This window comes from Vipera ursinii (genome assembly GCF_947247035.1).
Source record: "Vipera ursinii genome assembly, chromosome: 10".
In the NCBI taxonomy this organism is placed as follows: domain Eukaryota; kingdom Metazoa; phylum Chordata; class Lepidosauria; order Squamata; family Viperidae; genus Vipera; species Vipera ursinii.
The window spans coordinates 8170835-8275224 of record NC_139520.1 but is presented as its reverse complement, the minus strand read 5'-3'; the positions used below and the strand labels follow the sequence as shown (position 1 = coordinate 8275224).

The 104390-nt window shown below is 42.8% G+C and overlaps 2 protein-coding genes across 2 annotated transcripts; both read right to left on the bottom strand.

Annotated features, from left to right (window-relative positions):
* Nucleotides 1-6844: 6844 nt before the first annotated feature.
* Nucleotides 6845-15937, bottom strand: GCSH (glycine cleavage system protein H). Its single transcript, XM_083370628.1, has 5 exons — nucleotides 15637-15937; nucleotides 12308-12387; nucleotides 10454-10517; nucleotides 9216-9347; nucleotides 6845-7579 (listed from the first exon to the last, which is right to left on the bottom strand). The coding sequence occupies exons 1-5, from the start codon at nucleotides 15824-15826 to the stop codon at nucleotides 7482-7484; spliced, it is 564 nt and encodes a 187-aa protein (XP_083226754.1). The 5' UTR covers nucleotides 15827-15937; the 3' UTR covers nucleotides 6845-7481.
* A 719-nt stretch (nucleotides 15938-16656) lies between these two features.
* On the bottom strand, nucleotides 16657-76809 carry PKD1L3 (polycystin 1 like 3, transient receptor potential channel interacting; the record flags this gene model as incomplete). The annotated part of the gene is made up of 39 exons (XM_083370257.1): nucleotides 16657-17668; nucleotides 19056-19187; nucleotides 20699-20800; nucleotides 22102-22312; nucleotides 23907-24067; nucleotides 25475-25602; nucleotides 29174-29307; nucleotides 30287-30614; nucleotides 31758-31943; nucleotides 32900-33040; nucleotides 35221-35317; nucleotides 36657-36888; nucleotides 37424-37652; nucleotides 38094-38310; nucleotides 38968-39188; nucleotides 40586-40785; nucleotides 41210-41356; nucleotides 43556-43734; nucleotides 45469-45570; nucleotides 46420-46650; nucleotides 47445-47638; nucleotides 48693-48918; nucleotides 49344-49475; nucleotides 50407-50533; nucleotides 51311-51435; nucleotides 52591-52773; nucleotides 53488-53613; nucleotides 54874-55068; nucleotides 61280-61400; nucleotides 62367-62574; nucleotides 66016-66111; nucleotides 67889-68293; nucleotides 69463-69683; nucleotides 70439-70586; nucleotides 71474-71584; nucleotides 72724-72909; nucleotides 74917-75081; nucleotides 76260-76508; nucleotides 76788-76809. The coding sequence occupies 39 exons, from the start codon at nucleotides 76807-76809 to the stop codon at nucleotides 17540-17542; spliced, it is 6747 nt and encodes a 2248-aa protein (XP_083226383.1). The 3' UTR covers nucleotides 16657-17539.
* Between the last annotated feature and the right edge of the window lie 27581 nt (nucleotides 76810-104390).

Genomic DNA, 104390 nt, shown 5'->3' with positions numbered 1-104390 from the left:
TGATTCACTTAACAAAAAAGGTCATAAGTGTTGCGGTGGCCCAGTGGTTAGAGTGCAGTATTAGAGGCTAACTCTGCTCACTGCCATGAGTTTGATCCTCAGCGGCTCAAAGTTGACTCAGCCTTCCATCCTTCCGAGGTCGGTAAAATGAAGAGCCAGATTGTTGGGGGCGAAATGCTGACTTTGTAAACCTCTTAGAGAGGGCTGTAAAGCACTGTGAAGCGGTGTATAAGTCTAAGTGCTATTGCTATTCAGTTGGGCAAAACTCACTTAACAACTGTCTCACTTAGCAGCAGAAATTTTGGGCTCAGTTGTGGTTGTAAGTCAGTGACTACCTGTATATTCTTAGCAGAACATTTCTGGTTTTCTATCATGCATTTGAAACGTCCTTCCTTTTTAGTGTGCACAGCTTGATAATTGCACTTGTCATAGAACAAGAAGGATTTTTAGTTTTTTTTTAAAAAAAAGCTTGATGGTTCATTTTATGAATTGCAATCTCTCCCTGCAGACCCATAAAGGGACAATTTTTCTCTCAGAATGTATTTCACTCCTACTGAAACTGCAGATCAATAAAAATGATGTGCTTATGAGTCATCATGATTTCCTAGGCTATTTTATCTCTAAAGAAAGTTTTGGGGAGAAATAAATCTTTCCATTTCGTAGAATAATGCAGCTTTTTTCCTGAGAGAGAGAGAGAGAAAGAGAGAGAGAAAATTATAGAAAGAAAGAAAGAAAGAAAGAAAGAAAGAAAGAAAGAAAGAAAGAAAGATAGAAAGATAGAAAGAAAGAAGGAAGGAAGGAAGGAAGGAAGGAAGGAAAGGAAAAAAGAAAGAAAGAAAGAAAGAAAGAAAGAAAGAAAGAAAGATAGAAAGAAAGAAGGAAGGAAGGAAAGAAAGAAAGAAAGAAAGAAAGAAAGAAAGAAAGAAAGAAAGATGGATGTATTTTTCATGTGTAATGTTTTTCTAAATATGTATATGTATATACGTATAGGCTGATGAGAATGGCACAGTGGCCTACAGGTGGAGGTTTACCTCAGGAGTCTGTGAATTTGATCCTAGGTAGAGGCAGATATTTATGAGTTATTGTCTGCTGTGAACTCCACATAGGTGTCAGGAAGGGCATCCAGCCAGTAAGTGCTCAACTCCATTCAGTTGCCCTGACTCCACCCCGACGCAAGAGATTACAGCAGAGGTCCCCAACCTTTTGGGCAACAGGGAAAAGTTTTTCCACGGAGAGTGCATGGTTTTTTGTGCTGCCTGCATCCCACGGAGACTTTGCTTGTTTGCACGGACCGGTTGCTGGCATGCCGCGGCTCGGTACTGGTCCACGGACTGGGGGTTAGGGAGCCCTGGATTGCAGGATAGTTAAAAGAATATATATATTGATGTTTTTTCTTTAACCCATTTAGTCTTTTAGGGGGGGAAATATAAGAGTTCCAGAATTTTTGTATTATTCATTGAGGACACACTGTCCAGTAGATTCCTTTCAAAATGCAAATTTTTCTCATGATGCATATGGTCTTTCTATCTCTGTCCCTCTATGTGTACCTCTGTGGTTGCATGTGAGAGAAAAAGAATTGTAGTATCATCTGTGAAACAACACTAAGGTTTTTAAAGCTGGTTTGTCGAAGAAGCCATTGTAGCCTAGTTCAGGCATGCAACTAAGTCAAATTACGTTTTATAGTAAGTTTACATAAAATAACAATAATCTGGAACCAGCTTCTGGATGTATGTTCAAGCCTGGACAGTTGATAATTTATTCAGTAAACCACAACAAAACAAGCACAGCTTAGTATGATATATGAACCTAGGCAGGGCTTTTTTTCTCATAGAATGCTCAGAATGGAGTTCCGGCACCTATTTTGGATGGAACCTTGTAGGGTAGGCAAGGCGGGTTGTATGACATGTGTGAGTTCCGGCACCTTTTTCTTTTACAAAAAAAGCAGTGAACCTAGGCATCTTTGCTTTCTCAAGGAAGTGAATTTGAGAATTAGGTGAAACTTGCAAAATAAATAAAAAATGAACATTATGGCACCAAAATAGCCCTGAAATTTCTCCAGAGATATGATGAATATATATATATATATATATATATATATATATATATATATATATATATATATATATATATATATATATATATATATATATATATATATATATATATATATATGTGTGTAAATTACTAACAAAGAATTAAAGGGAAACTGAAATGCATTTCTGACTCATTAGTCGTCATCAGCCAGCCATACCCTTCTGAGATTCGAACCATGGGCTGATTGCATATGAGGCAGTGTTATTTGCCTCTAAGCCACAAGGTCTCTCTCGCTCTGTTAGCTTTTTTTTTTTTTTCTGCAAGGGAAGATATGTTTCAAATGTTAACTCTTTAGATTACCTTGCTAGGCCCCAAACATGGGGCAAATCTTTATTTCCTGTTTTCAGCCTATCTTGAAGGCTATCGAACAGGCAGTAGTCACACCGGACAATTCCTATATTTGTGTAAATTACTAACAAAGAATTAAAGGGAAACTGAAATGCATTTCTGACTCATTAGTCGTCATCAGCCAGCCATACCCTTCTGAGATTCGAACCATGGGCTGATTGCATATGAGGCAGTGTTATTTGCCTCTAAGCCACAAGGTCTCTCTCGCTCTGTTAGCTTTTTTTTTTTTTTTTTTTTTCTGCAAGGGAAGATATGTTTCAAATGTTAACTCTTTAGATTACCTTGCTAGGCCCCAAACATGGGGCAAATCTTTATTTCCTGTTTTCAGCCTATCTTGAAGGCTATCGAACAGGCAGTAGTCACACCGGACAATTCCTATATTTGTGTAAATTACTAACAAAGAATTAAAGGGAAACTGAAATGCATTTCTGACTCATTAGTCGTCATCAGCCAGCCATACCCTTCTGAGATTCGAACCATGGGCTGATTGCATATGAGGCAGTGTTATTTGCCTCTAAGCCACAAGGTCTCTCTCGCTCTGTTAGCTTTTTTTTTTTTTTTTTTTTTTTTTTTTTTTTCTGCAAGGGAAGATATGTTTCAAATGTTAACTCTTTAGCAAGGTAATCTAAAGAGTTAACATTTGAAACATATCTTCCCTTGCAGAAAAAAAAAAAAAGCTAACAGAGCGAGAGAGACCTTGTGGCTTAGAGGCAAATAACACTGCCTCATATGCAATCAGCCCATGGTTCGAATCTCAGAAGGGTATGGCTGGCTGATGACGACTAATGAGTCAGAAATGCATTTCAGTTTCCCTTTAATTCTTTGTTAGTAATTTACACAAATATAGGAATTGTCCGGTGTGACTACTGCCTGTTCGATAGCCTTCAAGATAGGCTGAAAACAGGAAATAAAGATTTGCCCCATGTTTGGGGCCTAGCAAGGTAATCTAAAGAGTTAACATTTGAAACATATCTTCCCTTGCAGAAAAAAAAAAAAAAGCTAACAGAGCGAGAGAGACCTTGTGGCTTAGAGGCAAATAACACTGCCTCATATGCAATCAGCCCATGGTTCGAATCTCAGAAGGGTATGGCTGGCTGATGACGACTAATGAGTCAGAAATGCATTTCAGTTTCCCTTTAATTCTTTGTTAGTAATTTACACAAATATAGGAATTGTCCGGTGTGACTACTGCCTGTTCGATAGCCTTCAAGATAGGCTGAAAACAGGAAATAAAGATTTGCCCCATGTTTGGGGCCTAGCAAGGTAATCTAAAGAGTTAACATTTGAAACATATATATATATATATATATATATATATATATATATATATATATATATATATATATATATATATATATATATACACACTTATGCCACAACCTAGGATACAGCTGCACACAAGTCTGAATTACGTATCACCGTTGTGTACTATTCTCCCATCCTTCCCCATGCTGATGCCACATTGAGCTACTTGGGGAATTCTGGGAGTTGTAGTCCCAATACAACTCAGTGGTAGCACCTTGGGGGAATACCACCCTAGTAGGCCCTTGGTGGCTGCTTAGCAGAGCCAGCAGTGCCCTCTACTGGATGGATCCAGAACTCACTCTCTTTCCAGAGGTTGACTTCCTGGCAAGTACGTTTACGGTGAGTGGGCATCTAATAGAAGTCACAACTTCACGACATGCATGATGTCACTTCCTGCCTTGTCCCAATTTACAGACGTCTGTGATTGTGATTAGCCCATACTCTGGGCTTTTCCCCATTTGTAGTTTTACCATGATACAAAAAAGATATTGAGACTCTAGAAATAATGCAGAAGAGCGTCAAAGATGATTAGGGGGCTGGATGCCAAAGTGTATGATGAACAGTTGTAGGAAGTAGGGCGTGTTCATCATAATGAGCAGAAAGACTAGGGGTGACACGATAGAGGTCTTCCAATATCTGGGGGGCTCCCATAGTGAGCAGACGGTCAATCTATTTCCCAAAACACGTGAAGGCAGGACAAGAAGTAATGGATGGAAGCTTAACGAAGAAATCCAATCTAGAACTAAGGAGGAATTTCCTGAAAGCGAGAACAATTAATCAGAGGAACAATTTGCTTCCAAAAGTTGTGGGTGCTCCATCACTGGAGAAGAGATTGGACAGCCACTTGTCCAGAACATTAGAGGTTCTCCTGACTAAGCAGGTGGTTGGACTAGAAGACCTCCAAGGTCCCTTTCCAGCCCTGCTATTCTCTATTTTTCTAGTATGGTACTATAGAGCATTTTATCTATTTATATTCTGCCTTTAGTTTTACAAACATATCCAACACAGCTTTCTCTTCTCAGTTTTGCGTGTATATATTAAGAAATATTTATATTTTAAGTTTTGTGTATTTTTGTAGTAATATATATATATACATACACACACACACACACACACACATATATATACTGTGTGTGTGTGTGTGTATTTTAAGGGATGCAGTGGCTCAGTGGCTTAGGACGCTGAGCATGTTGATCAGAAGTTCGGCAGTTTGACGGGTCGAATCCCGAGTGCCGCGTAACAGAGTGAGCACCTGTTACTCGTCCCAGCTTCTGCCAACCTAGCAGTTCAAAAGCATGTAAAAATGCAAGTAGAAAAATAGGGACCATTACGGTGGGAAGATAACAGCGTTCCTTTCGCCTTTGGCGTCTAGTCATGCCGGCCACATGACCACGGAGACATCCTCGGACAAGCGCTGGCTCTTCGGCTTTGAAACGGAGATGAGCACCGGCCCCTAGAGTCGGAAACTACTAGCACGCATGTGCGGCGGAACCTTTACCTTTACCTATATATTTTTTGCTGAATCAAAATTATTTTCTTAATACTCACCACCCATTTAGAACTATCACAAAATACAGACTGCGCTGCTATGAAATGGCCCCCGTTGCCAGTCCCTCTTTTGCTTCAATAACTGCAATCAGCAGATTTTTCTCCCTCATTCACCCTGAAGTTCCTTTTGAATGGAGGAGGAATAAAAGGGAAATACAACTTTACCATTTAGCATAGCTAAAGACGGTGGAAGCCTGCTTACTCTTGGCTTTTTCCAGGCTCTCAGCCTGAAGCTGCTTGTCTTCTATGTGTAAACCAATTTGAAATGGATTTCAACCCCTTCTGCTTTGACCACAATGATAGCCCTAAAGCCATATTTATCCTAGCACGATTGGTAAATTCCCGTTTCTTCCTTATCCCTCCTGCACCGGTTTAAAAAAAAAATGACATGATAGTTTTTGCTGTCTCTTGAGTCAGAAGAGGAAAGTGGCTGAATTTTTGTCCATTTCAGCTGGTTAAAAAAAAAAAAGACAGATGCATCCTTTTATGGAGATATAGAAAGAGGGGAATCTTGGAGATTTCTGATCCAGGGAAGGCTGGCTTTGAGCAGTTACTTGAGCAGACCTTGAATTAACCAAGGAGAGAAGCAACCTAGAACTAAGGAGGAATTTCTTGACAAGTTAGAACAATTAATCAGTGGAACAACCTGCCTCCAAAAGCGGTGAATGCTCCAACACTGGAAGTTTTTAAGAAGAGACTGGACAGCCATTTGTCTGAAATGGTATAGGGTTTCCTGCCTTAGCAGGGGGTTGGACTAGATGACCTCCAAGGTCCCTTCCAACTATTATTATAAAACTTTTATTCATAAAACAGGAAACTCAGTCAACTGAGCACTCAAATTGACTGGCACTAATGGTTGACACGGGTTGCTGCCAGCATCCTAGGTATCAACCAGGTACCTCCTTAAAATGTAAGATGTTCCCAGTAGCGCAGGTTTTTTTGCAGCTTTGCTGGAGTTATTGCAGGAAGCTGCAATTTCTTGATGTATTTTGCAAAGTTTTTGGACATAGTCTCAGTGCCCCAATGACAATGGGTATCACTGTTACACGTTTCATCCATAATCGCGCAGTTTCGATGGCCAGGTCGCGGTATTTCGTAATTTTTTTTTCAGTTCTTTTTCTTTGACTCTGGCAATTATTATTAGTATTAACTATTATTATCATTATTATTATTATTATGTTCAAAGTTACAACGGTAATGGAAAAAGTGATTTATGACTGTTTTTCAGTTACAACCGTTGCAGCATGCCCACAGCCACGTGATCAGAGTTCAGACACTGGGCAACTGACTCATATTTATGACCCTTCCGACAAGCAAAGTCTATGGGGGAAGCCAGATTCATTTGAACAACCATTACTAACTTAACAATTATCTCACTTAGCAACAGAAATTGTGGTTGTAAATCTGTGGTTGTAAACACCTATGTGGAGGTGCTAAGATTGACTTTCAAACTTTCCCAAAAACTACAAGGTAAAATACACAACCTGAGTCTTACCCACCACTTAACTATGAATCCCACGAAGAGACTACAGCGGGAACAACAAACACACTTGGTAAAGTCAGGATTTTTTATTAACTTCTGCTATCTTATCTGCTGCAAGGCAGGAAAGATTAGCTGGAGGTCTCCACGCCTCCAGCCCAGCACTTGCCCTTTCGAGCCATCTAATCTTTGAGGACTTTCACTAATGCCAAAGGCAGCAGGAGAGCTTCTGGTAGATGACCAAAAACCGACTGAAAACGGGCCCGGGGGGTGTGTGTGTGTGGAAAGCTGGCGGAAAAAAGAAAAGGAAGAAAATCTGTACAAATAAAAAAAGCAGAAGTTGCGTGGCGGAATTAAGGCTGTTGCACCATTTTCCAGATCTATCTTATCAACCTTTCCGGGTTCATTTCAGGAACGAAGGTCACTCTGCCCAAGAAGGAATTACGGACTTCAAACCTTGGCATTAATATTCATCAGAATGGAGGGGAGAAAAGTCGAAACTACTCCCGATGCTGCCTAGAAAGAGAAGCGGAGAAACCTTTTGATTTACAGACATTTGTGGAGCGCATATTTGAAGAAAGGCAGTGTTTTTTCTTTTTTTTCTCTCCCCCTTGAAAATTTCCTCAACCAGCCGCCGCGCCAACTTCTCTTTCGGCTGGTGATTTGGGACAATCTAGACCAGAGAAAGTAGCCGGTGCTGGCTTAGCTATTCCTCAATGGATTTGATGTATTTTTCATACGCCTCTTCAGTCAAGAGATCGTCCAGTTCAGAAGGATTATCCACAGTCATTTTGATAAGCCAACCTGTGAGCAAAAAACAAAAAAACAAATCAGGGGTTGTTGTTTTTTTTTTAAAAAAAAAAACCCACCACAAAACACCAGGTCTCCTGTAGTTCGAGTAAATGCTACTCTTAGGCCCAGTGGCTTTCTCATCTTAAACTTTACAAATTGTTGTTGCTGTTGTTCAGTCACTAAGTCAGGTCCGACTCTTTCCGACCCCATGGACTATACAGTAGGCCAGGTCTCCTGTCCTCCACTGTCTCCCGAAGTTTGCCCAAATTCACGTTCATTGTAAATCAAGAAACTATCTGTAGTAAGTCGCAGATATTATTGCATTGTTATGATTAAAGCAATTCCTGTGCAGGTTTTAACCAAGCTAAACCAAGGGAAATCGGAGAGCTGCTTTTCTGGTTGCAAACTGCCAAATCTTTGAAAGCGAGGTTGAAAGTTTGCACATGTTCAGTCGTTAGGTCAGAACTGAAGAAGCTTCTTGGATGAGAAGCGAAACGTCTTCAAGGAAAAGCAAAGAAAGTCCAGTTGCCTCTTGAAAAAACACCTTGGTCCTGGATAACTGAGAACCTCCACAGACACATCTTTCCTTTCTCACATGTATTGTTTGGGATTGTTGTTCAGTCACTAAGCTGTGTCTGACTCTGCAACTCCATGGACCGTAGCCTGCTCCCCTGTCCTTCCCTGTCTGCTGGAGTTTGCCCAAATTCAACTTCATTGCATGAAGGACACTATCTAACCATCTCCTGCTCTGCCAATCTCCTTCTTCTTTTGCCTTCCATCTTCCCCAACATCAGGGTCTTTCTCAAGGAATCCTCTCTTCTCATTTGGTGGCCAAAGTATTTAAGCTTCAGCTTCAGGATCTCTCCTTCCAAAGAACTTTACAGAGAATCCTCACTTAACAACCACTTGCTAGCGACCGAAGTTACAACTGACTTCCCCAGAGCTAATTGCAACCCAATTTCAAAGTTTCTACAACTATATACGCACACCCTGCAGTTATGTGATCGCATTTGGGGTTACTTAGCCAACTAGCCTGCGTTGATGGCTCTTTGCAGCATCCCGTGGTCATGTGGCTGCAATTTTTGGCATTTTTGTTTGCCAGTTTCCAGTATTTACTTCCAATTTAGGGCAAAACCCCCCCACCGATCGGGGGGAAATGAGTTTGGTTAACAATTACTACAAAAAGGTTGCACAATCAGTCATGGTCACACGGTGACCCACTTAATGGCCACCATGACTTACAACTTACCGTTGTAAGTTGAGGACTACCTGTAAGGCTTATCCCACAGTGCTCTGCTGGATAGGTTCCAACAGTGTCGTTGTGATATTAAGCAAACTCCCAATGACCTCCCACCGTGACCGGATGTAACCGACCCATCACAAGACCCACCACAAGCCCCTCACCGATGACTCACACCCGACCCATCACGGACCCTCACTTGACACACCCACACCCCAAGCCCTTACACACAGAAGAACACTGACATCCCCTCAACTCCGCTGAAGAGGTTACCTAGCCTGAAAACCAACCCCTCAAGCTCGGAGAACAAACGGTCACCCTCATCCTAACCCCGAACTGCAGATATTTGCCACTGTTGCGAATTCTGCAAACCAGGAACTTTAGGGAAATGGGGGTTCCTTCTCTTACCATCTTGGTAACAAGATTTGTTGACCAGGCCAGGATTATCAGCCAGGGCAGTGTTAATGTCTGTGACTTCTCCCGTGATGGGAGAGTAAATTTCACTGGCAGCCTTCACACTTTCCAAGGCTCCAAATTCATCTGGAACATTAAATGGGAGAAAGCAATTGGTACAGGAATCCCAAAACAAGAATTTCCATTTGTACGACATGTCAGGTTGAAGGTGGCTGCTGGATTGATGGCAGATCCTACATTCCCCTCCCTCCCCCCCCCCATCCTGGTTTTCTGCTTTCTATCTGTCCATCCTCCTCCTCCTCCTCCTCCTCCTCCTCCTCCTCCTCCTCTTTTGGTAATCATATAGTTGTATTTCTCATTGTGTTATCTTTCATTGTTTGTTCATTGTTCTATTCTCTTCTGTTCTGTTCACGCTCTTCCCCCCCCCATCCTTTTTATTGTTCCAAGCCATCCAAAGTAGCCCCAGGGTGGCAAATAAATAAATAACAGGCAAAAATGCCAAGTCCAGCCTGAACATCTGGCTGTATAATAAACAATGGGCACCTTGACTGCAATCCCAAAACACCTGGAGCACCACTTGAACACCTTCAGCATCAACAAATTTATGACCCGCCAATTGGAAAAGGCAGATTTACTCAGGCATCTGAAACACCACCAAACATCCACATCGGCCTATTCCCAGGTCCTTGGGAAGGACTCCACAGGTGGACAAAAATGCGAACATCTGGCTAATGGTGCAAGAAATCATAACAATAACAGCAGCTGTAAATCTGCAGCCGTGCAAGCAATCTAGCTGAGCTTGTCCTATCAATAGAAGCTGGTAGTAGCAGAGTGTTGACCCTCTACCTGGAAAAGGTTTAAAGCTGCATATATTTGGGGGATTGGAGGGCACACACAGCCTTGCTAAATCAGGAAAGAACTCCACATGTAATTTTATTCTTCAAAGACCTTTTGCTAGGTTTTCATGAAGCAGCTACCATTTTGGAAACGGCAGTCCTTCAAAACTTGTTTTCTGCCTGGCATCTTGTAGGGCAAGGAGCTGGGGGCAGGGTGGGAATAGGTCTGCTCTTCAGAGGAGAGAAAAAGAAATCTTTTGGCCACACCTGCATCCTTTAAAAAAAAACATACTTAAAAGTAACTTTATTCACCCAACGATGACATTGCTGCTTAATTAGCGTTTTACTTTTGGGAGAGGCAAGGTTTTCTTTTTAAACACTACAAAAACCGCTCACCTTGTTTGTTCAGCTTCGTTCCAATTTCTGGAAGACTGCAATAAACAACATCCCCTAAGGCTTCCTGAAATGAAAAGTTCCTGCATCAGCAATGACTTAAGAGAAGTGGATACCGGCGGTAGAAAATTTGAGCATTTCGTGGTGGAATGTAAGCAGGAAAGAAGTCCACGCACCTCCCACTTTTTTGCAACGTGGACAAGGAAGCCCAACACCTGGCTCCAAATAGGAGACGCTTTCTTGCACTCCTCACATTGTCCTTAAGAAAGAGAGCCAGTTGGGAGCCAGTTTGGTTTAATGGTTAAGGCTCCAGGCTGGAGAGGAGGAGACGGTGAGTTCGAGTCGTGTCTTAGCCACCAAAGCCTGCTGAGTGACTTTGGGCCAGTCGCCAGGAGACTGTGAGTTCAAGTTCCATCTTAGCCTTGAAAGCCAACTGGGTGACTTTGGGTCAGTCACTCTCTCTCAGCCCAACCCACCTCACAGGGTTGTTGTTGTTGTGGGGCAAATAGGAGGAGGAAGGTGTGTTGGCTACGTTTGGCACCCTGAGTCATTTGTAAAAATAATTAACGTGGGATAGAAACAAACCAACGAATGCATGAAGTCTGGAAACAGCCTTCAGAACTGCAACTTGCAGAATTCTTCACCAATCTAGTGGCCCCCAGCAGAGGTTGTTGGGAGCAAGCAGAAAGTGTGATGTTGTTCACAAATATAAGAACAGCCACTGCCACTCAGAAAGGGTTTATTTATTTATTTATTTAGTTAGTTACATTTATAGTGGGTTGCTGACCCACTTGGACAATGTCAGCTTGACTTTGAAAAGCCGACATAACAAAACAGCCTTTGCTTCTCTCCTGGTGAAGTCACCACTTTATCAAATATCCAGAAGAGGAACCACAGGATGTGCCTCGGCTGCATGAACCCCCTGAAACGTATCTTTCGCACCTCCCAGATCCTCACTCCTTTGGCCAAAATTGTCAGAAATGAACAGCGCCACTGTCGCCAGTTTAAAAATGAAAGCATATCAAAACATCTGCCCTGAAAACCCTAAAATGAGATTTGGGGGAAATATGTAGGATGTCTTGGCCCAATCCTATTCTGGGTCGTTGTTCAGCCAATTGAAGCCTTCATCCTCTCCACAAAAACGTTAAGTGCAGGTAGCCCTTGACGTACGGCCACAATTGAGCCCCACATTTCTATTGCTAAGTGAGACATTGGTTAAGTGAATTTTGCCCCATTTGACGACCCTTCTTGCCATAGTTGTTAAGTGAATCGCTGCAGTGGTTAAGCTGGTGAAACGGCTGTTAAGTGAATCTGGCTTCCCCCTTGACTTTGCTTGTCGGAAGGTCGCAAAAGGGGATCGCATGATCCTGGGACGCTGCAACCGTCATAAAAATATGAATCAGCTGCCAAACGTCTGAATTTTGATCACGTCACCACGGGGAGGCTGCAACGGTCGTGAGTAGGAAAAACAGTTTTTTCAGTGCTGTTGCAACTTTGAACGGTCCCTAAACGAACTGTTGTAAGTCAAGGACTACATATATTGCTCCTGGTAATCTAAAGTCGGCCTGGTCCTTTCTTACATTATGAATGGATTTTCTGCAACGAACCAAAGAGAAATTAGGAGAAACACTGAGGCATATTATTTCCCCTCAGCTTCTACGTTTCTTGGGATGAGGCCAAGCCAGTGAGGCAGGAAGAGGGCAGAGCCGGGGCTGTCAGTCACGTTTTCCAGGCAGGCTATGAGGTCCAAGTCCACAAACTGGCTTTGTAGGCAGAAATGGCCGTTAGGACAATCGAGAAATCAAAGAGCAAGGCCAACCGACAATGCCAAGAGCCAGGGAGGGTTACAAACAGTACCTGTGCAAAGTTGCTAATTCCTATCGTTCCGATACCGTTTTCAACGGCGATCCATTCGTGCTTGTCTGTAAATCGATGAGCTTAAAAACAAAACAAAACAAATGGGTCAATTTTAAGGCTCTGTATTTGCACATCCCTTTGCAATCCTACTTACGTTCTTCTAGTATGAACCCCCAAAACTGAATCTTGAGCTAGGAAACCCCTTTTTATGTAAGGCGTAAAGCGGTAAATCCTATTTAAGAATTATTTTTTTTATGTGTTTGTACCTGCTTAGGTTATACTTCAGTGCTTTTCCCTGTCTGATCAGTCAAACTTTGTCAAAACTTTCCACCTGTGCTGGACCCGGCTTTTGGTTTCTTCATTACTCATAATATTATTCACCTTCTGCAGGTACAAAAGTTATTTCCATACTTGCTTCATTATTATACATTATGATGATGAATATTATTGTTAATGTGCAAAGGGCTAGCTCCTTGAGAAGGCTCAAATGCTGGTAAAGGTGGAGAGAAACGAAATAACCAGCAGCAAGGTGGATGGATTTGATTACAGCAGTGAAGGGAACACCATGGAAAGAGATGAAGGATCGGGTGGGGGGGGGAGATCATCTTGGAGGAGACCCCAATCTCACTAACATTTCCAGAAAGGCTTGAAGGCATCAGGTCTGGGAGCCAGTAGAATTATGGTAGGTATGACATGGATGCACTGTTTCTCATGTAGGGGCTGTACTCTCCCAGATTATTTTAATTATTTTTAATGTTTGTCTTGGGGCTTGGTTATTTCTATTTGTTTATTGTTTTGACTGTATGAGTTGCCCAGTGTGAGTATACACAACCACATATGTGAGATGGGGGCTAAGAAATTAACTATGAGGTGGCTATAAGTTAAAACTGAACCGGTGGCAAAGAATCGATCTGTTTGTAAAACCTGTCAAATATTATTCAAAGGCACACATTTCACTCATATCCAACCTAATAGTAGAAAGGGATAAGGTAAAGGTAAAGGTAAAGGTTCCCCCGCACATGCGTGCTAGTCATCTCCAACTCTAGGGGCCGGTACTCATCTCCGTTTCAAAGCCGAAGAGCCAGCGCTTGTCCAAGGACGTCTCCGTGGTCACGTGGCCGGCATGACTAGACGCCAAAGGCCCACGGAACGCTGTTACCTTCCCACCGTAGTGGTCCCTATTTTTCTACTTGCATTTTTACGTGTTTTCGAACTGCTAGGTTGGCAGAAGCTGGGACGAGTAACAGGCGCTCACTCTGTTACGCGGCACTCGGGATTTGACCCGCCAAACTGCCGACCTTCCAATCGACAAGCTCAGCGTCTTAACCCACTGAGCCACCGTGTCCCTTAAGAAAGGGATAAATAAGGCGCTAAATAATAGAAAGCAAGCAAGCAAGCAGATATTTTGTTCTCCTATCACACTCCCAACCAATACTTTTTTCTTTACTGTCCTGCCCTCCTTTTTTCTTCTTTTCTTTTCTTTTCTTTTGCACTATTTCCTTTCCAGATGATACAATTCCACAACTACTGAGCACATTCAGTTCTCTCTGGACCAATTTGCAGGAGATACCATGGGCATCCCTGGTTGCATTTTATTACAAAAAAAATATGAATATAGCTATCTTGCTAACCCACACAATATGTTTGTCTTTACAGAATCACAGAGTTGAGAGGGGCCATTTTGGTTTGATGAAGGCCAACCTCATCAAGGCTGGAATTCAATTGAAATCATCCCTAAAAAACTGCAATCCAACCTCCATTTAAACCTGTGCACTTCCCTTAAGTAATGGTTGGAAGACCTGAAAGAACCAGGTTAGGGACAAATCATCATGCAGATTATCTAGGTCAGAGGTCCCCAAACTTTTGGGCACCAGGAACCTGTTCCACAGAGAGAGGTTTTTCCACGGACCGGAGGGTGTGTGGTTTTGTGTGCTGCCGGCATCTCATGGATGGGGTTTTGCTTGTTTTGTGCGGCTCAGTCGCTGGCATGCCATGGCCCAGTACTGGTCCATGGACCGGGGGTTGGGGACCCCTGATCTAGGTGATTGCTAGGAGTCAACAGCAACTTGATGGTCCATAATCACTATCAAATTGGCCTTATTCCTGGGAACGTTTTCCAAACTTTGCAATAGGAAACTCCCTTCAGAACGTGGTAAGTCCTAGCAAGTCTTCTCCCACGACTCACAGCTAAAAGTTAAATATTTCCAATTCTCTTGTCTCTTTTACTTTAATCCCACGTTACTGGACGCACCATTGAAAGCAGGACCAAAGAAGTGCAAAGATGGTCTATAGACCTAGATCTTGCACAAGAGCATTGCTTACAAAACCCAGTTAATGCCTCAGGGTCCACAACCAGCCCCCCCCCCTTTTTTTTTTTTTGCTTTTCAACAATCCCATGCGATACTTTGAAATCCCACGGCATGCCAGTGCCATAAATCCAAAGAAAGTAATTCTTTACAGTTGGATTAAATCGTTAGCCCGCCTTTAATACTTTATAAACAGCTCGGGGCTGCAAACATCCCTAATACCACTTTCTCCTCCTATTTTCCCCACTGCCACCACCACCACCACCACCACAACAACAACCCTGTGAGGTGGGGTTGGGCTGAGAGAAAGGGACTCGCCCCAAGTCACCCAGCCCAATTTCTCCAACCAGGTCTCCGCACCCGTGCAGGATGAGGGGCAGCCTGGAATCCAGAGTTTACCTATTGGAAATTGGGGGTGGGGGTGGGGGGGTCGGAAACGCACTGAACAACGCACCTCCGTGGAAAGGTTTGGCGGCTTGAAAGCCTACTCAAAATGTACACCCGCTCTGCATCAGAAACTCAGCCTCGACTGGAAAGGCAGGCTCGATAGCGCTCCGCGGTTCGTTTGTTTCGTACGGCGGGCCTGTCCAGGAAACCGACCGCCTGGGCGCGCTGGCCCACGCGTGAAAGCCAAGGGCCTCGGCTTCCAGGAAGCGGGCTCCGCTTCGGATTCACGCCAAGCCTGATCCGACTCCTGGCATCCCCCCCCCCCCGCCACCCCGCCAAGCGTGCAAATCAGGCGGCACCGAGCGGAGCCGCAGCAGCCGCGCCCCGGGGCGCCCCACCTGCCCGGCTGCGGGTCCCTGGCTCCGACTCAGCGCCTGCTCTGCAGCCGTGCGGGGCCTCCGGCTAAGCGCCCCGGCGCTCGGGCCTTGGGGAGGGGCGATCCCCGGGCAAGGCTGGATCCGGAGCAGAGCCAGTAGGGCGGCCGGCCGGGCGGGCTGGCTGCTTCCCGCCGCGCTCCGGCGCCCGCCTCTCCTTGCAATGGCGCAGGAGGGCTCCGCTTCCCCGGCCGCCACTCACCGGCCAGCAGCAAGGCGGGGCTGGTGCAGAGCCGCCGGGCCTCGGGGCTGCTCCGGGCGCCGCTGCTGGGCCAACAAGCCAGCCAGGACCCGCCGGGCCGGAAGGATCCGCGCGGCCCGGCCGCCGCGCCAAGCCCGACCCTCCGCAGCGCTCGCCAAGCCGCCGTCGTCGTCGCCGCCGCCACTGCCATCGCGGGGCCGCTCCGCGGAGAGGCGGGCCGGGCCGGAGGGCAAAAGCAGCCGGGCAAGAGGAGGGGAGGGAAGAGGCGGGCCTTCCCGGCCCGAGGGGGCCTGGCCGGGCGAAGGGAAGGGGTGCCGCGCCGGGCGGAGTCGCTGCGCGCCGCGGCGGAGAGCTTTCCTGCCCTCCCTTCTCCTTTGCCCCGCGCGGCGCGCTCTGGAGTGGAGGGACTACAATTCCCCTCTTCCCCGGCCTGCATAGGGGAAGAATCTGGGGAGCAGCTGTGGAGGGGGGGGAGGTTGGAGAAAAGTGCCAGGATTGAACCCACCGGAGAGGTTTTCTGCTGGGTGCACACACAGAGAGAGAGAGGGAGGGAGGGAGAGAGAGAGAGAGAGAGAGCTGCAAAACTGGGAAAGCTCCTTTTTGGGGTGGGGGTGGGGGTGGGATGGCGACCCCCCAGCCGGCCTTCCCTGAGCTCAGCGAGGAAGCTGGACAGAGTCAGATCTGGTTAGTGGACCAGGATGGAAAGCTCAGCAAGCAGGTTGTGGAGTTGGCCAGAAACCTGGGAGGGTTAAAAAGGTAAAGGTTCTCGGCACACGTGTGCTAGTCGTTTCCAACTCTAGGGGCCAGTGCTCATCTCCATTTCAAAGCTGTAGTGGTCCCACCGTAGTGGTCCCTATTTTTCTACTTGCATTTTTACGTGCTTTCGAACTGCTAGGTTGGCAGAAGCTGGGACAAGTAACAGGAGCTCACTGTTACACAGCACTCGGGATTCGACCCGCCAAACTGCCGACCTGAGCCACTGCATCCAGTCAGATCTGGTTAGTGGACCAGGATGGAAAGCTCAGCAAGCAGGTTGTGGTGTTGGCCAGAAACCTGGGAGGGTTATGGCCAACCAAATCCTTCAGAAATCTGAGCAAGGATACAGATGCCAGCAGTCAAGCTGGACCTGGGAATGCTTCACTAGTCTTCAGTGGTGATAAACCTTTTTTTTTTTACTTAAATTGTATCAGTTGTTACCAGTTTTTGTTTTTTAATGCACTTCCTAGATTGCCACATGTATCTTTTCCTTAGAAAACCTGAGTAAACATCCGTTTTTGTTCTCTGGAAAGTAGGTTGGACATCCCAGACAAAGCATTTTTTTGAGGAATTATTTTGGCTAAAGAAAAAAAAATGGGTGCATACTGCAAATCCATTCCTCCAAGAAGGGGTATTTTGTTTAATCTTTTACATCTGGGGATTATATTTATTAGGCCTGTAGTGGAAAATGTGATATCAAAAGGACTGTTTTTCTTCTTCGTCTTTTCAATTTCCACCCATATATGATGATATTTGTATGAGAGCCGAACATTTCCATGGGGAAAATTTTACAGGATTATGAGACGTGACAACTGCAAGTTGATATTGCAGTTGCAAATTTTTAATTAACTCAGCTGCAATTATGCTTTAATACTTAACATTTATTATATCACACTGAGAGATAGGGACAGGAAACAGCCATGCACACCTTGAAAAGGAATCCTGTTCTATATAGCTTAAGAAAGTATTTCTATATCTATAGCAAAATACACATTCAATTTATTACAGGTCAGTTCAAAGCGTTTGATTCCTAAAAATGAGCTCCCGTTTTCTACCACGGCATTTCACAAACCCAGAAATCACAACGTTTACAAGTTAACCACACCAGCTACAAATCCACATGAGAAGCAAAATCTTGGGTGAGCCATTATATGTCATTCCCAGATGCTTGCAGCTGCTTGCCACAAACTGGAACACGGTCATTTTTATATTTAATTCCGAAAAAACTGCACATTTTCTTCAGTATGAGGTCCACTATCTCTTCTTCTTCTGAAGCCTTATAAAAAAAAGAAATGTTATGAGTGTTATAACGCTGGATTGCTAAAAAATAAAATAAATAAAAATAGAGCAGCATTTCTCAACCTTAGCAAAATTTAAAATGCACGGACTTCGACTCCCAAAATTCCCTAGCTGAATTGGCTGAATTGACAGTGAATTGATGCCACAAAATCAAGAAAAGAGAAAAGATTCATCTTGCAAATCAAAAGGTATTATTTAATGTAGAGCATCCTAACCTGATATTCTCCACGTGTATTAAATGCCAACCACCCCCCAGGCAGTATAGCCAATGACTAGCCTATGTGGGACCAATGGAAGCTGTAGTTCAGCATGTGAGAATCTACCATGGGGAAAATCAGCAAACAAATAGTCCTTGATTTATGACTACAATAGAGACTGAAAAGCCAAGCAGCCGTTAAGGGAACCAGACACTATGTGACTTTTTTCGTTAGGCAAATCACCACTTTGTAAAGTTGAAGCATCGAGTAAATGCTTCTCCCACTGGCTGCTTGTCGGAAGCCAGCTGGAAGGGTCTCAAATGGGGATCACGTGAGCCCAGGATGCCGCAACCATCGTAAATACGTGCTGGTTGCCAAAGGTCCAAATTCTGATCACATGACCATGGGGATGCTGTGACGATTGCAAGTTTGAGGACCGGTTGTAAGTGGCTTTGTTCAGCGCCATTGTAACTGAACAGTCGCTAAACGAACGGTTATAAATCGGGGACTTCCCGTATCGAGATTCCCTCCTCCTGCAGGTGACTTTGCCTTGACGTCAAGAGTGACCAGCCTTTTGGTGAACAGCATGGTCACCTCACTGGAGAACAGACGAGGATGGGCTGCATCGGACGGCGAACAATGCCAGTTGAACCAAGATGCATAAGAGTTGGATTTCCCATTTCTATGGCTTTTTAAAGAACGTCTTTCGACTTTTCTTTTTGGGCAACTGCACTACCGTGTTTTCCCGAAAATAAGACCCGACTGAAAAATAAGCCCCAGCATGATTTTTTCAAGATGCTCATAATATACGTAAGCCCTACCCCAAAGATAAGCGTCAGTTAAGATCCTCAGCCAGACAGATGCATTTAGTACCATATTTACCCCAAAATAAGACCTAACCAGAAAATAAGTCCCAGTGCAAAAATTAATATAAGACCTGGTCTTATTTTTAGGGAAACACAGTCTATCCATTTTCAGCCAAGCACTGGTTCCCCCCCCCCTTTTTTTCATTATTTCCTTCAACAAAACGGCAGAAAAGCATTCTGAGAATTCCACCCTCCACACCGGGTGGTAAAGAGTCTCAAAGGACTCCAGAGGCCCCCAGAATCAACTTTGGGACTTTCTTCGGGTCTCCTTTAAACTGAGCTGAGATTCGATGGAACAAACCTGATAATGTTTCTGCTCCTCGCTAAAAGCCACCAGGATGACAGAAATGAAGAGGTTCAACACCACAAACGTCATGAAGATGATGCAGGAACCAATCAAGAAGGAGCCCAAGATAGGATTGTAATCCAAGACCTGCAATTCGAGAAATGTTATTAGTCTATGGGGGGGGGGGGTGAAAAACATAGAAGAAGAAAAATGTTTTTATAAAGCTGCTTAAAAACTCTAAGCAGGGCAGTAGCTGCCGCGTGGCCTGGAGGCAGCTGAGATTTTGATCCTGCTAGCGAACGGGAACAGGAAAGCTAGCTAACCTGGATATATTGAATAGTCCTATTTCAATGCTTATGATTTTATTTCCCCTGTACAATTTTTACAGTTGAATAGGTAAAACAAATATTTTTGATCTGCCATAACAATAAGTAAAATCTGTTTTTTAAACCCAGTACATACATACATGTATACATCATCATCATCATCATCATCATCACCGGCGTCAACTTCCCTCCGCCCTGTGCGTTCCCACAGAGAGGGCCTCCTCAGGGTGCCACCGGTCAGAGAATGTAGATTGGTGGCCCCCAGGGGGAGGTCTTTCTCTGTGGGCGCCCCGGAGCTATGGAACCAGTTACCGGTTGAGCTCCGGACGGCGCCCGATCTTCGCTCCTTTCGCCGCGATCTGAAAACATACCTGTTTGAACAAGCCGGCCTGGCCTGAGGGGGGATTGGTGGGGGTTTTACTATCTTGTTATTGGGGTTTTTATTAATGTACCAACTGTTTTTATGGGCATGTATTTAATTACCTTTTAATTTTTGTAACTTTGTGTTTTATTCTTGCCCTGTACACCGCCCTGAGTCCTTCGGGAGAAGGGCGGTATAGAAATATTAATAAATTAAATTAAATTAAATCTTAGCTATTGTCTGTCCACTGTAGGATGAAGGCCTCTTCTGCACTGTTTCCAACCAATACGGCCCTGAGCTTCCTTTTGCCAACTGGGCCCGCAATACTTGCTGATGTCATCGATCCATCTTGTTTTAAGTCTCGTTCATGGACGCTTTTTATCAAAGTGGATCTATTCTACAACTGCCATCAGTTCTTCTTCCTATGTGACCAGCCCATTTCTATTTCAATTCTTTTACTCTCTTGACGATATCCTGTACTTTTGTTTGTTCTCTAATCCATCCATCCATAAAAACCATTCTAATGACAAGAAGAAGCTGACTCGGCTTTCTGTCACCAGATTATCTTCCATTTATGAATTTAAGCTTCCAAAATTCTCAACAGTGGCTAAGATGACTGGGTAGCTCTGAGCCCGGATAGTTGCAGGATATCAAATTGGAGAGACTTAATGCTGTACTGGGTATATGTATATGCATGTACTGGGTATATGTACTGTATATGCATGCACTGGGTATATGTATATGCAAAAAAGTAAGCTTTGCTGTGTGTGGTCGGGATGCATAGATTTGCACCCCAAATTAATCTATATTTCATTTTTGGGTTTTTTTCCCCCTTGATAGGTTTTTCTCTCTCTAGATTTAAATCATAGGTTCCCTTCTGATAAGATCAGTCCACATTTCTCCATGCTCTAAATGAAATAATCCCTGTTCGATATTTTCATTTGATTGACCTTATTTAGAAAGTATCATACCTCTTCATAGTTGAAAATTCCTAACTGAAGGCTGACCATAGTCTCAGCAGAATCAAACAGAGTCTTGTATGAATTCAGTTTCCACCCATATATTAGATTTGTCTGCATTTTAAAAAAACAAAACAAAACCTTAGATCCCAGGCACTTTATTTTCTCCATAATGTCTACTGCTCATTTTTTATTCTGACGGGAAGATATTCTGAGAAGATGGAATAAGTTTAAACCTCTCTGATGGGAAACGCTTCTGATTTAATTGATGGTCAAGGCAGATAGAACTCTGTATAATAAATAGTAGCTGAATTGTTTAACCAGCCTTCCCTCAGCTATTGAAGCTTCTTAGTGAACTTTGAGCCAGCTGCCCTGTCTTAAACGCACAAACAACCTAGTAGTTGCAGGGAAAGTTTGGGGGGGGGAATTGTTATGTATGCCATCTTGAGTTTCTGGAGCAAGGTCATGAAACTAACGAATGGATGAAATTAATGAATAATAAAAAAAAGAACTGTTAGTGGGCTGGTGAACAGGAAAGTCAAGTAAGATACCAGCAGCCATTAAGCAGTTTACACAGGCCCTCCTATTGCTCAAATTTCACCCAGTATGGAGAAAATAGAACAATCAGTGGAACGACTTGCCTCCAGAAGTTGTGGGTGCTCCATCACTGAAGGTTTTTAAGAAGAGATTGGAAAACCATTTGTCTGAAATGGTACAGGGTTTCCTGCCTGAACAGGGGGTTGGACTAGAAGACCTCTAAGGTCCCTTCCAACTCCGTTATTCAGTTATTCTTTTATACTGTTAAAACATGGACTAATTCTGCCGATAATCATCTCAAACCTGATAATGAACGGGAGCTTCTCCATAAGGCCAAATTCCTCAACACACTTGTCTCGTGGGCATCTTACAGTTTAACTTCCATAATGCTCCAACTTATTATCTTCTTTTGTGGGTCATACAGGATATTGTGATGGAGCTCTAAAGTTGATTTTGGACCAGCCCTACCTTCCTGAACTAACACATAGAAATGTTACCCCAGGAATAAAAAGAGGGTACATGTAACTTTTGAGTTCCCAGAAGAAAGGTAGATTGAAAATGAGTATTATTTAACACAACATTTAGGACATTTCCACATAAGGATTCCGAACCGGTTTGAAATCAGTTGCAGTTCTATCTTGGTGTTGGAGAAGTAAGCTAGTTTACTTCCGAGCTGTAGTATAACAGTGTTTGCAAAGGCTTAGGATGGGATCCTAACATCCAGTTCTCAGGATTTGAAATCTGGGGGAAAAATGGTACTCTGTTTTGTTCTAGAGTTCTCTGGTTTGTGAACCACCCATGTAGATGCTATCTAACCTGAATAAACAAACATACAAGCAGGCTCAGTCTGGCTGAGTATAGGCTTCCAGACTACTCACAGCGATGGAATAAGCTAGGAACATGATGATAATCACGGTGGCAAATCCTGATATGTCTCCCCAGGCTCTTCGCAATGTGGAGGTGATCATGTTCAACTTGGGGTTGAGTCTCAACAGGTGCCAAAGTTTCACAGTGGAAAGAAGCACCAGGAACGCAATCAGGTAACCCAGCACTGCATCCACTGTAGCTGTTTGATTGAAGCTCACAAACCTAAGAAAATTCAGGGGTTGGAATAAGCTGGTATGTGGCAATGAGGAGGGCAAATTTGGAGCCTCGCTTCTGGGAACTGCCATCCCAGTCCATCGGTCACAGCATGGAAACTGGAGAATTAAGCCATGATTGAAGGAACCTAGGTTCCACTTCTGAAATTAGTTCCAAGCCACATTAGAGGATCCTGAGCTAGCCATTCTATTACTGTTTTTTGTCATTCTGGGGAAAAAAGGCAAAGGTTTCTCCTGTCCAGTTGTATTCAACTTTAGGGGGCTGTGCTCATCTCTGCTTCCTAGGAAAGAAAACCAGGGTCCTGAGGTCACGTGGCTGACACCCAGAACGCTGTTAGCTTCCCACCAAAATGCTGCCTATTTATCTACTCACATTTGCAATGCTTTTGAACTACTAGGTAGGGCAAGTCATGGGAGCTCACCCTATACATGCAGTGCTTGGGTCTCAAATTGCCAACTTTCTGGGAGACAAGCCCAGTGTCTCAACTGCTCAGCCACCGCCACCGTCCCCAAGCTATCCTACATCTTTCTAATAGAAGAAAAACTCATTTGATTATTGAGTGATGTTTGTTTCACCTGCATACGCCAAGAAAATTTTCCCCTGCATTTCCCTTAAAAGACATTCTCATTCAGTCTGACTGGAACAGAAATTACTTTTCTGTTAATGAAATTTTTTAACCTCACAAGAGGAGAAATTATACATGTGTATATATTAATGATATGGGATGCAGTGGCTCAGTGGGTTAGGACGCTGAGCTTGTCGATCAGAAGGTCGGCAGTTTGGCGGGTCTAATCCCGAGTGTCGCGTAACAGAGTGAGCTCCTGTTACTCGTCCCAGCTTCTGCCAACCTAGCAGTTCGAAAGCACGTAAAAATGTAGAAAAATAGGGACCACTCCGGTGGGAAGGTAACAGCGTTCCGTGCGCCTTTGGCGTCTAGTCATGCCGGCCACATGACCACGGAGACGTCCTTGGACAAGCACTGGCTCTTCGGCTTTGAAACGGAGATGAGCACCGGCCCCTAGAGTCGGAAATGACTAGCACGCATGTGCGGGGGAACCTTTGCCTTTTATATATTAATGAGGGCAGTAAAAGGTTTTACATGGGACAAAGAGGCAGCATTGAAAGTAGGTGTGTGTGAATGGCCTGCCTCCTATGACTTAATTTTCTTTCCAAGAATCTGCAACTTCCCCAGTTTCTCACACTTCAAGCAAATCATCACGGCAGACCTTTGGAAATAGTTTCTCCAAGTTTTTTTTTTTTCCCCAGCCAGGAAACAAGAGTAGTCAAGCAGGATGTACATGGTAGAAAGACACCAGGAACAAAAGAAAACAAAATAGAAAACAAAGCAAAACAAAACAAAAACCATTAAGAGAAATCGCTTCTGCCACCTCTTTTGCAAAAGAAAGAAACTGGATGAAATATTTCAGTTTGCGTGTATAAACTACAGGCACCCAAATGCTTATTGAATACATTTGTAAATCATAATAACCCTGATTCTTAAACGGAAAAGTCTTGCTATTAACAAATTCTCCTCCTTTGGTTGGGACAGTGCAGTTAGCAAGTGTCAGAGCATCAAACATACTCATCCTTATGTTCCTGGTAGTAACTGATGTCCCTTAAGCCCAAGATCATCCTCCGAACAAAGACAGACAGGGCACTCCAGCTGATCAAGATGATGGCCAACTCCAGGAGGTTCCATTTGCTGTGGAAATAATTCCATTTCAGAGCCCGCAGGATTTTCCCCTGTTGGAACAAGATATTCAGTTTTCAGTAGCACAATCTGTGAGCAGCAGGGAGAAAAGGCAGCATTTGTAACTCACTAGAGTGCAATGCAGTTTCATTTAGATGATTATCGACGAGTGCAGATGTATTGGCCAATTTTACTTATACACTAGGCAGCCCATGAGCAACTGACTCATTGTTTCAAGAGATATTTCCTGACCACTGACTTTCCTTGTAGGAAGCCGACGTGGAATGTCAGAAATTATGGCCACGTGGCCATAGATGACCGGAGCAGCACTGAATCAGTCACAAATTTCAATTCCATGGGCGTCAAGAATCCCAGATTTTGGGCACGTTCTGTAAGTTGGCCCATTTGAAGTACGTTGATTCAAATGCCGTTGCCTATGATATTTTACCCAGTTGAAGGTCAGACAGACCTGAGACTTTTAGTACACATATTTACTTATTTATTTATTTATTTATTTATTTATTTATTTTAGTACATAGGAGCCTTGGTGGCGCAGTGGGCTAATGCCTCCTTAAGTAACACCAGCTGCCTGCAATTAGTGCAGGTTCGAGTCCCACCAGGCTCAAGGCTGACTCAGCCTTCCATCCTTCCCAGGTAGGTAAAATGAGGACCCAGATTGTTGGGGGCAATTAAGCTGACTCTGTAATAATGCCGCTTGGGGGGGGGCGCGAAAGCCCTAATAAGCAGGCATATACATAGAATGAAGGCTATTGCTAAGCACATTGGTTTGTGCTTAAATTGTAAGCTGCCCTGAGTCTTCGGAGAAGGGCGGGATATAAATGGGATTAAAATTAAAATTAAATTAAATTTATATACTGCCCTTTCCACCTTATCCACATTCATTTTCTTTTTCAAAACTGAACCGATTATCATGCTGTTTTTTGCACAACAAAGGACTGGGACTGGATGGGAAGATAGATGGGGGATACAAGCACAGCTTGTGACAACTGGAAACAAGGACACCACATTCTTCCTTTGCCAGATAGCTCTGAAGCTGAATCCATAATTATTTATCAGTTCAAATTCTTAGCTTAGATCTTCTTTGCATGTGCATCCTATGATGCCATTGTAGAGGAAGCCCTGTGTAGTGACATCACTGCACATGACTAGATGTTGCAAAAGCACATCTTATATCTTGCTTGCTGGCAAAAATCTAATTGGCAAATACCGGCCAAGGTCAGACTGGCTACAGCCTGTTTTTCTTGCAAGGTATCATTAATTAATTGATTGCCATTATAACTCTGCTTGAATTTTTTTTAAAAAAAATTTTTTTTTTGAAAATTTGTTTATGCCTGTTGGCTTTGCTGTCTATAACCCAGACATCCAGGACCTGGAACCTGGTCAGTTTGGTAATAAAGTAATTGCAGGCCTCCTCTTCAACCCAGCAGAGCTCCTCTTACCTGTTCCACCATGTAGTAGATAACAAAGAGGAAATAAATTATTTCTGCTGCAACAACAAAGATGTGTAGGCCATCGGTGTATGGATAAAGGCGGATACTTTGCAGTTCTGCCCGTGGGAAGAAAGCCCCTAAAAAAAATCAAAGCAGGAGTTAGTTGTACAGAAATAGTTGTTATCTGTAAACAGTGCCAAGAATTGGAAAGGTAGATTAATATCTCTTTCTTTATGCATAAAGAAAAAGAGTTCTCCCACAGATACAAGGTGTAAGAAGCTCCTTAGGAAGGCTGGGAATCACTTTATGTACAGTTCAAACATGTTGTGTTCGAAATGTGTTCTTTCCTTGATTAGCATAAATTGACTCACCTGTAATCTAGTTAAGCACGCTTAGTAGCTCTGCATGTACTATATAGCATTTCATATTATCCCATCATATTCTCAGCTTGATCTTGTTAGTGTCCAGTTGCATATTCAATAGGTGTGGTTCCCTTATTACACAGGTCTGCAATCCGCGGCTCCGGAGCCGCATGCGGCTCTTTCAGCCATCTCCTGTGGCTCCCAGTCCTCTGCCATGTGCAGTCCCCCCCCAAAAAAGTGGGACTAAAAAAGTTCAACCAATCAATTCAAATATGCAGGGTAGGTGCATATCTCGCCTTGGCTCCACTCTTCAGTCAAACCCTGTTCTGCGCATGTGCGCATGTACGTGCATGCGCACATATTTTTTGCGGCTCCCAGGTTTTCCTTTTGTGAGGGAACCGGTTCCGAGTGGCTCTTTCACTGTTTCAGGTTGCTGACCCCTGCCCTATTATAACAAGTTTGAAGGTTTTCAGCTTTCGGGGCAATTCTTGTCTCTGGCCAGTTTGAACCAGTTCTTATCGGAACGTCTCATTCTTGGTTGTTACTTCAAAGAACTAGAGATGCTAATCAAAGGCACTCATTGTTGTCGAAAATATTATTCCAAGAGGCCTTCCTTGCCTGCTCCCATCGTATTCCATCCTTTAGTTTGGAGGTTTTACATCAGGGGTGTCAAACTCAATTTCATTGAGGGCCGCATCAGCATTGTGGTTGCCCTCAGGGGGCCGGGTGGGTATGGCCAGGGTGGGTGTGGCCTACTGGGTGGGCATGGCTAGAGTGCATATGGCCTACTGGGTGGGCATGGCCAGCTCTACATCGTTCGCATCAAGGGTGCCTATGGGGGCCTGGGCAGGAGTGGGACAGATCTGAGGATCTCTGGCAGAAGGAGGGTCTCTGGGCCAGGGCCAAGTCAGTGGGGGCCATTCCCTCACTGTTTCCAGGATGGCTTCGCGGGCCACATGAAACCACTTTGCGGGCCGGATTCGGCCCCCAGGCCTTGTGTTTGACATGTCTGTTTTACATGGTTGCAGCCACTTTTCGTAGCCTTTGCAGCTGCCCAAACAAACAGACCAAGTATCCTTAAGACACCTCTTTCTTTAGCCCTCCCTGAAATTACAGTGGTTTTTTTTTCAAGATGTGATGACATCCCACAGCGGTGAGGGAATTCCCCAGCAGCCTTAGCAGCTATTTAAAAAAAAAAGTCTGTTCTTTGTGGGATTAAAAGCAGGGATGTGAGAACTCACACTGAGCTGAAAGGATAGAAAATAAAAATTGGTATCCTGGTTCTTTGGTTTCTGCACAAGGTTGACTTGGATGATCAGTACCAAAGCAGGCAGATGGAATGAACGTATCTCCTTCCTTTGGCATCGAGAGGCTTATTCTGTGGTTTTGCGAGTGTTGAAAACTATTTCATCGAACCTGCAAATAGCTGGCTCAGGAATTCTGGGAGTTGAAGTCTATGAGTCATAAAAGAGCCTAGGTTGCCTACCCCTGGACTAGTGTATTGCTTTAGTTTAAGGTTAGGAGGGGGGATGAGTAGGAATGCCCTTTCAAGGCTATTTCTCTCACTTTGGGTATGTCTAGTTTAACGAAGAGAAGGGTGAGGGGTGACATGATAGCAGTGTTCCAATATCTCAGGGGCTGCCACAAAGAAGAGGGAGTCAAGCTATTCTCCAAAGCCCCTGAAGGCAGGACAAGAAGCAACAGATGGAAACTCATCAAGGAGAGAAGCAACCTAGAACTAAGGAGAACATTCCTAACAATGAGAACAATTAACCAGTGGAACAACCTGCCTCCAGAGGTGGTGAATGCTCCAACACTGGAGGTTTTCAAGAAGAGACTGGACAGCCATTTGCCTGAAATGGTATAAGGTTTCCTGCCTGAGCAGGGGGTTGGACTAGATGACCTCCAAGGTCCCTTCCAACTTTATATTATTATTATTATTATTATTATTATTATTATTATTATTATTATTACTACTACTACTACTACTACTACTACTAACAAGATAAGATTTTGGCGGGTCTTCTAACGGAAGGGAAACTGATTCTTTAAATTAATTGGAGAATATGATTAATGACAAAATTAGAAAGGTGGAGAATTGTGTTTTAATATATTGTGCAAGGGGTGGAGATTTCAGATTCCAGCTTCCTTCGAGCAAGCATTTGCCGGTGTATTAGGCTGAATAAAGGACTTTTAAGGTAAACAATGCCTCAGAGTCACTTGAAAAGCCCTTATGTCGGAAACTTGTCAGAAACCCTGGATGAAAGTAAGACGTTGGTAATGGAAGACAGGAAAGACCTCGAGAGACTGGACAAAGGGATGCTGCCAAGGGAAAGGACAGATAAGATACTTGCAGGACCATCTGCTGCCGGGAACGAATTCCCATCGCCCAGTGCGCTTACACAGAGAAGGCCTCCTCAGGGTTCCCGTCGGCTAGACAATGTCGGCTTGCGACCCCCAGGGGAAGAGCCTTCTCTGTGGGAGCGCCAGCCCTGTGGAACCAGCTCCCCCCTGAGCTTCGGATGGCCCAAGATCTCCAGTCCTTTCGCCGCGGCCTCAAAACACTCCTTTTCCACCTGGCTGACCTGGACTGACAGGCATTTTAATTATGTTTACAATTTTTAACTCTAATTTTTAATTTATTTTAATTTTTAATTTTAATTTATTATACAGAGGCCTTTAATTTTAATTTTATCTTAATTTCTGTATTTATTGTATGTTATTGTTGTTAGCCGCCCTGAGTCCTTCGGGAGTCCCATTAATAAATAAATAAATAAATAAGAGACACCATAGCCCACAACTGTAGAGTGGGCAGGGCAAAGAGGATCAGAAGAAACCCTCGCGAGTTTTTCGAGCTATAAAGGAGACAGGGAGAGAACTGTACTTTCAGTCTTGCAAGATTCTGTCAATCTAGCTTTACAAGAAAGTAGAGTTAGTCCATTTGGTTGTGATTCCTACCTGACGTATCCCACAGGATACGCCGTTGCAAGTTTGAAAGTACAATTCTCCCCTCTCCTGACTCCTTTACTCCAGGGAGTAAAGGAGGGTCTCTAGGGAGGGTCTCTTCTGAGCCTCTTGCCCCTCCTACCATCCAGCTATCGGCTATTCTTAGTGCACTTATTTCCCTTAAGGCAGAGAGGATAAAGGCATCAAATTCTGCTCTTCCCTTCTCCAGCGGTGTAATCAGGAATGTCTTCAGAGGACAGTCCAAAAGATCATGATGATTTGAAACTCCACCAATCACGATTTGCATTGTGTTGTAATCTGGCACCATTAGTCACCCTGAATGTCTCCCAAATTATCACATGGCCTACATAGATTCTGGTCTAAGACCTCCAGTTCTCACCTAAGGCGTTGGTTTCAAACATCAGGCTTATGATGCAAAACAGGTTCACGTTTGCGTTGTAGATGGTGAACTCGACAAACACAGCTCTTGTAAAGGTATCCAGCCAGGTGTTGTCGAACAAGTATTGGAGAGTTCTGGCAAGGTATAAATCAATGAATGAACGATTAGATCCTCCTATGATCTTACTCATGTTGACCAGCTGATACAAGAATTAGCAATGCCCAATCTTAAGGATCATCCAAAGCCTTTCCCCAGGAATTCCATAATTACATTCAATCCGACCCATTTATGGTTCTTTTACCCAGTTAAGGCTGTGGAATTTATTTTTTTTATTATTTATTTAGATGACTGACTGATTTAAAAATGTTTGGATTGTATAAATTTTCCAGTCTGAACACAGGTCTACAGTACCCAGTTTTGGATAGCTGCATTAAAAAAAAACCTCTCAAAAATAACAGTAAGGAATTTCCTATGCCTGTCAGCCCCCCCTGCCTCCCCACACATAAAAATTTGAGGGACAACTACCCAGTGTCCATTGTTTCTCAATTTTGACAACTTCCAGATGTGAGAGCTTCAGATCCCCAAATACTCAGCAATGACTACTCTGGCTGGGGGATTCTGGGAGTTGAAGTCCACACATCTTCAAAGTTACCGAATTTGAAAATACCAGCTTATACCAATAGTCAAAATGATTTAAACAAAAGTGATTAAGCTCCAAGATTACTAACCTGCTAATTTTAAAAGCCACTGCCAAGTGAGTCCTTTTAGTCAAAATATTTAAATCAATCAGTCTGATTAGTCTAGTTGATTAAGCTTCGCCCTTTAGGACAATCCCAAAAGAGGGGCAGTTATAGCCATGGTGATGCAGCAATATGGACTTGGATAGGAAAAGATGATTTAGTGCACACTTGTGCCTGATTCTGGAGACAAAGTTCCCTCTTTCCCTGGGTTTGTGCAGCACTAAGAGAAGAACTGCTCCACTTAACCAAGAGACAACAGATAAGAACCACAAATTTACATTCACTGGCAACTCATCCTTTCCCCCCTCAAATCCAGATCGCTGCTTGGCCTTAAAAAAAAAATGAGCCAACTCATGCAACAGCAAGAGGTTACCTGGAGGCATTGGTGGAATCAATCCCCAGGTGCACGATGTAGCCTCCCCCTCTGTAAACAGCCAGTTTGCCCCAGATGGGGTGTCCTCTCAGCCTTGCCTGGCTCTGATATTGCCAAGCTGAAGAGAACTCGGAACAGTTGTCCAAGGAAGAGCCATTCCAGTTGATGCCATAGTCTCCCATGTCCTCGGTGTCAAAGGAATAGGCTGCGTGACACTCTCTGACCGTCAACTCTAAGCTCGGATCAATGGGGCAGGAGTCGCCCTTGACCCTCACTTGGCGAATCCGAGCACTGCCCACCAGTTTGGAGTTGCCATCTGTGATGAAACCTGGGGAGGATTTGAGAAGGAAGGATGGTTTGAATATGAGATTCGGCCTAGACTCATTTGCAGAGCTTCAGAGGAATTTTCTCTCTTCCCATTTGCTTTAGCTTAAAACCAAGGACGGAAAACATGGTTCATAATTCCCCCAATTGTACATGGGGATATATATGGCGTGTGTCTGTGTATCTGTGTATCTGTCTCCCATTTGTACATGGGGATATATGGTGTACGTCTGTGTATCTTGTGTCTGTGTCCGTGTGCTTTTCTGCAATCTTGTAAACTCATCAGATTTCAGAAGATGTGGCAGTTCTTGCATAAGATCATTGACGACCTTAGGAGTGAGATCTCCAAAATCTTATGAGATCTGTCTGATAATCTTACAAGGTTTAGGTTATATGATTGCTTGTAGAAACTATTCTAGAAATTCCAGAAATTATGGATACAGTGCTGCTGACTTCTAATTCAACCTAAGCAATTTAGAGAAACATATATTAATTCATCTTAATTAGAGTTTGAACTGCATTTTGGCCATTAGAATGTATTTTGGCTCCTCCTTCCCTCCCTCCCTCCCTCCCTTCCTCCATTATTGAATGATAATGCCCACCACCTCAAACGTTTGGTGACCTGTAGCATAAACACTTAGTTACCCTATCAACAAAAAGTATCTGTAAAAGAATTCAGGACACTCTTACTACTAAAGAGTCCTGCCTCCTTGCTGGATGTTTTGATGAGGGTTAGGAAAAATCTATTTAAAGGTACATGAGGATAAAGGTAAAAAGCCAGGTGGTGTAATGGTTAAGGCACCAGGCTAGAAACTGGGAGATGGTGAGTTCTAGTCCTGCTTTAGGCATAAAAGCCAGCTGGGTGACTTTGGGCCAGTCACTCTCTCTTAGCCCAATTCACTTCACTGGGTTATTTGTTGTTGTGGGGACAACAGGAGCGGGAAGGTGTGGATATGTTTGCTCCCTTGAGTTCTTTGTAAAAAATAATAAAGGTAGGATATAAAGGAACAAATAATTCAGTTACTAGAAGTTTGGTAACCCTGACCCCATTCCTCTCAATAAATGTTGCTAGCGAAGAACTCTGTGAGAGTGATACTACATTGAGTTTGGTTTGAGAGAGCTGCCGTAGCCCCTTAGACCACTCTACCTTCATATGGCCCATATAGGTTGCCGATTAAGACGGTTCTTGCCCACTTGAAGAAGTCCTGATAACTTAAAATCTCTTCAAATCCTTCTGTGAAACTGTTCTCAATATGTTTGTTGAGATAATAGGAGTTTGGATCCCGCTGTCCGTAGGCAACCAAGAGCAGCATCCATAAGAATCCCAAGTAGGCTGAAGAAAAGATACCAAACACGAAAACAAGTTCTATTCCCAAGTCACAGACTGATGCATGATATTTTTTTATCATAGTGCAGCTTGATTCTGTTGCCTAAGGCTTGCTAACTCATTCAAATCAGGGATTATGACCGATTTTACTTCCCTAATCTTTTATGCACCCTCCCACACCCCAAATACTTGGTCAACCAGATGTCAAAGGTAGTGCTGGAGATGGCCAGATTGATCCCAAGGGAGGAGTCAAGCATGTCATTAGCTTGGAATCCCTTCATGCTCACAAAAGATCTAAAGTCCAGCCCTCCTTTGACTCTCATCTGCCACCAATTTGACTTGACTATCAGTAGTTCAGATTCTTGTAGAGAGCTAAAAAGGTAAAGGTAAAGGTTCCCCCGCACAAGCATGCTAGTCGTTTTCCAACTCTAGGGGCCGGTGCTCATCTCCGTTTCAAAGCTGAAGAGCCAGCGTTTGTCTGAGGACGTCTCCGTGGTCATGTGGCCGGCATGACTAGACGCCAAAGGCGCCAAAGGCGCACGGAATGCTGTTACCTTCCCACCGGAGTGGTCCCTATTTTTCTACTTGCATTTTGACGTGCTTTCGAACTGCTAGGTTGGCAGAAGCTGGGACGAGTAACAGGCGCTCACTCTGCTACGCGGCACTCAGGATTCGACCCGCCAAACTGCCGACCTTCTGATTGACAAGCTCAGCATCCTAACCCACTGAGCCACCACGTCCCTTCTTGTAGAGAGCTAGCATGGATTAAACTTGCACTCATTTGAATAACCTTGGTTCCTGATTTCCTGTGCCTGACAGATAGACAGCAAAAAGAATCACAGCTCCTGGTGGCAATTTTCAAAATAAGTGGGAAATTTAGCGGACGGCATACAAGAGGCCAAACTTTAATCTGAAGCTTCCTTTCCTCCAGCAGTTTTTCAGAATACGATCATAAAACATACCCAATATTTCTCGAATCAGGGCAAAGGCTTTCTGTTCCTTGATGTGGTCCATCTTCATTTTCTCAATGTCAGTTGCAGGAGGAGGCTGGTAGATTTTATTTCCACTATCTCTGCGCGCCCCAAAGATAGGAGTTGGATCACCTGCCCCACAAAATGACAGAATAGACTATTAACCGTTGTAGAATATACTAGTTGTAACCATGGAGTTTATTTTAAAAAGCTTTACATGTAATAGTACATGCGGACACAGCAAGGCACCCAGTCACAAGATTCTTTAGGGGCAAACTTTGCAATTTTACTTAGTAGTATATTAAAACTATAAATATATAGAAATATAGACAGACTAAATTCATTTCAGTTACTAAACTGAATGGATCTACTTCCAGGTAAATATGTACATTATTCTTAAATATACAGTATATACAAGTAGAATAAATTATATTTAACACAGCAGGGTTTATCTTCAAAATGTGTAAGATATTCTTTTGGTCTAATACGTTATTGACCTGGATACATAATATTTACAACAATATTAATATCACCAGTTTTAATTTTTCTTCTTCTTAACTGCATAATTAGTTGAAGCCAAGTCCTTCCTTTTGATGTCCTTATCTTATGCCTGTCCCTATGCAAATTCAGCTTGCATGCAACTTGTCTTATGCTCTTATTGAAAAGGAAAGCAGTGTTAAAATACACGTTCCTAAGAGAGTTCAAAGCTCAACAGAAAAGCTAAACGTTTAGATATGCAAAATAACGGAGACTTACCTAACACTCAGATTACAGGCCAAAAAGCAATAAAGAAGGATAGCTAGATAGATAAATAGATATCAAGCAAGACAAATGACCCTGCGCTCATCATGGCTATCAAAAGGGATAAGAAGAGAGAAAATGTTCAACTCGAGAGGAGATAAAAATAGATAATCAGGAAGAAATGGTGCCGTACTTGCTCTTCAAAGACAGTAGGAGAACTGGCAGATATCCAAGGTGGTTGTAAATGTGCTCCTTTTTTAATGAAACCAAAGTTGGGGGGGAAAAAACCACTTCTCATGGAAAAAGAGACTTTCCAGAATCATATTTTTAGGGTGCCCTCACCCAAGGAACAATCTTATCCTCGGTCTTAGAATGATTGTTGTGATACTAAAGCTGGGAGAGATCTTTATTAAGTGTTTATCTAGCCCTGAATTGATCTAATTACATTTTTTTTGATCCCCTGTTCAGACTCAGTTATCCTTTCAAGGTGTGCTGGCTCCCTGGACGATTGCAGGGAGGAAACTCTGCACAAGGATGTGTGTATTCATGCAAATAATGTGCAGTTATTCATTCTGGTACGGAGTGGCCGAAAGCTGCACAGCTACAAAACTAAACAGAAGTGTTCTGTATTTGGAGTGTTTGGAGAAACATACGCAAAAATTTGTAACATTCCTATGCATTATTTTTTTAAAAAATCTGTTTCCATTGTCTGGGTGTGACAGCCCAAATCTGTAAACGGAATAATGAGAAATGAAGGAACCCAAACTGACAAATTTAGAAAAACGAGATGATGGAAGCTAAAACTGACAGAATAATCCCTTCCACCCAACTGCTTGCCACCACAAGTTGCTAGTTGGATAGTTGGATAGAACAAGGATGATCTTTTGCTGATCATATTCATATTGTGAGGCAACTTATCCCAATAGCATATCACAGCATCTTTCATGCTGTTTTTCATTAGTTGTTGGAGATCTTTTTTGCTCCAGCAATCTTCTCCTTTGTGAAACAAACATTCTTGTTCTGTGGTTTAATTACTGGAATCCTTTTTATCAATTGCTTTATTTTTTGCCTTGTTTGGGTATATATTAAAGGTAAAGGTAAAGGTTCCCCCGCACATGCGTGCTAGTCGTTTCCAACTCTAGGGGCCGGTGCTCATCTCCGTTTCAAAGCCGAAGAGCCAGCGCTTGTCCGAGGACGTCTCCGTGGTCATGTGGCCGGCATGACTAGACGCCAAAGGCTCACGGAACGCTGTTACCTTCCCACCGTAGTGGTCCCTATTTTTCTACTTGCATTTTGACGTGCTTTCGAACTGCTAGGTGGGCAGAAGCTGGGACGAGTAACAGGCGCTCACTCTGTTACACGGCACTTGGGATTCGACCCGCCAAACTGCCGACCTTCTGATCGACAAGCTCAGCGTCCTAACCCACTGAGCCACCGCGTCCCTGGGTATATATCACCTCCCTGGATATTACTAGAGTTTCCAGCATCCCTCACCAGGGCTTGCTATGTTCAGCTGAACCTGGAAAGACACAGATATTCTGCTCCAGGTCTCGATGAATTAAATAGATTACCTGTGACTGACAGTGGACCGTCAATAGACGTGGCTTCCTCATCTTCCTGTTCCACCTTTTTCAGAACTAGAGCAAAGAAAGCAGCAAACCCAAGAACCTAGAAGACAAAGGGGCATAGACAGCTTCGACCGAGATGTTTTGGGCCCCTGTCCACATGCTGCCATTTGATAACCTGCAGCCATTTTGCAGATGAGTTTTAAAAAAAAATAATGCAACATCCATTTTGTTTTCCAGTTGGAGACAGAATGTTAGTCTACTGTAGTTCCTGGATGAACACGCTTTTATTGTTTTGTCCAATAGAGTGAACAATAAATTAATCAAATTGGCAGGATGTGCAGAATGTGCTAACTCACACAGACAAAAATGTTATCAAGGTTGAACCTAGCCAAGCTTGGCATGTTATAGGAATGCATTTGCTATGTCTTTGTTGGATCTGGTCCAGCATGCTGCCCGAAGACAACCGTATAGTGCAATTGGGCAACCTTATAGTGCAACCATATAGAAGCAATTGTCTGCTTCTCGTATTGCACAGCCTCTGGCTGTAGTAGTGGACCGGGGTGCTGTGTATGATAAAAAAAAAAAGTTTAGGTTCTGTCTTCCGTAGAGAAATATGAGGTTTTTGGTCTATCCACTTCATAACCAATCGAAACACACCTTCCTGCACATTCCTCCTGTGCTTGTCAGAATTTTGTTCCAAGACCACCTGCTCCTAACTTCAAAGCACAGCTTTCGAAGTCAAGCAAGATTAGGGAAAGCTTAATGGCAATAAAGCACTTTGAGAGCAACTTTCAAATCCAACTGCATCTTCTAACCCAGGGGTGTCAAACTCAATTTCATTGAGGGCCGCATCGGCATTGCAGTTGCCCTCAGGGGGCCGGGTGGGTGTGGCCTGGGTGGGCGTGGCCTACTGGGTAGGCGTGGCTAGAGTGCCTATGGCCTACTGGGTGGGCGTGGCCAGCTCTACATCGTTCGCATCAAGGGTGCCTATGGGGGCCTGGGCAGGAGTGGGACAGATCTCAGGGTCTCTGGCAGGAGGAGGGTCTCTGGGCCAGGGCCAAGGCAGTGGGGGCCGTTCCCTCAATGTTTCCAGGATGGCTTCGCGGGCCGCATGAAACCACTTCGCGGGCCGGATCCAGCCCCTGGGCCTTGTGTTTGACATGTCTGTTCTAACCCAGCAGCTCCCACCCTTTCCTATACTCCGCACCCCTAGAACGCTTCTGATATATTCTCGCACCCCTTACAAAAGTTCGAAATAATGGCAACGAATTACGCATATGCACTATAATTTTGAAAACCCAAGTTTCCGCATCCCCTGGAATATCGTCTTGCACCCCTAGGGGTTGAGAACACCCCGGTTGGAAACCCCTGTTCTAACCAGAGTTGGAGTCATGTCATACTTCAAGACATAATTGCCCATAAGGGGGAAAAAAAGATACCTTTAATGGCTGGGTGATGAAGAGGCTCTCAAAGAAAGAGATGGCCATGGAGATCAGCCACTTGATGGAGTTGTCCTTGCCATAATGCAGTCCGTACAGCATGGTGAAAAAACCAGAGACTCCACTGGTAAGGATCACCAAGAACCAGCCGACAAATACAAACCACGCAGGTAGACCTTTAGGTGTCAATTCTTTCTTGCTATCTCCAGGAAGGCTTGGCGTCGGCGAGTTCCTAGAGCAGCAAAGAACATGGGTAGCACCAGTGCTGGATTCCATTTGCAAAACAATCGAATCCATACGGTGAAAAAAATAGAGAAAGAAAAAGAAATAGAGAAGGAGCTGAGCCACAGGCTGAAGGAAGACCATTATTGCACAACGGGAACCTCTATCGTCTCTCGCCATTGGTCCTATTGATGAGTCTGATGTGAAGTAGCTTTCTAGGGTACTTAAAGGACCAGATATTCTCCGCGTTTGATTGGTTTTATTTATTAGATATGTATCCCACATTTTCTTTAGGTTGCCAAGGATTATTATTTTTTTCCGACTTGTCTAATAACAACTCTGGAAATAGGCTGAGCTAAGAAGAGGCGGTTGGCTCAAGGTCCCCCAGGAGGTTTCCATGGCTTTGGGGGCATCAGAACCTGGCTCTCCCTTTTCCTAATCCAGCATCTCCACCATTAAACCACACTGGCTCTTTTACACAATTCCCTACAGAACAGGAGTAGTGCGGAAGTCCTGGATGTTGTGTAGCACGTGCGCTGTTTTACCTTTCGCTGTCCGGCGTTGCAGAGCAGAGCTGACTTTCCAAAAAGAGTTTCATGTGCTGAACCTGCCTAACTGCTTGGGTGTAGCTTTGCGGGTCCTGGAAGCGATGAGGCCCCAGCAGCTCCAGTTCAAGTTCCACATGTTGCAGCTGGGCATGGAGGCAACGCTTGTAATCCCGATGCTTCAGCCTTTCCCCCATCCCTCTCTCTGGGGTTGGCGTCCTTCTCTTTTCTGAGGGAGGAAGGAAGAAGAAGGAGAAAGAAGGAGGGAAAGAGGGAAGGAGGGAGAGAGGGAAGGAAGGAAGGAAGGAAGGAAGGAAGAAAGAAAGAAAGAAAGAAAGAAAGAAAGAAAGAAAGAAAGAAAGAAAGAAAGAAAGAAAGAAAGAAAGAAATAAAAACGTATCATTGTTCTGAAATTCTATATAAAAGCGTGCTCAGTTGCAAACTTAGTTTTGCATTCAACACATGTAATATTGTCCAGAACTGTGAAAGTATCCGTTCACTGAAAGAGAGGAGATAGGGCCAAAAGTCATTGTAAGCACCTGCCTTTGAAACAAGCGGGAAGAATAACCAGCTTAATTATCACCCCAATTGAAGGAGATTTTAATTGGCTAACTGAGTTTTGAGGCCACCGTCTCTTTCATTTACAGGAATCTTGCCATGCCTGACCTACCTTGTAGATCCACCAGCCCGAGGGTAATGATAATTGGGTCCTCTTTTTTTTTGCTCTCATCGTAAAATTCCTCTCCCACCCTGTTCTGCTGGCAGATGATGTCCTCCACCAGGGCTAGCAGCTTGTTGATATCAGTCGATTTACTGAAGTCAGGATCCGAGGAAGGTAAAGGGGCCTTCAGGGTCTTGAATAGGGAATTGGCAATCCTCCTAATATCCTGGATAAAATTGTTAAAAGGAGGATAGTAAAAAAAATGAGATTGGTCAGAATCGTGGGGATGCCCCTTGCATTCCTCCCACACAGATAACAAACCACCCTTCATGGTTTTCTTCTAAAGCCAGATTAGACAACCTTTTCTGGGTGAGAGCTTTGATCCTTCAGGGTTGTGTTGGAGACATACTTATGGGATGGATGCCTTTTTTTTTAATCCCATTTATATCCCGCCCTTCTCCGAAGACTCAGGGCGGCTTACAATCTAAGAAGCACAAATCAATGTGCTTAGCAATAGCCTTCATTCTATGTATATGCCTGCTTATTAGGGCTTTTGCCCCCCCCCAAAGCGGCATTATTTCAAAGTCAGCTTATTGCCCCCAACAATCTGGGTCCTCATTTTACCTACCTCGGAAGGATGGAAGGCTGAGTCAACCTTGAGCCTGGTGGGACTCGAACCTGCACTAATTGCAGGCAGCTGGTGTTACTTAAGGAGGCATTAGCCCACTGCTCCACCAAGGCTCTTCCTGGGGTGTGGGTCCTTAGATGCCCATCAGCATCATTTTCGGGTTTGCCACAGAAAGCCATGTGCCTTAGGGCTGTGGGGTCTCTTGCGTGAGTCAACCAACTGCCTGACCCGCCCTACATCATTCCAATGACTTGCCTTGATCACAGCCTCAGCAGTGAGGGACACATTTGGGGGAGCTTGTTGGGGAAGAGAAGGCAGGTCAGGGGATACGCGCCCACTTTTTCCTGGTTTCTGCTCTTTCTTAAACTGAGAGCGGATATTCCGGAAGATTTGGACGATGAGCAAGTTGATGGGGAACATCAGGATGGAGCTTTCAAAGCCAATCATCACTTCCTGCCATGTGAATTCTATCTTGCCTAGGGAGACCAAGGGGAAAAGGAGGGTCACGTGCTTGCACGGTTTCAGCTTACTCTAACCCTAACCATTTTCACGATTTGGAAACCATGATTTAGCATAATGTGCGAATCCCGCTAAGGCTTTAATAATGCCAATAAGACACCCTCTTAACCCCATTCAAGTGCACCAGATAATGTCCAATATTGACATTAATGGAGCATTTGGCCATGTTGCCTAGGAGTCGTACGAGTTATGATCAACAAAGTAGATGGCTTGAAGAAAATTATGAGTATCGTTACTACACAAGTGTGTGGCTTTGAGTCTTTAAACAAAGATTCTACTGACGAAAGTTTGAGGCTAATAAAGATGAGGGAGATACTTAGCTACGCTGAGACTCCAGCCACCTTGACGTTTGACTGTAATGCCTGATAATTTGGGAATTGTAGTTCCAATCTATCTGGAAGGTGCAAGTTGGGGAAGGATGCTCCCAACCAATCCTGCTTAATCCTCACTCTCTTCGCTTCCTTTTCAACAATCACTCAGGCAATCCATCTCATCATCTTCTCTAACTGCCATTCCTTGTTCTCTTCTATTCCTCCTCTTCTTTTGCTTTCATAAACCAGACTCCAGATCTCCTCTTGATCATCCCCAAGTACAAACCAGAAACAAGAGTTCAGTACTCAAAACACATTTCACCTACAAATGTCAGACTCTGTAGCTCTTACTCTAATACTTCATGCTGCAGCCAAACCACCACCTATCAAATTCACGTTGTAGAACTGTCTCAGCAGAGCATTCGTAGAACACATTTCCCACAGATTAAACGTTTCGTAAGCTTTCCTTCAACATCTTTATAACAGTCATTTAGCATACTGTAGGTCAGTATGGTTTTTGTTAAGAGGAGGAATCAAGAAAACTTTCTCAAAGTGTCACCAACTTCGAAGCAAGAAGAACCATCAGATTTAGAATTTGTTCTCTACGCTGGATTTCATATTCCAATAGTCATCTTAACTCCTCCACTGTCATTTCTGCTGTACTCTAAAGCAGAGAAGCTGTAAGGTAAAGGTAAAGGTTCCCCCGCAGATGCGTGCTAGTCGTTTCCGACTCTAGGGGCCGGTGCTCATCTCCGTTTCAAAGCCGAAGAGCCAGCACTTGTCCAAGGACGTCTCCATGGTCATGTGGCTGGCATGACTAGACGCCAAAGGCGCACGGAATGCTGTTACCTTCCCACCGGAGTGGTCCCTATTTTTCTACTTGCATTTTTACGTGCTTTCGAACTGCTAGGTTGGCAGAAGCTGGGACAAGTAACAGGCGCTCACTCTGTTACGCGGCACTCGGGATTTGACCCGCCAAACTGCCGACCTTCCGATCGACAAGCTCAGCGTCCTAACCCACTGAGCCACCGCTGTGCTATTACCTAAATCCATTTTTTGGTCTGCTGGATCCTTGGGCACCCCCCAAAACATGATGCTGGTCAACATGGTGCATAGAAGAAGTGAGAAGCAGCAGGACACTCTTTGCGCTCGTGTGAAAGAGCTGCGTGGACAACGGTTGAAAACGGAGTACCAGATATGGCTATCACGAAAGCCTCTGGAAGTCTTCATGAAAAAAAGGTTGCTGAAGAGAAGTGAAAAGAGACCAGATGGGATCATTAGGCATCAAAGCATAGACTGTTGCTTTTTGCTAGCCAATGAACTACCTCTAGAGCAACGGTCTCCAACCCCCCAGTCCGTGGACCGGTACCGGGCCGCAGCATGCCAGCAACCGGTCCACACAAACAAGCAAAGTCCCATCCGCGGGATGCAGGCAGCACACAAATCCACGCACTCTCCAATCCATGGAAAAACCTCTCTCCACGGAAGAGGTCCCTGGCGCCCAAAAGGTTGGGGGCCTCTGCTCTAGAGCCTTTTTTTAAAAACACAAGTAGAATTCTGGAAACCTGACCAAACTTTTTAATTTTTTTTAATCCTTTGTTAGGAAGAAAAATATACTGTATGTAAGGCACGCCACTCCACTTTCTAAAACAAAGACAAATGCACACCTGAACTGCTTCATGTCTTGTTCAGTGGCCACAGGGAATACTTTATCTAGGACACAGTCTCCAACGTCAATGGCCAGCCAAGAGTTACAGAGGAAATACCACTTCTGATCAGTGGCCACATCGTGGACGAGAAGACGATTCACATACCTGTGGGCGAAAAATACAAAAGAAATGAGCTGTGGGGTTCATACAAGGTATTAAGCCATGGTATTGTTGCGGGTGAAGAAGGGCTGAAACTAAACATTAAGAAAACCAAGATCATGGCATCTGGCCCTCTCAATTCCTGGCAAATAGATGGGGAAGAAATGGAGGTAGTGACAGATTTTATTTTCTGGGCTCCAAGATCACTGCAGATGGGGACTGTAGCCAAGAAATTAAAAGACGCTTGCTCCTGGGGAGGAAAGCCATGCCAAATCTAGACAGCACACTAAAAAGCAGAGACTTCACCCTGTCAACAAAAGTGCCTATAGTCAAGGCTATGGTCTTCCCAGTTGCAATGTATGGCAGTGAAAGCTGGACCATAAGAAAGGCTGAGCGCCAAAGAATTGAAGCCTTTGAACTATGGTGCTGGAGAAGACTCCTGCGAGTCCCTTGGACTGCAAGGCGATCAAACCGGTCAGTCCTAGAGGAGATCAACCCTGACTGCTCTTTAGAAGGCCAGATCCTGAAGCTGAAACTCAAATACTTTGGCCACCTAATGAGAAGGAAGGACTCACTGGAGAAGAGCCTAATGCTGGGAAAGGTTGAGGGCAAGAGAAGAAAGGGACGACAATGAGGTGGCTGGATGGAGTCACTGAAGCAGGAGGTGTGAACTTAAATGGACTCCAGAAGATGGTAGAGGACAGGAAGGCCTGGAGGAATGTTGTCCATAGGGTCGGACACGACTTTGCAACTAACAACAACAATGGTTAAACAATGGTTGGTTAGCAGGGCAAAGTAATCGGATTCCCACATCATCCAGAGAGCAACCTTGGCCTAGCAAGGCACCAGACTAAAAACTGGAAGACGGTGAGTTCTACTCCCACCTTAGGGCTGAAACCCGGGTGGCTGACTTTGGGCCAATCACCAGGAGACAGAGAGTTCAAGTTCTGCTTTAGGTAAGAAATCTGGCTGGGTGAATTTGGCCCCGTCATTCTCTCTCAGTCCAGCTCACCTCATAGGACTGTTATTGTGGGGGAAATAGGAGGAGGAAGGAGTATGAGCTATGTTCATCTCCTCGAGTTATTTATAAAAGTAATAACAGTGGGATACAAATAAATATAAACAAATAAGTATCAGAATAGCCTAGGCTGATACAACGTGTGAACCTAGCCTATAGATCTGGGACATTTTTACTCACCCACTCCCCAATAAATTCACTTGCAGTCTTATGCATAATTATTCTTATATCCTGGCCACAAACTGTTTTTAGTCCCACTTAGTGGAAAGCAGCAACATTTCACATCTCACCCTATGGACACACTCTTAACACAAAACTGCATTAATTTTTCAACTGGGTGCATTGCAGAAGTCACGGTCTACAACTACCGTGCGATGCCCAATCTATAAAGAGTAACCCATCAAGTAACCCAGCATATTCGAGGGCCCCTTTAACATGGGGTGGGTAGGAATCTTAAAATAGAAGGTCCCTTCCTTGAAACTTCAGGAAAGAGAACAATTTTATTTCTTTATTCAATAATAATAATAATAATAATAATAATAAGAAGAAGAAGAAGAAGAAGAAGAAGAAGAAGAAGAAGAAGAAGAAGAAGAAGAAGAAGAAGAAGAAGAAGAAGAAGAAGAAGAAGAAGAAGATGATTAAGAAGAAGAAGTAGTAATAGTTGTTGGAAGGGACCTCGGAGATCATCTAATCCAACCCCCTGCTCAGGCAGGAAACCCTATACCATTTCAGACAAATGGCTGTCCAGTCTCTTCTTACAAACTTCCAGTGTTGGAGCATTCGCAGCTTCTGGAGGCAGGTTGTTCCACAGGTTAATTGTTCTAACTGTCAGGAAGTTTCTCCTTAGTTCTAGGTTGCTTCTCTCCTTGATGAGTTTCCATCTGTTGCTTCTTGTCCTGCCTTCGGGCACTTTGGGGAACAGCTTGACTCCCTCTTCTTTGGGGCAGCCCCTGAGATACTGGAACAATGTCTTCATGTCACCCCTTCGTCCTTCTCTTTGTTAAACTAGACATAAACTGGTATGGCTGCCCAGCTCACATCCGTGACTATGAGTTACTTAAATGCAAAAAACCATACCAAAAAAAAATGAAGCAGAAACGTAATTTCAGACAATAAAGCAGCATTTCAGGAGGCGTTCTCTTTGCAAAAGGAGATCAAAGGACAGTCCTGTTCCCTCTCTTACGTACCAGGCCGGGCTCGTTCCTGAGCTGTCATGCCACAGTCTGACACTCTGTAGTTCCCCAAGAGGAAAAAGGGTACACAAAAGAAAGACATCCACACCCCCTCGCTCGAAAACCAGGGTATCGGGGTCCACCAAGTGGTGTGGCTCACTCTCTCCTTCCTGGCCATACAAGGTGAGAGTCACCTGGAAGAGAAAGAAGGTATAAGAACACCTTCAGTTCCTGATTTATTTCATGGGCATCCGGGGCAGTCCTCGCCTTACGACCACCGTTGCGCCCCAAAATGTTTTGTTGCAAAGTGAGGCCATTGTTAACTGAGTTGTGCTTTATTTCATGACCCTTTTGCCACTGTTGTTAAGCAGATCACTACAGCCGTTCAGGGAGTCAGGAGGTCCTTAAGTGTATCTGGCTTCCCCTATCGTCTTTGATTGTCAGAAACTGGCTGGAAAGATTGCCAAGGGCGATCACACGATCCTGGGACAGGGCAACAGTTGTCAATGCAGGTGGTCCTCAACTTACAACCACAACTGAGCCCAAAATTTCTGTTGTTAAGTGAGACCTTTGTCAAGTGGGTTTTGCCCTGTTTTACGACCTTTCTTGCCACAGTTGTTAAGTGATAAATTAATAACCCGGTTGTTAAGTGACTCCGGCTTCCCCCTTGAATTGCTTGTCACCACAGCGGTCATAAGTGTGAACCAGTTGCCAAGCATCTGAATTTTGATCATGTGACCCTGGGGAGGCTGCAAAGGTTGTAAATGTGAAAAACAGCTACAAGTCGCTTTTTTCAGTATCGTAACTTTGAACGGTCCCTAAATGAACTGTTGTAAAAAGTCAAGGACTACCTGTCCACGCCAGTTGTCAGGGGCCTAAATTTTGATCCTGTAACCATGGGGCATGCTGCAATGGTCGTAAGTGTGAAAAACGTTCAGAAGTAACCAGTGGCGTAGCGTGGGTTGTCAGCACCCGGGGCAAGGCAACCGGAAGCGGAAATAGAGGGGCGGGCGGGCGGTGACGTCACGGCACCGCCGAAAAGACGCGTCCCGCAGCGGCGAAGACTTTCCAAGAAGAGTTGCGCGCATGCGGGATGCTTCCGGGTCCCTCTCGAGGGCGGCTGGGCGGGGCTCCGACCTGCAAGAGCCGCTGCATTCAAGCTCGCACGTGAGCCCCGCTAAATAAAGCCACGCATGCGCATGAAGCTAGGCCGGCCGGCTGGCCGGCGGGTCCATCTTCGCTCGGCCAAGCCTGCCGGGGCGCCTGCGGGGCGCTTGCGGTTGGCCTGAGCCTGGGCGGAGAGTTGGCCGCTTCTATTTATTTTATTCAGTTTATGTGGCCGCCCATCTCACCTGCCGGACTCATTTCGCTTTGCAAGAAAGAGCAGCTCAAGAGCGGAGCCAAGCCAACTCTGTGCAGCCCTTGGGGCTCCCTGAGCAGCTCAGTGCGAGCGCACCCCCCCAGATGTTGCGCCCGGTGCGGCCGGCCCCCCCTGCACCCCCCACGCTACGCCACTGGAAGTAACTTTTCTCTAACCTGTCGTAACTTCAAATGATCACTAAGCTAATGGCTGTAAGTCAAGGACTTCCTGTACTGTGTGCAGGGTTCCTGTTTATCTATCACCACTTCCTGTTGGTCTTCCTTCTAGCAGCAAACGGCAAGGCATGACTGTCTGATGATCAGACAAAAGTATACTGTGCAGATAGTATTTCCATTTTTATTTTTATTGATTAAAAACCAGGCGGTGTGCATGCAGTGCAAAGTGGGGAATGCAACGGGAGGAAAGGAAGATTACTTTTTGTAACCTATTCTAATCAGAAAGATGTCCTCCGCCAGTCTCTGGCTGGGTGATTTAAGAGAACATTCCCTTTGGTGTTAATTTAGATTCAGGATAACATAAGTGCTGTAGCTCTTTTAAGCAACAAGACCTTAGACGTTGTAGCTGCACCTCGGCGATGCCCAGTATAAACCGTCACCAGATAACGATATTGGGCAAAAGGATCGTTGTCTTCCAGGATGGTTATCTTCACCTAGAGAGAAGTAATGCACTTCAGGAACAACCAGGAGAGGATGAATAGAAACGTGTAAATCAACAAGGAAAGATTTCTTGCTAGATCAGGGTCGGCAGGTTTTTTTTAAAAATGTGCATTGTTCAAGAACTAGAGAACTGAAAAATGGGACAATCTTCCACAATGGAAGGTTCATGAATGGTAAATATGAGCCGTGGTGGTGCAGAGGTTAGAATGTACTACTGCAGGCTGCTTCTGCTGACTGCCAACTGCCAGCAGTTTGGCAGTTCGATTCTCACTGGCTCAAGGTTGACTCAGCCTTCCACCCCTCCAAGATCGGTAAAATGAGGACCCAGATTGTTGGGGGCAATAGAGTGACTCTGTAAACTGCTTACAGGGGGCTGTAAAGTAGTATATAAGTCTAAGTGCTGTTGCTATTGCCCTTCCTTCCTTCCTTCCTTCCTTCCTTCCTTCCTTCCCCCCTCCCTCCATCCATCCCCTCCCTCCCATCCATCCATCCATCCATCCATCCATCCATCAATCCATCAATCCATCATGCACAGTGGTTAGAATGCCATATTGCAGGCTTACTCTGCCCATTGCCAGGAGTTCAATCCTGACCAGCTCAAGGTTGACTCAGCCTTTCATCCTTCCAAGGTCAGTAAAACGAGGACCCAGATTGTTGGGGGCAAAATGCTGACTCTGTAAACTGCTTAGAGGGGGCTGTAAAGCTCTGTGAAGCAATATATACTGTAAGCCTAAGTGCTGTTGCTAGTCAAGGTTCCATAAGGGCTCAGCATCTCTCAGCAAAAGAGAAATCTTTGTATTGTAAAAGAAACAAAAGCCAGGCAGAAAACGTGTACAGCTTACTTTGGCATCATCTTGGATGTCTTTTCTTCTGGCCCAGATCAGAAACAGAAGGTAGACGAGGAAGATGCAGCCTACCGTTGTCACCACCACCGGGTTGTCTACAAAAGTGGCAAACAGCTCCACAGTTTTGCTGACATCGATGGTGTTTGGCATGACAAAGAAAGAGCTGCCAAAGAAGGTCAGGTGGTTACAGAGACATTGAGTATCCCCAGGAGTTGTTTTGGGACCAACCTGGAATCCAAAGAAAAGATGTCATTTTGACCTCTATCACATCTGTACAGTCACAGACCTCATGTAGACCTTTGGTGTCTTTGTTTCCACATCTGTCAGCGTGGGAGGTGAAGTGCCCAGCTGGAGGAAAGGGATTAGATCTGAGCTAAGGTCACCGATTGTTTTTAGGGAAGGCTAATAGTTCAGCACAGAACCAAAAGCACATGAGCAAAATAGGAGAAATCGTGTTAAAGGTAAGGTCTGCTTATGCAGTTATTCTTCCCTTTCCCCACTCTGCATCAATGTAGGAGAAGAGCAGGCAGAGCCGGGGGGCAGAGTTAAATGTGTTACCAGCTTAGAGTCCTTACGTTGCCACAAGAGATCCAAGTCCAGTCCTCCCTTGAATTCCATGGGCCCTTATCTAGCACCAGTTTAGTATTGATCTTTTATTGACCAGATTCTTATGTTTAGACCTGAGTAATAAATCTTTCTGAGCTACAACTCAGCTTATGGTCCTGGTCCTTTGCTTCCGACAATAAAGGACTACACTTCTTTCTCATTTAGCCAGAAAAACACTTCCCATTTATTCCTAGTTTCAGGTGCATTTTTCTTTAAAATTTGACTGAGAGGGAACTCAGTCTTACAATACAACAGTTGTCCATAGCCTGCGTTCTCCAGAAATGTAAGGAATGTAAATCCCAGCATTCAAAACTTGCAGTCACAGTATATCTAAAAGGTCCCACATCAGGGGAAAAATGTTGCCTAGCCATAAATCTTCAATATGTATTCCAATATTTCTACTTCTCTCTACTTACACGGCATCCATAGCTATTCCAACTCTTTTGGTGCTCATCCCAGAATACACACTGGGATACAAAGGAAGTGATGGAAATGTTCATTTCATTGGAAGCAAGGAAGTCCACTTCTGTGTCTGGTCTCACAACAAAATAATACATTCCTTCTCCAAAGATCAGATCTTCTGGTTGAAGCACCCAGGAATATATCTCATCTGGGTTGCCAAAACAAACACACAAACAAACCAATGCCAAATAGTTAGTTGTGGTTTTTTCCCCTCACAAATCCAGATTCTATATTAAATATAATTATGGCCGCACAAGAGTTACAAAATAATTGACGTGCACTACAAAATAATTTGCCAGTTTGGGGATTCTACAGAGCCCAAATTTGGCGCGCTTTGAATTGACTTCATCAAAATCAGATGAAGCCATGTAGAGATCAGATAAAATAGCTGAATAAATCTGGGAATTGAACAGTGGTTATGTTATGCTGAATTTTAGCACATTTCACATGGCTTCGTCACCAGTTTATTAATGCAGATCAATTTTAGCACAGCAGTACGACAGCATTATCTGATTTGGAAATCAGTCTTAGAACATATAGAATTGTTTTGTAGTCTCTTGTATGGTTATACCAACAAAAATTGAGTAAAAAAATGCCTTGTTTTTATATCAATTCAAGCCAAAGGTTTCCAATCTTTTTGGACTGGTAGACGTGTTTGGAAGTTGAGAATGATAAAATGGGTGCTAGGAGGATGTAATGAAATACAAAGCACTGAACTGCCAGAATATTATTTACTATCCCCTCGAGGGCCCCCCTGCCCCCAAATGTACACCTTTTATCCTATTATCTTTTATTATTTTGACAGCAGTTGATAAAATATAATGTTCAAATGTAACCTCATCTACCCATCATCTTTATTTTCTGATGAAGCTTAAAAGACCGATTTTAGGCTGAAAACAAAACGATGCTGAATGTTAACGCTTTCATTTGCAGAATGCTAATTTCCATTTAAATTACAATTAAATTTACATTTAATATGTAATTAAATGTAAAAAAAATAGGGCAGGAAGACCAGGGGATACAAAGGGCACAATGACATCAGCAGATTCCACGTTGAGGACCACAGCAATATACCATACTGTAGTTAAAATGAGAGTTTTAGGTCTGATGCAAACCATTATGGGTAATCATTATGACTTACTCAACAAAGCATAATTGACTAAGGCTTAAAAATGTGCAACCTCTGAGTCATTTAATTTTACCTCTGGTATTTCTGTTGGGAGGAAGTCGTGCCATCAGTTCATGATCAGTCTCGTTGGGAAGATAATCATATCCCAAATAAAGGATAAGTGGAATATTTTGATCCATCTCCAGGTAGATCACTAGAGACGAGTCTGTGGTAGTCACATTGACTTGGACAGCTGTGAAATTTCCCAGATTCAATATATTCTTGTCCTCTTGGCTTGCAGGACTCCCGGGTAACCGTATCTATGGTTAAAGTTAACCCATTAGCTCTGGAGATCTGTTCATACCTTGAGAGCTTTTAAAATAAATTACAACTGCTAACATGTGAAAGGAGAACATTAACTATAGTCTTACTCTGTAATTTATGCCAACGTTTTATAAAGTTAAGGGCGGTGGGACAAGTAGAGAAGGTGCTTCTGTCCCCTAAAAGAATGGAGGAGAGAGCGAATAATTTAAAGAAGAGAAAATGGAGGGATGTGGAGAGATATAGAATGCTAGTAGAATGTTTAGTTTTTTCTGCTATGATCTTTCTCCGCTATTACTATCGGTTTAATAGAGGAACTACAAATGTAGGAGAAGAAAAAACAGGACCATCAGGATGTAGGACAAATTTGTCTTCAGCAAAAGCCCCTAAGGGGTGGAAGGTAAACAGGGAAGAAAAAAATTACCTCAATATCTTCTGAAAGATCATATACTGGAATGACCAATCCATCCAGGCTGGTCAGAGTAAGGCCTCCAACAGTTCCATGGATATCAAATGAGTCACGTGAGGAAAAGGGATTTACCGAGAAGCTCACCATCTGCAAGAAGAGATACTTAATGGTCAAGATTTCTTCGGATACATTAGACTTTAAAATGCAGATTCCCGTGCAAGAATTCTATTCTGGCAGCAACTCAGCAACAACATTAATGAATATTCCTCTGCAATTCTTCTTTATTTTTCTCCTGGGACTCACTTTTCTCTTCTGTTTTTTTTTACTTAAACTTTAACTTAAACTTCACTTAAAACTCCATTTAAAAAAAAAGCTTTCCTTTCCCTTTGCAGTCATATTCTGTCTTTTTTTTAATTTTCTCTTTATTTTCTGGGTTATAATGAAGGGGAGAGCCAGTTTGATATAGTCATTATTGCCACCAGGCTAGAAACTGGGAGACTGTGAGTTCTAGTTCAATCCTGGGCAAAAAGCCAGCTGGGTGGCCTTGGGCCAGTCCTTGTCTCTCAGCCCTTGAAAGGATGTAATGGCAAACCTCTTCTGAAATCTTGCCAGGAAAACTGCAGGGACTTTTCCAGGCAGTTGCCAGAAGTCAATATTGACTTGAAGGCACGAGAGAGAGAGAGAGAGAGAGAGAGAGAGAGAGAGAGAGAGAGAGAGAGAGAGAGAGAGAGAGAAAGAAAAAGAGAGAGAGAGAGAAAGAAGAGAGAGAGAGAGAGAGAGAAGAGAGAGAGAAAGAGAGAGAGAGAGAGAGAGAGAAAGAAAAAGAGAGAGAGAGAGAGAGAGAAAGAAAAAGAGAGAGAGAGAGAGAAAGAAGAGAGAGAGAGAGAGAGAGAAGAGAGAGAGAAAGAGAGAGAGAGAGAAAGAAAAAGAGAGAGAGAGAGAGAGAGAGAGAGGGTCATATGGACCATCACTGCTATTTCAACATTTACATTCTGATTAAAAATGAAGGGACATCTCAAGAGTGGAAGAAAACCCATTCCCACAGCAAAGAAAACCCCAATCAAAGTGTCGGGCTTGCCCTTATGTCCACGGTCTCATCTCTGTCTCCCGAGATGCTGAGAGAAGAAGCAGAAGGGAGTATGAAGGCAGCCGAACCGGAGTCGGAGATTTTAATGGCCGTGCTGTTGACATTCTCGGTCTGCAACCTTTACACAAAAGCGTGAGGGGGAAAAAAAAGGCAGGTGAGGAGACAAGGCAGAAAAGCAAGCAGACGGATCCTAAGCGACCGGCTGCATGGGGTGAAAGGGCTGATTTTGTGAAGAATAGCTCCTCCCTTGATCTTCTTTTAGGCCCTCTTGAGAGGAGGAAAATAAGAAGCAAATGAGAAACTGGGCACAAAACAGCAAGATAGAATGTGGCTGTTTGACTTTGGTTTTGTTTAGTACATTGTAGGGATTTGGATAATATTATTAACTATGGTTTATGATTTAACGTGTTCCGCAACGAAGGAAGGGAAGGGAAGAGAAAGGAAGGGCTATCAGGTGAGACTAGAGATGAGCAGAAAGGACAAGTATTAGATAAACCTTGGTTTGTTCCTGGCATCTCCAGCTTAAGGAGCCCAGACAGAAGATCTAGGAAATCATTCTGAGAAGCTACTTCCAGGAAAATTAAAAAAAATGCTAAGTGAAATCAGTTTATTTTGGGTTTAATACGATGCATAAACTCAGAAATGCACTTTCTGAAACAAACTAGGATCCTCCCTCCCTCCCTCCCTCCCTCCCTCCCTCCCTCCCTCCCTCCCTTCCTTCCTTCCTTCCTTCTTTCCTTCCTTCCTTCCTTCCTTCCTTCCTTCCTTCCTTCCTTCCTTCCTTCCTTCCTTCCTTCCTTCCTTCCTTCCCCTGGTGGTAATAAGAAAGTTTGCAGCCCAGATACGGTACCCATGGTGCACTATATCTTTCCCAGACAGAAATGGAAATGATTACCTGTTGATATACATGGCTGCAGAAGGAGCTGTTAGCACCAAAGGCTCACTGTCGGGCAGTTTTCCAAAAAGCAAAGCACTCTGAAGGTTTTCAACTGTGGTTATGAGTTCTTGCGAGACTGAATTCTGTGGTGGAAGAAATAAACTAGATCCAGTAAGAGTCCTTTAGGTCAGGTAGAACGGGTTCCCCCAAAGGTATTCCAATGGTTACCAGTTTCCCCACCTTCTCTGACATCCATCAAACTGTTATCCGATGGAACGTTGTTTTAGATTTTGGATGCCTCTAACCATTTACAAAGTAGGTAATTTACCAAGTAGGAAATGGGAAAACCACACCATAAATTGCTACCCTCCAGTGTGACTTAATAGATGAAGATGTCTTAAAAAGTACATGCAACCCGCTAGTGAAAAGACAAGTCCTCGTACAGCATCCATTTTATGAGAGTATCCACAACATGACTTGGGACTAGGTTATTTGAAGGACTGTCTTTTCCCAATCATATCTACCTGATCCACCAGAATGGGGAGGCGGGAAATGCCCGGAGCCCCTTCTTTTAAGGAGGCGCATCTAATGGACGAAGGCTTCCTCCCTGTGGAACATCATCCCTGTGAAAGTAAGATTGGCCCCCCACTTTGACGTTCTTTCTTAAGGTCTGAAGACATGATTCTGCCACTGGGCCTGGGGATCCCAGGATGATATGAAGCCCATCCAGTGGTTGACTTGATTGTTGTCACCAGGAGAGTGAGGATTTATTGACTTTTGTACTGGGGTTTTATTTTTGTAAGCCGCACAGAGTCACCACGAGTGAGTCGGGCAGCCATACAAATTTTTAATAAATAAAACAAAAATTACCTAGAGTCTTCCCAGCAACTTTGCCACCCTTCCTGTCACCGCTTTGAGTTACCTTTAAACTATCAATAAAGGTGGGATAAAAAAAATCTTAATAAGTAGCTAACTAAATTTCTTCTGTTTTGCATTGAGAAGCCCCTGTGAACTGCGGAAGCACAATCTCGGCATTTCAGCCAGTCTTTTTCTCTCAAGTGGTGGCCCTGATTGCGTGTTGCCGTAATAGCCAGCCTGAAAGAAGAGGAAAAACTAAATTTCTAAGCACAGTGTAGAAGCAAAGGTTTGAATTTCTGGCAGAACAGGGAGAGTTACTCTAATGGCTGCTTGAAGTTGGTGGAAGTGAGTGTCCTCATAACTGGTGAACAAGGGTACCAACAGGATTTGCAGAGGCATGCAAATGCAAGGCAACACACCTGCTTTACCACAACCCTCACCTGTGCCACCTCAAGGGCAGAGGCTTCTTCTGTTTCATTCTGCACAGTAGCTTCTAGGACATTGCTTACTGCACTGAAAAGGTAGCTGGCAGCCTCCATGCGCTTTAGATGATCTTCTCCATCCTCTGTGTCCACCACTAGTAAGGATTTACTAACACTCCTCAGAGTATGACTAGCTTCCACCTAGAGAGAAGAAGAGGTGCATAGGCTGGGCCTGAGGGAGGGGACAAGCATGTCATCAGTCTCAAGTCCCTTCGCACCCAGAAGGGATCTAAGTCCAGCCCACCTTGAGTTTTGTTGACTCTTATCTGGTGCCAATTTGCTTGGACTGTCAATAGTTCCCAGTAAAGGGGAGTATTTGTAGCTCAGGGTTGAAATGAAGCTCCTCATAGCACTGATATTACCTAGCTTGGGTAATGAAACGTCTGCAAGAAAACAACCCAGCTCAGAGGGCACCAAGGACCCCTCATTAATAGTTCAGATTCGTATACAGAGTGTTATCATGCAATACACCTGTAGACAGTTCAACCGCCTTGGCTCCTTATTTCTTGTGCCTGACAGGGCCCTTAGGCATCCCACCACCCTTCTCCCCAAGCCAGAGGCAAAAATCGGGGGGAAAATCCCTCCATTTCTATTTCCAGGCAATTTCTGCCTGGCTATTATTGTCCAATCCTGCTGTGTTGATGATTAAAGCTTTACTCTAAATTCTAAAAGAAAAGAAAAAAATGAAATGGTTCCTGTCCATTCCTAGTTTGTCCCCCTTTTTAACACCTCCCCCCCTTTTGCAGGCTGTGGAATAGTTTTTGAAATGACCCACATTTAGCTTCTGGCATCCTAGTTACATTCTGGGTTGCTTTATCCAGAGTTCAGAAAGTGCCTTCTGGGCTGCCTGCTCACCTGTGCAGAAGAAGAGAGTTCTTTGCTCCTGTAAGTGATTTCTTTCAGGACTTCTGACATTTTGAGGGCTGTCTGCATCGATGTGACATTGATTGCTGAAAGGGTTGTCAGCATTAACTCTCTAAGCTTGAGAGGCAAGGAGAGACCATAAGAGTAAGGACACAGAATAACATTCCACTGATTCATTGTTCTCACCGTCAGGAAATGTCTCCTTATTTCTAGGTTGGATCTTTCTTTAATGATCTTCCACCCGTTGCTTCTTGTCTTGCCTTCAGGGGCTTTGGAGGATAGGTGGACCCCTTATTCTCTGTGACAGCCCCTCAAGTACTGGAAGTACTGCTATCATCTCACCTGTAGTCCTTCTCTTTGTTAGATTAGACATACCTACTTCCCTCAATTGTTCATCATATAGTTTAGAGTCCCAGGGGTAGGCAATCTTGGCTCTTTTATGACTCATGGCTGGCTGAGGAATTCTGGGGGTTGAAGTCCACGAGTCATAAAAGAACCAAGGTTGCCTACCCCTGGACTGAAGACTCGTCATCTTTGTTGCTCTTCTCTGTACTCTTTCTAGGGTCTCAACATCCCAGAACAATTGAAGCACAACTTACAGCAAGGATTTTACAACTACTTAATTTTTTTTTAAACATCTCCACAAGGAAATTTTCTTCCCACCAAAGTCATGAGTTCTACTCTAACAATTTTTACTATTAGGTCACTTCTCCAAGTACCTGGCCTAGATTTCCTTCCTGATATTTCTTCACATTGATTCTAGTTAAAAGAGTGAAATTTATCTCATTTGATTTCTCCCTTATTTTCCCAGTGTTGTCTCTGGGCCATTTATGCATAAGATTGTAATGTTTCTTTAGTTTTTAACCCCTACGCTAAAACAGCTAGATACATACGTATAGCCTTGTATATTTCTCTGAATATTGTCTTTTTGAACATAGCTTTCTCAGTGTAGACATGTTCATGATGGTTCTCTTAATCACACCTTTCTGTTTACACTTTTCTTAATATATTTCTTGACAAAACAATGCTTAGCAATCTCATGGGTTTTGTGCATTGTTTTAATAAAGGTGTGGATTTTTGTGTGAATGTGGTCACCAGGTTTCCAATGGACAGCCTAGATATGTTAATGGTTCCATCATGTTTAGCAACAGATTTGTTTATAATCATCTCATTGCCTCCTTCTACTTTTTAACAACAGCTGGATGGGTATATGATATTTCAAGTTTACTCCATGGTCTCCCCGGTATGATAATAATCTATTATGACCATAAAGTTGCTTTCCATAACTGAACTCTACAGATATTGCTTCTAGAGCCTTGGTTCTGAATTCAATCATTGGAGCCCCTGGTTTTGAAAGAGAAGGTCAAAAAAACTCACCTCTTTCCGTGTATCTGTCTGCAGAGGTGAATTAAAGGTGGCTTCTTTCGTTTCTTGATTAAGAACGGAAGAAACTGACTTGTACAGCTGAAAGAGGGACATGCTGTTATTCTCTGCTTTTAGGATGCTGTTTGATTTTTCCAAAATCATAGCCTGCAAAGTTTGGTTCCCACGGTTTATGTCTTCAGGTTGAACCTGGCAAAACAAAATGGTTTAGAGAAAAAAGCAGAGTGGTCTGTCTGTCCTTCATTCCTAATGCCCAGCGTCATTGAGGCTCAGGGGTCAGGCAGGTTTAATAAATAATTATATACAGAACAGTATGAAATCACAGCTCCCAATTATTTAGCTGGTGTTGGCTTTCATACGCGCTGAGTTCTTCACAAGAACTAGGATGTTGTAATGCTTTTGTAACTGACAGATGGGAATTTTGCCAGTCCACGTGTTTTCAAAGTGTGGTTCAATTTTTATTGCTTTTTATTATTACTGACATACTTACTAAGGTTCTGGTTTAATTCAGTATGCCAGATGAAACCAATTGTGAGTTTCTTCAGCAAACTATTACAGCTACTCTTCATTTAGCGACCACAATTGGGACTGGCAGTTGCTCTTTAAGCAAAGTCACTCAATGAAGCTACAACTGTACTTATAATCTTTCTTCAGCTTTCCTTTGCTTGACAGGCCTGAGAAGGTTGTAAATGTGAGGATTGGTCAAAGTTATTTTTTTCATACCTTGTAACTGAGTGGTTGCTAAAAGAGGCAGTCACCAAACGAGGACCGCTTGTATTAAATAAATCTACTAACCTCCTGTCTCTGTTGGGGAACTCTTCTCAAGCAATGCAATATGCTTTCTAGACATGAAGGGATTGTTGACTTCTAGGGATAATTAAAAGCAGAGCCAAGACTGCGGTAGAATTAATGGACTTTTGCTGATCAGGACTGAATGATGAAACTTTAAGGATTTGTTTACAGATAAGAGATGGGATATAGGAAGAAAAGATCAGTCGTTGGGTTTTAAGAGCAGGTAAAAAGTTACTAAAATTGTTTATACGCTTGCTTGTGATGAAGGAGACAGTCATTATATATTTTATATATATAATTTTTCTTTACTATTTTCTTTTTCCGTTTTCATTCTTTTAATTTTTGTATTCTTGTCTTTTAACATGTATTGCCCTGTTCACCGCCCTGAGTCCTTCGGGAGAAGGGCGGTATACAAATAAAATTATTATTATTATTATTATTATTATTATTATTATTATTATTATTATTATTATTATTATTATTATTATTATTATTATTATTATTATTATTATTATTATTATTATTCTACATTTTTCTTTTCTGCACCTTCCATTTTGTGTTCTTTTGTTTTTCTAATTTGCATTGGTTCTTATTATTCCAGTTGTAATTTTTTAATAAAATTACTGTGCAAAAAAAAAGAAGAGCTGACAATTTTGAAGTTTAAAGGATGAATGGCCAAATGTAAAAGAAAGATTCCTTTTGTAAACATGAAGGCACTAGGAAGGTTAAAAGAAAGTGTCATTTGGGGGGGGAGGGGAAACCAACAGAAAGTTGGTTCGAATGCTTTATTTCTCTTCGTCCTGGATGATAAAATCTATGTAAACAAAAGCAAAAAGCTGTGAATGTAAGCCAGAACATCACTCACCCTGACGGTGGCCTTTGAATAAACAATATGGCCATAATTATTGGTCACTGAAATTTTAATCTGTACTACAAAGTCATTGTCTTCTTCTCCCAATGGAAGGTAGACCAAGGGCAGGATTGAATCTTGTCCACATTGAAGGAGTGAATCTGGAAAGTACAAGAAAGAAGGGACTCACCAAATGACAAAGTTTCATTAACTAATTAGGGAAGGGCTAACAAACCAACCTATCGACCCTTAAATTGCCTTTATGTTATAATGTACTGGCTATTCTCGATGAATGGGAAAGCATGCCATTGATTCATCTGAGAAAACAGCATCTGCAAGAATTTGTTAAAGCTTTTGTGAGGGTGTTCCAGTTTTGTGCCTTTTCTTGTGAAATCTCATGAGATTTCCTGAGCGAGTGATAAAGTTTTGCATGATCAAGTGTTTTCGTGGGATATTAGACTATTTAAAATGTTTGAATTCCATAGACAATATCTAGGAAGGTCGTAGGGTTCTTGTGGCTTTCAAAAGCATGCATGGTCAACCCCGAAACATGGGGACATGAAATAAGAAAGAATTCAGAAGTTGTAGAAGGGCTTGACCAGTGCTGTCCTGGTCAAAATCCAGAAATCAAGAAAGACATGTTGAGGTTCTTCAAAACATCTTCACTTATAGGCTGGAATCATCCCAAAACTAAAGCAGACTACTTGCGCCATTAAATATATATACTCTGAGAACTATTAGGGAGAAGCAGTCTTAACTCTCTTCCTCTCGTGCAAATTATTTAAACTTGGCTGTCTTTTGCTCATCTGGAATGCAGCCCATCCCTGCTAGGAATCCAGACTACATTCCATCACAGCCCTTTAGTTAAAGCAGAACTTTCAGGGTAGCAATCCAATCACTGAATCTTACTTGGTTCCAGGTAAAAGCAATATGTGAATGAAGAGCTATCAACTGGAGAGCACTGGTCCAATAAACAGGAAGTGTGGCAGGAGATGGAGAAGCTAGTGAGCGCTGATCCTTGAGGAGGTGATACAGAACATTCTGGAGCTACTGGAGGAGGCACTGAGCTGACAATGTAAGTTTCTTCTCCATATTTGTTCTCACTCAGAGCTGGATATTTTGGAAACAAGAAGAGGCCAAGAATTGGTTTACTGTGATTTACAGTGTGAGGAATAGAATGTCAGGACCCACCCCAAACCACGTCTTAGGAAGACAAAATTCTTGGAGTCAAATCTATTCCAAAAAGAATCTTTACTATGACATGCATGGTTGTAGGAAACGAGACAGGACTTAATATTATTCCACGAAGTAAACCCTTATAAAGAGTTCCCGGTTTAACCCCCCTTAACCCCATTTGGTCAGTCCCCCATCCTTTATCTCATATCATCCCTCTCGTGGGAAAAAGGAACTTAGGACCCTTCATGTTTATTGCTCTCTTCCGTGACACAAGCCAGATGCTAGCCCCCCCTTTTGTTTCCCCAGTTCAAAAGGCTTCTCCTTTCCTTTGAAATGCCTAATACCGGTTCAATACACATCCATTCTCTTCTCTTCGGGAGATGGCAGAATCCATGGAATAATGTTTGCAACATTCCATTTATGAATATGATATAAATGGATTCTGACATAGACATTAAATTGTACCTTGGCACTTTTTAAATCAAATACACGTGTCTTTGCTAAAGAACAGGTATTACTATTACTATTCCATCTACAATTCCTTTCTCAACCTTTTTTTAACGTGTTATTAGTCAGAACACTATAGAAATTTTATCGATTTAGTACGTTATGACTTATTTCAGCTGAATTGCAGGTTTTATGGACTTAATATAAAGCTACTTAAAATGTTGGTGTCAATTTTTGAAAAAGGAATTTAGGAGTTTAAAACATAGTCTCCAAGCTAGCAGAAAAAATCAGTTTTGCTCAGAATGGGAAGAACGATACGATTTCGACAATATCTGATTGGGAACTTAAACTTGGAGAATTTGCAGCAATGGCAAGACTAACTGTATATGTACACAATATAAAATTTAATCAGATTTAATCAATTATGGTTCCCATACTTACTATATATTACATAGCATAGCAAATATAGTCACTTATAGTCTCATTTCTAAGGGAGGCTAAATGTCTACAAATATTGCTAATTTAACACATGTATAAAAAGGGGGAAGTCAGAAATCCAATAATTCAGCTTTTATTTCCTTTCATCAGTTGGAGTTGCCTTCAGATGAACCTCTGATTTTTACACAAACAAATGTTGGCTACTCTCTACTCCAAGAGGAGTTTGAAATAGGGTAGTGTTATTTCAATAATAAAAGTTTAATACAATTTTAGTGTCTACTTTACAATTTAATATAGATTGCATCTTGGACCTCACTTATAGATGTTATTTGGTTTGTTTTATAAATTGTAACTTTGTCCTAAACTTTATCATCTCCCAAGGTAGACTTTGTATATACAGTATACATTCACAGAGCACTCTGTTTTTACTGGTCTATGACTACAGTAAACTGAATTGAAATTTAATTAATAAGAGCAAGGGATTGCAAGTAGTTTTCAACCTGTGACTCTAGTTGATCCCAGAATTATGGTCATAAGTTGTTTCAATCATTAAGTGGGTCACCATGTGACTGTGTCCAATTTTATGGCTTTTTGTGGCAATTGTTAAGCGAACAGCATGGTTGTTAAGCAAATCCAATGGGGGGGGGGAATTCAAGGTCACATGACTACATGCCTACAGCTATAAAGATGACATAAGTGTCCAGAATGTGATCATGTGATCCAGTGGTGCAGCCAGTCCCTTTTGAGGGGTCCATGATAACTCTGAATAGTCACTAAGCAACTGGTTGTAAGTCAAGGAGTACCTGTAAACACTTGGAGAGTTTATAAGTCCAAAACAAGGCATTGACAGCATACCGGTATAAAATAGTGGTGGGATTCAGACAGTTCACACCACTTTGGCAGAACCAGGAACTAACTTTTTGTTGCCCAGGCCCAGAATGGACTTCCGGAAGTGGCATCCATACAGAGAACCGGTTGTTCACCTATTTGAATCCCACCACTGGTATAACAATTAGCAACGTAACACTATAAGCTTCCAGTTTAAACAGCCACTAAATCAGGCAATAAATTACTTCAAACAAAAATATCCAAAGTTGAGTGTGGCCAATACCTGTTGCTTTGATTTGAAAGGCTTTGCCTTGTGACTGCAAGAACGAGCTGTTCAGGAGAAGAATTTCAGTATCGTTCTGAAGAAAAGTGAGTGAGCTCTGTGGGAAACCATTTAAGTTGCATCCTGGAGGAAGCACATTAGGCTGAGGATGGAAATCAGAGGAAAGTCAAAGAAAAACAGGAATTTAAAAAATGCCCTCTTTTTTTGTAGCCATCCTCTCTTCCAAATGTGCTATGTCCACTAGGCAGGAATATTTGCTTCATCTCATCCTCAAATGGTGAGATTAAACTCTTCCTTCTTAAATATCCTTTTAGAAAGATCATAATCAGCACTTGTTTGGCTCCCGTATCTTTCTAGTAAGTCTTTGTACTTACATGGGATATATTTTAATAGCAAGCATAATTGGGAATCATAGCTTTGGGTTTCTAAAAGAGGGGCCTTTTGTTTAATTAGAATCCCAAGGTCACTCCAACAAAAATGAAGCCTCAAGAGAAAGAAAAAACACAGAGTTTAAATAAAAACAAAGAAAATTGTCATTCTAGGAAGCAGCTGCTTTCAAAAGAACATTCCACACATCTGTGAACACAAGGTTCATTTTTGTTGAGACAAGCGTGGGGGGGAGCTAAGAGCCCACCCTATTCTGAACATTTTGCAAAACTAGATTGGCAGTTTTCTAGGAAGGATGGAAACTATAACAGAGTAATGGAATAACAGTTAAGCACATTGATTTGTGCTTAGATTGTAAGCCGTCCTGAGTCTTCAGAGAAGGGTGGGATATAAATGGGATTTAAAAAAAAACAGTGTTGGAAAGGACCTTGGAGGTCTTCTGGTCCAACCCCCTGCTCAGGCAGGAAACCTGATACCATTTCAGACAAATGGTTGTCCAGTCTCTTCTTGAAAACCTCCAGTGATGGAGCTTCTACAATTTCTGTAGGCAAGCCATTCCACTGGTTAATTGTTCTCACTGTCAGAAAATTTCTCCTTGGTTCTGAGTAGAACTTAGTTAGTTCTATCGTCCTACTCATAGGCACACGATCGTGAATTTGCTAGAAGTGGAGATCTGGAATCTGCTCCCTGAAAATTTACACAGTATAGTTCTTTCTAACCCTACTTTGATCATCCGAGACATCCATATCTCTTGAAAGTTGCTTGTTCTCAGATGGAACATTATTCTCTACAAAATACTCTTTTTCAAGAGTGTGTGAGAATATATATATATATATATATATATATATATATATATATATATATATATATATATATATATATATATATATATATATATCCCGCCCTTCTCCGAAGACTCAGGGCGGCTTACAAGCTTAGCAGTAGCCTTCATTCTATGTATATGCCTGCTTATTAGGGCTTTCGCCCCCCCAAGCGGCATTATTACAAAGTCAGCTTATTGCCCCCAACAATCTGGGTCCTCATTTTACCTACCTCAGAAGGATGGAAGGCTGAGTCAACCTTGAGCCTGGTGGGATGCGAACCTGCACTAATTGCAGGCAGCTGGTATTACTTAAGGAGGCATTAGCCCACTGCTCCACCAAGGCTCTATTGAATTTCTGAGGTGGTCATAGCCTTACCTTTCTTTGGAAGGTGTGATCTAAATACCACTTGTAAAGTACAGACTTTCCGCCTTCCCTCGTTGAGACTTTCAGTATGACATCTTCACTGACATTCACAGGATTGCAATTCCTCTCACAGCTAGGAGAAAGCAAAGAAAATGGCGTTTAGTAAAATAAAAAAGAAGCGCCTCCTGAGGAAATTAACCGTTCGTACCAAAATGGCACAAAGATGACCTCAGGATGGCAGCTGGGTTTCCAAGCTGTTTTTCCCCCCTGCTGAGCAGTGTTTTCAAGAGGTAGTGTACAGCTGTTGTCTCTGAGCAACATACAAACTCAATTTTTCAGTATAACTAACTTTTAATAGTTCACAGCCTAAACATGGTTCGGTTTTTGAGCATAAAAGAAAAAAAATATTGGAGCTGGTGTGTTCATAGTCTGATTGGAGGCACAGGAGCAGAGAATATGGTGAGTCACCTGATGCTGAGATGGGTGGTATTTAAATTTATTACAGAAAGAAAGAAATGTTGCCATTTTAGAGAGAAGTTCACACCATCCTTAATACAAAAGCATTTCAACTCACTGTGCCGATTTTGGCTGCAATGTTTATTTGACAATCACAAATCATACTCAGTTCAAGCATTAATTTAGACGCCTTGCTCCTCTATAAGTTTTCATAACCATGGTTGGTTGCAAACCATCCAGCGTCACCTGCTTGAGTTGTGGGGGGGGGTTATAGAAATTGACTGATTCATTGATTGAATGAATGAAAAAATAAAACTAAAATAAAATAACAATAATAAAATGATAACATAAATAACATAAAGCAATGGGACAATAAAGTTCGCTCAGTACCAGATTGGCACATCAGTCATGTGTTTCAGTACAATATTTAGGTCTTGTCCAATGAACAAATAAAGTGCCCTAGTGAGATTTATAAAGCCAAATGGAGGCACCATAATCCATGAATATCAGGGCCTGTATGCACAGCACTAATTGGGGGGGGGGGCTAGAAAAGTGTCCCATTCTTATACACTTGTATGGTTTAGCTTTCTAAAGAGGCTTCTCCCCGTCCATGTTAAAGAACAATAATGCAAGGTTGCCACACCTGATCCTCAGGCTCAAATCTTGTTTTGCTGTGATGTACAAACATTGTTCATCCTGCTTCTCCTCTTTCTCTGGGGTTTTCACCGCAACCTTCACTGTCACTGCAGAGCTGGGAGGAGGTAGGCAGTTGGGGGGTATCCGGATCTCTCTTTGTATGGTGTTGATAGATTGTTGCTGCACACATTCATCCCACTGAGGCCAGCAGAACCCTGTAAAGGCAGTTTTCCATCCAAATGATTTGCACATTCTCATCTACCTCAGAACCAGGATAAATGTGATGGTCCTTCATTATCTCAGGGTTGAAGTCATTTGTTCCGTTGTAGAATCCAATCTGAGTCGCTCACTGGGACCAGATTGGATCCTGAAACATTATCTCGGGCACCTTTATTTGCCCTCATTTATTCTGTGTTTGAAAAAGATAGAATTTGCCCAACGCAGTTGTGATGGAATGTGCACCTGTAGAAGCAGAGGGGGAGTCTTTTGACAACACAAAGCTGTTTTTCAGAAGGAGACCGGGATTAAGACACTGTGCAACCCAGATCCGGGTGAGGAAGGAGGGAAGAGATTCAGGGTAATCACACCCTAGAATCTCCTAGGATGTATTTAGCAGTTTAGAATCTTATAGTCAGGCAAGATTCTGTCCACTAGGTGTAAACCAATAAAGGATTGGATGTGATTGGATCTCGCTGTCTCGGGCCTGACACTATTAAGAGATGGACAAGGCCAGATGAAGGCCGCTTGATGCTCTAAGCACAGCCCAACAATGGTGTCTCTTGGCCATCCTTTACTTAATAGACAAGACATTAAGACTTGATAACTGCTAAAAAGTCTTGTGTGGCAGCAAAAGAGTTAAGGAGGTGATAGCTAATGGGAAAAAACTCTCGGGTACCCCCTTACTTTGATTCCCTAAACATGGGCTTATCTTGTTCTAAAGGTGCTTTTTCAAGAGGCAACTGGATTTTCTTGTTTTTCTTTGTTTCGCTTCTCATCCAAGAAGCTTCTTCAGCTCTGGATGGTGGGATCCTCATCTTCAAAGAAAAACAAGAAAGTCCAATTGCCTCTTAAAAAAGCAACTTTGGGACAACCATGACCTGGATAACTGAGAATCTCCATAGACATGGGCTTATCTTGTTCAGGGCTGGAGAAGGATGGATTTCTCCTTTCAAGATTCAGAACCTTCTACCTGCAAAAATCGTAAAGCATCACACCACTATTCCCCTTCCCAAAGCTTTATGCTCAGCTCATTACAGATCTCCACTTTCCTGGCTCTTCTTCAGATATTTGCAACTGTAATAGTTTATGAGAAAGACCTTGAAAAATCACCGCAAAATGATGCTGCCCAGGGGATAGTTAGATAAGAGAGGGTGCAGCCTACAGCTGCATAATGGGTGGAGAAAGAGGGCCAGAAAGGCTCTCCCTGACTTCTCAGGTTTGTAAAAGAGATGGTGTGAAATTTATACATTCAAACTGGCAAGACTGATGTCTGTCTTCACAGGCAGATCAGCAGGAAACACAATCAGCCGAGCTCATGCTATTTTTTTGTGAGGCTACATTAACGGAATCTTGCCTGAGAAATGAGACAAGGAAACCCACTGAGACACATACACTTACCACAAGACCAAGTGTACATTGAATTGTTGCTGTGTGTCTCAGGCCAACCCAAGATAACTGTCGCAAAGACACCAGCATGGCGGCTGGGTGAAATGTATATCCTATTTTTCCCCTTGTCATCCTGAAGCAATGGAAATGTGAAGGATTAGGCACAAATATATCCCCGCAAAGTATTTTATCAGTGGCAGTAAACAGGCACTTCCAAGCCTCTTTGCTTAAAAGGCATAACTGAATAACATAATTAAATAGCATAACTTTATGAATAATATAACTTCTTTTGCAGCCCGGATTGAACTGTCTTTATGAGAAAAAGTGACTAACAAATTCTTCTTCCACCTGTTGGCTATAAGTATCTAATATTCCATTATTTTCCCATGATGTCTCACAGGGGAATAAGTGTGGATAAATTTTCTAAATAAACCAATGGAGGACTGCATATCTGATTTAAATCACTAGAAGGATTTAGATTCATCACTCAATTTTTAAAAAATTGTGCGTGTCTAGAAATTAGCTCAATAGATCAACGCGATTTGTGCATGGGTCTCCAATCTTGGCAACTTGAAGACTTGTGGACTTGTTCTCCCCTTTAAGAAGTTAGAGCACGCTGGCTGAGGAATTCTGGGAGTAGATGTCCACACATCTTAAAGTTGTCAAGGTTGAGAAACATTGAGTTAGAGAGGCAACAGTTGCAATATTACATTGTTCACTGCACGATTAATCTGTCTTAATATGACACACAAATGGCATCAGTGAAACATTGCTAAGACAGATTTCTCAGCTGTCTGTCCCCTCTATGCACTATTTTATCCACTTTGTTTTCTCCCACATTTTTCCAATACTCACAAGTCTTCTTTTCCCACTTGTGCTGGATTGCTCTTCATTCGCCAGAGGATCTGTTTAGTGCCAAGAACACAGTAGAAAATTTAAATGTCACCAGTCAAGATAGACTTGAATTTCTCTCTGTAAAGCATGGAAGTTTCTCCTCTGCTGAACTCAGCCTTTTTTTTAATATGAAAAATGGTTTCTAAAAAGACTGGTTTTGGATAAGTTAAAAAGGAACAGAGGTTTCAGTCAGAAAGTTTTGCAGTTGCTAAATCTGGACTTCTTCTGCCCTGAACATTTTTGTCACTAGTCTTGGGGGCACAGAACAGTATAAAGTAAAGGTAAAGGTTCCCCCACACATGCGTGTTAGTCGTTTCCAACTCTAGGGGCCGATGCTCATCTCCGTTTCAAAGCCGAAGAGCCAGTGCTTGTCCGAGGACGTCTCCGTGATCATGTGGTCGGCATGACTAGATGCCAAAGGCGCACGGAACGCTGTTACCTTCCCACCATAGTGGTCCCTATTTTTCTACTTGCATTTTTACGTGCTTTCGAACTGCTAGGTTGGCAGAAGCTGGGACGAGTAACAGGCGCTCACTCTGTTACGCGGCACTCAGGATTCGACCCACCAAACTGCCGACCTTCTGATTGACAAAGCTCAGCGTCTTAACCCACTGAGCCACTGCGTCCCTAACTACAGAACAGTATATATAAATGCAATCTACCCACTCGTTGATCCTGAAAGTTTGCATTTCTTTGTTAAATAGTTTATCCTAGGATCCCATCTAGCCTTCTGAGCTTTATCTACCGGAATCTGTAATGCAGGGGTCCCCAAACCATGGTCCATGGACCAGTGCCGGGCTGCGGCATGCCAGCAACCCGTCCGCATAAACAAGCAAAGCCCCATCCGCGGGATGCAGGCAGCACACAAAACCATGCCCCCTCCAGTCTGCAAAAAAAACCTCTCTCCACAGAACCGGTCCCTGGTGCCCAAAAGGTTGGGGACCTCTGGTGTAATGTGTAACATTCTAGTAGTTCCCTGAGGATGGGCTCCAGCACAAATCTGAAAACTTGGAAGCCCAAATCTCTGGTCCTAGTGACCGACCCAGATTTGATCTTGCAACATTATCCTGGGACATGTTGCAGGATAATGTTTGCCTTTATTCATGAGTTTTATCCTATCCAGTTTCCACATCATACAATCAAGGTCCCATGATTACCTTTTTTATGAGAACTGTTAGACACTGTGACACTTCCGACATCAACACTCATGTTTGAGAAGGCGTTCATCACCAATACTTTGATCAGAAAAGTACCTGAGAAGAGCACATAGCAATACAAAAAAACAAAAAACAATGAAACAGATTCACAGTTAAAAACGAATGTCAATGCTGCAAACATTGACATGTTTTTGCACTGACAATATAAGAGACAGCCTGTTATTTTAATTGCTTCATTTGGGAGGGAGGAATCACCCTGAAGTTGTGATAAGATTGCAAAAGCCCGCGTACAGAATGGGAAGTGAAACCTCATATGTAAATCTAATTGGATAATGTGATTTATGATGTGTAGATAAGGGCAGGGATTGTGTGTGTGTTATGATGGGTTTGGGCGGAGGAGATTTCAGATTCTGGCATCCCTCCATGAGTGCTGATGTTTCGTTTCATTACTAAGACTTTTTAGATAAATAATATGCCTGCAATTTGTTTGATTTGTCTCATTCATCGGAACCATGACAACAAATCTTGAATGTTTAAAGGTGAGCTTGACTGAGTAGAAGGTCTTGGTGTTTCAGAGATCTAGAGAGGATGAATGGCAGAGATCATGTCAAGGGAAGTTTAGTCTGATGAATGAAAAGTTTAATCTGACTAAAAAAGCTTGAGATTGTGGTATGGCTTGGAAGAACTCAAATGAACGAACTTTTCATCCCCAATACAGATGATTTGACAACCGAGAAGCTTGCATGTTTTGGGCAAGCTACCCCTTTTTCTCCTGTCATTACTGAATTTCTGACATTTTCTGCTGCTTCTTTCCAATGCCATCTGAGGTCCCAAAAGTGCTTTTTTCAAAAGGCAACTGGACTTCCTTTGGTTTTCCTTGAAGATATTTCACTGGAAATATCAGAAGCGAAACGTCTTCAAGGAAAAACAAAGTCCACTTGCCTTTTGAAAAAGCATCCTTGGGACAACCATGTCCTGGACGAATGAGAATCTCCATAGACAGTTCCATCTCAGGGTTCAGCAATCAACAACAAAAAGAGGAGCCTTAAAAAAGCTCAAAACATTAGTCTTTGGCAATGTCCAAGTATACGCCTTGGTGGTTTGCCAACAATGCCAAGCCAGGGGTCTATATTTTCCTAAAAGTAAATTGGCAAAATGCTATGTCCAATGGAAACCGATGTAAGTGTCAAGTATCCGATGTCTGGGCTTTTCAAGTGACTCTGAGGCATTGTTTACCTTAAAAGTCCTTTATTAGCCTAATACACCGGCAAATGCTTGCTCGAAGGAAGCTGGAATCTGAAATCTCCACCCCTTGCACAATATATTAAAACACAATTCTCCACCTTTCTAATTTTGTCATTAATCATATTCTCCAATTAATTTAAAGAATCAGTTTCCCTTCCGTTAGAAAACCCGCCAAGGTCTTATCTTCTTTAGTTAGAGATGGCCTTGAAGCTGCAATCCTACTCGTCCCCCCTCCCAACCTTAAACTAAATCTCTTAAAGCAATACACAAGTTTAACATATGGAATGGATACTTCTTCATCTCTTGTCAAGCAAGAACATTCGACGTTAGCAGCGTTGACAGTAAGATTTTCATATTTTGATTAAGATAAGATTAGGTTTGCTTCCCTTTTTAACACTGACCTTCACTTACTCCGTTTCACCTTTGTATATATTAGTTACAGGGTTGGGTTTAGGAATGGAGACACCTAGGTTGGTCTTCATTCGTGAAATCCCCTCACTGACTGTGCTAGACCCAAAGTTCAGAGAGAAAAACTGGGAGAAGTGTGTTTGGTGCCTTGGACAAAGACTTGGATGAAAGACAGCATGTAAACCAGCTAGATAGAATTAGAATCTTAGCATTGCAATACCTTCAGAATTCATTGGGATTGTATAAATTTCAGACTTTCCTTCAACAAAATCCTTCAGGTGGGAAAAAGTTTCATTCATCCCGGTCACTTCAAATCTCACTTTTTCAGGGGCGCCACGACGTACAGAGACTTTGATTTCCAGGTCTTCTCCTAATTCCAAGGAGTCGGAAGTTAACATAGCTTGGAGACCGGAAATCGGTTCCACTAAATGGACAGTCAGGATTTCTGTGACCTCTGAATCTGTGGTGTTGCTGGTGGCAACTATTTCAAGGGAATGCGCTCCAGGGCCAATCAGCCGTTGAGGCACCCCGTCCAAGGTTATATTATGAGGGGCCGTTCCTATTTTTGTGCTGGTCTCCAACACAGTCTTGTTATCACTTAATATAGTGTAGGTCACTCCAGTCCCTGCAAAACAGAACAAAACAAAAATTCCAGAATGGCTCAAAAGTGGTGTCAATTATAACAAAGTCTCTATGCCTTCATTATTACAAATGTATTTGTTTCTTTAGCGTATTTGTCCTGTATTTGTTATGCACATAGACAAATACTATGCAACAAACATTAAATAAACACATGCACTTGGATGGAAGGTCAGACAATAGCTGTGCTGGCTGAAGATAAAGGGAATTGCAACATACCTAGAGGCCTCTGTTTTAGAAAAACAGCTTTACTACGTAAGATAGTGATTCTAACATCCCTTAGAGAATGCAACCTTTTTCAATGAGTGTATGGTTTATTTTTTCCCCCGCCCCACTTTCCCCCCTTTTGTTATGCTGTATGTTTCAGTTGTAAACCTGACAATAGGGTCTCAAGGTAGACAGATTCAGTTCCAGTGACAATGAGTGTGCAATTGGAAGATCTGAAAGATCAAGCTAGGGACAGATCATCATAGTTAAAATTGATCTATGCAGTTGCTAAGAATTGAAAACAATTTGATGGCGCACAATCAACCAAGTAGCTGTTAAGTCCTGCTTCCAAAAGACACTTTGAAATGCGCAGGATGCAAATGTAGCACCTGCTTGCAACTCTTTAAAGCAACCACATCTTTTCTGTTTTTCTGGCACCCACCAACCACCTTGCTAATGAAAGCTAAGAAAGCATTCTAGTCATCATTATGTAAGCCTTTTTCTCTCTTTTCTTTTTTCCTTTTTAATTAACTATTTGCCTACCTTCCTGCAGAAAGCTGATACATACACAAACACACACACACATACACACACACACCTTCTATATTTGTCATGAGATCTTTTTTTAAAAAAAATCTTCATAAGAAAGGTTGTTGCCAGTGGCCAAAACCCCAAAATGGCTGTTCCTCCTTCCGGTCTATGAACAAACTTGATTAGCCATTTACTCTCCTGCTTTAAGACTGTGTTCCTGGAGACAATCTGCCCAATGTTCCCTATTGGTAGAGTTGGCCCTGATTTCAGAATTTTACACTTTTCTTTCAAGATGGTTTTGTTTACAGAAAAGATCTGGATGCTTTAAGGAATCGTTCAGATTAGCAAAGTTCCACTTTGTGCACAGGGGAAAGTATATTCTTTGAACGGCTGCTGGAAGAGAGAAAGTGCACTAACCTCCATCAAGTTCTACTTGAATCCATAAGGTTTCCTCATAAAGGGTCCTGCAATAAGAGCTGTTCCCCACTTCATATTTGCTGAAGCACCCGGTCACCGTGACCTTATCCATTTTATCTCGAACCGTGATGAGTTTTTGAGCAGTCACATGCCACTCGCTGGTCGTGCACTCCACAAAAACGGTGAATTCGCCTGGCACTGTATAGCAGTGAGTCACATTGCTGTGCAAGCTGTGAACGCAAACCAGGACAAATTATCAGCAGATCTGTCAAGTCCCAAACCGAGAATAACACTTGGTAATGCTTCCAACTTGAAATCTTTATTGATTCACACCCATAAACAAAATCTTGGCAGACTGAGGACTCTCCTATTTGCATCTACAAAATAAATCTGGGAACTACTAGAGACAGGCTGTCTTTACCTTCTTTCTCTCACCCGTAACATCCAGACTGGATTGCCTCTTGGCCCTCTGGAATAAGCAGGTATATACATAGAATGAAGGCTATTGCTAAGCATATTGATTTGTGCTTTAAATTGTAAGCCGCCCTGAGTCTTCGGAGAAGGGCGGGATATAAATGGGATTAAAATAAATAATTCACCCATCCCTCTTGGGAAGCCACCTCCCTGCTACATTCCATCCCAAGATCATCAGATCTACAGCAAGGCATTGAAAACTGGAAGATGTTGGTTCTAGGTCCAACTTGGCCAAGCATCCCTTCTTAGGGGACATTACATTTAGGGATAGAGGTAGGGGTCAAAAAGGTTAAGACAGTGGCTGTGACCATGTAATCAAAGCTCTGTCCTTTTTTTACATGGCACATGGTGGTGCCTTGGTGGGGAAGATGGGGATGGTTGTCTAAACGCATCCAAAGATTGACAGTTTGGCAAAACGTGATCTTTAATCTCACTGACTCTTAGATGCAACTACAGTCCCTTGAAAGTCTCTTCCTCATTTCCTCCCCAAGCTTCCTCTGACCTTGGAGGGTAGTAGGGGTCCACCGTGCTTCCATCTCCAGTGCTAATTAAGCAGGAGAGGTTTCCAGAGTATGGGGAGAGCAGCCATTTCAAGGAGATGGTGACATTTTCCAATACAAACACGGTCTCTGTCACCGCCAAGCTCAAGCCTGTAAAAGAGTAGAGAGAATTCCATCCCCTTTTGCATCCAGGGGCAACTCAGAGCCTTCTCACATCTTCATTTCACAAACAGATAAACTATCCTCTATAAAAATGACAACCATTTTAATCTTCAGTATGGAACCTGGGAAACAAAAGCTAACATTATCAACACAATACTCTCGTACTGAAGCTCCGGCACCTTTACAGACCTCGGTGTTAAGACCAAGCTGGTGAGCAAAACGGTAAAAATATAATATAATGTTAAATAGAAAATTATAACAGCAAAATGATTAATTTTAATATGAATGTATTGTAATACTAGCTTTTGGTATAGATTCCAATAATATGAGTATTATATAAAGGTGTTCTCATCTCACTCAGGATTTGTTTACTTATGATCACAGACCAGGCAGAAATAAAATATAAATCCTACATTGTGAAATGCACAATTAACGTTTTCAGCTAACTACCTGGAATTGTTTCCAGCTCAGAATCAAGGTCAGAGAAGAACTAGATTTGTTGGTGTTTGTTTTATTAAGTGTGTTTGTCACCCATCTTGCCACAAGGGCTGCAGAGATTTATGGCAAAGCGATTGGTTTCGTTGTAGCTTCGGAGTCTAGTTAAGGTGATTTTGAAAAAATAAAATAAAATCCAACTTCACCATTAAAAATAATCCCCAGCTAGGAATGCAGCATTTGCAAGAATCTAAATGATTCTGCAAACTATTGTAGGCTGGCAGCAAGCTGATAAGTCTCTAAATTTCAGACACCACGTTGTTGTTGCTTGGAAAAAAAAACAGAGTACAGGTTGACAATTTTAAAACAGGGTTTCTACACAAGTGTCACTAACCAATCTTGGCCTCCCTGGACTGTGTGTAGAAATGGTGACTGCTTACCTTCCATGCAATGGTATTGGACAGAGAGGTAGCTTCCCAAACCTGGGCAAGGCTCTCCGAAAAAGGTTCCATCCGCTGCAACTTGGCATGCTTGGAGCCCGAGACATTGCCCTACAAGATTAAAATGACCACTTGAGTTTTGGTTTCAGCTGATTTCAGTTCCTCATTTTTGTAGATAGATGGATGAATACGTAGATAAATGATTGGATGGATGGATGGATGGATAGATAGATAGATAGATAGATAGATAGATAGATAGATAGATAATGGATGGATAGATAGATAGATAGATAGATGATGGATGGATAGATAGATAATAGATAGATAGATAGATAGATAGATAGATAGATAGATAGATAGATACATAGATAGATAGATACATAGATAGATACGGTAGATACGGTAGATAGATAGATAGATAGATAGATAGACAGACAGACAGACAGACAGATAGATAGATAGATAGATAGATAGATAGATAGATAGATACAGTAGATACGGTAGATAGATAGATAGATAGATAGATAGATAGATAGATAGATAGATAGATAGATAGATAGATGATGGATGGATAGATAGATAGATGATGGATGGATGGATAGATGGATAGATAGATAGATAGATAGATAGATAGATAGATAGATAGATAGATAGATAGATAACGGATGGATGGATAGATAGAAAGATATATCGATCTTTGTGAAATGTGTGAAAGACCTTGCCAGACTGGTCCAACAGCCACTATCAAGGGAAAAGTCAGATGGGAGACAGTATAATCTGCAGCTGAATAGTGGGCAGGGCAAGAGATTTGGAAGGGACCCTCTCTAGTTTTTTGGGGGTGGGGGTGGGAATGGGACAGAATTGTACTTTCAGACTTGGCAAGATTCTGTCCATATAGCTTTATAACAAAGTAGAAGTAGCCCATCTGGTTGTGATTTCTGTCTGGATTGCCCCTGGAGGCTCTATCCAAGAAGCTAAGCGGAATTGGATTTGTTAGCATCTGCATATGGTGAGAGACCATTAGGAAATGCTTGGGCTGTAGGCTAAGCCAGGCAGCTGCAAAAACATCCAGGCTGAAGATGAAGGAATTTCCCTATTGCTGTCAATAAACCTGCATGGACATGTTCATGTAGTCACAGTAAGTCAAACTTGACTCAAGGTAGTCTGCACTATTGCCTTTTGAGGCTTCCAGAGTGAGGGCCACCTAGGATGGACTTTGCAATAATTGCCATATGGTTTTTGAGGCTTACCTGCAACTTCATCCTTCACACTAATCCAACTGCACTCTTCTTCGTCCTCAAACTGCAGGGGAGTCTCAAGGACGCAGTAGTGCGGAGTTTTCCGCCCGTAGAAACTCTCTCCGATCTGGATGACTTGTCCTGACCCGCACTGCACGGTGGCATTGGAGTTGTCACAAGCAATGCTGTGGCCTGATTCTGGACAGTAAGGACAATAGTGAAGGCTCCCTTCAAAGTCTCTTTTATCTTCTTAATTCAGCTTCTCTAACGAGGTGCTCTCCAGACACATTGGACTTGGATATGTGAATTTTTAAAGACAGCCAAAGACAAACTACCTGAGAATTGTGGGAGCTGAATTCCAGAACATCTGGTGAGATAATCCGGGAAAGCTTTCCTTAACTGCTCCAAAAGGGAGCAACGGACAGGGCTACTGAGGAGCTAGAAGATACCAACTCTGCATCAGTTTTCTGCTGTTTGGTGGCACAGATTCCCACAGCTCATGGCTAATTAAAAGACCGAGGCCAAAAATGTTGTGAACCCCCATTCCCAGCAACCCAGCATAGCCTTAACAAGCATAAAGGTAAAGGTAAAGGTTCCCCCGCAGATGCGTGCTAGTCGTTTCTGACTCTAGGGGCCGGTGCTCATCTCCGTTTCAAAGCCGAAGAGCCAGCGCTTGTCCGAGGACGTCTCCGTGGTCATGTGGCCGGCATGACTAGACGCCAAAGGCGCACGGAACGCTGTTACCTTCCCACCGGAGTGGTCCCTATTTTTCTACTTGCATTTTTATGTGCTTTCGAACTGCTAGGTTGGCAGAAGCTGGGACGAGTAACAAGCGCTCACTCTGTTACGCGGCACTCGGGATTCGACCCGCCAAACTGCTGACCATCTGATCGACAAGCTCAGTGTCCTAACCCACTGAGCCACCGCGTCCCTTTAACAAGCATGGATGTCGGTAAAGGAGGCTGGGAATTGTCAGAGAGGCTGAAGCTGTTGCAGTCTTGAATGAATGATTAACTTCATTACAAACCAGAGGTCCATCAAGGAAATCAAAATAGAAACAATAAAATGAAGTCCCCAACCCCCGGGGCACAAACTGGTACTTGTCCATGGCCTGCAAGCTGGAGGTGAACAGTGGGCAAGTGAGCAAAACTGACACCATTCCTCCACTCCACCCCGACACATGGAAAAATTGTCTTGCACGAAACTGGGGGCCACTACTGTAAAACGAAATACGAACAATACAACCCTCTAATAATCTACACAATCTAACAAGTATTCAGTTGCCATAGGCAAAACGCAGCTTCCGTAGGTTGCAAATGCAAATTTAGTGGCAGATTTGCATGGCTTTAGAATCTTTGTCTGCCAGGAGTTTTACCTAACATCCAACCTGTTGCCTAATGAGGGGGTGTTAGAAGCTTGATATGAGTACCGTTATACATTAAAAGGGAGCAAGATGGGGGTTTGTGATTGAATGCTCTCAGACTGGCACTGGCCATTGATGTAGGCAGAAATCAGCAGCTTCTCATTTGCCTTTTTTGCTCACTTTTCTAAAACTTAGAAATCCAAAGAAATAAAACCTAAAACTTAGAAATCCAAAGAAATAAAACCAAAACCTTAGAAATCAAAAGCAGGCCAATATAATCCAGGTCAGCATTTCTCAACCTTGTTAACTTGTCAGTTTTCTCAACCGTGTCAACTTGAAGACGGGTGGACTTCAGCTCTCAGAATTCCCCAGCCAGCAGAGCTGGGGGAATTCTGGGAGTTGGAAGTCCACCCATCTTTATGTTGACAAAGTTGAGAAACACTGGTCTAGGCCAGGGGTAAGCACCCTTGGCTCTTTTAATGACTTGTGGACTTCAAGTCCCAGAATTCCTGAGCCAGCCATGCTGAGGGGAAAGGGAGAGGTTTCCAAGCTGAGCCATGCTGGCTCAGGAATTCTGGGAGTTGAAGTCCACGAGTCATAAAAGAGCCAAGGTGGCCTACCCCTGGCCTAGGCTGCTTTATGACTCGTGGACTTCAACTCCCAGAATTCCTGAGCCAGCCATGCTGAGGGGAAAGGGAGAGGTTTCCAGGCTGAGCCATTCTGGCTCAGGAATTCTGGGAGTTGAAGTCCACGTGTCATAAAAGAGCCAAGGTTGCCTACCCCTGGTCTAGACAGTTATCTCTATGTATTTGACAGGCATGGGTGTGGGTTTAGTTTCTTACCAAATTCACAAATAAAGTCAAACTCCTGGCTACAGTTCTCAGTTACTCCCCACTGGTACTCAGCATTCTTCAGGATATAGCCACAGGATGATGCAAAGATCAAGGGCGGATCTTGGGACCACTTGCTGTAGGTGATGTTCGAAGTATCTAGCCAAATCATGGATCCTGCATGGAAGGAAATTGATATAGCGTACAGATGCGCCACAAAATATTTTACGGCTACAAAGAGAAGTGTCCATCAAGATCTCCTTCCTTGGCCAGCAATAGCACAGTGAAGGTGGACACATAATCCTTTCAGCCAGACAATCTCTCAAGTTATCCCCCAGAAAGTAGAGGGTGAACTGATAGCAAGCAAGCTAGTGTTGATCCCCTGGCTCCATGGCAAAGTATACTCATTGGATTCCTGTTATATGCCACGCTACCTTTTCAATAAGAGAATTTAGCGAGATACTCTTCTATCAAGCTTTTAATCATTCATTGACTGCAATTGTCATTTAAATATTTTAAACTTGGTGTTTTTGCTTTTAAACTGATGAGCCACCTTAGGTGCTTGTGTAAGCAGAGAGGTGGCTCTTGCTGCATTCTGTCAATCAGAAGATCCCCAGTAAATTTCTTCAAGGGCCATGCCTTGTCCTGCATTCTGGCCCCCCATCAATTGGTCATCTGAGAATATTTAAGAAGTCCATAGGCATGGACAGAGGCTGGTGACTACTTTCTCCCCTACTCCTTACAGCTGATATTTAAGCCTGCGGTTTATATGGCACATACAAATACAATTTATTGAGAATTGGCGTTCTATCAACAAGGGAGGGAGGGAGGGAGGGAGGGAGGGAGGGAGGGAGGGAGGGAGGAAGGAAGGAAAGAAGGAAGGAAGGAAGGAAGGAAGGAAGGAAGGAAGGAAAAGATAGAGAAGGAAGAGAGGAAGGAAGGAAGGAAAAGATAGAGAAGGAAGAGAGGAAGGAAGGAAGGAAGGAAGGAAGGAAGGAAGGAAGGAAGGAAGGAAGGAAGGAAGGAAGGAAGGAATAGAAGGAAGAGAGGAAGGAAGGAAGGAAGGAAGGAAGGAAGGAAAAGATAGAGAAGGAAGAGAGGAAGAGGAAGGAAGGAAGGAAGGAAGGAAGGAAGGAAGGAAGGAAGGAAGGAAGGAAGGAAGGAAGGAAGGAAGGAAGGAAGGAGAAAGCAGTGGCAAACTACTTCTGTAGTGTTGCCAAGAAAATTACCTAGATATGTTCATAAATGCATCAGAAGCTGAGCTTCTCATTCCCTTTACAATTTACCCCTCACTTTTGTATCTAGGATTCTAACCACAACTTGCTGCACACACCATTGTCCTCGATTTTTCTTACCTTCATTGGTTTCGTTTGACGAGGCATAGGTTATACCAATCCACCACTCCTTGTCCTCCGAGATATGTTCCTCCAAGAACGTCTGAGTATCTTCATTCCCAATAAAGGCCAAATGGCCACCTCCTCTCTCACACCAGCTCTGAGCACTTGTGAACGTGCGTTGGAGTCTCACGAATTCATAGCACGAGTGATTGAAAGCCACTTGATACTTTGAGCAAGGGATCTCTTCTGCCAGGGATAAGTCCTCTCCTGTAGACCAGGAAACTAGGAGTATAAAAATTATACTAAGAAAATGCATGTCTGGATCAACGATTTCAGCTCCTACACTGAGAGAGACAGAGAACCCATCACCAATTCTCTACACTTTCTGACTTGGTTTTGTAAACCTATTTCTCTTTTCTACCTCTTCTCCTATTGCCTGCAACAGCCTACTAAACCTCTTGCTTCCAATTTAAAAAAAGAAGAAGAAGAAGCAGCTTCTTTGAATGATTATTTTTAAAAAAGCACAAACTGGTGCTATTGATGTACCAATGGATTTGAAAAAGGCCATTGTGCAAATGTCTGTTACAAATCAAGAAGAATAAACAGCAAGCCTTAATGGATAAATTTCCATGTGAGCCGAGAAGATTACATTGATAAATAAGCACATAAGCCGTATGGCAACCACAGATAAAAGACACAGTAAAAGGGACTATTGTATTTTTAGATGCTGGGCATTTTATTCCAAAATAAGAATTTTAAAACCTAGTACATTGATGTTGACTATGTTGACTATGTGAGGGATATATGTAACAATTTCAGCAATCCTTAAAAATTGTGAACAAAGAAGGTATGTGGAAATTAGATGTATATCCATAGAAAGAAAAAGTACCCATCCAATTTCTGGAGAGTTTAGGAATAAGAAGAAACCTTCATTCCCCACTTCCTTGCATCTCTTCAACCAACAAATGCATGAACCAGCCTAAGAATTGCTGCGATGAAAGACATGGACAAATGAATAATAGGAGTATTATCTCAAGACTGGTTAAAAAAACCTTTCAATAAGATCTAATCCAGCGATGGCGAACCTATGACACATATCTCAAAGGGGACGACCGTGACGTTTTGGGTGACAAGACAGTTTTCAAGCAAATCTTCTGGTCTCCTTCTCTGATTCTGTCATCATCTTATTGCCCTGCTCCAGGAAAACTACATCCTAGCTTGCCTATGGCCCTTTTCTGACATGTGCAGAACAGGACTAAACTTGTATACCTCTAAGTTCAGATGCTGAAGAACCAAGCTTTAGAGACTTCTTTGCAGGGAGAGTTTCTGGGCAAAAGGTGAATCTGATCTTAGCAAACCAAAGCTGTTTTGCTTGGGTTGTGCACAGTGGTGGGATTCAGCCAGTTCGCACCACTTCGGCGGAAACAGTAGCTATTTTTTTGTTGTCCAGGCCCAGAATGTACTTCCGGCAGCGGCATCCACACAGAAAACCGGTTGTTCACATATTTGAATCCCATCACTGGTTTGTGCATGGTGGGTAGAGAGTAGGGGCCTTGGATTGGCTATATAAAGCTCCTGGAGAAAGGTATTTGCTTTCTGGAACAATTTGAAGATAGACCTCTTCTGTGGTAGTATTTATTTATTTGCAATGATCTTTGATCGGATACTGAATCCCACATTGTTTACTTGAGGACGACCTATAGACAGGTCCTCAAGTATGACCTGTGACATATATAGGTTCATTGAAGACCTGTACGCTGCATGGGTCAGAAAGAAGGCTGAGGAAATATCTACACCACCACCCCCTCACATCCCGCACATAAACTGCTTCAACTCCTTGGAACGGCACTTTAGAGCATTGCATGCCAAAACAACTAGACACAGAGACAGTTTTCCCCCCTTGTGCCATCACTCTGCTAACTCCCACAGCATTGTCTTATGTCTAAGATATTTACCCATGCAGGATGGTTGTGCTACCATTGCCCTTCTCATCTTTTCTACTACCTTCTCCATTGCTATGTTATGATTACATACTTTGTTGTTTGTATGTACACTGAGAGCTTATGCACCGGAGGCAACTTCCTTGTGTGTCCAAACACGCTTGGTCAATAAAAGTATTCTATTCTATTCTGACTCCTGCAAGTCCCTTGGACTGCAAGGCGATCAAACCGGTCAGTCCTAGAGGAGATCAACCCTGACTGCTCTTTAGAAGGCCAGATCCTGAAGCTAAAACTCAAATACTTTGGCCACCTAATGAGAAGGAAGGACTCACTGGAGAAGAGCCTCATGCTGGGAAAGATTGAGGGCAATAGAAGAAGGGGATGACAGAGAATGAGGTGGCTGGATGGAGTCACTGAAGCAGGAGGCGTGAGCTTAAATGGACTCCAGAAGATGGTAGAGGACAGGAAAGCCTGGAGGAACGTTGTCCATAGGGTCGCGATGGGTCGGACACGACTTCGCAACTAACAACAACATTCTGTTGTCATTAATTCTCAGGCTAATGAATTGTTGTTGCTGAACTTCCTTTCAACCCAAGGAAAACTAGCTCTCGACTTACTTCTTTACAATTGTGAGTTGGATTATTTGTCTGAATATTCTTCAAGAGCTTTGCTGAGTTGGGAAATCTGTCTGTGTTGGAGGCTGTTGGGCATATGGGCTACACAGGAATGACAGTTGAGAAAGGTTGTGTACCTTCAATGACCACAAGATGGAGAGAGATCTTTAGAGATGGGTTGAGTAGCATGCCTTAAAAAAAAGAATACAAACTTTCTCCCACTAGATGGCATGTTAGTAGGTTTGGGTGTGTAAATCCTACACACCGCTTAATGGCACTTGTTTGTGAGTAGCTGACTTATATGCTAGTGCAGGGGTAGGCAACCTTGGCTCTTTTATGACTTGTGGACTTCAACTCCCAGAATGCCAGCCGGCTCAGGAATTCTGTGAGTTGAAGTCCACAAGTCATAAAAGAGCCAGGGTTGCCTACCCCTGTGCTAGTGTTATTTGCTATCATAATCCTGGTTTTTATGTTTATGCTAAAGGCACTTAACTGAATACTGGAGACAAAATCGGTAAAGGTAAAGGTTCCCCCACACATGCGTGCTAGTCGTTTCCGACTCTACGGGCCGGTGCTCATCTCCGTTTCAAAGCCGAAGAGCCAGTGCTTGTCCGAGGATGTCTCCATGGTTGTGTGGCCGGCATGACTAGACGCCAAAGGCGCACGGAACGCTGTTACCTTCCCACCGTTGTGGTCCCTATTTTTCTACTTGCATTTTTACGTGCTTTCGAACTGCTAGGTTGGCAGAAGCTGGGACGAGTAACCGGCGCTCACTCTGCTACACGGCACTCGGGATTCGACCCGCCAAACTGCCGACCTTCTGATTGACAAGCTCAGCGTCCTTGGAGACAAAATACTTGGCTGTATATATGAGTGTCTGGACTAGGTTGATCTTCATCTGGATTTGGCTTTGGATATGACTGAAGGTGTCAACTGTTGAATTTTCAGGAAAAGTTTTTTTTTAAATGCATTTCTCTTTCTTTTAACCATTTTAGTTATCTGTCAAACCATTTGGATTTTGCTATTATCAGTTTTGTTATTATCCTTCTTATCTTTCCTATTAGTATCATGTTGTTGTTTGTATGTTATGAATTATTATATCTCATGATGTATGATTTATCACTTTGCTGTTTGTATGTACACTGAGACCTTGTTTGTATGTATAGTTTATATTTTTATGTACACTGAGAGCTTCTGCACCAAATTCCCTGGGTTTCCAATCACACTTGGGGCAATAAAGAATTCTGTTCTATTTTCTTCCAACTCAGCCAGAGTTGGCTAAATCTATAAAACATCTTCAGGCAGTTTAGTTACTAGCCTAGTAATTATGGGCACCCAATGCGCTGAGTTTAGTTAGTTTTAATCTTAATTAGTGGGAGATTATATATGAATAATTTGCCTCACCTCTCCTCCCCATATTCCATGCAGAAAGCCTGTGGTTACACTTGCCTTTTGCAAGATCATGCTTTCTATAAATATTGGCATGTGGATTAACAGTTGTAGAACCCCTCAGGTGGAAAAAAAACAAAAACTCTCAAATTACCACCAGGCCACCAGTCAAGTAAGCCAAAAGCCAATCAAGAAACTGCCAAAGAAGCCAACAGCAAACAGCCCAAGCAAAGAATTTCTAAGACCACCTCCAAAAACACCGTCAGGGAAAGACACTAGACTAGAATATATAGCAAACCCCACTCCTTACTAGCACGGATGATGTTACCTAGTTTGGGTAATGAAACATCTGCAAGAAAACAATGAAGCTCAGAGAGATTAATTGCCCAAGATTAATTTTCATCCCATCTGTTTTAGCTTTATTCCCAAGTCTGAAATGAGGGTTTAAAGACCAGAATGGGCTGGTTATGTACACTCTGCCAAGGCAGAACAAAACAGATCTAATTACAGCTTAAAGTAATCTGCAAATCCACCATCTTTCTCTCAAATTCACCGTACTTTGTACTTATAAAATAAGTATACCGTATTTGTAAAAACCTTAGGCTGGATCAGAAAGAATGAAAACCAAATCAGTTTTTCGGAAGACATACATTCGGAAACCAAATAAATGAACACAGCTCAGGAGTTGTGTGTTTTTATTTGTTCAGCTGGTTCATATTGCTAATGTCAGCTTGTTATGGGCATTATTGCCTTTCCTTTGGTATTTCTTACTAACAGGAGACTGTTTCCACCAGTTCCAGCACTCATTTCAACAAACATCCCTTTTCTCTGAGGAAGATTCCAAGGTTTCGGTTTGAAGCCATGATCAAAACTAGGCCATTGAGACGGGGAGGCCTGTGGAACAGGTTTTACCCAATTTCTTGGAATAGCCTCAGTTGAGGACTATAAACAGCTTCGGGATCAGCCTGGGGCAGAAACTTCATGTGATGCTTCCTCCGTTGCTTTATCTCCGAACTTTGCCATAGATTGAAATGCTTGGGAAAACTTGGGCCTAGCTCTTTGCTTCAACATCTCTCAAAGAGTTTTCTTCTCCTTCCCCCCCCAAAGAAAAGATCCTTTCTGCCAGAAATGATCTAACTCAGGGGTCCTCAACCTTGGCAACTTTTAAGACTTGTGGACCTGAGGGCTCTCTTACCTTGTGCCCTGCCTTTGTGAAGTGGTTGTTTTGTTTCTCCAATGCACAGATCTGCACCTGTCTCCCTGCACTGTACTGCACATACCGCATCGCTCAGTCTGCGTCTGGGTACTTTAGGCGTTAAATGTACCATCACTTGAAAGGAATATGCAGAAATTGCCCTGACTGGCTCCCCCTGTCTCATTTTCTCCCTTCCAGGTTGAGTTCAGCAATGTACCATCGGGAGGCATTTTCGAGAAAACAAAGGCAATTTTCTGCTTCTCCTACAATGCTTTTAGTCTTGCCATTAACGGAAGCTTTCTAGGTCAGCATAGAGTCAGGAAGACATTGTAAGAGAATACAGCTATATAAAAGCAATGCAGAATTTGTGGTGGTAGTGGGGGGGAAGGCCTTGTAATGTACATAGGGAACAGCACAACAGATAAGAGGAAATTTACCAGCAGCATCCTGATTTGACAATATACATGGCGTGAAGAAATGACATCAGAGGGCTGTTAAAGATCTTGGTAGAATGAAAATATCTCTATCGGCTGCCAAAAGGAATCACAGACAGGCGGTGCCAGTGTTGTAGAGGCCAAAACTCTGCCTGTCTTGCCTTATTGGGCACTGGAGAATGTCTAGGCTTTGTTTCTCTTCCATTTGTGATACTTTTAGGGTAGTTCAGGGAAATGGCTTTCTAACATGTTGGTCATTGCATTTCTCCAAATGGTTCTGTCTATTTCATTGGCCCACAGCTAATTTTTTTTCTCTTTGAAGTTATTGGGTTCATTAATATTCGCATCTAATGATTAAAATCTACAGGGTCCTTTGCTGCCTTCTCACCTTCAAACTAAAAGAAATGGCCAGAACTATGCTAGGAAGGAAAAAGCTGTGAAGATAACCCTCAAACCAACTTGTCATAGGGAAGATTACAGATTACTCTTCCTAACACCATGGCTAGATTCACACAAGAAGCTAGGCTAAAGTGGGATTGAGCAGCACATTCTAGGAACCCAGCTGGAAACTTAGCATATGGTGCGAATTACTAGCCTATCATGTTAATCCCTGATAGTTGTAATGAAGCATTTCACGGGAACACAGAAACTGTGCTTTGTCCAGCCAGGGCTAGGGGTTTAATGAGAACTCAATCTTCCACTAACCCAGTTACATCTCCTTGCTATCAGCCACCATTTCCTTGCAGTTCTTTTACTTAGAAGGTTAGGAATGATAGCTGACTAAGTTTAGCCTTCCTGCCAGAGAGCTGAGTAAAGTTAGTTTAGCCCTGAATGGATTCCTTTGAGGTTAAACGGAACAGCACTGAATTAGTGATCTGAGTCATTTAACCCTTTTTATGCAATGTTCCCATTACAATGGACCTTCCTTTGACCTACTTGTTACAAAAGCAGGATAAGTGTGGTCTACGGTTGAATAGCAGTTGAGGTAAGATCTCCCCAGTCCACACTGAACAATGCAATCACTACATAATCTCACATTTGAACAGCTTCTCTTCAATTCAGAAGGACCACACAGCCAATAGTTCTATTTAAATTAATATTTGGTCACTTACATTGATTGTATCAGAGTGATCCATTTTATGGATAGTTGTGTATATATAAATGTATATATTATGTACATTTGCCCTTATCATAGTCAGTGGAGGGGAGTTCTGTTCCCGGAGTTGAAAAATTTCGATGTCTGGTGTGTGTGTGTGTGTGTGTGTGTGTGTGTGTGTGTGTGTACATAGACATAGAAATATGTACACACACAAACACAAATTTTTCAATTCCAGGAACAGCACTGAATATGGTAAGTGCAAATGTAGGGATCTATCTCTCCCTAGCTATTAAACTTGAGTTTCTAATAAAAAGAACAAAAAAGACTGCTAGCATCTTTTTTTTCCTAGCCCTTCCGTTAAGAGGAAGAATCTGGTAGGAGCCATGATCCTGTGGACAGGAAGGAGATTGGTGGGTTTTCTGCCCATTCCCATATTCTAGTTGGCGAAGCAAACTAGAAATCACTCTGGTGACTACTAACTAAGTTTAGAGGCAGACTACAGTCTGCGAGACTCAAAAGCAGCATAATAGAGGCATTGTTTATGATGTACAATATTTATTACATTAGTCACTGGTGCAACAGGCTTGGCAGGTTTATTAAAGGATCCTGCAAAATCTGATTCTATCGTCTGAGTGCTCAAGTGAAATAAGAATCTAGAAGACGTGCAATCAGGATCTCACATAATTCCGTATGTGCCAAAGACCTGCATGTACAGATCAACAACTCAATTACGTTGAGTTTGATTTACTTCTGTGTACAGGCCAACCAATAGTCTCACTCAGACAGGAGGTAGACAGGCTTGGACAAGAATGTCAACTTTGTGTTCACAGCTTAAGTTAAACACAGGGAATTCGTGATCCTCTGGTACCCCAAGTTCAAAAGGCTGAACATTATCAGCCTGTTTTTCAGAGATTAGATGGTTTAGGTGTGCGAATAGGAGCAGTTTTCCTGGGGGGGGGAGGGCTGCTACTCTCCTTTCTTCTTAAACATCTTCCCAGGCCAATCATGATTTTAAAAGAATTAGTCATACGATATCCTCCAATAATGTTGCTTCCTCCCTGGCACCCTGCTACAGTTGTTCAAAAGGATGGGAGTCTAAGCTGCAGCCATTGCTTCGCCAGTGTTATCCAGTTCTAGCTTAAAAGGCCTATTATGGCTTGTTCAGCAAACCATGGCCTAGAGGGAAGGATGGACAGACCAAGTCAAATCACTATGTTTATGTGGGGTCCTTGGTGCTCTCTGAACTTAATAGTTTTCTTGCAGACATTTCATTACCCAACTAGATAACATCATCCGTGCTCGAAAGGAGAGGGGCTTTTAGCATTGATGGTGTTACCTAGTTGGGTAATGAAACATCTGCAAGAAAGCAGCCAAGCTTACAGAGTACCAAGGACCCTACACTTCAACCCTGAGCTACAAATAATCTCTTCTATTGTTAGATTTATGTTAAAGTTGATCGGCAGCTTTCAGCCCAAGAGTTTATGTGTGGCCCACACAATACCTTCAAAGATGCCAGTGACCAGTTAGAATTAATTACCTGCTCCTTTGCTGGTGGCTTATTAGTGGGAAGCATAAAGGACGATTGCAATTAAGAGGGGAGCGGGTGTCCCACCTATAAATGGAGCCGATGACACTGAGAAAATAAGACGTGGAACTGGAAAGGAATGTGCCTATTCTTAAACAAGACACAGCATGGTGGAATAAGCTTATACCTGCAATTTGCAATCCAAACTTTTGGCTGTGTATAGTTTAAAACAGGAGTCTTCAAACTTGGCCCTTTTATGATTTGTGGAATTCTGGGTGTTGAAGTCCACAAGTCATCAAAGGGCCAAGTTTGAAGACCCCTGGTTTAAAACCAGAGTATACGAAGGACCTCATCATAAAGCTGGAAACTGGAAATATCAATCAGGAGTTTAGCTTTACTGAAGACATGTTGCTTGTACTCTAAGCTATAGTTTAAAGAAGACACTCCAATTAGCCCATGTCACCCTAAGAAGCTATCAATCACTGTTTGCAAACTCCAGTGATAGGAATAGGTACATAGTCAAATCAGACAAAGCAGGCTTGACAAGGGCTTAGTCTAGTCAGCATGCATTTGTAACTGTACCATCTGGGTTTAGGTTACAGCCTCTGCTATCAGCTGATGTGCAAAACCCATCCATTATCAGCAGTGTTGGAGATACGTAATTTCTGCTGGGTTTTTTTTATTGACTAACTTGCAGTAAAGCTTCCTTTGGAAACAGCTGTCAACCAAAACATGCAGGCTTTACTGTTTGCTAAGCAATAATGCCAGGCAAAGAACCAAGGAAAGCTAGTCTTTAGATCTTTTGCTTATCTCCAAAGAGTTATCACTAGAGGTTTAATGGAGCCCTTGAGATGAAGAGATTTATCAAAACAAAGTGCAGAATCAGCATACTCTACATTTCAAGATTTGCCACCTGTTTTTTTAAGGGTTGGCAAAGCTACAGAAGCAAAAAAAAAGATGTATGTTGGTGTGATTGGGATTTAATTTAGGAGATGCATTTTAACTTGATTTAATAACTACTTTTCAACTTATTGATGAATATCTTTACATTAGGAGAACCTCAACACAGGTGTGTTCTTAATTGCAAATACATTGATGCCATCCTGAGATCTTCCACAACGTTAGCATTATTTTCAAGTTTTGGAAGATCTCAAGATGCCATCCGCATAGTTAGAACAAATAAGGCACCCTTATGAAGTTTCTATTAATGTGAAAATTATTTTAAAATCAGGGGGAAAAAAGATGTCATCTTTTTGACATGGATGTTTTCATGATGGCCCTCAGGAGCTGGAAAAATAAGATAAGGTGCCATAGTCATAGAAACGTTGATATACAAAACCCTGATTTTTAGATGCCTTGTAAAAATGACAACATATTGTTACCGGTAGTTTAATTATCATTCCTTGCAGGAAGAAATTTTTGAAAGTTCTTTGTATCTCAGCTGGGAGAAAAGAGGGTTTTTTTCTTGCTCATTATAAACTTGAAATATTAGGCCAGCCGGCAGTAGTTATAATATTATTGCACTTCATTTTTCTCTACTTTCAGGAAAAAGGCCATAAAAAGTTTCCAGATTTTAAAAAGGAACTTCTTATTTTGTCCCTGACCAGGCTTAAGTACCACTTTATAATGTACCACTTTATAATGCCTTGGTAAGACCACATAGAAAAAAAGATGTTAAGACTCTTTAGAGTCTTTTTTTAAAGAATGCAGAGAAGAGCAACAAAGATGGTTAGAAGACTGGAGGCTAAAACATATGAAGAACGGTTGCAGGAATTGGGTATGTCGAGTCTAATGAAAAGAAAGACTTCGCGTGGCATGATAGCAGTGTTCCCAATATTTGAGGGGCTGCCACAAAGAAGAGGGGGTCAACCTATTCTCTAAAGCACCTGAAGGCAAAAGCAATGAATAGAAGCTAATCTAGGGGAGAGCCAACTGAGAACTAAAGAGAAATTTCCTGACAGTGTGAACATTTAACCAGTGGAACAGCTTGAGTCCAGAAGTTGTGAGTGGAGATTTTTAAGGAGAGATTGGACAGTCATTTGTTTGAGGGCCTAGACCAGGGGTAGGCAACCTTGGCTTTTTTATGACTCGTGGACTTCAACTCCCAGAATTCCTGAACCAGCCTGGCTCAGCTTGGAAACCTCTCCCTTTCCCCTCAGCATGGCTGACTCAGGAATTCTGGGAATTGAAGTCCACGAGTCATGAAAGAGCCAAGGTTGCCTACCCCTGGCCTAGACTAGAAGACCTCGAAATTCCCTTCTAATTCTATTATTCTGTTAAGTAGAACTCCGGCAGATCCCAGCTCTTGGCAGCCACTGACAAGGTGCCACAGACATAGAAAATCTATACAGCAAGTTGTATAAAAGAGGGAAAACACCATCTGAATAGCAAAATAGCAAGCTACAGAGTCTAACCTCCCCTCGCAGAGAGCTGAGGATGAAGCAGAGGAGACATCACAAGAACACAACAATAGATGCTGTGGCATTTTTGTGCTGTGGGCATAAGGGGAAAGTTCTGAATCTGTTTATAAACCAGGCCAATTCTTAGTCCAGAATGTGCATAATCTTTGCACACCTCTGACTGTTCTTCCTGTTAGTAGTGTGGGCTGGGGTTGTTGACACCTTTACGTTTTATCTTTAGACGTGTGTCACTTTCTTTTGTCATGTAGTCCTGTTGCATCAATTTGCCACAACTGTGTCCCAATCTCCTTCTCAAAAGAAGAAAATCAGGGTGGCGTTCCTCATGTCTCCTGCTTTATCTCAGCTATAAAAACTCTTTGGGGTGATGTAAGTTAGACGGAGGAAGAATAAAAATGCCTAAGATTTAGGTAAGAGAAGGTAGGCGGTTTCCTCAATTATAGCTGACACAGCCCCTAGGTCCTTTTAAAGGATCCTTTGTAATGTAAAGGTAAAGGTAAAGGTTCCCCTGCACATGCGTGCTAGTCGTTTCCGACTCTAAGGGCCGGTGCTCATCTCCGTTTCATAGCCGAAGAGCCAGCGCTTGTCCGAGGACGTCTCCGTGGTCATGTGGCCGGCATGACTAGACACCAAAGGCGCATGGAACGCTGTTACCTTCCCACCGTAGTGGTCCCTATTTTTCTACTTGCATTTTTACGTGCTTTCGAACTGCTAGGTTGGCAGAAGCTGGGTGTCTTTCTCCCCCAAAAAAAGAAGAAAAAAAGGAAGAGCTCGTGCATAAAATTAAGCACCAACCATTAGCTCCATCTTTGTATATGAGCCCTTCGGGCCTTTTTTGAAAATGCAAAAAGGTATTTGGTCAGAAGTCAGCCTGTTGTTTGGAAGTGCGCTTACTTGCCTCTGGCGAAAAAGACAAAAGTAAAGTGGAAATTATAAGGCACAGCTTAAGAGGAGGGGGTTGTATGCCCCCCCTCATGTTAAGACTTTTTCTGTGAACATTCAGGAGCCCCCTCCCCCAGCATTGTTTTATTTTGGATAAAACGATATGTAATCAGGACAACCCATCTCCAGACTCAATTGTCCCAGTCTGACCACGGTCACCCCAGGAAAATGTTCTGGTGGTACCCCCACTTCCATGAACAGAGTGGGGCTGAAGCACAGAGGCGCCACTGGTAGCTCTTGTGTTGCAACCACAATTGGAGCGCCAGAATCTCCATTGTTAAGCCAGATGGATAATATGAGCCATGCCCAATTTTACAACCTTTTTGGCCATGGTTGTTAACTGAATCACTGCAGTTAAATGAGTGACATGGTGGTTAAGTGACTCCTGTTCCCCCCCCCATTGATTTTGCTTGTCATAAGTGGGTGGGAAGATCACAAATGATGACCCCAGGATGTGGCAATCCGCATACATTCATGCTGGTTGCCAAGAGCCCACATTCTGATCACATGGGGATGATAGGGATGCTGCCATGGTTGTTTAAGTTCAAGGACTGGCTGTAAGTCACCTTTTTCAGTGCCATTGTAACTTTGGTTGCTAAATGATTGGTTGCAAGTCAAGGACTACCTGTACTTTTGAATATCAATACATTGGTCTCTCCTTGATTTCATTTAGCAAGATGCTCAGAACTACGCTCTCATTACATGTAGATTAATCCTCTCTAGTTGGGTGAATGAATGAATGTTTGTTTTTTGTTGTTGTTGTTTCTTAGCATGGAGATGTCATGCACCTTGATGTTGAGATTAACCCTGGGTCTGTACAACACCATTAATTGCTGGAAATCTTTGGAGATTTGGTAGATGCCAGTTGAATAAATATTCCCAGACTGCCCACCAACCCAAGGGTATAGTCTCGCTCCAATGGGAATGGCCTCTCCCACTAGCTCCGGCAGAAGAGGCCTTCTGCTGTGCCCTTCCCCATCCTCTGGAATATCTTGCCTCTGGAAATGAGATCTTCCTCCACCATTCTGGTCTTCCAGAAGGACCTTAAAACTTGGCTCTGCTAGTTGGCTTGGAACCACAACAGGACGTGCCGGCGTCTACTTCCCTCCGCCCTGTGCGTTCTCACAGAGAGGGCCTCCTCAGGGTGCCACTGGTCAGAGAATGTCGACTGGTGGCCCCCAGGGGGAGATCCTTCTCTCTGGGTGCCCCGGAGCTATGGAACCAGTTACCGGTTGAGCTCCGGACGGCGCCCGATCTCCGCTCCGTTTGCCGCGATCTAAAAACATACTTGTTCGAGCAAGCCAGCCTGGCCTGAGGAGGGATTGGTGGGGTTTTTATTATTTTTATTGGGGCTTTTTATTAGGTATTAATTGTATTTTTAATGGGCATGTATTTAATTACTTTTTAACTTTTGTAATTCTGTGTTTTATTCTTGCCCTGTACACCGCCCTGAGTCCTTCGGGAGAAGGGCAGTATAGAAATATTAATAAATTAAATTAAATTAAATTATGCTAGAGGTGGTTGGTTGAATGAAAGTCAAAACCCCACCCCTGTACCTTCCATGCCCTTGGTTTTGAACCTGTGTTTAATTGTTCACTTCAATGCTTTTAATGTTCCTAGATTTATACTGTTATGCCATTGTAAGTTACCCAGAATCTCTCTGGATAGAGATACTGAACAGGCGACACATAAATTTAATAAATAAATGAATAGGATTTCCTCTTCCACAAACAACAATAGCTGGGTCACAGATCATAAATTTCATTATGATTTAGGGTAACATATGAAGCAGTGTGTAAATATTATAAACCTATTTACTTGCTTTCATCTTGTGTCTGAATAATCTGCAACTGTATTTTAGTAAATTAGAATGTTTAGGACTGAGCTTTTAACCAGTCAACTATTCTAGTCCTAGGTATAATTGCTAACTGTTCCTGCAATATGTTTACAAAGAAAAGCAGCAAGCTGTGGAGTCAAAATAGATATAAACTGACACAGGTATATAAAATAATAAAAGCTTACTTATCTCAATTATGTTTGGGTAAATATAATTTACCAACATAACACCCTATGTATAAGAAAAATGAGTAGCCCAGAGAAATCAAGACTTATTTCTATTGAAAACTACCTGCATAGAATGACTATTGGTACACCAATTTTGCAATATGATATAGGCCAGCATTATTATTACAATATCTGGTGATGGTACTGCACTAACCAATGATTTACATCATTGAGTTGACATAAGTAAAGCTAAAGTCAAGCAATTTATATTATGGTTTATCACAATCCATGAAAAATTCTCCTTAGTTCTAAGTTGGATCTCTCTTTAACAGTCTTCTACCTGTCATGTATGTGTTTCACTTTGAGAGTGGCTGTTGTGCCCACATTAAAAAAATGACAATAAAGGTTATCTCATCTTATCTTATTTCTTATTCTGCCATCAGGTGCTTTGGGATTTGTCTTCTCTGTCACATTGCCTCAAATATTGGAAGACAGCTATCATATCACCCCTGGTCCTTCTCTCCATTAGAATAGACATACTTAGTACCCACAACCATTCATCGTATGGTTTAGAAACTTTTTTAAAATTTCATTTTAATTTAGTTCAGATTTATAGCCTATCTTTCCTCCAAGAGCTTAAGGAAGCTCTAGGCGCATGGTGGCGAACCTATGGCATGCAGAGCCCTTTCTGTGGTCACGCGCGCCATCGCCCCAGTCCTAGGCCTTCAGCTGGGTTTTATAAAAACTTTTCGCTTTAGGCCTCCACTGGCATGTGCAAAAAAAAAGATTAAATCAATCAATCAATTTTAACTTCTCACGGGAAAAAAAAGTTCTCGCAAAGTTGGAATTGATTGATTGAACTTTCTAGTCCCAACCAGTCTGCCATTACCACCGCACTCATGCCCACCCAATGGGCCACACCTACCCAATGGGCCAAGCCCACCTGGCACCCAACGATACATAAGTGGGTTTTGGGTTGTAGTTTGGGCACTCGGTCTCTAAAAGGTTCGCCATCACTGCTCTAGGCCCTTCCATGGTTCTAGAATAGGGGTCTTCAAACTTGGCCCTTTTATGACTTGTGGACTTCAATTCCCAGAATTCCTCATCCAGGCACGCTGTCTGAAGAATTCTGGGAGTTGAAGTCCCCAAGTCATAAAAGGGCCAAGTTTGAAGACCCCTATTCTAGAACAATGTTTTCACTTCTAAGCGGCACTGAGGAGAAGAGTTAAAATAAAAGCATGTAATGGAATCCTGTTGTTGAAGTCAAATGCCGCAGAAACAGCCTTCAATCAGAATCAGTTAAAACCAACAGTAGGTTGATGAAGTGTCTTTTCAAAAGTGTGTTGCAGCCAAATTGCTTCTCTTGTGCCCAGAAGTCAACATCTACCATCAACAACATACAGGAATTGGAGTCACTTAATAGGTAATCTTGAGCAAGTCTGTTCACCTAGCCTTTGCATAACACTTTATGTAATCAACACAGATGATCACAGAACTGTGTGCAATCAACCAAACAACTCATATCGTTATATGATCTGTCAGAATTGCAATTGGCGTCTGTTTATTATTATGGTGCTTAACTCCTTAAATCTGATAACCAAAGTGAAACATTAAAAATATTGAAATACCTCTAATACATGGGTACACATATTTATCAACAAACCTTTTTGTAATTGTGTTTCATTATGTGACCTCACATTCCCCCAGATCTGTTCTCTTCCTAAACAGAATGGTTAACTATCATTTCAAATTCAGTGGGATTTTATATTGTTTCAAATGCTATTTTCTTCTTATTTCCAACAATTTGTTTTCTTTCAACTGTAGCTGCCTTTGTTCGGGAATGTCAAATACCAGTTCAAGGGGATTACAGTCTCCAAAATACATAATATTTGGCTGATTTAACAGAAGTGAGACAGATCAGTTTTCCCCATTTTAATAAACAACCTGCTCAAGTAAAATTCTCATTTAAATCCAAGCTTTGCATCCAGGAAACCTGACAATTAGTGGTGGCCAACCAATTTGATTTGACCCAGAATAAACTCAAAAGTGTCTCACGTGATATCCCTTAAGGCATGTAAAGCAAACTCTTTCAACAAAACTACAGTATTCTTCAGTTGAACAGGTACAGAGTGTTATATATACTGTAGTCTTCAATTTATGACATTTGTGGTTGAAATTTCCGTCATAAGTCATTGCAGTCATCATGTACCTGGACCTGATTTTATGACCGTTTTATGGCAGTCATAAGTTGAGCCACTGGGTTCACTCAAATGCAATCACGTGATTGACTGGGGCTGTTACAATCATTGCAAATGCGAATTTAGATTATAAGTGATTTTTTTTAGCTTTGGACCATGGTTAAATGAAGTCGTAAGTCAAGGGCTATTTGTACTTTAAGATGTATAATCCAGCAAGCAGTTGAAAACACAATACTTGGTAAGATTGGAGAGTGTCAGAATTCAAGATGCACCTTTTTATGGTGAGAAGTCACAAAGAAGCTCATTGGATGATTTTTGCAAAGTTATTGAGTTATGTCCAAAAGTAGTGATATTACTTTTGCTCCTTCTCCTATCAGGCATCTTCCATATCTTCTAGTAGTATTTTTCATTGCTGGATCTAAATTTATTATACTATATATAGGTTGCCAGGAGAAGGTGCTTCACAACTTTAAGCTGTGTGGACTTTTAACTTCCAGAATTCCCTAGCCAACATGCCAAGTTTGCCAAGGTTGAGGAAAATTGGATAGGTTAGAATAGTCTGCTGTATTCATGAACACCATGTTGCTTATCTGTTACCAATGAGTAGAACTCACTGAAATGCATTGTATTTCTATTGCAAGTAAATTGGTGTTGTTGTTGTTCTTGTTGCTGTTTTTATAAAAATCTTATCCTAAGATTTTGTTCACAGGAACTAACCCACAATGTAGTTTCCTTTTTATTTATTTATTTATTTATTTATTTATTTATTTATTTATTTATTTATTTATTTATTTATTTATTTATTTTTATTACATTTATATCCCGCCCTTCTCCGAAGACTCAGGGTGGCTTACAAGCTTAGCAGTAGCCTTCATTCTATGTATATGCCTGCTTGTTAGGGCTTTCACACACACCCTAAGCGGCATTATTACAAAGTCAGCTTAATTGCCCCCAACAATCTGGGTCCTCATTTTACCTACCTCGGAAAGATAGAAGGCTGAGTCAACCTTGAGCCTGGTGGGACTCGAACCTGCACTAATTGCAGGCAGCTGGTGTTACTTAAGGAGGCATTAGCCCACTGCTCCACCAAGGCTCAGTACCTGTTGCATGCATCTGTTTATTATACTATTGCATGCATCTGCCCTATACCTGTTGCATGCATCTGTTTATAGTGGTTACAGTTTAGAAGCACTTTGCTAAAGTAATCTAAGGATGAGTCTGATTCATATTAAATGTTTGTTTATTTGGAATGTTGCTTGCCATGTGAGGCCAGCTGCCATGTTTTATAAATCCTGTTTTTATAGCTCATTATGATATAAAATCTTCTTTTATGTATGACTCTGTCTGAATTCAGTTAATATTTTGATATCACCCTATCCTACAGAGAGAAATCAAACCTGGTTTTCCCTTGACAAGGAACTCGATATAATGCAGAGAGATTATAATCAGCATGTCATAGCTTAATCCTTCCTTTTGATTTTAATTTTGCCTTGTGTTCTGCTTCATCTAGAACTCCATAAATGGTTTTTGACTTAAACAGTGCTTCAGTGGAAAGTGTCCTGAAAACTGCTGCCATGTTTATCAATTTAGATTTGCCTCTTCAATTATTTTGATGAATTTGAAAAGGCCTAATATACTATCTATTGCTAAGGGATTCCACTGGAGAAGGAAATGGCAAACCACTCCAGTATCTTTGCCATAAGGGACGCGGTGGCTCAGTGGGTTAGGACGCTGAGCTTGTCGATCAGAAGGTCGGCAGTTTGGCAGGTCGAATCCCGAGTGCCGCGTAACAGAGTGAGCGCCTGTTACTCGTCCCAGCTTCTGCCAACCTAGCAGTTCGAAAGCACGTAAAAAATGCAAGTAGAAAAATAGGGACCACTACGGTGGGAAGGTAACAGCGTTCTGTGCGCCTTTGGCGTTTAGTCATGCCGGCCACATGACCACGGAGACGTCCTCGGACAAGCGCTGGCTCTTCGGCTTTGAAACGGAGATGAGCACCGGCCCCTAGAGTCGGAAACGACTAGCACGCATGTGCGGGGGAGCCTTTACCTTTACCTTTTATCTTTGCCATGAAAACCCTATGGACAGTACCAAAAGGCAAAACGATATGACGCTGGAAGATGAGCCCCTCAGGTCGGAAGGCGTCCAATATGCTACTGGGGAAGAGCAGAGGGCTAGTACTAGTAGCACCAGAAAGAATGAAGCGACTGGGCCAAAGCCGAAAGGACGCTCAGCTGTGGATATGTCTGGTGGTGAAAGGAAAGTCTGATGCTGTAAAGATTTTTTCTCCATAGGAACCTGGAATGTAAGATCCATGAATCAAGGAAAGCTGGACGTGGTCAAACAAGAGATGACAAGACTAAACATCGACATCTTAGGTATCAGCGAACTAAAATGGACAGGAATGGGTGAATTTAATTCAGATGACCATCAGGTATACTACTGCGGGCAAGAATCCCTCAGAAGAAATGGAGTAGCCTTCATAGTCAATAAAAAAGTAGGAAAAGCAATACTGGGATACAATCCTCAAAATGACAGAATGATCTCAGTTCGAATCCAAGGCAAACCATTCAATATCACAGTAGTCCAAGTCTATGCCCCAACCACCGGTGCTGAAGAGGATGAAATTGACCGGTTCTATGAAGCCCTACAGCACCTTATAGAACTAACACCCAAAAATGATGTCCTTATCATCATGGGGGATTGGAATGCTAAAGTAGGAAGCCAAAAGATAACGGGAATAACAGGCAAGTTTGGCCTTGGAGTACAAAATGAAGCAGGGCACAGGCTGATAGAATTTTGTCAAGAGAATACTATGGTGATAGCAAACACTCTTTTCCAACAACCCAAGAGACGGCTCTACACATGGACATCACCAGACGGTCAACACAGAAATCAGATTGACTATATGCTCTGCAGCCAAAGATGGAGAAGCTCTATACAGTCAGTAAAAACAAGACCAGGAGCTGACTGTGGATCAGACCATGAGCTTCTTGTTGCAAAGTTTAGGCTTAAATTAAAGAAAGTAGGGAAAAGCGCTAGGCCAGTCAGGTATGAATTAAATCATATCCCTGTTGAATATACAGTAGAGGTGACAAATAGATTTAAGGAATTAGATCTGATAGACAGAGTGCCTGAAGAACTATGGACAGAGGTTCGCAACATTGTACAACAGGTAGCAACCAAAACCATCCCAAAGAAAAAGAAATGCAAGAAAGCAAAATGGCTGTCTGAGAAAGCTTTGCAAATAGCTGAGGAAAGGAGGGAAGCGAAAGGCAAGGGAGAAAAAGAAAGATACGCCCAATTAAATGCAGAATTCCAAAGAATAGCTAGAAGAGATAAGAATGCCTTCTTCAATGAACAATGCAAAGAAATAGAAGAAAACAATAGAATAGGGAGGACCAGAGATCTTTTCAAGAAAATTGGAGAGATGAAAGGAACGTTTCATGCAAAAATGGGCATGATAAAGGACCAAAATGGCAGGGACCTAACAGAGGCAGAAGAGATTAAGAAGAGGTGGCAAAATTACACAGAAGAACTATACAAGAATGAGCTTAACGTCCCTGATAATCATAATGAGGTGGTCACTGACCTCGAGCCAGACATCCTAGAATGTGAAGTGAAGTGGGCCTTAGAAAAGCTGAGCAACAACAAAGCTAGTGGAGGTGACAGTATTCCAGCTGAGCTATTCAAAATCTTAAACGATGATGCAGTAAAAGTGCTACACTCAATTTGCCAGCAAATTTGGAAAACTCAACAGTGGCCACAGGATTGGAAAAGATCAGTTTACATTCCAATTCCAAAGAAAGGCAGTGCCAAAGAATGTTCAAACTATCGCACCATTGCACTCATTTCTCATGCTAGTAAAGTTATGCTTAAAATTCTACAAGCTAGACTCCAGCAGTATGTGGATCGAGAACTACCAAAAGTACAGGCAGGATTTCGAAGAGGCAGAGGAACTAGAGATCAAATTGCTAACATACGCTGGATCATGGAGAAAGCTAGAGAGTTCCAGAAAAACATCTACTTCTGCTTCATTGACTATGCTAAAGCCTTTGATTGTGTGGATCATAACAAACTCTGGCAAGTCCTTAAAGAGATGGGCATACCAGACCATCTTATTTGTCTCTTGAGAAACCTATATGCGGGCCAAGAAGCAACAGTGAGAACTGGACACGGAACCACTGACTGGTTCAAAATTGGGAAAGGAGTCCGGCAAGGCTGTATACTGTCGCCTTGCCTATTTAACTTATATGCAGAGCACATCATGAGAAATGCAGGGCTAGATGAATCAAAAGTTGGAATTAAGATTGCCGGAAGAAACATCAACAACCTAAGATATGCAGATGATACCACTCTAATGGCAGAAAGTGAAGAAGAACTAAAGAGCCTCGTGTTGCGGGTGAAGAAGGAGAGTGCAAAAGTTGGGTTGAAACTTAACATTAAGAAAACCAAGATCATGGCATCCGGCCCTCTCAATTCCTGGCAAATAGATGGGGAGGAAATGGAGGTAGTGACAGATTTTATTTTCCTGGGCTCCAAGATCACTGCAGATGGGGACTGTAGCCAAGAAATTAAAAGACGCTTGCTCCTTGGGAGGAAAGCCATGGCAAATCTAGACAGCACACTAAAAAGCAGAGACATCACCCTGTCAACAAAAGTGCGTATAGTCAAGGCTATGGTCTTCCCAGTTGCAATGTATGGCAGTGAAAGCTGGACCATAAGAAAGGCTGAGCGCCAAAGAATTGAAGCCTTTGAACTATGGTGCTGGAGAAGACTCCTGCGAGTCCCTTGGACTGCAAGGCGATCAAACCGGTCAGTCCTAGAGAAGATCAACCCTGACTGCTCTTTAGAAGGCCAGATCCTGAAGCTAAAACTCAAATACTTTGGCCACCTAATGAGAAGGAAGGACTCACTGGAGAAGAGCCTAATGCTGGGAAAGATTGAGGGCAAGAGAAGAAGGGGACGACAGAGAATGAGGTGGCTGGATGGAGTCATTGAAGCAGTAGGCGTGAGCTTAGATGGACTCCAGAAGATGGTAGAGGACAGGAAGGCCTGGAGGAACATTGTCCATAGGGTCGCGATGGGTCGGACACGACTTCGCAACTAACAACAACAACAACAACAACACTGCTAAGGGACACATTGGCTTAGTGGGTTAGGACGCTGAGCTTGTTGATCAGAAGGTCGGCAGTTTGGCGGGTCAAATCCCGAGTGCCGCGTAACAGAGTGAGCGCCTGTTACTCGTCCCAGCTTCTGCCAACCTAGCAGTTCAAAAGCACATAAAAACGCAAGTACAAAAATAGGGACCACTACGGTGGGAAGGTAACAGCGTTCTGTGCACCTTTGGCGTCTAGTCATGCCGGCCACATGACCACGGAGACATCCTCGGACAAACACTAGCTCTTCAGCTTTGAAACGGAGATGAGCACCAGCCCCTAGAGTGGGAAACGACTAGCACGCATGTGCAGGGGAACCTTTACCTTTACCTTAATATATATCTGTTACAGAGACTCCCAGGGGTGGGGTTGAATAAAAATCCATCTAGGTTTACCACAAGCCTTCCTGTTTTACATCAGCCTCCTTAACTTGATCATCTCCAGATGTTTAGGACTAGAAGTCCTTCAACCAGTTTGGTCAGGCTGCTTGGGGTTACAGGAGCTGAATACACTTGAATGGCACCAGATTTGCCTTTGAGATGATCAGCCAACCTAGAATCAACCCAGTCCCTGGTCAACACATGCTGGAATGTGTTTTAAAAGCTTGTCCATGGTAATATTGGTGAAAAGATATTCATCCATAAATACCACGTTCATTAAACATGAAGGTTATCAATAGCGGCATGTTGGCTAAGCTTACTCATTGCCCTAAGCTCTACTTGGTTTAGACATTGTTTGGAATTTTAGAAAATTAGATTTGTATAACCCTAATAAAAGGGTGCATAACTTTTTTTTCAGGTCAACCATCTTTGGCCTTTGAGAAGGGGAACCATTGATGTACTACAAAAAGTAGATGGGGCTGGATAAAAAAAAATAAGCAAGCTCAGGAATAAATATACATTTGATTTAGCATTAATTAAGAGGGCATTAATTTCACTGAACCTGCTTTCCAACGTGTTTAATAATTTCCTTCCTCATTAGAAAGTTTCCTGGGAACTTTTTCAGTGTTTCTCAAACTTGGCCACTTTAAGATGTGCAGACCTCATCTCCGAGTGGGGAATTGTGGGTTTTGAAGTCCACACAACTTAAGTGTGAGAAAGACTGTTCTACAACGTTAATGCTCAAAAGTGCTATACAGTGATGTAGTCTGGGAAATTAAAATGTCAGCTCTTAGCCCAATCTTATTAACATAAACTGATTCAATGCAAGATCCTGTGCTAGGATTATGATTATCCTGAAGAAATTCCCAGTAACAATCTGAGTCACATCACAGTGCCTTATTTCAGGAACACCCTGCTTCTCCTGGACATTTATGTCTGACCATCTTGATTTGGATCAGTTTTGGCACATTGTTTCTATTTCCATTGAAGCAACTTCCCACCCCTAACTTTCTGGGCCAAATGCTCAAGCTTCAAAGTCAGGATGTGGCCTGAATTCAAATCAATGAAACCACTCCAGAGGTTGTACCAGACACCAATATCCTGGAAGAAATTGACTGCAGATTATAATCAGGGTGAAGCACTGTCACTTGTATAAAAGGGTGTAGGTGTGTTTGTGAAGCAAGACAAGCCTCTCTAATTTCCCTGTTGGGCTAATCTGCTTAACCCCACATCTGTGCTATTGTGATGACTGAGCCGGTGTCAGCTAGTAACACAGCCATTAACCTGCATGAATAAAACAGGAAGATTTGATTCGCCTCCTGACCCAAATACCAGCATGCCTTTCCATTAGAAGTAATTTAATGTGTGATGTTTTTCATAGATGGGACTCGGCTCCGTGAAAACAAAAACACAGCCATCAACACTTGCCACGTGCCACGTCTGTGCTTATAATGGACCTTGGCTCAGTTTTGTGTGCAATGGTAAACTGGAATTCTTGGCCCTGCTGGCTAAAACTCTGCAAAATGATCATATATTGGTAATCCTTCCAAATGTTCTCCCTGTTTTCTTTGCCCAGAAAGTTTGGGCCATGGCACATGCCAAAGAGTGCATGGAAAAGCAAAGTGTATTATACTACAAATATCGTCTTGTTAATGCCAGAAAACATACCAGTTACTGCCCACTGTATCCAGTGATGGGATCTGAACAGGGAGGCTACTGGCAAAAAAAAGTCAGGAAACATTGTTTGGAAGTGTGAAAGTCTGTGAGTTCAATTCCCAGAGGAAGGCTTGAACCTCACAGAAAGCAACATCTGGCTATCCAAATCTGATGAGTCCCAATAAGGACAGAACTGGGTACGTGATGTCTCCTGCTGGTCTATTTATTGGAGGTCTGCAAACAGTTTGAGTTTGAAATGTTTTGAACACAAAGTATTTAAGCCAAGGGTCTTCAAACTTGGCCCTTTTATGACTTTTGGACTTCAACTCCCAGAATTCCTTAGCCAGGTATGTGTGGCTGGCTGAGGAATTCTGGGAGTTGAAGTCCACAAGTCATGAAAGGGCCAAGTTTGAAGACCCCTGATTTAAGCTCAAAATGCCTTCTTTGAGTCTGAACCTTCTGTTCCAACGGCGGGGTGGACAGAGAGTGGCCTTGACGGACAGGACCCTTACCAAGGCAAGGATCAGATAAACATGGCTTGAGTCCAGACTGAGAAAGAGATTTCTGAAGATGCTTCGGACACCTCTCCCCACTCCCTGTTCACATGAAGACAAAAGAGAGAGAATGGGAAGCACATTCAGACTTCAAAGATTCTGACACATCCAGACTGGTAACCATTTTACTGAAAGTAGCAGTAAGCCTACATGGGGTCTGTTTCTTGGTATGGTCTACCTTGTAGGTCTCCTGGTGTTTGAACAGGAGATCCTTTTCTAAGCATGGAATCTCTGTGAGTAGTGTCTGTGGTGATTCTCAATCATCCAGATCATGGTTGTCCCAAAGGTGCTTTTTCCAATAGGCAACAGTCTCTCTTAGCTTTTTCCTTTGAAAACATTTCACTTCTCATCCAAGTAGCTTCTTCAGCTCATCAGTTCATTCAATCCATTCTTCAGTCTGTTAAGTAGCTAGGATCCTTCTTAAAGACAGTGATCCTTTACATATGGAAGAAAATAAGAGGAAACTGAGGCTAACGTAGTCTGGAAGTTGGGTCATGGCAACTGGACTTCTTTTCAAGTTCCAGACAACTCTACCTAGAATGATGATTGAGAATCTTCATAGAAGACTAGAAGTTCTAAGTATACTTACCTGGTACAAAGAGTAGGGCTGATGACATTAGAAGCATCCACAGATTATAACTCAGCAAAAGGTTCTTTGTTCAACGCTCCCTTTTTTGCAGACAGCTCAGTGTCCTGAGGATCTCTTCACAAATCCCATCATAAGTTACGTGGGATAAACCGGACAACCAAGATAGCTGCTGTTTATACCAACTGTCTAGAAGAAAAAGCCATTCAACTCAATGGGCCATACTTTAGAGGAAGCATTCCCATTTTGATCTGGGAATGGGACTAGATTTCTCTATAGAGTCTGTTTGTGTCCCTGTGTGTGAAAGACTGGCCTGGTTGTGTACCTATGCAAATGGAGGAGGAATTAATTTTGCGAATGGGGTACTAATTTGGAGAGTCAATTTGAGTCAGTTGTCATTAAAGCAATTAATATTAATTTATGTGTTTCTTCTGGAGCTGCCCTTTAGTGGAATGTAGCCTCTGGGCTGTACATCCATACAAATACATAGATGCGTGTGTGCAATTTTGCTTGTCACATGCACACAATATTAGGAAAACAAAAATCTCCAGTATTGTTTCAGTGGGAATTAGCCAATGCAGTTAATAAGGTGGAAAAGCATTATGTAGAGTACATACGTGTTTTTTTTATTGGTCTAATGTTGTAAGGAGGGTTTGTTTTCAATTCACCTTCCTTTGGGATAGAGATTTAATAACAAAAGTTGATTCTCTATTGCAGTGTTTTTCAGACTTGACCAGTTGATGCACAGCTGGCCGGGGAATTCTGGGAGTTGAAGTCCACACCTCTTCAACTTATCAAGCTTGAAAAACACTACTCTATTATGTTTAAAATTGGGGATAAGGTTGGGAAAGCTTAAGGAAGATTGGCTTGCTGTTCTGTTTCTTCCCATTGGGACAAGAGCCAAGAGACAGATGGCAAAAGAGAGATGGTGCCATTTCCTGTTTTGGTTTCAGCAGATGGCTTTCAACTTTTCTGCATTCAAGCCTGCCCTTCCTGGTTTTCTCTGTTACACCATCGGCTTCTTCTGTTGACCTTAATAGGCCTGTTTGCAGAAACCGAGTCATTGTTTGCAAGGGCAAACCAAAATGACTTTTCTCTGCACCATGTCCATGCGCAGATGACAGCAGAAGCAAGCCAATTACTCCTCTTGAAATAACTGAGTCACTTAATTATTGGTTTTCACGTGATTTTAGAGTTAAAGCATATTTCCCTTGGCTATGAAACCGCTGAAAAACCAGGCAAAATGCATCGTTTGCTTTCTTGCTGCATGTTCTCAGCAACCAGGAGAGGTTTGACTCAAAAGTTGGAAACAAGACTATTCTGAAAGTCTGTGTTGACACAGACACACTCAATCTGGTGATTGAGTGAGCCCCATTTTTCTGGGTTATGCTACACAACACTGACCGATAACCAAACTCTTTAGATTCTAGCCTGAACAGGACATTGGATCTATAAAGGATCATAACAGCTGGATTCTGCCCCATCCCAGGCAATAGAGTTTTCCTGGGTTGTAAATGTGTATGCATTTATATTTTATATTCCTCTCTCACTCTAAGCTTACATCTTAGAATAACAGAGTTGGAAGGGACCTTATAGGTCATTTGGTCCACCACCACCCTGCTCAAGCAGGACACCCTATACCAGGGGTCTTCAAACTTGGCCCTTTTATGACTTGTGGACTTGGCCCTTCAAACTTGGCCCTTTTATGACTTGTGGACTTCAACTCCCAGAATTCCTCAGCCAGAATTCCTGGCTGAGGAATTCTGGGAGTTGAAGTCCACAAGTCATAAAAGGGCCAAGTTTGAAGACCCCTGCCCTATACCATTTCTGATCATTGGCTGTCCAGTCTCTTCTTGAAAGCTTCCAGTGATGAAGCACCCATAACTTCAGGAGGCAAGCTGTTTCACTGGTTCATAGCTCTCACTGAGAGGAGATTTCTCCTTAGTTCTAGATTGCTTCTTTCCTTGGTTATTTCTAGGTTAAATCTCTCCTTGATCAGTTTCCATCCATTGTTCCTTGTCTGACCTTTGGGTGCTTTGGAAAATAGGTTATTCCCCCCTCTCCTCTCTATGACAGCTCCTCAAATATTACAACACTGCTATTATGTCACCCCTGGTCTTTCCCTTCACTAGACTAGCCATGCCCAGTTCTTGAAACCTTTCTTCATATGTTTTAGCCTCCAAGACCCTAATCATCTTTTTCCCCCCATATTCTACTCTTTCTAATCATCAAATTCATCAACCACAAGTTCTGCTTTTGTGTCTGTGTCTTCAGCCCAAAGTCCACAAAGGGTTTCCAGATACTGCCTTGCGATCACTCTTATAACTAGTTCCAACCATGACAAACATGCCTAGTTAAAAAGCCCCATATTTGCCTCCTGCACTGGATGGCAAGAATCACTGATTTTATATTTTGTAATATTGCCTATGGATCCTACACAGGCATTGTTGGAGACAGAGTCAATGTTGATTACTGGTGCTTTACTTTTCAACAAGCCACTTCCCCATTTATTAATTAAAAAATACTAGAATTTGTGCCAAGGGAGGTACGTACAAATATGTTGGGCTCCCTATCCTTCGTCTAGACAATAATAAACACAAATAGAACAGTGTTTCCCAACCTTGGCAACTTTAAGATGTGTGGACCTCCTCCCAGAATTCCCCAACCAGTCAGGATGGCTGGAGAATTCTGGGAGTTGAAGTCCACACATCTTAAAGTTGTCGGGATTGAGAGGCACTGACTTAGAATGATGTGGCTGACCGTATTTTTACTGAAATGGGCCATGCAACACATAATTGCAACATCAAAAACATCAGGTTCTGCTTACCACAGGGGTCTTCAAACTTGGCCCTTTTATGACTTTTATGACGCATGCCTGGCTGAGGAATTCTGGGAGCTGAAGTCCACAAGTCATAAAAGGGCCAGGTTTGAAGACCTCTGCCCTATACCATTCCGGACAACTGGCAGTCCATTCTCTTCTTAACAGTCTCCAGTGATGAAGCACCCAGAACTTCTCCAGACAAGCCCTTCCACTGCACTCGTTACCTCCCGTATAGATTACTGCAACGCTCTCTACATGGGGCTGCCCTTGAAGACCACCCGGAGGCTTCAGCTGGTGCAGAATGCGGCCGCGTGGGTTGTGATGGGAGCATCCCGATACTCCCATATTACACTCCTGCGTGGGCTGCATTGGTTGCCGGTTGCCCTCCGGCTGAGGTTCAAGGTGCTGGTTCTTACCTATAAAGCCCTACATGGCTTAGGTCCGGGATACTTACAGGACCGTCTGCTGCCAGGAACGACTTCCCTTCGCCCTGTGCGCTCACACAGAGAGGGTCTCCTCAGGGTGCCGTCAGCTAGACAGTGTCGGCTGGTGACCCCCAGGGGGAGGGGCTTCTCTGTGGGGGCACCTGCCCTTTGGAATCAGCTCCCCCAAAAACTTTGGATGGCCCCAGATCTCTGGTCCTTTCGTCGTGACCTAAAGACGTATCTTTTCCAACTGGCTGACCTGGACTGAGGATGGGTTTTTTTAATATTGTTTTAATTCTATTGGTTTTAGTAATTAATTATGGGGCTTTGTAATTTAATTCTTTTTTAATATTTGTATTACTGTTTTTTATAGCTGTTTTATTATTGTGAGCCGCTCTGAGTCCTTCGGGAGATAGGGCGGCATATAAGTTCCATAATTAAATTAAATTAAATTAACTATTCTGTCAGGAAATTTCTCCTTAGTTCTAGGTTGCTTCTCTCCTTGATGAGAGATGCTCCAACCCCCAAGCCCCCTTTTGTATGGAGGGGGTGGGAGAGTTTTGGCTCTGCTCTCTGAAAGCAGAAAGACTCAGATCTGCACTTGTTCAGATCTCTCTTTCTCTTCTAATCCATCTAGTATGGAAATATCCAGATGTATTCCACCAGCGGAACACTCCTCTTCCACACCAAGGCAATTTTTCCAGTTTGGGCACCTCTTTATTAAAGGAGAAGCTCGAATTCTAGCTAAGTTTGTAAAGCCGCCCTGAGTCTTCGGAGAAGGGCGGGATATAAATGGAATTAAAATTAAAAT

Bases quoted from the DNA above. Each gene is read 5' to 3' on its own strand.
- GCSH (XM_083370628.1), bottom strand. From the start codon at position 15,826: ATGGCAGTGGCGGCGGCGACGACGACGGCGGCTTGGCGAGCGCTGCGG. The intron at 10,518-12,307 runs GTACTGTTTGTA...TTTTCATTTCAG, and splicing joins GAATTAGCAACTTTGCACAG to GAAGCCTTAGGGGATGTTGT. The intron at 7,580-9,215 runs GTAAGAGAAGGA...TTTTGCTCACAG, and splicing joins CAAATCTTGTTACCAAGATG to GTTGGCTTATCAAAATGACT.